General features: G+C 33.3%; 10 protein-coding genes, 2 non-coding genes and 2 pseudogenes across 15 annotated transcripts; 7 read left to right on the forward strand and 7 right to left on the reverse strand.

Annotated features, from left to right (window-relative positions):
* The first annotated feature begins 3,555 nt into the window (after positions 1-3,555).
* On the forward strand, positions 3,556-7,310 carry LOC114719356 (ribosome-recycling factor). 3 transcript variants are annotated; one of them, XM_028904834.1, is made up of 9 exons: positions 3,556-3,656; positions 4,144-4,412; positions 5,077-5,220; positions 5,316-5,431; positions 5,749-5,840; positions 5,959-5,980; positions 6,095-6,163; positions 6,977-7,045; positions 7,124-7,310. In XM_028904834.1, exons 2-9 carry the CDS (start codon positions 4,211-4,213, stop codon positions 7,202-7,204), a joined length of 795 nt encoding a protein of 264 aa, XP_028760667.1. In that variant the 5' UTR covers positions 3,556-3,656; positions 4,144-4,210; the 3' UTR covers positions 7,205-7,310. The 3 variants fall into 3 exon arrangements, with proteins under 3 accessions (XP_028760667.1, XP_028760669.1, XP_028760668.1); XM_028904836.1 differs by lacking the exon at positions 4,144-4,412; XM_028904835.1 differs by lacking the exons at positions 3,556-3,656; positions 4,144-4,412 and adding an exon at positions 4,814-4,968.
* A 15,271-nt stretch (positions 7,311-22,581) lies between these two features.
* Positions 22,582-22,701, reverse strand: LOC114719362 (uncharacterized; annotated as a pseudogene).
* Positions 22,702-32,801: 10,100 nt separating this feature from the next.
* Positions 32,802-32,873, forward strand: TRNAP-AGG (transfer RNA proline (anticodon AGG)). The gene has a single exon. It is a non-coding gene; the product is annotated as a tRNA-Pro (tRNA).
* A 2,811-nt stretch (positions 32,874-35,684) lies between these two features.
* TRNAL-UAG (transfer RNA leucine (anticodon UAG)) lies at positions 35,685-35,764 on the forward strand. Its single transcript has one exon. It is a non-coding gene; the product is annotated as a tRNA-Leu (tRNA).
* Positions 35,765-35,900: 136 nt separating this feature from the next.
* On the reverse strand, positions 35,901-36,880 carry LOC114719337 (uncharacterized). The gene is made up of 2 exons (XM_028904819.1): positions 36,808-36,880; positions 35,901-36,730 (listed from the first exon to the last, which is right to left on the reverse strand). Exons 1-2 carry the CDS (start codon positions 36,856-36,858, stop codon positions 36,104-36,106), a joined length of 678 nt encoding a protein of 225 aa, XP_028760652.1. The 5' UTR covers positions 36,859-36,880; the 3' UTR covers positions 35,901-36,103.
* A 647-nt stretch (positions 36,881-37,527) lies between these two features.
* LOC114719339 (uncharacterized) lies at positions 37,528-39,729 on the forward strand. Its single transcript, XM_028904820.1, has 3 exons — positions 37,528-37,797; positions 38,906-39,038; positions 39,122-39,729. Exons 1-3 carry the CDS (start codon positions 37,637-37,639, stop codon positions 39,176-39,178), a joined length of 351 nt encoding a protein of 116 aa, XP_028760653.1. The 5' UTR covers positions 37,528-37,636; the 3' UTR covers positions 39,179-39,729.
* A 117-nt stretch (positions 39,730-39,846) lies between these two features.
* LOC114719334 (chlorophyll a-b binding protein of LHCII type 1-like) lies at positions 39,847-40,950 on the reverse strand. The gene has a single exon (XM_028904817.1). The coding sequence runs from the start codon at positions 40,792-40,794 to the stop codon at positions 40,000-40,002; it is 795 nt and encodes a 264-aa protein (XP_028760650.1). The 5' UTR covers positions 40,795-40,950; the 3' UTR covers positions 39,847-39,999.
* Positions 40,951-43,128: 2,178 nt separating this feature from the next.
* LOC114719335 (chlorophyll a-b binding protein of LHCII type 1) lies at positions 43,129-44,128 on the forward strand. Its single transcript, XM_028904818.1, has one exon. The coding sequence runs from the start codon at positions 43,168-43,170 to the stop codon at positions 43,954-43,956; it is 789 nt and encodes a 262-aa protein (XP_028760651.1). The 5' UTR covers positions 43,129-43,167; the 3' UTR covers positions 43,957-44,128.
* A 2,334-nt stretch (positions 44,129-46,462) lies between these two features.
* LOC114719336 (chlorophyll a-b binding protein of LHCII type 1-like) lies at positions 46,463-47,528 on the forward strand (annotated as a pseudogene).
* A 2,639-nt stretch (positions 47,529-50,167) lies between these two features.
* On the forward strand, positions 50,168-52,569 carry LOC114719353 (sm-like protein LSM5). Its single transcript, XM_028904832.1, has 5 exons — positions 50,168-50,206; positions 50,996-51,058; positions 51,160-51,283; positions 51,735-51,807; positions 52,258-52,569. The coding sequence occupies exons 2-5, from the start codon at positions 51,025-51,027 to the stop codon at positions 52,288-52,290; spliced, it is 264 nt and encodes an 87-aa protein (XP_028760665.1). The 5' UTR covers positions 50,168-50,206; positions 50,996-51,024; the 3' UTR covers positions 52,291-52,569.
* An 845-nt stretch (positions 52,570-53,414) lies between these two features.
* On the reverse strand, positions 53,415-64,157 carry LOC114719352 (probable starch synthase 4, chloroplastic/amyloplastic). 2 transcript variants are annotated; one of them, XM_028904830.1, is made up of 16 exons: positions 63,884-64,157; positions 63,028-63,274; positions 61,937-62,000; positions 60,764-61,835; positions 60,636-60,687; positions 58,386-58,508; positions 58,222-58,297; positions 57,967-58,151; positions 57,693-57,887; positions 57,544-57,615; positions 56,748-56,957; positions 56,307-56,432; positions 55,840-55,989; positions 54,781-54,842; positions 54,624-54,699; positions 53,415-54,056 (listed from the first exon to the last, which is right to left on the reverse strand). In XM_028904830.1, exons 1-16 carry the CDS (start codon positions 64,021-64,023, stop codon positions 53,877-53,879), a joined length of 3,030 nt encoding a protein of 1,009 aa, XP_028760663.1. In that variant the 5' UTR covers positions 64,024-64,157; the 3' UTR covers positions 53,415-53,876. The 2 variants fall into 2 exon arrangements, with proteins under 2 accessions (XP_028760663.1, XP_028760664.1); XM_028904831.1 differs by having other exon boundaries at positions 63,028-63,267; positions 63,884-64,154.
* Positions 64,158-79,978: 15,821 nt separating this feature from the next.
* LOC114719349 (TMV resistance protein N-like) lies at positions 79,979-91,473 on the reverse strand. Its single transcript, XM_028904826.1, has 6 exons — positions 91,118-91,473; positions 82,076-82,501; positions 80,453-81,560; positions 80,216-80,354; positions 80,082-80,112; positions 79,979-79,994 (listed from the first exon to the last, which is right to left on the reverse strand). The coding sequence occupies exons 1-6, from the start codon at positions 91,471-91,473 to the stop codon at positions 79,979-79,981; spliced, it is 2,076 nt and encodes a 691-aa protein (XP_028760659.1).
* A 6,159-nt stretch (positions 91,474-97,632) lies between these two features.
* Positions 97,633-114,917, reverse strand: LOC114719350 (uncharacterized). Its single transcript, XM_028904827.1, has 9 exons — positions 114,704-114,917; positions 111,083-112,295; positions 110,439-110,485; positions 106,794-108,006; positions 106,146-106,192; positions 100,691-101,427; positions 100,194-100,402; positions 99,538-99,676; positions 97,633-97,647 (listed from the first exon to the last, which is right to left on the reverse strand). Exons 1-9 carry the CDS (start codon positions 114,915-114,917, stop codon positions 97,633-97,635), a joined length of 3,834 nt encoding a protein of 1,277 aa, XP_028760660.1.
* Positions 114,918-114,989: 72 nt separating this feature from the next.
* On the reverse strand, positions 114,990-117,772 carry LOC114719351 (TMV resistance protein N-like). The gene is made up of 4 exons (XM_028904828.1): positions 117,285-117,772; positions 115,663-116,770; positions 115,287-115,559; positions 114,990-115,151 (listed from the first exon to the last, which is right to left on the reverse strand). Exons 1-4 carry the CDS (start codon positions 117,770-117,772, stop codon positions 114,990-114,992), a joined length of 2,031 nt encoding a protein of 676 aa, XP_028760661.1.
* Between the last annotated feature and the right edge of the window lie 2,664 nt (positions 117,773-120,436).

The raw sequence follows: 120,436 nt of genomic DNA on the forward strand, positions 1-120,436 counted from the left end.
GTGAATATTTATATAACCTACAAACAAAGTTAGAGTGTAATAGATAAATAAATTACTTTAAATGTCACCAATAATTGTGTAGGTTCGCTATGGCATGTGTGCCTTAGTGGCCGTTTATATTTGCTGAAATTAAGTAGATATTTTGTAGAAGAAGATAGTAGTACGAAACCTTGTTCTTTTACTACCTCCACTCCTTAATATTAAAGTTAGTTTGACTTTTAATTTAACCCTAAATATAAGACTTTAATCCACTTTATCTCTCATATTTATCTATTTTTCAAAGTAGTTTTTGTAGTAATTACACATGTTAACAAAGATTCTATCAAATAGTAGTTTTAGCTAATACATATGATTAGCAAGAGTATTTTAGTAAAGAAAATACTTACTTATTACAAATAACTAGTTTAGTTAATTTTTTTGATCTCCACAAATTAGTCAACTAGATCTTATGTTAAAGAATGGAGGTAGTATTTTTCAAGAAATTTCCAGGCTATAGTTAGCCGTTGTGGCCGACATGAACTTTAAAAGGATTGCCTTTGTTTACCTTTCTCAATAAAACGTGTCTTGGTCATTTAAAAGGCGAAATGGCCGAGAAGGAGACTGAGAGACATTCGGAAAGCGGAGGGAAGCTACCATCATTCTTATATTACACTTCCTCCCGTTAACAAAAAGTTTGACTATTTTATGAGAAATTCTCGAATAGTCTGAGTACCATCTCATTTATACTTCGGCCAATGAAATTATTAGCTCCGATCTTAAATATAAGAATTACTTGATTAATTTAAGTATATTAAAAAAATAAGTTAAATTAGTTATCTGTTATTAATAGGTGCTGCATTTCTAAAATATCCTTACTAATCAAGTGTATTGATTAGAACTATTATTATTAAAAGGATTACCTTAAAAGAAATAGATACATATAAGAAATAAAGTAAATTGAGATTTTATATTTAGAACTAAAATAAAATTAAGCAAGATCTTATATTAAAAATCTGAGGTAGTATAATATCAAGTACTGTATTTGATTGAAATTTATACAAATGTGAGAGGGAGTAATTTATGAGAGAAGGGATGAATTTTAAGAAAGGTATAAAATTACAAGGATGGAGGCATGAAACACATATTTCTAAACTTTTTTTTTTTGGCCTGAACCACCAGTCAGAAACAAAGACCTAGAAAAGTGAAAATAGAACAACAAAAATAACAATCCAAAAACATCATCCGTTATCATTTGTCACCTGTAAATGAAGAGGGGGCCTCACACTTAGTTAAAACGGCCTGACCCGACCCGTTCAAAAAAGCAAATATTTCTAAACAGAAGTTATTAAAATTTAAAATAATAAAACAAAATGGGGTTGTGTAAATCGACACATGGGACAAATGAAGTCTACAAATTGATGGATAGATATATTTGATTAATAAATAAAATTGTATATTTTGAAAATCATGACTTTAAAAATTAGAATGCTCTCTAATAATGTGTTTAATTTTATCAAAAAATTAATTCTGGCAAAAGACTATCCGTTAGGATAGGAATGGGATATCATATAATACTCGTATAAATTACCCTCCAATCTTAAATATAAAACCTATTTTATAATATAAAATACTGGTATAAATTACCCTTCAGTCCTAATTATATTATAAAATGAGTTTTATATCTAGGACAGGAGGAAGTAAAAAATAATAATGCTTTCATTATGTGAATTAATAAATTAAAATTCCAGATTAAAAAAAGAATTAATAAATTAAGCTAATGAATTATAATTGAACAAGCATAACAAGCACACCACACTTGGTCGAGCTCACCGTCGGACGCCGTTCACCGTTGTCAGCCTGGCGTGGTTGTTCTCCTGCAAGTATTCAAGAAGGTTCGCGCTTTGCCTACTCCCAAAATCCTGTGACAGTGATTTGTTCAGTCCGACTTTGAATCTCTGTTTGAATTTGCTCCCAGCGTCATCTGTTCCCCGCGTGGTTGCCTAGCCTGTGTCGGACGCCGTCGTACGGTTTCTTGCTTTGTTTTAAACTTCTTCATTTTTAATTTGTCTTTCAATCTGGTCGTGTAATACTACCTTCGATCCTAATTATAAGACCCAATTGACTAATTTGAAAAGATTAAGGAAGTAAGCTAAGTTAGTTATTTGTAATAAATAAGTGTTGTCATTCCTAAAATATCATTGCTAATTAAGTGTATTGGCTAGAACTATTATTATTAAAAAGATTATCTTGAAAAAAAATACATAAATATGAAAGACAAAATGGATTGGGGTCTTATAATTAAGACCAAACTAAAAGTCAAACGGGGTCTTATATTAAGAATCGGAGGTAGTAGTTTGAATAGGGACGCTTTTGAATAAAGATTGATTTTTTTTAAAAAAAAAGATTCGATTACTAGTTTTTGGCTTCACTGGAATGCAATCGGCTATTATGTTTCTGCCCTCTTCTTTTAATTACTATCGAATTATATGCTCCGGATTGTTTAGTTGTCCAATATTTGGAAAGTCTAGTGAGATCTTTGAGTGACTTAGGTCATTAGCCAGGAGAATTTACAAATAAATTAGGTAATGAAACAACTTAGACAGATTTTCTGTAAATGCGAAGCATCATAAACAAGGCTGTGTTTGGGATCGTCGTTTTGTAGCTAAACATATGCTTCCACCGGCAAAAGCTACTTTTTGGATTTTAAAATGTTTGGATCAACTTCTTTTTGTGATGGATTTGTGGGCTCTAGTGAGCTTTTGAGTAGGAGCTACTTTTTTGTGTTTTTGGGGTGAGGGACTGTGGGATGTGTAGGAGAGAAGGAAAGAAGAAAGAGAATACATGATATTAGATATGAACAGTTTTTTTTTTTGGGGTGACATTCACACGTAAAAGTTGAACAATAAATTGAGGATAATATTTTTTTTAGTAAATACTGAACATAAGTTATCGAAAAAAGTAAATACTGAATGTAAAATTGGAGGGGGAAAAAAAGCACCATGCCATTTTTTCATTTATTTACCTAATGTTTATATTTTTTTGTTTTTTGTAAAAAAATATCTTTTTGTTTTTATTTTATTGCTTTGGACTTACCATATAATTATATAACATTATTTAGTTAACATTTTATTTTCAATATTTTCTTATGATTGTTACATTATAATATTACTTAATAAAATTTATGTCTTTTTCAATCATTTTATATCTAAATTTATTTTTTCATAATTCGTCCAAATAAGTTTCAGCTTTTCAGGGTGACTTTTTACAAAAGTTAATACAAATATAAATCACATCACCCTATCTGACTTTACAAAATTCAGATAAAAAAAAACTTCTCCCGCTGTTTATCCAAATATATTCTAAATCAGACAACAAAACAATTATGTAAACTTCCACTTCCCAATACGACAAATTAGAGGAAAAACAGAGCATGTTCATGATGACATTAGCAACAGTAATAAGGATAGCCCATTCCTAGCATTAGGCCCATTTAAAAAAAACTGTCTTTCGGCCCAACCAATATCTTTAGTCTAAACGCAGCGTTTGATTGAGTTGGCTCCATTCGCGCGAGTGCACCGCCACACACAGACCCTTAGCAGTTGCACATAGTCACATTCTCAATTTCCTCCGCGGCAGCCGCCGGCGACAGCTTCGCTGCAACATCACTGCAACCGACGGTAAGAGATTGTTTATCCTTTTCTTCTCTTGATTCTTCAAATCTAAACTGTGCGATCCTTTCCTTCATATGCGCTGCTTACTCAAAGGCGCAAAATTACTATCCTGCAAAGTCTACATAGAAGATTGATTCCAATGTGCCAGATAAAATGTGTTGGTTTTTTATTTATTTATTTTCTAGAGTTGGTGTGCATTTCGCATATTTCTGTGCAAGTAGGGTGAATTTAAGTTGCTTACTGGTTTAACATACAACGGGGTTGGGGCATGCCGCTATGGAAGCTCTAAATATGAACTGTTGATGTGTGTATTGAATTAGCCTTATTTCTGGTTTAACACACTATAGGAAAGCTTGTCACTTTTTTGGGGGAGAAAAAGAAGTTACAAGTGCGAACATTAATTTTCGGATTTTAATGATCAATTTTTTTTTTTCCTCTCATTGTTAGCAAATGTGCTGTTAGAATAGTTGAATAGCTTCATTTATTCCTGCAGAATAAGCCTTGTGAATTGAAGAACTTAATTTCTCAAGAGTAGGAAGAAAGAAGAACAAAGAAGACTGATGTCTACCTTCATTAGACGTGCATTCTCCCACAGAAACCTTCTTCTCCTTCGGAGCTCTGCCCTCTACGGTCGTGATCTCTCATGCACTATCGAAAATCCCATCAACATATGTAACTCTAATATTGAGAGGGTATTCAGTGTCCCAGCGGCTAATTTTATCATAGAAAGTCGCAGAGGCTTTGCCAAGGGACGAAAGTCAAGTATGCCTTTCTGTCTCTTCTCCAACTTGAACATCTAGGCAGACCATTCCTTCTCGAATCCTGTTAATCTCAGGATATAATTTATGTTGATTTAGGGAGGGAAATTAAATATGCTAACTCCTTTGATTTTTGGTCTTTTTCCAAGTGAATGGACTTATCTGCATATGATTGCACAAGTTTTAGCAGCAGGACTAATTTGTCTTACTGCTGTATAGTTGATGTTTCCTTTTGACTAAACAATAAGCACATGACAAAAATTCAGGGAGGGAGCATTCAAAAAAGAAAGTTCTCTCTGGCTAAAAATCATAAGTGAAAGAAAGTTTGTGATTTTTCGGAACTGAGTGAATCTGGTTTCTCCAACTCTGGTTGTTGTATGTTTTGTGCTAATTGAATTGGATTAGGGTCTGTACTTGAAGCATAAAGGTTTTAGCAGCAGGAGTTGTAGACTTAAGATCAGAGCAAGGTTGATAGGGTCAGACAGAATCATTTCTCTGGTTGCAATCAACTAACTCCAAGCACTCACAATATAAAGTTGATATGAGATTTTTCTGTAAAAGTATGCCAATGACTTGCCTAATTAAACTTCCTTCTGCGCAAAACATATTGTCTTTAGGTAAGTTAATGCTAAAAAAATTGTGTTAATTATTTTATTTATGTAATTTAGAGGATGGAGGTGGTGTTAGTACAATTGAAGTTCCTCCAGATGTTGGGCCTACTATTAAGGCAAACGCTATTTCACAGATGGAGGCAGCAATGTCTGCATTATCAACAGAACTAAACAAGCTACGCACAGGAAGGGCATCTCCAGGTATATTTTAGGGCATCGTTATGGTGAAACTTTATTTTTTGTTTCCATGATTGTTAATAACTAACTTGTACATGCATGGTGATATGTTTCTACAGGAATGCTTGACCATATCATTGTAGAAACGGGAGGGATAAAGATGCCCTTGAACCGAATTGCTGTTGTTTCAGTTATAGATCCAAAGACCTTATCTGTAAATCCATATGATCTACAGGTACTCTCCTGAAACAGAAATACGTACATACATCTATCTCTATGCTAATCATTGTCTGGACCAGTTTTTATTCTAGCTTTCTGTGGTTTAACTCTTGCAGTCAGGATCTTATTCAAAGTTTAATTTCTTAAATTTGTTTTCTTTATCATGGACTTCAAGGCAGCAAAACTGATTATATAGTTTTATAACATTTCCATTTACTTAAGGAATACATTTATGTTCACTTGTAATCCAGAGCCATTGGAGATCAGGTTTATGTTTCTGTTGATGTTAATTGCTAAACTAGTATGACAGTTGAATCCCTATCACTTCTACAGACACTTAAACAATTAGAGAACGCCATTGTTTCCTCTCCGTTGGGGTTAAATCCTAAAGTGGATGGTGAAAGATTGATCGCTGTTATTCCACCGTAAGTTCTGAAACTGATGTCTGTCAGGATGAAGTTCATTTGGAGTTTTGGCCATTAAAGAACCATAAAATACTTGCTCATTGTAACTTACTGATTTACTTCACCGTGTAATGATCAGATTGACCAAAGAGCATATGCAGGTAAACTAATAATACCTTTTCAATTTATGTGTTTTCAACTTTTTCCCCTTCAGCTAGAATTTATGGCTTACACACATAATTGCTGCTATATCTCTGTGTTGAGCATTTATTCAGGCTATGAATAAGTTGGTCACCAAGTCATGTGAAGATGCCCGTCAAAGCATTAGAAGGGCCCGACAAAAGGTATGGTGGAAAGCTATTCCATTTCCTTGATCTTTATGTATGTGTTGTTGAGAAAAAGTGGCATAAACAACTATATCATTGCAACAAAACATGTAAAGAACAATGCCCCCCTGAACTTCACAGTACCTGGAGTTGGGTAGATGACTGTACTTGTCTATGGCTTGGGCTGGCCAACAGCTTTGGTCTCCATGTGGCTTTGTGAGGGCCTAATTCAGCTCGCTGCAGGTTGCTCAGGCCGTCATCTTCTGTCATGCTTCGTAAAGTTGAAAAATAAACTGAAAATTTTGTCCGAGTTTCCAGTGCTGACAAATTTATGGAATAGATTTTTAATGCTTGACCTTCACTTTAAGTTGTCAATGTATACTATAGGAAATTGTTTGCTTTAAATAATTCAAGGAAAGGCTTCAGCTCAAGTTGTCCAGAATTCTCACTCCTGCTAGATGTTTTCATCAGTTTTTCACCTATTTCAACTTTGGTTTGGTAATCGAAACCCCTCAAATATTTCATGCTACTCTTTTGATTCTTGACATTGAAGAGTTCTCAAATAGGGTACTAGTGGTCACGTTTTCCTTTTCATGCTTTACACTTAAAAGCCCAGCATAATCTTGTCCTAATCAATACCTCTAATGTTTAGCTTTTTAAGTTATTAGAATAGAGAAAGTCTTCAAAATTTCTTGAAACAATGCAATCAGATCTCCAGGCCTGTGTCCAAAGGGTTTTGTACTTACATTGGTTGTCTCCCCTTACCATATATGCGAAGTGGAGCTGTACCATAATTTACTGCAAATTGTGTCTAAGGATGTTATTCTACAGGCAATGGACGCAATCAAAAAGCTATATTCAAGTCTCCCCAAGGATGACATAAAAAGATTGGAGAAAGAAGTAAGTTACAAGCCTATTCCGTTTGAGTGGTCAACAAGATTGCGTAGCTCCGATTCTGATACATTTTCCTGCCTACAGGTTGATGAATTGACCAAAAAATTTATCAAAAATGCGGAAGATACATGCAAGGCAAAGGAGAAGGAAATTAGTCAAGGTTGAGCTGTACTGGTTCTCTGAATTTTTGTGGAGGATTCAACATTTCCCTTCGCCACCTAGGATGTATCTGACCTTATTTAAGCGTTATTTCATTAGTCTTGTGATAGAAGATGAATCCCTTCCGTACCTTCCGCCATGTTGATCTTTGATAGGATCTGTTACCGTTAAGGAAAAAACTGCATATTAGTGCATTCGGAGAAAAATTTAAAGAGAAAAGATGAGCGTGATGACTAGAGACGTAGAGTGAGCCATACACATCGCACTATTCTGTGTTCTTTCTCTCTCTAAAAGCATAACAGGATATAACTATAGGGAATCCAAATTTGTTGATTTTATTATCAGTGAAGGAAAGATTATGAGGGTTAGAAATGCTGAATTGGCACTTCCTCCTTTTGTTGCTGTTAATTTTCATATTGTTTTGACTACGGTAGCCCCCTTTGTTTGGTCCAAACCACATGGGACAATATCTGCTTGCTTGATTTTTAGTTTGCAGTCACTTTAGTTGGGTGGCAAATTGGCATATCACAATCCTGTTGAGCTTACGTAATATATGTAGATAAACGAGGCACACTAACTGCTTTCAATTGTGTTTTCCATTTTTTAAAATATTTTTTAATCCTATAATTCTGACACAATTAACGAAAGATGATGATAGTTAATATTTTAAATATTGATAAAATATTCTAATGTATTAAGTTTAATATTAAAAAATTTATAAAAATTATAATTTGAGATTAATAATGTTAGGTTTAAAAGACTGAAAACACTTATAAAATTAAATAATTAAATTGAAGTTTTACATAAAGTCAGAAAATTAAATTTTTATTTTTGTTCTCTTAATTTGATTGCCGCTTTTGGTGTTAGAATTTCGAAGACAACAAATACAATTTTTTAGATGTTTAGATTTTAATAATTTCAATCAAAAAAATAATTTTCCAATTTTTTTAGAAATTGTGCTAATTAACTTCATTCAATTTTATAAGGCTGTAGTACGAATTTAATCAATCAAATTAATCCATCCTATATCAACTCAAGAACAGCCACAAGGCAGAACTTGATACGAATTTGGTCAAAAGGTTTATGAGTCAACACTTCTAACAGATTCCGTTCTGAATCCATATCCTCTCAAAATTCATTTATTTTCCCTCTTAGAATCCATTCTCCATCCTTAAATTAAAAAATGAATGGCTCATATGTAATACTTTGTAAAATATTATTAAAATATAAATAAATAAATTCAAATTGTAAAAATTTAATCTGGACTATTGACACTCTTAAATTAAAAAATAAATGGTTCATATGTAATACTTTATAAAATATTGTTAAAATATAAATAAATAAATTCAAATTGCAAAAATTTAATCTGGACTATTCACACTTGTAGCATAAAAAATTTAATTTACAGAATATTTTAATATTAGTTTTATAAGACATTACATCTAAACCATTCTTTTTTTGGTCCAAGGGTGGAAAAGGAATTTTGAGAAGAAAATGTATCCTTTTTCTCTCCTCGAACTCAATAATCTCCAATCCTCAATCAAAAAATACTGCTTGAAGTTCAACCTATGATAAGTGTAAGAGTGACCATAGTAGTTTTAATGCAGTTCAATTGCTTCCATATGGAAACTCAATGTTTCCTGGATCTCATATATGCATGATTCAATCGTTATATAATAATCTAGATTTTTGTATTATGTATTTGATTTTTGGATCTGTAGCATTAACTCCAATAGAAGATGCGTGATTCATAAGAATATCACTAATGCATAAAAAAAGGCATTTCGTAACTCTCAGCTAAACAAAGGTCATAATGAATAGAAGTTCTTGCATCAAGGAAAACCAGCAGAAGACAGTGAGCTTTATATCTTTGACGTTTGATTGAAACAGCATAATTTTTCTCATATGATACAAGGATGCATCATATAATATAATATATGTGTGTGTATATATATATATAGCCTCTGATATTTGTCTCTGCCCTTTTAGAAATCATCCACTCCAAAAGTGTCATCCCATTTTGGCAGCTTCCTGATTGAAATATCACCATAAGCATCATGCTGCTCCGCATCCACAAAATCTGTAGTCTTCAAAACCTGCAAAATTGTAATGCAGCAAACAACATTAATATGCGACAAATATGTCAATATATATACTACCTTCGATCCTAATTATAAGAGCTGGTTGACTAATTTGAGGAGATTAAGAAAAGAAGTTAAATTAGTTATTTGTAATAAATAGGTGTTGTTTTTCCTAAAATATCTTTGCTAATCAAATATATTGGTTAGAATTGTCATTGTTAGAAAGACTACGTTAAGAAAAAAATGCATAAATATGAAAATAAAGTGGATTGGGGTTTTATATTTAGAACCAAAATAAAAATCAAATAAGGTCTTATATTAAGGAACGGAGGTAGTATTAAATAAAATCTATATTGACATGCACTATTTACAAGTGATAAATGGTACTCCTCTAGTCCTTCATGTATTACTTAATTTAAGAGTTAATATTAATCTTATATGTAAAACCTATTTCATTTGTTTATTAATTTTTTTTTCAAATTAACTCTATTGATATTTTTCCAATAATAATCAAGTAGGAGAGAGACAAAAGGAATTAAGGAAGATTCTTAGAATATTTTTTAAAAAAACATACCATATTAACTACTTTAACTAACATTCTTAATCTACTCAAATTAGTTAATTAGGTCCCACATTAAGGATAGAAGGAATTCAATACATTTTTCAAACTCCAACAAGTAATATGTCTAGTTCTGTTATAATTATGAATATTTTTTTAAACCTAACAAAATTTTTCTGTATTGAAAGCCAATCAAACATTTATTAGGTACAATAGTGAGAATGCATATGTTACTACTTAACTAGCTTGTTTCTAATAGTTCTGAAATAGCAAAAAGTGCACATTGTTGTTTTGGTCCTTGAAAGATGTCAATTCACTCTATTTTGTCCTCCATTTCTGAGGCATTACATTGTGATTCTACAATGTGGAGTTCATTACCAATACAGTACTGATACTAACACCTAAAATGAGGATTCCATCAGTGAGAAAAGTCATTTAGAGGACTATAAACAGACGAGCTCAGAGGATTGAATTAAGAAAATTGATATCTTTCTAAGGATTAAAATATTACTTGGGAAGACTAAATAAACATACCAATATTTCATAAAATACCCTTGCACATTCTTTCCTGGTTTTTGAACCAAAAGCTTGTGAGAAGTTAACAACTTCCCCCCTCCTTTTGATTCCTGAGACTCAAAAAACTTCTGTGCAAGTTCAGGGCAACGTCCCTGCACATTATTGAGGAAGATAATATCACAAAAAGATACTGAACTAAATTTCATGAATTAACTACAGTCTCACCTGGTTTGTCCAGTCCAAGCACCTGCAGCAAATAAAGATATCAAGAAACAACGCCGTACTAGGCTCCATAAAAAAATAAACCAAAAAAAAAAAAAGATGTGGGACAAGTTAAAAATATGGGTTTGTGGGAGTTCTCACAAGATTGGGAATTCTGTGTTTCAAATGAATATGAATCCTGGTACAGAAGTGTAAAACATATATAGATGTTAGCTCATAGTGCTTTCAAGAATATAGAGAACACAAAAGTGACCAAAATGTTAGTTTCAACCAATAGGCAATCATGTCTAAGATATCGAATACTTTTGGAAGAATATTCTGTAATGTATTTACAGAGAAAAAAAAATACATCGATTTATAGGGAGTTCTTGCCATTCAATCCCAGAAAATAAGCGTATTAAATGGAAAGGTTTACAGAGTAAAAAAGGGCTACAAAACAGGGGAAAATCTAACTAATAAAAGAAAACAAATGCTGGAATATTATTTGACATATTCAGTCAACAGTAATAAAAGTACATTGGTTCAGCATAACTTATTTAAACTTTTAAACAGATCATTTACAGGTTCATGATATGTCCATTAAAGGTTATTTACTACAGGGTTCGTTAAACAGAAGCTTGCACTTCACATAAGCCAAATCTCGAAGTATCATGCACATGAAATAAATATTTCCAACAGGATCATTTGTATAACACTGCAAGGTGAATTGTAAATGATTGCTGATACAGGATTAAAGAATAGTACAAATGGCAGAAATTTTAAGGTTTTTCTATGGTAGTAACGTTTACCCCATTCATCCGATTATGTTCTTCATCCTTTCTCAAAGGTTGGCCTCCCGCTAAGCTTTCATATGAGCTTAATGTTTCCACAGTACACTGCAAGGTTGTTCATAAGGCTATGTGTGATATCAGTTGTCTACAATATAACTTAGTTAAAAGTAATTTTGAAGATTACATGATTGTTAATATTTTCCTCATTCATCGGGCTGAGTTGTTCATCATTTCTCAGAGACTGTTCTCTCCCCAAGCTTTCATGCGGACTTAAAGGTGTTACATCATTTGGTCCCTCAATTGATTGAATAGTTGAGAGCCGAGGAGGAGTTTTCGGAGAAGCTATTATATAAGATCCCAGCTGATCTAACTTTCTGGGAGTTTTTGTAGTTTGAAAGGACTCTGATATCTTGACTTTCCTTTTGGAGAACAAGGATTGGAGCTCTAATGAACGACCTGCCGAAAAACAATGTTACTAATGGTAGCCAAATTAAAACAACAAATGAAAAAAAAAAATGACATTTGCCAACTCACAAGGCAACAAAGAGTCATGGAAGCCCTTAGGAAGAGTAGAAATACGATGTTTTTGCTGTGTTTTGAGCAGAGAGTGACGATTTTTTCTACGCTTGGAAATTAAATCTCTGGCATCAGATATGTTCTGTTTAACTTCCCTGAAATGGCTCCAGATGCAAGGTGTTCAGTGACTGTTCATTTGGAGGATTTCAAGCTATTATTATATTCAGACAATGCTTAGATAATTGACAGTCCAAATCCAAACTACATAATTTTCCATAATTGGTTGACTGTAGCTGCTCGGCTACCAACAAAATTAGCACAAACCCGAAGAGTTGATAGATTGAAGAAAGTGGAAATACAAAAGACACAAAGGAAATTAGAGTCAGAAACTGCTAAAGCTTAATACTGAACTAAAAAAGGTGGAATTCAAAAGCAGATGTTTTTTTATTAAACCAGAAGGCCTCAAAACCAGTGACCTTTTATCAATTATGATGTGAACATCCAAAGCACAGTATCTTACGATTGATTTGGTAAGTCTTTCAATGCGAAAAAAAATGTTATACTAGCTCAAACTCCAAAATGCAAACTAGCCTTGTGCACAATGAATCATGCAAAATAAGCATAGCAAAACTTGTTATACATAAGATAACGGAATAAAACTACAAAACACAAAGATATTGCAACAAAGAGAGGTCAATAAAAGGTATGCTAATAATCTAAACCGTCACATACTCATTTGATAACACTATCACATCATCAATGACGCATTTTCTTTTCCTTGTAAAACGAGGACCCTCTCTTGCAGCTGGTGTCTGAATAAGCATACCCTTTGGCGTAGTAGAACCTGACATAATTCACCCTCTCAAGGGGGAGAAGAATAAGTACTTGTTTGTAGAAGGAAAAAAATTATAATCTTGATAAGAAAATTGAAGCACAAGTCAAAGGATTGATGGATCCATACAAACCTAGTAGTGTTGGCCTTGCAGTTGAAGCATCACGAAACCAAGGAGATAAATCAATAAATAATGATGTAATTGGAATAACGGAAAACATTTGACCTTCAACTGAGATATATTTATGAATTCTTAAATTTTGTTCGGTATGACTTTCTCCATTAGTCCCTTCAATGTGTTCTTTGAGTGTTTCCTTATAAACTGAAGATTTATTATGTAATGTGCATTCTTCTTGATAGGATTTGCCATCTCTGATCCATTCCACACTCGCTTCTGAATTCCTTGCCTCATGACGTTCTTCAGCTTCCTGATGCATCTGGTTTCCCCTAGCCTCAATCTGTTCTTCAGCAACTGCATGAGATTCATTCAATTGTTCAAAAGGAACCTCAGGCTCCTCCTCCCCCTGACAAGACACATTGAAGTCCTTCTGAGAGATCCCATATGATTGAAATCTCTCAATACTATTGTTTTGGGCCTCATCTTCATACGATTCACCTTCTGTTCTCTTCTGTTCATCAACCTTTTTATCTCGACTAAACGAGTTCACAAGGTCCGTGAGTACTTTGACTTCCAAATCAGTGCCTGAATTCATCTGTTTCTCCGGAAAGGATGTATCCTTTCCTGCCTGTAAATTAGTTGGACTACTTGGTCCAGCAACCTCAAAGTTGATGTTCATCTGGAGAGATTGACGAAAACTGCAAGGCATATATTAGATAATTAAAGAAGTTCATTTGGGAAGATAAAATGCAATCATTTAGAAAGAAATTCAGCAGTGCAAAATGTAATGGAATAAACAATTAGAAGTCCTTAATGAATTGAAGGATTGGATGCAGTTCACATACTCTTCTTCTACCATTGAGTTGTCAGCAGAACAGAGATTTAGAGAGCAACAAAACTCCTCAGACTGATACTGCAAGTAATGAAATGTAAGATGTTGGTATTTTTAGCTCAATCGTAAACAGATTTTTTTTTTTTTTTGGGCAACCATAAACAGAGTAGTTTGCAGTATGCTAATATGACATTTATGGGAGAAAGACATTAATTATTGGAAAGGAATAGATTAAGAAACTTTTGAGTTTAATTAAAAGAAGCGTTCAATAAATGATGGGCACAAAGCATATCGCAAATATTAAGCATCATTAAATGACATGTAGAAGGAACTATGTAGATTTTACCTTGTCCAGAGAAAACTGTTCAATTCGCTCATTTTCCCACACATCTGTTTCATACCAAATCATATAACATAAAAATGACGAAACATGATTATAGCAACCTAGAGAAAACTTTTTGAAGCAAGCAGAGTACCTTTAAGTGTGATATCTTCCGGTGGAGCAATGTTGCTCCTAAAATTTATCAAAGCAAAAATTATAAAATGTTCAACAAATATAAGTAATCTGAATAATCAATTAAGCTTCAGAACCTAATAGCAACTTACCCTCCAACATCTTCAGATACTTCCAGATCAAAAGCATCAAGCTCAAATCTCTCTGGTACAGTAATTGTTGCGCACAAGGTTTCCATAGGTCCTTTCCCCTTTGTATTGAGCCTAAATTTCTTGAGTTTCAGAAGAACCTCATTGCAATCCTGAACAAGATATTCAACCTTTTTTGAATATATTCTGACCACCCCAAGAAGAAGAGCAGCCAGCACTCGATATGTTTGATCGTTGATTTCATCTTGCAGAATTTTGTCTGCAGAAAGGCAAAAGAATAAAAATAAAACACTTCACTTAGTGCCAATCAAACTAATTACAATGATAATTTATGATTGAGCTAAATCAAACTCGTTTTTAGTTTCTCTTTCTGTAACCCTTATTAATGAATCACTAAAATAAGTAACATTAATTTCTTTGCATGCTACATTTCAGAAGACTCATCATGTAACAGTCATTTAGTGGCTAAAATGATGAGTAATGAAAATAATAGAATGCTTCTTAGATATGAAGCTTTCTATAATAGACACGGTGCGATCTTCTTTTTGTCCACACAGACGTAACTCATGAATCAGCAATATCATTTTCTTCTTTGCCCTTTACCACATTTGATGACTATGACCCAACAATCTTAGTTACTCCTAGAAGCTGAAACCAATATCATCACACTAACCACCAAGAAGCATATATCTGATAGATTTTTTGCTACTCAATATAGGTTATTAAATGAATTCACATAATTAATGCTCCCATTAAGTGTAAGTGAGATATCAAATGATCAATAAAGCTACTCATAAATATTAATAAAGCATTGAGTTTATATCAAGACATGTTACAAATTAGACCAATAATTTTCTGGCATCCCACACCCACAATCCAAGAGAAGAAATGTATATGGTGACGCCTTCCATGGTTGAAATTTACAGTGAGGAACAAAACCAGATAGCATGTCATAAAGGTGAAAATAAAGACCAAACAAGCAATCTTTGAAAACCAAACCAAGCTCTATCGGTCGGAAGATTTCAACTTAAAAGTTTAAGTTTGTGTCAAGACTCAATTTTAATTTGAAGAACAGGGACTAAGGTCTGCTGACTACTTGGTCAGATAGGCTCCCATTTATGTTAAGGATCATTTCAACTCAAGCTCGACTTGTGTTGATACTTAATTTTAATTGGAAGAACAGGGAACGAAGAATCTCAGTATCGCATCACCACCAACTTTCCATACTACTTGTAAACACTCAGAACATAAACGAGCACGAAAATATCTGAATACAGTTCCTGGAAAACAGGAATAAACACAAGCACACACGTGATAAAAGGAGGAAAAACACATTGAACTAGCTAAGTTCTCAAAGGACGATGAGAAAAACGAACAGAGATAAGAAAGCTTGAATTTTCTGAGTGAAAATTTCATTTGCTTTCATTTTCTCCAGAAACCCATTTGATGAACTACACTAAAAGGAAAAAAGGTATGAAACTTATTGAACAAGACGAACCAACAGATAAGCAAATGTCAGTTTCATTGACTTGAACTTTCTTGAGCCTTTTGAAGCAGTAAGCTGCGACACGAATGGCGCCTAAAGGAGCTTTTCGAGAAAGAAGACACTGAGAGTAAAACATTTCTTCTATTCAGAGCCTTCTTCTTCTTCTTCTTCTTCTTCTTCTTCTTCAGAGTTGGAATTCTGAGATTGGAATTAGAGAAGAAAAGTTAGACAGTTTTATGACAGACAATACATGCAGTGACAATGGCAATGGCATGTAAAGCCTTTGGCTTACGAAGGAAAACGGTCGGGTTGAGTTCCCAACAAGCCTCGTGGATAAAAACACCAGCAAAATCAATAATCAAATTAATATTTTTTCTTCAAAAAAATTTAATATGTAAGAATTATTAATTATTAAACATTATATTTATTAAATTTACAACAAACTTCATTGTTTGCTTCTGAGTGATGAATAATGTGACTGTTTATTGGAATGGGTGATTTTCTTTTATTAATATTAACAACCAATATTTTCATTTTATAGTAATTTCAAAAAATCAGGTTCGGAGAATTAGTTATGTTTTTTTCTCTTATTTTAAATGTTTACTGAGAGTATAAGGCAAACTAGAAGACATTATATAATATCTTTCATATCACAGAATGAGAGGTGCTTTAAAAATATTTTAATAAAGAGATAAAAGAGTGTACATTTGATTACATTAATTTGATAAAATCCCATTTAAGTAAAATGATTTTTCCATTTAATGTATAAACATATAATGATAGAAGTTGTAATGTATTTGACCAAATAACAGGTCAAAAAATGTATTAGACCAAAAATATTTGTGAATAGTGGCAAGTCCTTTTTTTTTTTTTTTTTGAGTGAAGTGGCAAGTCCTTTAATTTGGTACATTGATTCACATTGAGAGGGGAATGAAATCCTTTAATATCCTTCTATTTTTATTTATAAATTTATCACTACCCAAATATAATTTTATTCAAAATCTATCTTTACATAATTGAATATTTGATAAAATATTCACTATCCCTTTATATAGGGCAAAAGTTAATTTTATGATTTTATATTGATACTAATTAACAATTAGCCAATAAAAGTAAATTTTGCGATAAATAGATCGTTAAAACTTTTTTGTCGTAAATATATTAAAATTTTGTCCTTCCTAAATTTTATTCGTCTTTAAGGTCTGCCATCAACGTCATGGTTCAATATAAATATTAATTTGATATTTCAATGTAAAATTCATGATTAACATTAACATCTTTTTGGGCCAAATAAACAATAACATCAGCAAATTATAAATAATGGGATTTCGTCCTCAAAACATTTTACAATGTGTGAAACATGTAATTTTCTCTATATTAAGTAATTTTATGTCGTACAAAATAAATATGAGATAAATACGTAAGGGTAGCTTTGTCACATAAAGTGTAAAAGAGCTTTTTAACCTTTAAGTGATTATAACGTCATTAACTTGTTTTAAAATAAAATAAATATATAATTTTACTAATATTTAAATAAAATTTTTATATTTGTATCGTTAATAATATTAAACAGATATTGTATTAGAAAAACAATATTAATATCCATAAATATAAACATATGTCTTTGTTTATCTCCTGATATAAATTATATAACTTCAGGAGACTTGGAAAATCGGTATAAGATATATGAACAAAGTTCTAATTGATTAGCCGCGGCTTCATTTTTATCGGCAAAATATATGTATCTTACTTCTCAGCTGTAGGAAAAACATATTACAAGTACTTGGTATGAATTTATTAAACTGCTAAATTAGGATTATTTTGAAATAAAATATATACACCTTTAATTTTCTTACAGTAAAGACGTTTGGGAACAGTAAATTGGTGGTAGCTATCCAGAGTTAACTTATCCCAAGAAAAACAACTGAGTGGGAAAAAAGTGTCACTCTTATGTTCGTTCCAATTCTGACGTGGGCCCAACGTGTCAAGCTCTTAAACACTGCCGAAAACATATAGTACCATAATAATCAAATTATACAGTGATTTGATTATATTTTCAATTTGATAGTGAAACCTCAAATGAATTCAAAAACCAAATACCAAATAGGTTTATACACAATTAATAATTAGTGAATGCAAAATTTTTTATGGTTAACAATTAACTGTCATCACTCATAATTAAATTTGGTGAAATTATAGGGGTGTTTATAGATTAATTTTCCTTGTTTTTTATTTTAAAACTTGTTTATGGTATTGAAGCCGAGTCTACGTGACCTCACTTCGGTCAGCTTGAAAAAACCGTTGCATAATAAAAAAAACATTAATTAATCAGAAATATACATGCAGAAGCAAATCCACAAGTTCTTCACAAACTTTAGAAATTTTATTCTTAAGCTTAATTATTTTTTTCCATTAATACAATAGATAATTGCTCGAATCCTCACTGACACATCCCTGATTATATTCTTTGTAGTATTTTTCATTGCTTCCCTGGCATCTTACATGATCCAACACCTGAAATTAAATAAGATACACAAATGAAATTAGAAAACAAAAGGAATTGAGGGAAAAATAAATCAAACATGTTGAAAATTTACATGAAACGACTAAATTCTGATCAGTATAAGGTGTACTTGCAAGTTTTGTCAATAAAACTTCAAACTATTAGTTAATTAATCTTCTGACCGATTGCATGAATATGTATATAACATGTTCGTTTATGAAATATTATCTCCCATATTTAATACTACCTCCGGTCCTAATTATAAGACCTAGTTGACTAATTTGAGGAGATTAAGGAAGTAAGTTAAGTTAGTTATTTATAATAAATAAGTGTTGTCATTCCTAAAATATCCTTACTAATTAAGTGTATTGGCTAGAATTATCACTATTAGAAGAACTATCATGGAAAAAAAATGTATAAATATGAGAGACAAAATGGATTGGGGTCTTATAATTAGGACCAAACTAAAAGTCAAACAGGGTCTTATATTAAGGACCAGAGGTAGTATAAGATATCAATTGACTTTTATTTTAGTTTTAAATATAAACCCCAATCCATTTTGTCTCTCATATTTATTTATTTATTTTCAAGTTAGTCCTTCTACTACTACTACTAATAATAATAATAATAGTTTTAGCCAATACATTTTATTAGGAAAGATATTTTAGAAAATATAATACTTATTTATAACAAATAAATAATTTAACTTATTTCTTTAATCTACTCAAATTAGTCAACTAACTCTTATATTTAGGATCGAAGGTAGTATAAGTTAATGAAATTACGTACTTGGGTCAACAACAACAAGAAGGCCAGCGTTTTGGATGTCACAGTTGTGGGATTTGACGTAGAACAAATTTATGGCAACAGAAGCCTGGTTCCAAACACTGTCGGCAATGTAACAACGACCATGTGGCTTTATAATCCCACAATCTATTCTCGAACAAATCTTATTGATGATGTCTCTCAAAACACTCTCATCTGTTGCTGGCTTTGCCACACACCATGTTTTCTGCAAAATATGTGCATGATATATAGCTCCATTATAATTAAATTGTTAATTATATTTCGTAGTAGTATTAACTTAGATATGCTAAGAAATAACCCTTTTGCTTACTTTTGCAGCTGGCATTTGAGCTTGACCTGCAATAATAAACACAATAAGAGCAGGATTATCAGTTATAATGTTCTCTTTCTGAAGACTTAAATGATCTTATATATATGAGACTCGCTTGTCTCATTGATGATTCAAATAGAAGACCAATTCATTGTTTTTAACAAAGAAGATTGTACAATAATGCTAAAAGTAATTAAATAAATGCATGTTGTTATATTTAATAGAGTAACATTAGGAGAGGCTTCCATGATATATATAACACTACTTGCCACCAAGATAAGTGCAGTTTTCAGAGTAGCCTGCAAAAATAAGAAAAGAAACATGAATTAATTCAAGTCAAAGGCATGGATCATCAATTATAATTTTGAGTTGAAAAGTAAGGAAGGTATAATAATAATAATAATAATAATAATAATAATAATAATAATAATAATGAATAGTACTGGGATCAGAGGAGGCAATAAGAGCAGTGTGTTTGAAGTCACAGGCTTGAGGTTGCCAGGCATGGGTTTGAAAGTAGAGATTCATAGCGAAAGAGGCACGATGGGCTCTTGAATCTGGATAAGAGCAAGGACCAAGATTGCTGCAGTTCACATGTGGTTGGGAACAAGCGTAATCCAAATCTGCTTGCAGTTGTTCTTGAGTTGAAGATGGCTTAGCCACACACCAACTCATCATCTGTACACAACCAAACACTTCAAATCCTAAACATTATTAACTTACAACCCTAATTACAAATTTCAAGCTCATTTGTTTAATTACCTTAGCATGTACTGTTCCCTTGATGCCCCCTGCAAATAATAAGTTCATGTGTATAATCAGACGCTATTGGAAGAAAGACAGATAATGAAGTAGAAATTAATTAAGTTGAGTGTTGAGAAATAAAGAGGAATGAATAATTATTAACGGCAGTAATAAGGAACCTGAATTGATAGAAAGAAAGAGAAGCAGGGAGAGGAACATGTGAATGAAGAAGCTGGAGAAAGATGGCGTAGACATGGCTTTAAGATTTTGAGTAGCGTCTGATATAACTAAGACTTGTGTATTGATGAGATGAAGATGGAGATCTACAGAGGAGGGATGCTGCATTTATATAGGAGTTTAGAATTGATATGGCCACAACCAAATTACGAACCATTTGAGAGATTGTGATAACTTTGTTCCTTATTCATGTATGTAAAGAATATTACTCTTCCGATCCTAAATATAAGACTTCTTTTACAGTGTAAATTACATTACAAAAAAGGGTCTTATATTTAGGATCGGATGGAGTATTACTTCATTTGATGATAAATAAATTAAATAAATGATTTCATATTAACTTCAAACTAGCAAATAGTAGATAAATATTCTTAAATGATTTTAGTTTTGCATGACACTCCTCCGGTTCATTTTTATTTGAGAAATTTTGGAAGAATATATATCATTTGTTTTTATTTATAAGAGACTCCAACTGTCCAACAACCTATCTAAAATATTTATTTTATTTATGTGATTCAATTATTTGTGTCTTATAAACATTATGTCGTAAATTAACAAAATTTATCATAACTTTGATTTTATGGCAAGTGCTTAGTTACCTTATTTGGCTACATGACTCGTTCAGTACCACTCTTTCTATTAATAATTCGAACCATCTCATTAATCGGTCTGATTAAAAAAAAGCATGAAACAAGAAACAACCATGACATTTCCTAAAAATTGATGCTATTCTTGTTTGATTGGCTTACCTCAAAATATGTAATAAGATGCATATTAATTATAAAAGCTAAATTTAGAATTCGGACATTCATAAATAAATGGAATACAAATTAATTAGTTGTTATACCCACCAGTTATGATCTTATTTCTATGTATTACTTGTGTCCTGTTTCTCCTAATAATATGCCACGCATATAGTCATGGAGATCATGGTATAGAAATTTTTTAAAGTTTTCATTTAATAGCTTTAAATTTTGGTTTAAATATAATCATTATTGACGAAATACTTCAAACATCGTCGATTAATTTGCCAGCAAAAGGTTCCTCCTTTATCACCTATTTTTCGAATATAAACGATTTTTCAATATAATATAAAGACAACAGTGGACTTGTCTTTAATTTTTTGGAGTATATGTTGTCAAAACAAACGATTTTTTTCGGTGAACAAATCAAGCAATTTTGTGCACGGGAGAAAACCTGCGATAATTAATAGACTACTATAATATAAATTTTTATGGTTGCTTGTTTTATAAATTATGTCGGATAACAATAAGAAAATTAGCTTGTTAATATTGACATAAAATTTTTTTGGCAAAGAATATTAACATAAAATCAATTGCAGTCATAGTCACAAAACTGAATTTCATTTTTGCAAAAAGAAAAACACAGGAATTATGTGACTCTGATTCTAACCATGTCATAACTTTTCCTCCTTTGATCTTGATCATCTTCATGAAGTTGGTAAATATGATCACAAAAAGCCACCTTCTCAGTTCATAAAATGAACATAAAGTGAGTTTATTCGATGAGCCTGAATAAAGAATAATGAAATTCAGAAAGAAAACTGCATATGTTTTTTTATTTTGTGAGAAAATATGAGGAGTTCTCTTATCTAAATCATCATTAAAATGCTAATTTAGACGATATATGATATTTAATTCTGGAAAGCTACCCGTTAATCATCTGTCGTTTAATCTACTTTTCACTTCTTAAACCACTTTGACGAATTCTATAACCATTTTTTGTACATAATGGTTCAGATTTTTTTTTTCTTTGCTTCTGATATGAGTTTCTTTGTTAATTGTGGCATTATGAGGTGCTTTAGTTCTTTTTTCTTCTTGAAAAACACGCATTTAATTTGGTTAACAAAAATAATTGTTTATCAGATATCCATGAATAATTTCAAGACCTCATAGTTTGAAAATAATTTCAAAAGGAGCGATATTTTTTTAAGTTCAGATTAATTTACATGATGTGATAGATATGTATGGTACTACAAGATCTCATTTGTATTTTATTTGTAGGCTACAAACAAGATCTTATAATTAAAACCGGAGATAGTCTGTTTTATATCATTTTGTAATACTAATTTTAATGCATAATCAGTATAAACTAATATGAGCTTGCGAGAGATTTTATATTGCATAATATTATACTAATATATATATATATACACACACATAGATTGGGCCGAAAAAATTCGGGGCAAATTGGTAAATAATGTTGGTTCTCGAACTGTTGCGGAGAGCTTCTCAACAAAAGAGAAGCCCTTTGAAAAAATTAACGTATGCCGTTAAGTGAGGAGAGCACACGGTATTCTTTAGTAAAAGGCGAAAGAATAGTTCGCTCTGAGCTCACCTCACGGCTGCGGGATCCTCAAAATCAACACGCTACCCTTTTTACAGTTTTTCTTCTATAAGTGGAATCTTCTCGGCTCGATGTGGGACTCGTTTGGTGCGTCTGCTTTCCAGTACTGCTCTGTAGTATTCTTCAACCTCGTCTTCGATCTTTACTTGTATTTCCAAAATGCTGTTATTAAGCAGCAAACATTTGTATGGAACCAGAAGAAAACGCGTACAGATCAAATTGAGCTGCTGCTTTAATAATTTATTAACATTCTGACGCTAGTTCTTTTCCCATTACATTTTCTCATAACAAGTCAAAACAAAACCAGTCATCATTATATTGACCCCTCACAAAGCTCTTCGATCAGATCACCTGTGACTGCACATTCCATAACCTGCCATTTGATTCACCACAACAAAGATTAAACATCTTATTATTTAGCTGATATATATTTTCAAATACAAGTTATGACAAAAGAGAGAGAGGGAAAGAGAGAAAGGATGGCACGTAATGGGATCAGTGAGAACAAGGAGGCCAGAGTTTCTGAAGTCACAGTCTTGAGATTGACCCAAAGTGTGGAAGTCGAGGTTCATGGCAAAAGAGGCATGGTTCCACAGTGTATTTGGGTTGAAGCATGCGTTGCCCTGCTTAATATCTGAGCAATCCAGTCTTTTGCACACAACATTTATGTTTCCTCTCAGCATTGCTTCATCTGCCCCTGGTTTTGCCACGCAACATATTCTCTATATTCATAAAGCCTCCAAAAAAAAAGTTAGTCAAAACTTACCATTTATATAATCTATTTGATGAGATTTGTGTTCCAATTTCTAAAGCAATATTCATTCAACTTTGATCAATTACTTTCTCTTGTTGCAATAATCTTTAACTAATTAATTAATCTAACTAAATATATCATGTCATGTATGATTATGAAGAGTCCAAATTTTGTACTTGTTACAATCATGCTCCGTGCTGAGATGAGATTTATACACGGTCCGAATCTTTTTTCTTTCTTAATTTTCATAATCCATCTACAAAGTTTTTTAACTTTTTAAATCATGAATTTGCATTGTTTACTTGAATGGCGACCACCGAAACAATATTTTTTATTTTAAATTTAGATGCTATGTTTGTTAAAATAATATATATATTTATTTATATATGAGTGAGCAAATTCCCCGGTCACAAAATATAATATGGCTGACGACTCCTATGTGGGCCAAAACTAGTGTTTTGAATTTGCCAATTCCTTTAGTGGGTCACGGCTATCTCCTGCGAGAAATTTCAAAATAGCAAAATAACCAAGGGTTAATTAGTAAATTGCAGCAAGTTGGACAAACCAGAACAAACAATTAAGGGCTCATTTGTTTGGCAATTATAAGCACTCATGAGTGTGTTTCATATAAGTGAAAATAAAACTCCTCTTATATACTTATTTCATATTTTATAAATCACGATTAAAATGTTGTTTATAAACCATTCAAAATAGGTCCTAAATTGGCTTAGATGTGACTTCAGAGGTCAGTCGTTTGGAAAGTGAAATCATCAACATTTTTTTCTTCAATTTTCCGAGCATACCAAAAACAAAAGATTGAATGCAAAAGATATAATAAATTATCCAAAGTTTTTATTCTCATATCAGATTCAATAGTTTTAACATTCATATTTGACTTAATTAATTAGCACGCTAGTTTTGTATGCTCACCCGCTCTGTAATTGCAGGAACCCAACCCCTGCAACGTTGTATTAAAACGAATTAGTGTTATTCGACAACGTTGGACAACCCTAAAAATTTTTTTATATACTCCTCTAATTCTAAATGTAAGAAGTAAATAAGGAATTCGTAAATGTTAAGAAAATTAGTTAAGTCCCTTGTTTATTAAAAAAAAATGCGTACAGATTTCCTTAAAGTATCAATTCTTATCGTTTGCCTGAGTTTCTTTTGGTTTTTTTTTTTTTTAATCCTGTTGTGATGATAGGATTTTCTATTCTTTGTTACTACCTCCGGCCTTTAATATAGAACCTTATTTAATTTTTATTTTGATCCTAAATATAAGACCTCAATCCACTTTTTTTCTCGTATTTACGTATTTTTTTCCAATATAGTCATTCTAATAATAATAGTTATAGTTAATATACTTGATTAGCAAGGATATTTTAGGAAAGGCAACATATATTTATTATAAATAACTAACTTAACTAATTACTTATTTAATCTTCTAAAATTAGTCAACTAGCTCTTATAATTAGGACCGGAGATAGTAATATAATTGTTGCATTGTTTTCAAAACACATATTTTCATATAATTTAAAAATACTTATGCTTACAATCGGATCTATGGATTTCCAAAACAAAACCTATTTTAAACCGTCAAACATTAGCTATACAAGCAGCCTATTATATACTACTAAATATTTGACAATTTTTTCAGTTAAAACCATCAAGCATACTAACTAATATACGATGGTTAATAACCGTCAAAGTGTTTTTTCTAACCATATATGACATAAGTACATTTGACAGTTAATTATTATTTAAAAAAATAATTGTCAATCATTCTCATTTTTGTAGTAGTGAGTGACATTGAACTCGAATACGCGTGTGAGGCAGAAAAAGAAGGGGCAAACGAAGGGGTAAAAAACAAGAGAAGGGGCCCGCCGAGCGAATTAATTGATATTGTAAATGAAGATATATGTTGCTGGAGTGGTGTTTCCTCGCAGAATTCTAGTGTAATTTGAGCTTGTTTATTATTATGAAATATTAAAAGATAAACAACTAAATAAATTCTAATTGTAAGGCATACACATTCTTATTCAAATCCTGACATTCATTAATTTTAACATAGAATATGCCTGCAACAATTTGCAGAGTTGCAAATTCAGCGACGATGATGAGACTAGATCCGCCGGAAGTTACAATTCTAATAGTTCCTCCTGACACAGGCGTGATACTGATTCATGACGGCGGCGCGTGGCTCAGAACTGGTATGGGTTCGTAACAACTCCCACCTGCTTCTATAAATTTGCAATCCCGCGAATTGTTGCAGGCATATTCTATGTTAGAATTAAGCTCGACTTCAGTGGCCGACGGCTTGGCAATGCACCACGTGTTGGCCTGGAATTCCTGCAATATACTGCCTCGGGTCCTAAATATAACAAATAGTTGACTAATTTGAGTAGATTAAGAAAATACGTTAAGTTAATTATTTATAATAAATATGTATTGTCTTTTCTAAAATATCCTTGCTAATCAATTTATTAGTTAAAACTATTATTATTAGAAGGACTATCTTAAGAAAAAATAAATAAATATGTGTTATAAAATGAATTGAGGTCTTATATTTAGGATAAAAATAAAAGTCAAATAATGTCTTATATTAAGGACCAGAGATAGTAATATTCATGATAAGAGCACGATCTCAACTCACAAGGATGCTCTATATATAAGCGTTATACATCACTATTTTTAATTCAAAACCAAGTTTTGCTTTATTCTTACCAGTCCTTCGGCCCTCCTTGACCCTCCTCCTGCACCATATATAAGTAAATTATTCATGGTCAGTGTATATAGTAGAAGGATACAGATGCAAAAGGATCTGTGTTTATGAAATAAGGAATTGCCTTGACCATATCTTTATCTCTAGAGAATAGTCAAAACCAGAACAACAAACAAATTTTATCTGAGATGATCCGAACCCACCCACCAAAACCTTAAATTCACAATCATGAACTAATGTCAGATTAATGATCAGTGATGACTTACCGTGGCTGACGACCACCGGAACCATAACCCCAAGGACATCTAGCACTAATCTAGCCATGCCTCACTTTGCTTCTCTCCGTGCGATTCTAATCGAGCGCTTATATAGCAGCAAACTGAGAAAGAGGCAGGTGGCCGATTTGAGCGTATTTGCCAATTTGGTTTGTTCCTTTTTTTTTTTGGGACGTATAGAAAGAAAAAGAAACCATTGGAGCTGTCAGATCATATTCTTAATGAGTCAAATTTAGAAATAAAATTTTAAATATCACTAAAAATGAGAAAAGAAAAGCAAACAAACCGTCATTACACGGCTTGTCTTCTATTATATACTTTATATACTGTATTTTCTTTTTTAATAGTGGGCACTTGGCTTAGCTTCCTCCAATTTTGAGCTCACTCATTAGTCATTAACTCATTATCTTCAGGGCTGTCAACATTACTCTTTCCCTTTAATTCATTTTAATGCTCTTCCCACTCACAATGCATCATGCATGTGTTTAATATTTTCGTGACGTTCCCCCTAACCCCATTTGTTCTCCTCCCCCCCCCCCCCAACGGGGAAAAAGATATTTTTAATGAAGACGTCCCGTTTTCAACTAGAAGTCATGTCACAACCTCATTGGTGCAGGCACAACTTCTTGATTATTCAATAAACAAAATTTTCAGTTTATTATAAACAATCTTCCATTACCATTACTTGCTTTCACCAAAAGAATTGACGTTGCCTTGCATTTCCTCACAAAACAATCCAGCAACCAGCCAAAAGAATTCCTTACTGCAAAATTGATAGGCGGATTTTTCTACAAGAATATATTCTAAGTTAATTTTAAAATTTCAATCCATTTTGTCTCTTAATTTTATAATTTTTTTCTTCAGACTATTCCTATTGATTACAAGGAACTCCTAACAAGTGCTTAGAGGTAAAATTGAAAAAAAAAACTCATTAAATACTTAAATAAGACTGAAATATTATTCTATTAAAAAAAATAAATCCCTCTAATAAAGTTTATCTTATATTTTAAACCAAATGGAGTACTATATTAATTTACTATATTATTTTATTGCCTATATCCAGGTAATAACACCAAAGAATGAGACATAAAGGTCAGTCTTGTGCGAAAAAGTTCCAAAGCTTTATTCTTTTTCTCTTATATCAAAGCTTTATTCATACGTACGTACATACATACATACATATAGCAATCTTAAGGAACAAGTACGTTGGAAAGAGAAGACATAAAGGTCCGTTTCACCGTCCACCAAGTCGCAAAATTGCAAGGGACAAGTACATTCAAATATCCAGATTTGATTAACATTATGTTGCAGATAGTATTAAAAATTCTTGGGTAGCCACATTTCTTTTTCTTATTTGCAGTTGCAATTCGAACCTCCTGACTCTCTGCTCTCTTTAATTTTTTTTTTCCCCCGGTGGCTTATGCACATCTTAAAGCCCTCTTTTTTTTTTTGCCAACATTAAAGCTTCTATTTTTACACAAAATTGATATACGCAATTAAAGTCCTCAAACTTAAATACTTAATTAATTGACGAATACGCAATTAAACGCATGTACGTAAACTCTAATTCATGCTTTGTTCTGCGTCAGCTTGGATAAAAAAACGGTTAGATAATAAATAAAAGCATCAATTAAGAAATTGATGCAATGCAGAAGCAAATGTCAAGAAGTTCTTCATCACAAACTTAACTAAATTTTATTCGTAAGCTTAATTATGTTTATCCATGAACACAATAGGTAATTTGTTCGAATCCCTCAGTCACGCATTCCTAACTTCCTTAATATAATACTCTTCCATTTTCATATCATCTTTTTATTTTCATTATTCTTGTTTCCCGGGCATCTTACACGATCCAAAACCTGAAATTAAATGAGGTTTACAACTGAAATTAGAAACAATGACTTGATCAATAGGGATTTTTTCCTATTTGGATCTTATATTTAAGACTAAATTTAATACCATAATTCGCTCTTATATTAAAGGCCAAAAATAAGGAAAGATATGTTCCTTCCGGTTGAAAATATAAATCATTTCTAAAACAATGACTTAGTCCGAAATACAAGTCATTTGGAGAGTATTCAATGATTATTTATCAATTTATCCCTACAATTAATGCTTAAATCTAACTTCTTATATTTTTTTCGTCTCCTACACAACCTCATTTAATATGAGTAAAGTTAAGAAGAAAAATTTAATTTCAAACAAATTTGATGAGTCAACTAATATTTTTTGATACTGACGAATTAGTTAAAATCACTTGTGAACATTAAATTACATACTAGGGTTAGGCAACAAGCATGCTAGCGTGTTAGAAGTCACACTTGTAATCTGAGGACTTTACGTAGAACAAATTCATGGCGACGGAGGCCTGGCTCCAGACAATGTTGGGATTGTAACATGAAACCCCCCCCCCCCGGGATCTAGAACCTTACAAGCTACTGGCATTCTTGAACAAATCCTGCTCATCACTTATTTCAAAGCACTCTTATATGCTGCTGGCCTGCCTTTGCTACGCACCATATTTTCTGCAAATTAAAACAACAAAAAGAAAAAAAAAACTATTAAAAAAAAACAAAGATATATGATAGCTTCATTAATGATAAGGTTACATATACAGTATTAGCTTATATGTTCCGCAATTATATTGCTTACGTTTACTCGTATTGGAGCTTCATCACCTGAGTATTATATTAAATATATACATATGATAGCTTCATTAATTAATAAGGCTACGTATATAGTATTATATTAACTTATGTGTTAAGCAATTCTTTTGCTTACGTTTACTCGTATTGGAGCTTCACCTGCACACACAATAAGCAGAGAATATACATAAGAGGAGGATTATATCATCAGTTAATGTTCTCATAACACCCGCCGTAAAAAGTAAAGATCCGGGGTAAAAAGAAATGAGTTTCGGTGCCAAAAGTAGTGACCCTGATGAGTATCAGAAATTGATCACCACACTGCACTTTAGATGGTTCAAATTAAACTATATTTTTTTACTTTTATTCTTTAAAAAATTATTTAAAAATTTTTTTTTTAACTTAAAAATCATTAGTCGAAAACTTTTTATATGAACCATTGAAACGATATAAATCTCTTTTCTCAACAATTAGGACCATGGTACTCATTATTTAACAAAAAAATAGTGATTCATCAAACTTAATCTACTGTGACTTTCCAAATAAATGCTGATAAAATATACTTACATTTTAGTCTTTTTAAGATAATATTTTTACTCAACATGACTATTATGAGAACTGCAAGCTTTTGTGAATATCCTAATATTCTTGCAAAATTTATCACCGGCCAATTAAAAAATAGAATTTCTTTTTGTAAAGCAATGGAAAGACCTCTTGAATTAACTAAAAAGGTGGGTACAAAAAAAGTTAAAGTACAAATAGCGGGATGTATCCATGGAAAAGAAATTGCAAGTACTGATCAAAAAAAGTAGGGCTCCTCTGCAAACCATACGAAAATATCATATTAAAAATATTAAGAAACAAACATGCTTTAATTTGTTAGTGTTTAATTGCATACAAAAAGTCAACCATAATTATTTGGAAAACAACTACTTTCTGAAACACTTTAATAAAAAGGATTTACCATAATAAAATAGTTTTAAATAACAATTTGAAAAAATAATTATGATGGAAAATTACAACAACAAAAAAAAAGAGCCGGGTCTTTCTGACCTCCTTTAGCGTCAGCTTGACATTTGCATAAGAAAAAAGCATTAATTAATCAGAAATTGACATGCAGAAGCAAACATCCACAAGTTTTTCACAAACTTAATAAATTTTATTTTTTAGGTTAATTATGGTTTTCCATGAATACAATAGATAATTGTTCGAACCCCTCGGTCACACATTCCTAAATATAATATTCTTTCATTTCCACATCTTTGTATTTTCACTCTTGTTTCCCTGGCATCTTACATGATCCAAAACCTGAAATTAGAGAACGTTTACAAATGAAATTAGAAACAAAGAATTTAGGGGAAATTAAAAATGTCAAAAATTTGTACGAAACTAACTCAGTTTGATCACGTGGGTAATCAATACAGTAAGTTTTTTGTCAATAAAACTTGAATAAGTTTTAGTTAATTCTAGCTCTTGGCCCATTTCATTAAATAAGTACACACATATATACATTACATAAAATGTTCATAGTAAAAGAGTAAATATATCTCTTTGAAATCTATCAAAAGTGTGTGAACATACTACATCCGACTCTTAATATAAGGATTAGATAATTAATTTGAAAATGTTAAGAAAATTAATTATTTATAATAAATGTATATTGATTTTTCGAAACAATCTTCTTTATAATGATGTGGATTGGAACTACTCCAGGTGGCATGCAACTTCTTACAATTGATCAATAGGAATATTTTTTTTTAAAAAAAAAGATTAAATTTGAGAGACAGAGTGAATTGAAGTCTTATATTTAACATCAAATTTAACCTAATAACTAGCTTTTATATTAAAAGCCGAAAGTAATAGAAGATATAAGTTAACTAAATTACGTACTTGGGTCAGAAAGAGAAAGAATGCTAGCGTTTTGGAAGTCACACTTGTGATCTGGGGACTTAAGATAGAACAAATTCATGGCGACCGAGGCCTGTTCCCAGACATCGTTGGGACTGTAACATGGCCCCCCTGGCTCCAGAATCTTACAATCTACTGGTATTCTTGAACAAATCTTGCCCACCACTTCTTTCAAAACACTCTTATATGCTGCTGGCTTTGCTACGCACCATGTTTTCTGCAAATTAAAACAACCAAATAAAGAACAAATAAAAATATATGATATATAACTTCATTAATTATGAGGGTACATTTATAGTATTAGCTAGCTTATATGTTAAGCAATTATTTTGCTTACGTTTACTGGCACTGGAGCTTCACCTGCAAACAAAATAAGCAAGAGAACATGAGTAGGATTATATTATCAGTTAATGTTCCCACAACAACCCGTGTAAAAACCTCGTTGAAAAAACGCTTTTTTTTTTTTAATTAGGGGCACCATTTGTGAAAACATGCCACTAGCGCAAATCTTCAGTAAAAATGTTGAACAGTACTCTCTTTGCTTCAAAGCATAAGTTTCAAATAATCTTTGAAGTGGTCTGGTTTTCTTTCTTTTTTTTTCACAAGTTCTAATTTGAATTGAATTTGTCTGCTTATTTAGTTTTTTTATTTTTATATCTAATTATATGTCTCTTTCATATCATTTTGTATTCAATCTCTCGTCTCTCTCTCCCAGTTGGCATTTCCACAAGTAAGATTTTTTTAAAACAAAAAAAGTTACATTTTTTTACATATTTATTGTCTTTAACTAATTTTAACCAACTTTTTGAACGCATCAATTATTTGACGCTTGTATTTTGAATAAAAGGGAGTGGATAATATGCAAAAAATAAACAGAAAAATAGGAAATGAAGGAAGAGAGATACTTGGATCAGCAGTAGCAGCAATGGGGGCAAAGGAGCCCTGTTGGGCGTTTGAGTTTGGGCTGGAACAGCTTCCTCGAGGCCCAATAGGCCCATGGTCGACCGCAGGTGAAATTCCATTATTTGGCATCATTGCCTCTCCATTAACTGGCAGGCAAATTACTCCTGCACCATCATTTTGAAATCAGGGATTGGTTGCAGTTTTTTTTTTTTAAAAGCATTAGAGATTTCAAATTAATTAAAATAAGAATCCCTTTAAAAATATTGATGAGAATTGATCTAACTTACCTAGGAGAGAGCACAGACACAGCAGAGATAGAACAATTGTACACAATTGAGCAAGAGAACTCATCATCAGTCAGATTCTTGTTTTCTAAGCAATTCTATTCTGCGGTAGTCTGAGTTATGTGACTCAGAACTGGGCCATTTATTCATGAATGAATCGCAATTATGCAATGAACCTTTAATGCATTAAATGCTGCATTTAAATGCATTAATTATTGTATTTAAACGCATTAATTGTGTTCTTTCTCTTCGCTGCTTATAGGCTTTCCCACGTCATCTCTGCTGTTGGATTTGGATTCTGTCGTTCCGATGTATAATAATAAAATGTTAAAGTTATGGAAAAGCGAATAAATAGATTTAAATTGCTAAATTTAAATAACAATATAGACACATTCACTAGTTCCGTTTAATTCAGAATTTTATCAAACCTATTCAATTATTTTAAGTCAGTATACATAATTGTATTTAATATATAGGGGAGTATGTATGTATACTTGTAATAGTTGCTTACATTAAATTTTTATGTTAACGTATATCATCAATTTGGTGTAAGCGGATTTCTCACTTGAATTTATATCCACTAGTTGTCTCAAGCAGCCGATCAGCATCGGGCATTTGGTCTAGTGGTATGATTCTCGCTTAGGGTGCGAGAGGTCCCGAGTTCAATTCTCGGAATGCCCCATTTAGCCTATTTAACTTTTGTCCTTTTCACTTCGACGATCATTTTTTTGGCTTCGAACCTAAAGCATGACATCGCCTGACAATATATAAAATAAAAATCCATAGTTTCAAATTTTCAATTCTAATTAACAAAAAACGTAAACATCACTATTCCGACTTCAAATCCAGATCGCATCACAAACTAACGGGAAATCAACATGAAATAGCAACAATAATATAAAAGAGACTCCAACGCAATCAGTGTCCTCAACTACTCATATTTGCAGTCTCCGTAACCTGCAAAAGATCAAATCAAACCCAAAAATCACATATCGAATTGAATAACATAATCCAAAACGCCTCAATCAAACATGTATAATAATGTCTTGTTCTCTGAATCTTACTAGGATCAGTGACAACAAGAAGAGCAGAGCCACGGAATCCACAGTTCCAAGAATGCCTTCCCGCAAAGACGTAGTACTGATTCATAACAGCAGAAGCATGGTTCAGAACTGTGCTTGGTTCATAACATGGCCCTCCTTCTTCTATCCTCTTGCAGTCTCCCAACTGGTTGCATGCGTATTCTATGTTTGATTTCAGTTCTGCTTCGCTCGCTGAAGGCTTCGCCACGCACCACGTCTTCTCATATTCCTGCAATAACATTCATCCATCAACATCACAAATCTACAAGACTTGCTACAAGCATTATGTTTCATGTTTCAATGACTCTTTTTAATTAATATTCAAAACAAGCTTCAGTTTTTCTTACCAGTCCTTTCGCCACCTTCAAGTTTCCTCCTGCACAATATATAAGTAAATTCATGGTCAATAATGACAGGATCTGTATGTGTTTGTGAAATAAGAATTTCCTAGTCGTCAAAACACAAGGCCACACTACAAGATTTGATCTGATTTCTAATTATACGAGTGTTAACTTATTCGGATTTCACAAATGGTTTATACTAGATTCTACCTAAAAAGCTAGAGAACCAGTCCGGTTCCGGATTAAGTTTTGGAAGATAATATCCAGGATTAGTCTGAACGAAAAACAGAAGATTCTGAAACCAAAAGCAATTACAAATAAACTTTCTATGGGACAGTAATCTAAAGCCACCCATTAACTGTATACTTACCATAGCTGAAAGAGACGATAAGAAGTAAAAGAAAGAGAAGATGAAGTGAGCCACTTGATCTATCCATGGTGTCTGTGATGATTTGATTGCTTGAGAAGTTCAAGAGTGCAGAAACCAAGCGGTTCTTTTTTCTCTTCACTGAACAAATAGATTGAGCTGTTACTTTACTTCAGTGTGTGATGCTGATCGAAAGGTCAAGGTATGCGTGCGTGTGTGTGTATATATACACGAAAATTATTAATTCTGACGAGAGAAAAAAGGAATAAATTTGTTGGAATTTATTGAGTCATTTATGTTTGAAATCAATTGGAAAACAGCGTGGAAAGGAAGTTAAAACGCATTGTGAAGAAGTTCAAAGCTTCCATACATGCATATAGTTCAAATGTATCTTGATTTGATGAACGTTACGTTATAAATAGCATTAAAAGTTACGTTTTATTTAAGATTATCCAAATCTGTCAAATTTAATCCTCAGAAGTACTCCTCGTACACTCTAATTTGAGTAGAAGATGAACCGAAATGGATTAAGGCTTGAGATGTGGAACTTCGAAGAAATACGCACATGATCAATTTTAAAACATACCACAATCATTTTTTTCAGGGCTTCATTGTCACCCCCTCTTATTTGCTCCCCCCCCCTATAGGTATCTCTTATTTGAGGTACTGTCATATACTAAATTTAGATATCTCTCCCAATGAAGATTCGAGCCTTAATTCATCATATTGTAAAAGACTAATCCTTTTCGCTAAACCCAATCTTCTTATTATTATTATTTTTTTCCTTCTTTTTTGCCCATGTTTATATATGTAGTTCAATTTGTCCCCTCTATTATGTTTTTTGTGGTTATTGTTGCAAGATAATGGAACCGAAGAGAGCTTGTGGCTCGCTAAACATACTATTCAAGTTTTAAATTTGAAGTTTCTTTATCAACAGGCGTTGGATCCAGCAGAAGATACTAGTTCTTCATAACATGATGAACTAATGTTTGAATCCCCATTAAGAAAGGTGCCTATATTTAGTGTTTGATAGTGCATCAATACTTATACCTACAAAAAAAAAATTAAAGTTTCTTCTTTCTAATAGGAGTAGCGCTTGATTTTTTATTTCTCCTCCCCTAATTTCGTAATTATGCATAATTTTTTGCAGCCATTTTTTTTATTCCCATGGCTGATTATTTTTTAAGTAATGATCATTCCTCCGTTCACTCAAAATAGTCAGAAAACTTGGTCATTATGGTTACTGATTATTTGCTGTGATGGGTTGCTATTTCTCATTGGCTTCAGTTTTAAAGGAAGTCCTGCACATATATATGGTTTTTCTTGACTATTGTGTTAATGTCTTCTTCTTTCTTTATTCATATGATAATGGTTAACTGGATTTTCAATATAAAAAGAAATTGAAGAAAACAAATTGGGAGAGGGTGGTCTATAAGGGTCCATAATGTGCCAAAAGAAAAAACAGAGAAAAGTTAATTTCATTTATTTTTTTAAATATTAAAATATATATATCGTTATATCCATTGAAAAGTTAAACCAACACTTAGAAAATTGAAACAATAGCAAACACACTGAAATTTTCATAAATGGTAGGTAATTAATTGCAGATTCACAATTATAAAATTTAAATGAAATTATAAGAAATAAGCGGAGCTCTTTTTCATATGAATATGAATTTGACAATCGACTGCCTGCTTCATCTGACAGTTTGGCCGAGTGGTCTAAGGCGCCAGATTTAGGCTCTGGTCCGAAAGGGCGTGGGTTCAAATCCCACAGCTGTCAATTTAAATAATTTTCTTTTTCTCTTCTTCAGAAATGGCATTCGATTTTTATCAATCAGACCAATTCTTAATGAACTAAGCACAAAACTACAAAAAGTTCAACGCAACGATGACAAATTGACAATATACAAATCAAGTTCAGAAAAATCACAGATCAAGATCATATACATTTGTAAATTGAGTTGTGGCAGATGTAAAAATGGGGAGCCTAAGGATCACCCAGGGCACTTCCAACAATTCGATCGCTAATCAGACTCAAATAAGCAAATTGACACAAAACATAGAACAAGTTTAACAGGGCTCATTAATTCAATCGAGTAAATGAGAGAGGGTGATTGCCTCAATCAGGTGGGTCTGTGTGAAGAAATTCCTGTACAGTTGAAGGAAACTCCAAGCCTCCAAAACCATGATCATCATCATCACCACCTTCAGAAAGAAAAACACGTTTGCCCAGAAGCAAATGTGCCAACCTCAAAGGCTCTTTCTTCTCCTCTCGAAAGTACTTAATCCACCCATCTAGCCTCTTCATCTCCTTCTTACACTTTGGCCCCTTCATTCCCGCAATCTTTGAGTAAAACCCACCCTCACAGTGACAGGAATTACAATCATTACCACCTTCTTCCTCATCCCCCTCTTCCGGTAACCCCAATAACCGCATTAACTGTTCGATCTCGTCAATTTCATCATCCTCAGCTTCAATTTCAGGTCTGCGGCGATCTGAAGGGCTTGAGTGAGGTGGGTGTTGTTGGTCGGGTAATGGGAAATCCGGGGAAATAGATAGGAAAGCTCGAGGCGGTTCGCTACCACATGGGTCGCTAGAAGAACTAGCGATGGGTTGATCGAGGTGGAGGAACATAGGAGAGCTTAGTGACCCTAGCGAAGAGTAGTTGCCGTCTTGTGTTTGCGACTTTGTCGGAGCCGGAGCCGGAAGCGGCGGCGGATGTTCGAGTTTCAGTCTCTTCTCGACCTGATGATTGATGGATTAGGAATTAGAACTCAGGTAAGTAGAAGAAGGGAATACTGAAATTTCAAAGATTGACGCACCTGTCTCAGAGAAGAGAAGAAATTCGAATGCAGAGACGGTGGCGGTTGCATTTCGTTTTCCCACCCGTTTTTTTGACCAACAATAACACAATGATTATAATGAGAATTTATTTATGGGTTCTCAGTAATTTTTGCTCTCCAATCATACGTGTCTTACATAACATTGAGGAAAAAAATTCTGAAACCCATTTTTTCTTCTTCTATTGTTACAACTTACAATAATTACAAGTACTGGTTTACTTTAAAATTTATAGCATATGAGTAATAAATAACAGTACATATGATTGAAATTTTCAATTTATATTATTTCAATGAAAAATATTGAAAATTGACCGATAAATTTATAAACTTGTATTGTATAAATGACTGATCTTTTGACCTAATTTTAGAACTTTTTCTCCTATCCTCCAATCAATCTCATGTATTCATTGTACTTACGAAATATATGAAGATATTTAAATAAAATCAAAATCATAATTTTAAGAATATTTTTACAATATACGAAATAAATATATAAAAAAATTTATCTCAATTTAAAAAAAAAACTTTTGAAAAGTAATTTTTAGACTGCCCAAACACTTTTTTAGCGTGGATTTAAAAGAGTGGTGCTTAATAGAAATAACCCTGAATTTGGCTCGAGGAAAATTCCCAATTTTCGGTTCCAAATATTAGTGAATGAATGATTTCAGACCAACAGAAAACAACAAATGTTTGTGAGAGATTAGTTCGCCTGAACGCCTTAGGAGTGTGTGAGGGGTTCGCCGGTGATTAGCCGCTGTTGACTGTCATCCTCCGGCAGGTGAAATCGAAGGCGTCGGCAGACTCCTTTATGGCGGCGTCGTTTAGGTGGATTTTACAACTTCACAAGGACGTTCCCAAAGCTGCTAGATTCTACGCGGAAGGCTTGGACTTCACTGTCGACGTCTGCACTCTTCGTTGGGCTGAACTTCGCTCCGGTTCCCTCAAGCTTGCCCTCTTGCATTCTCCCAAGTATGTATCTTTAATCGCCTCACTCGCCTGTTTCCTTATCTGATGCGTTCTACCTGTTTGATTTAATGTTGATTTATAGACTGCCAAGAGAAAATCGTAGTTCATCCTATAGATAAACTTTATTATATTCGGTGTAAGATTATAATGCCAAAAGAATGAAGAGAAATTTGTGAGGTGAGCAGCTGATAAATGCCACTAGTTTGGTGAAAGTTTGTTGCTTGTTTTATTCTCTAATAAATTGAAGGGTGCCCAGATTTCGTTTACTAGATAATGCTTCCCTAATTAGAAAGAATTTAATGTTGCGAACCTCATTTTACAAGAATTGACACGAAATATTTCACTGATCAATGGGGATTCATATGCCCACATGTTAATGCTTAATCTGGTGTTTGATCTTTGTTCATTTCTCATTTGGAAATGCAAAAATGGTATTGCGGGAAAACTCAGAAAAATTGAATTGATAAGACAGCAGAGCTTCCCCCCTTTAGAGGAATTTTGGCTGTCACCACTAATTTAGGATTCATGCTTCATCTTAGCTGCGTTTTCTGGCCAAGGAAAAGAGCCTTGTTTATACTTTTAATAGGAAGTATATTGAATAAAGTTCGTGCTGAATATTTTCTCTAAGATAGTAGTAGATGATCATGATCCGGTTGATCATTTCTGTCTTCATTTTTGCCCCTTAACGATGCTTGTCAATAGGGTTGATAATGCAATTGATTTATTCAACCACGCCAGAAGGATGAGCTTCATACCCATTCAAATGCCATCGATTCTGGCCTTGGTTGTCTGGATGAATTTTCTGTTTGCTCGCTAGCTTTGTTTGAATGATGCCTGGGGAGATGAAATTGTTTTTCCCGTTGTGACATGGCTTGAGATATGCAAAAAAGTCTGTATTCTAGGATTATTTATTTGACATGGAAGCTATTGTATTAATTCTAATTCTACATGCAAGCAGAATTAGGCATCAGTTTTATTATTTTTGGTAATTGGTATCAAACGATGACATTTACTTCTTTTGGGCTAAAATTTTGGGTAAATAGTCCTACCTTTTATTTCTGTGGGGTTAGCCACGTTATCTGGTTTTTAAGATGCTAATTTACTTTCACAGTGACCATGGCTTGCAGAAGGGATACTCCTCGCTGCTATCATTTACGGTTACTGACATCAACACCACAGTGACTAAATTAATGTCATTAGGAGCTGAGCTAGATGGTCCTGTAAAACATGAGATCCATGGAAAGGTGATGATCGTTTAATATATAATGCCTTATATTTCAATAGGCTTAGAACCAATGATTGTCTGATATGATTTGCTTGTGCGCAGGTTGCTGCAATGAGGTGTATTGATGGGCACGTTTTGGGCCTGTATGAACCAGCATAAGATGGACCTCTATTAACACTAAAACTAATAATGGCTTGGCGCTCCTTTGGGGAGATAGAGAAAACTTGCAGCAGATTATTAGCCATTTTTTGGGATTCTCTGCAGTAAGTGGTAGTGTTTGTTTTTTGACATTTCAGAGGATAAGAGGTGACGGACTTGAGACTTGGGCATGAAAGAATAATCAAGAAGATTGAAAATTACTTTGTCATGTGGATAGTGGAGTTCTTTAAATCATCCATATTCCCAATAACTGATTGGAAATACACAGCTGATATTCTGCCTGTGCATTCAGTTCTCATCTTGTGCTTATTTCAACAAGGTCCAAAGCTGTTTGTTTCCTCATGTTTGACTTGCCTAGTTGGCACCAGTCTCTAAGATGTCTTTAGGACTGATCTGCATTTGTCATTGTACAACTCAAAGTACGCTACTGGAGATTATGATGCATTTAGGATGTATTCTCATTGATCATTTGAAGAATTAGAACTGTACAAGCTGAGATTCAAAAGAATCAAAATAGATGGGTAAATCTTGTATGTGATTTGAAAGGCGAACTGATAACTGTTCCGTGTTTCAAATTTAATTGTCTGATCACTTAGCAAGGGCTAGACAGTAAACAGTAAGAGGGTAAAAATTGCAAATGTTGGAAGGTCTCATTCAACCCGAGGTAATAGAAGGTAAATTCATTCATATAATTCATATTTTCGGCAGAAACAGATTTCGATACATGTCCTACTAGACCCTTCTGCAAATCATAAATCATTCTCATTAACTCTGGTGCGTTTTCTTTGCTCTCAGTAATGATAATGTAGTACATGTTTTGTTCACTTCCCGGGAACAAAGTTTGTGGCGTAGGCCCAAGCATTGTTGTTCACTGGGTCAGCAAGGTGATCTGTGAGGTTTTCCAATGGGCCCTTTCCGGTCACAATGGCTTGAACAAAGAATCCAAACATCGAGAACATGGCCAATCTTCCATTCTTAATCTCCTTCACCTTCAACTCAGCAAAAGCCTCTGGGTCATCAGCTAAGCCCAGTGGGTCAAAGCTTCCCCCGGGATAAAGTGGGTCGGTCACCTCTCCAAGAGGTCCACCAGCAATACGGTAACCCTCCACAGCACCCATCAAGATCACTTGGCAAGCCCAGATGGCAAGAATGCTTTGTGCATGAATCAGGCTTGGGTTGCCCAAGTAGTCAAGCCCACCCTCACTAAAGATTTGGGATCCAGCCTTGAACCACACAGCCTCACCAAATTTGACACCATTACGGGCTAACAGCTCAGGGAAGACACATCCCAAAGCTCCAAGCATGGCCCACCTAGCATGGATGACTTCAAGCTCACGATTCCTAGCAAAGGTCTCTGGGTCAGCAGAGAGCCCTGCAGTGTCCCAACCGTAGTCACCTGGGAACTCACCAGTCAAGTAGGAGGGGGGCTCACCAGAGAATGGGCCCAAGTACTTGACACGATCTGGGCCGTACCATGGGCTTCCAGAGGAAACAGGCTTGGTGGCTGTTTTCCTCATGGTGATTCTTCCGACTCCAAGCTCAGGGGTGTAGGGAGCTAGTTTCACTGCCTGCCCAACTAATGATGAAGATGAGAGAGCCATTGTTGAAGCAGCCATTTTCAAATTTCAGTTGTGGTTCTAAAATGACAGAATAGTTCAAGAAAAGAACTTTAAATCGAGTTTGAACTGGTAATTGATGCAAACATTGGGCTTAGATGGTCTTTATATAGCTTGAAATGGGGAGATGTCATTTTCTTATGAGATCCAATGTCCAAATTTCTATCGTCCTGTTGTGAGATGATGGATTTTCTTGGTCCACTTATCATATATGAGATCCAATGTCCAAATTTCCATCGTTCTGTTGTGCAAGGATGGATTTTCTTGGTCCACTTATCATATATGAGATCCAATGTCCAAATTTCCATCGTTCTGTTGTGCAAGGATGGATTTTCTTGGTCCACTTATCATATCTGGATTGTTTTCTCCGATCAAATATCTTGAGCAATATCAAAAGTGCTTGCTTCATCCAATAAAACACTGCCATTTGTTCATCTGGATAGAGGACTATATCTGCAAAAACGAAGTTAATAAGTTGCTGTAAAAATATCAAGTGTTTTGGGTAACAAAAACTATCAAGTTTTTTTTTCTGGCTAAAGTATAAGTATCCTCCTCTTGGAAATAATTCTATTTGAGGTACTATCGGACACTAAAACTAAATGTAGATACCTCTCTCAATGGGAATTCAAATTTTAGTTCGCCATATTATGAGGAAGTAGCTCTTCTGTTAACTCCGTTGGTAAAGAATAGCAAGTTTAATTGCCTAGAAATACTCAAGAAAGCTTTTGTCTAGTTGGCTAACATACAAACTGTACCTGTGGATGAGAATGCTCCATGCAAATTGGACCACCTGTGGTAACAACGGGAAAGGTAAATAAATCCGTGGAAAATCTACATGCAAGGGCCCAGTGCAATAAATTGTGAATAAGCCAGATAGCCGGCAATATTATCAAAAAAAATCTATACGTTTTTTCGTTTCACCTCTCCGTTGCTTTTTCTTCTTCTAAGTTCTAACCATTCTCTCCTTTACTAGTCTTTTTTCCCCCCAGCATTCTCTTCTTTACTAGTCACACAGACATTAATGATGTTTTTACTCTTGTATATTTTTCCTCGAAATTTGTCGATTCTGTACTCTTTTTTTAAAATGTGAATCACGTTCTCCCAAATTGTTATCATTCACGAGAATGAAGTCCAATTTATAATATGATTAGATAGATATCAAGGAAGCAGGCTACACTGGCTGTGAATGGTTATAAATTCTATTTAGAATATAATTATATTAAAACGTTTCCCAATCCGCAATTTAATACAATCAATTATTTATCATTTTCATATTACTCCTATGATCTTTAATATAAAATCTAGTGAATTGAATTAATTAAATTATCATGACTCTAATAAACCAAACAAAAAATCGTGTCAACCAAACAAAGTCTCACATGGTTGGTAGATAGTTAGATATATTGTCTCAAATTTGATCCTAACCATATGTATGGATAAGACTTTGTTAAAAAAAAGAAGAAAAAAAAGAAAGTAAAACTCACTTTTGTAATCTCTACAGCTGAAAGGAATTAGTTTTTAACTGTGAGTTGGGAAATATCGTAAATGTTAAAAACATAATCTCAAATCTAAAATTACCCATATTTTAACCTATAATTTTAATTGATAAAAAATCCGCTATAATTTTAATAAGTTGAAAACGAACTAATTTACTAGCTAAACTAATTTGAAAGGGTGCCCTCCCTAAAATAAATTAAGTATATCTAAGTTCTTTTCTTCGCATGGTTTTTGATAAAATAAGTTCCATCATTCATTTTCACAAGTTATTAGTAGTATGATTTTCTGGAAATTTCAAAAAGCCAGCATAGGTCGTATCGTTTCCCTTTGCAAAAATAAGCTCGACCATAGATTGCCCCGTTGCAATGCAGTGTGGCTCTATCAGAAAACAAAATATCTGGCAACTTTGAAGGAGTGTTTGTAATCTTTTATTAGGTCCCATCATCTGATTTCCAAGTTATTACGACCACCACATTCAGATTTCAATTCGTAAAATATCTTCACTTCTGTAAACACCAGTTGATAATTTTAAGATGAAGAAGATACTTCCAAAACAAATTATAATTTCTTTGACTCGGATATCTGATTTTTAAAACTGCAGTGAGACACGTGATCGGAATCCAAACTTACACGTGGCTTGCTTCTATTGGTTCTCAGCCTTACACTTTGGTGGATGAGAGGGTGCCAGATAGGTTGAGAAATAAAATCTCAAAATCTTGTGACTGCCAATGAGGGTGATGATTTTGATGCCCCTAAGATAAGATCGTCAACCACTTCATCCACTATAAAAGCCCATCCAGCTTCTTCAATTCTTCCACCCTTCTCAGCTACCATCACAAGGAAGCCCACCTTGACGGTTCTTATCAGTTCTTAACCATGGCTGCCTCTACTATGGCTCTTTCCTCCCCATCTTTCGCCGGCAAGGCTGTTCCGCTTGCTCCAACTGCCACTGAGACCGGTCGTATCTCCATGAGGAAGACTGTTACCAAGCCTGTTTCTTCTGGAAGCCCATGGTACGGGCCTGACCGTGTCAAGTACTTGGGTCCATTCTCCGGTGAGCCCCCATCCTACTTGACTGGTGAGTTTCCTGGTGATTATGGCTGGGACACCGCCGGGCTCTCTGCTGACCCAGAGACCTTTGCTAGGAACCGTGAGCTTGAGGTCATCCACGCCAGGTGGGCCATGCTCGGAGCTCTGGGATGTGTCTTCCCTGAGCTCTTGGCTCGTAACGGTGTCAAATTCGGTGAGGCTGTATGGTTCAAGGCCGGATCCCAGATCTTTAGTGAGGGTGGGCTTGACTACTTGGGCAACCCAAGCTTGATCCACGCACAAAGCATCCTTGCCATCTGGGCTTGCCAAGTAATCTTGATGGGAGCTGTTGAGGGTTTCCGTATTGCTGGTGGGCCTCTTGGTGAGGTTACCGACCCACTCTACCCCGGGGGAAGCTTTGACCCATTGGGCTTGGCTGATGACCCCGAGGCCTTTGCTGAGTTGAAGGTGAAGGAGATCAAAAATGGTAGGTTGGCTATGTTCTCCATGTTTGGATTCTTTGTTCAGGCTATTGTTACCGGAAAGGGCCCATTGGAGAACCTTGCAGACCACCTTGCTGACCCAGTCAACAACAATGCTTGGGCCTATGCCACAAACTTCGTCCCTGGAAAGTGAGCTTTGACTAGGGAGAAAAATGATGGGCGTTATTCCCTTCTTACATTTGGATCTGAGAGTGGTGATGTAAATTTGTTGAGAGCTAGTGAAAGAATGACTTGGAATTTTGTGTAATGATGTTCAATCCATAAAATTGTTTGATTTTATTATGTTCAGTTTTCAAGTTTAATTATCTTTGCGTGCTGTCCTGAAGCTGCACATTAACTCTGAGAAATCTCATTTGAGTTCCGACTTTGAGAAGATAAGCATATTTTTAGTGCAAAGAATAGAATTACTCTATAGATTCAAAAATTTAATTACAAACCAGTTATAAATATATTTTTTAAAATAATATTATTTGTGAAAATATTCTGATTCTGTTTTTATTTTAAAAGTTAATTGTAGTGAAACGTTACGTAAAAATATCAAGTTTCACGGGGCAGAAGGAACAAAAAAGCTTTTGTGTTGGAGCTGATGCAAAGGGTACACATGGATGAGAATGCTCTGTTCAGAATGGACCACACAAAGTGAGGTTGATAAAGACTATTCTATTTATAACAAATTAATATTTAAATTTTTATTAAGAAAGATATTCAGGTTTAATATCGAACAGTGTTTTGAATAAAATTATTTTTAACAGAAGAATATTTGTACCTAACCAAAAAAAATTTATATATAGAGCATCATATAAATTCTATAGTTTAGGTCTAAAAAATTAAAATATTTGTTTGGAAACGATGAAAATTCAAATGTTTAGAAGACTAAAAAAATATTCTATAAAAAAGGACTATGAACCTTCAAGACAATTTAAGATACAGGGAGTCATAATTTGACCATGTTTAAATGTGACATGATAATATACTAAGTAGGAAGTAATTGTATAAAGTTATATTGTTATTTAATTATAACTAATTCAACCACAATAGGAGTTTTGATTGGTTGGTTTTAAAAATATTTTTGCAGAAACTTGACCTTCAAATATCTTATATATTATGATAATGTTTGTGCCATGTATTACAAAATTTTAAAAAATAAAATAAAATGAACACCTCCTTAATATTGCTTCTTGCATTGTGATCCACTCATAAGCTAAATATGTGGCAGTTTTAACTATGCAAGAAGTTTGAAGGCGTATTCCAAAGCCTCCTTCAAGAATTAGTCCAATTTTATAAATTTTTTGTCGCAATCATACTCTTAAGTTATTACAACCACAATATTTGGATTTCATTTTTTAAAAAAAATACCTTTCATTTCATTTCTGTAACCATCAATTAATACTTAGTTTGCTTCTTTCACAGGTTGTTTTCAGATTTTAATATTTGACTTGCTAAAAGTTTGTCCACCCTCACAGACAAACTATTCGAATTAGAACTCTCTATTCCACTTCGGTTCTCAGAATAATCAACCCATCAAATTTGCTTCTTCTCCAATTCGAGAGAGCGTATATGTATATGTATTTGTTTTTTAATTTTTACCGTCTTCTTTATGTTTTTGACCAATTTTTAAAATGATAAATATAGAGTTCTATCACATGAGATGTTTGGTAACCTCCAAATCATGATTTCATAAGCACTTTTCCGCAAAACGAGGTAAATTCCTCCATATATTTACTTCATAAACCGTAAAAGCACTTCTGAAACCATGATTTGGTTTCTATCCAAACACCCCCTGAAATTATCATTTCGATCACCATGAATAATTTAGATTTCAAATACGAGAGGAGAAAAATGGTACCACAATCAAACTAACACGTGGCTTGCTCTCATTGGCTAACACTATTTGCCATTGGTGGACGAGAGAGTGCCAGACAGGCCGAGAGATGGAGCATGGAAATCTTGAACATCCAATGAGAATGAAGATTTAGATAGAAAGGAGATAAGAAGTAGAGGCGGGGTGGCAAAATGCCAAGCCTCCAGGATGCAGTCCAGCCCGTGGATTAGCAGGCTAGCCTACTTTTCTTTTCTTTTCTTTTCTTTTTTTAATTTTTATTTTTATACAATTCTCAATATATTATACAACATAGTTGGAGGATTTTGACCCTCAAATTTCATATTGACATCTCCTCATTCATGCAAGTGCATATGTAATATATACATAAAAGATCTTCTTAATTAATTTGAATGAGAAAAATAGTCAAATTAATTATTTAGAAAAAATATGTGTTAGTTTTTTCTAAAATGTCTTCTCAAATTATAAATTAATCCTCACATTATTTTATTATAACCCACTATTCAAATTTAAAACTCCAAATCCAATTTTAGTATTTCAAACTAAACTAAACCTATACAAATAATAATAATTTTTTCAGAAAAAATTTAGGCAGGCCGACGGGTTTGAGTTGGCATTTTTCCAACCCACCAAGGTGCGGGCTACTTCAGCCCGTATTAGCACTGCCAGCCTGTATTACCAGCTCTAACAAGGGGCTCATCTCTTCATTCAATATAAAAGCCTACCCATCTCCTTCATTTCTTCCCCGTCTCAATCATCACCACATAAAAGCCCACCTCAACAATTCTCTATCTCAACCATGGCTGCCTCCACCATGGCTCTTTCATCTCCATCTTTTGCCGGCACTAAAGTGAAGGTCTCCCCTTCTGTCATCGAGACTGGACGACACTCTGTAAGGAAAACTGTTAGCAAGCCCACCACCTCTGGAAGCCCCTGGTATGGCCTAGACCATGTCAAGTACTTGGGCCCATTTTCCGGTGAGCCCCCATCCGACTTGACCGGTGAGTTTCCTGACGACTACGGTTGGGACACTATTAGGCTCTCTACTAACCTAGAGACCTTCGCTAGGAATAGTGAGCTTGAAGTAATCCACACTAGGTGGGCCATGCTCGGAGCTTTGGGTTGTGTCTTCCCTAAGCTCTTGGGCCGCAATGGTGTCAAGTTCGGTGAGACTGTATAGTTCAAGGCTGGATCCCAAATCTTTAGCAAGGGTGGACTTGACTACTTGGGCAACCCAAGCTTGATCCATGTACAGAGTATCCTTGCCATCTGAGCCTGCCAAGTGATCTTGATGGGAGCCGTTGAGGGTTACCGTATTGCTGGTGGGCCTCTTGGTGAGGTTACTGACCCACTCTACCTTGGAAGAAGCTTTGACCCATTGGGCTTGGCTGATGACCCGGAGGCTTTTGCTGAGTTGAAGGTGAAGGAGATCAAAAACAGTAGATTGGCCAGGTTCTCAATGTTTGGATTTTTTGTTCAAGACTGGAAAGCAAAGCTCTAATGCTACTCGGAGTAATACCTTATTGGACATTAAACGATATTTATCGAGAACGTGGCAGGTGCAAGTCAATTTTGTCCACAGAGAATGCAATAAGATTGCGGATAGCATGGCAAAGAGGGGGTTTACAACTACTTCTATGCTTGACATGGCTCCTCAACACATGAGGGCCCTAGTGCAGAAAGAAGCTATGGGATTACAATCCCCTATGTTTTAATTCTTGCTTTTGGCTTCGGCCTCTCTCATGTACCAAAAAAAAAAAGTTGTAACCGGAAAGGGCCTATTGGAGAACCTTGCAGACCACCTTGCCGACCCGGTCAACAACAATGTTTGGGCTTATGCCACAAACTTTGTCCCCGGAAAGTGAGCTTAGAGAAAAGGCTTGTGGGCTTTTTTATACCGTTAGGAGTTTGGAATGAGCATGGGGGTCTTGATGTAAATTTGTTGAGAACGAGTGAGAGAAGAATTGAATTTTGTGTAATGACGCTGAATCCTGTGTGTTGGCCTTTGAAATTATTTTATTCAATTTGTTAGTTTAGGCACCGTTTGGATGCACTTGCAAACCATGGTTTGCACAAAATGCTATCCAAACACCTCCCTCAAAAACCAAAACCATGGTTTTGGGCCAAACCATGGTTTTGGCTCCAAAACCATGGTTTTGGAAAAAGCAAAAATTTTTTGCTTTTGAAGAAAAAAGAGAGAGTGTGAGAGCCTATAGAATATGTATCTTGTTATTTTTTTTATAAACATATTTAATCTTATATTTTATAAATATATATATACATATTAATTAATTATTAATTATATTATCTTATGTATTATTAATTATGTTAATAAAAAATATATTATTAACAATTTTATTCCTCTAAATTAAAATATATCATAAAATCTATTTTTTCTGTAATTATCATATTAACTTATTTCTTTTTTTAGTAATTTGTATATATAAAAAGTGCTTCTGATAACAACTATCCAAACACTCTCACTTCTCAAAATCACTTTTTCATAAAATCTATTCTTTCCAGAATCTATTCTTCCCAGAATCTATTCTCCAGAATCACTTTTCCAAACCACAGTTTGATTTCATCCAAACACACCTAGTCATATTTGTTTGCTAATAGTGAAATTGCTCTTCTTAACCATTATGGCAAAAACTAGGATGTTTTAAATTTTTTGGGGGAATGAATATATACACGGTTAATATAACTTTTAGTTTCTTAAGTTTTTTCTTATCTTGGTCTTAGTCTATCAAATTTCAAATCATAAATTTTGATCCCTCAAGAGGTAAAATAGTTTAAGTGTTTATTAGATTATAGGGACCAATATTATAAATAAAAGGAAAATTGAGAAATCAAAACTTATAATTTAAAATTTAAGGGACCAAAACTAAAATAATGTCAAACTTGAAAGACAAAAGGTTGTATTAACTCTCAAATATTTAACAAACAAGTCTGCATTAGCTAAATTTTTTTCCCGGTGAATAAAATTTGGTAAATTTTGTTAGTGTTTATTAGGCGTAGTTTGCTGTTTATTAGTTGCGCATTAAATAACCATTGGGCCAGTGCTTTCTTTTTTTTAAATGAAAAAGACCAACCAATTTTTTTAATAATATATATAGTTTTAAATTGTTTTACTTAAAAATTTTACAAACTCTTATGTTTATTTCATTTCTATCTTCTTAGTAATTTTAAAATTATATTCTACTTTATCTCAAAAAAATTATAATCTACTCCACCATATCTTGAAAAACTATAGGCCTTGTAAAAAGATTTATTTTGTTGATATTCTTCATATTAAGAAATTGAGTTACAAAATTAAAATTGAAAACATTTTTATTTTTGACAAAAACAATTTTACATTTATGATTTATATAATATGTGTTAAAAATATATTTAATGATGTACAAATAAATTTTATAAACTTTTTTTTTTGAGCAAAAAAATAAATTTTATAAACTTACAATTTATTAAATCTATACCGTTGGCAAAAAGAATATATTACATTTATAGCTTTGAGGCCAAAATAAATAACATTGATTATTTAAAATATTACATTTATAGCTTTGAGGCCAAAATAAATAACATTGATTATTTAAAATATTTATTTTCTAATAAAAATTATCATAGAAATTTAATCAATGAATACAAAATATTAAAAATATAAATATATAATGAGCCCTTTTTTTAAACTAAAAAAAGAAAGGGAAAATTGCAAAAAAAGACCTTGGAATTGCAAAAACGCAGATAGGGACCCTTGACAACTTCACTTTGGGTTTTGACAACTTCAGGGCATATTATTCTTGTCAAAACCCAAAGTGAAGTTGTCAAGGGTCCCTATCTGCGTTTTTACAATTTCAAGGTCTTTTTTTGCAATTTCTCCAAAAAGAAACCTACATGGTTGAAGGTAAAGCCGGTAAAATGAATTGGGCATGAATTTTAAGCTTGTTTAAAATGAGGGCCAAACTAAGTCCAATTCTTATGAGCATGAGTCTGCTAAGGGCCATCCATGCATGAAAAGGAGCTGTCTCGGTTACACTCATAATATTATTCTTTTTTTTTCTGAGTTTCACATTTTAGTTTGTTAATATTTATTATTTCAATTAAAAATTTCATGAAATTTTTTCCTCCCCATATTTGAAAATGGATGAAAATATTAAAAATTTTAAAAAGGTCTATAGCTCTTGCCAAACCCATAAGTTTAAAGCCCAAAGTTCAGTGTTAGAAGTATTTTAGGGCAAGTGAGATTTTTAGAAAAAAAAAAACTTTTAGGAAGTGTTTGAATGGAATCAAAATTATAATTTTAAAAATATTTTTACTGTACATTAATTAAATATGTGGAGAAATTTATTTCATTTTATAGAAAAATGTTTCTAAAAAGTATATTTGGATGTTTCCAAACATTTCTTTAAATAAAATAGACACCGTAATTTTCCAGGCAAAAATTATTGAAATTAAAAAAAACAGAAACAATAAGAAAACAGAAAGGAGTATTTAGGGCACGGGATTGACTTTGAAAGCTCACTCCCCGCTCAGCGAAGCTCAGGAGGTAACTTCAACTTGTTCATGGCGTTTTCATTCTTCCTGTTAACATAATTCCATCGTTTCTGTTTTTGTCTCTTGTATTTTCTCCATGCCGCAAAATTTTCGATATAATTTTAATCTCAATGTCTTCGCAATCGCGTGAAGTTTTCGTTTCGTTTTTATCGGAGGGAGGTGAGAGTAGGAGAATGACGATTTCCTTTTCTGAAGCATCAGTGGGACTTATTTCTTGAACCATTATTCGGAAATTATCATTCATAGGGTCGATGGATAAATTTTTTAATTTTCACCTCCCCGGTTTTTTGTTCATTTATTTCTTCCAGGTCTGTATCTTTTCATCCTGAATTTCTGAACTTTTCTAGGTTTAGTTACTCGGTCTTTTCATTGTTCATCGTCGTGGATAATTTTGACTTTGGCTGATTTTCTCCTTGGTTTCTAGTTGTGAAACAATTATAACTTGGCTTGCTTCTTGGTTGCATCAACCCAAAACATCTCAGTATCTGGCTTTTTAACTTCAAGCAGACGGTATATTATAACTATCTGGTTTTTTTCTTTTATCTTGCATTTGTTGGTGGAGCTATAATAATTCAGGGGACTATTTTGAAGCTCGAGGTCTGAATTTGAGCAATATCATCATTTTTACTCCTTTTAGGTTCTTTGCCCTTTGTAATAATGTCTACTGATTAGTGACCAGCTTGTTACTCATTGGTGGAATTTCTGTTAGAAAACTTGTTTTCATTGCATTCGTAATTTTTATGGTATTGAAAATTAACGGGTAACATGTATGTCTCCACAGATTGTGAGAACATTACCCACTGAGTTTCCATGGCCAACAACCCATCACAGCTTCTCCCATCAGGTTTGCACTCTTCAGATTACATGCTATCTCTAACTCTGCTTTGTTCTTTTGCCCCATTAAAGCATTAAACTCTGTTTATGCGATGTTTATGCTGGAAACAGAGTTGATTGATCGCTGTATAGGGTCAAAACTATGGGTGATAATGAAAGGAGATAAGGAGCTTGTTGGCACTCTCAAAGGCTTTGATGTCTATGTCAACATGGTGCTTGAAGATGTTACTGAATAGTAAGAGCTTCACTGAAACACCAAGTCTTTGTACATGCTTTTATGTCATTCCTATTTGATGTTCTGTACTTCTGTTACTGGATGTTGTGCATCTGGTTGTCTCCTTATGGAACCTGTGAATATACGGTTACCTGTAAGGAAACTAATAAAAAGTAACTGCTGTTAGAATTTTCAATTTCAAGCTTTTCCTTGCCCTTACCCAGTAAGCCTTTTACTGTTTAAGTTATTTGAATGTCTGGTCACAGTTTGTTTGTGACTTATGTGGTGAGTTTGCTGCATTTCTGGTTAACTGGATGCTACAGCAATGTACTTTTAGAGAAACTTCTGATTTACCCATGATTTACCAAGGGCTTATTTTAGCCCTACTTTTTTATTGATTTATTTGTTCGTTCCTGCATACAATTGTGGATGCATGAGGCACATAATAAGCTTTTTTGGTTTCATATGACAGTGAGATCACTGCTGAAGGGAGGCGGATAACAAAGCTGGACCAGATTTTACTCAATGGAAACAACATTGCCATTGTGAGTATTAGGGAGTGAAAATGACATTCAAGGATCCATAATGCATAAATCATAATATTGACAGTCAAAGATTATGAAAAGCAAAATCTCTTCTAACTACCATAAAAATAAGTTTCCGCTAATGCTTTTTGCGCTTGCAATTCATGCTCCTCTAAAATTAATAACATGTTTTTTTTTTCCCCAATGTTATAAGAGCGTTTTTGATTTGTTACTTCGTGTGATATTTCGAAAGACCCAGTTGTAATGTTAGGGAGCATGTATCGAAATTTTAGGCAGCAACGGTAAATTATACTTAACAGTCTCTGAAAGAGATTTAAGGTCCTTAATTGGTATTGAGGCATAGGCCGTTTAGTCTTATTTTTTGCTAACAAGTAATTGTTTTTCAATTTTCATACATTTCATTGAGTATTAGTTGACAAGGCCGATGCGTTTTGACCATGCTTATTACAGTTGGTTCCTGGTGGTTCGCCTGACCCTGAATGAAGATCACTACTTGGTTACTGCTTTTAGTTTTTACACTCATCTTCAAGGCTCATTGTTCCTCTATTTTAACGAGGATTCTGCGGCCACCTGTATGTTCTGTTTCATCAGTTTAGGTCTGAGATGTGATTGTAGTCCTCTTCGAATTCTGTTAATGCCCTTGATATAAGTTGTGAGCCGTAATGTTCCCCCGAATCTGCCCATTTTATGTGAACTGATTGATCTAATTACTTGGACTCTTCTACTTTTAGTCTGGTACGAATGAGAGCTAATTGATTTAAGCAATATACTCTCTCCTGTTCTAGATGTAGGGTTTAGATAACTAATTTGTAGAGATTAAAAAATTATTTATGTGTAAAAATTGTGGTATTTTTCTTAAAGTATCACTTTTAATCGGTAGAAACTATTTATTTTCTTCATTGAAAACTTCCTATGTGAAATCAATAGAAGTTTTAAAAAAATAAAAAATTGGGAGACAAAATGAATTGTTATTTTTTTAGGATCAATGGTAATATTTTCTCTTTTGAAATTAGGATCGCATAGAAGTTTTTTCTGATAAATGGTGACAATTGTATTGACAATATTTCTACAATTGCTTATATTCAAATTTTCCGTGCATATTCTTGTATCACCACATCACCGCAATTTATACGATACTAGGGCCGTTAATAAAAATACCTGATTAAATATTAAACTGGCATGGTGGCTGAGTTGCATGTCCAATTGGGGGGGTTGGGGTTGGGGTTGGGGTTGGGGTTGGGGAGAAGATTCCTTAACAAATATATTGTCTTCAACGCCAGTTTAGATAGCATAGCGGGCAAGCTTTTGAACCCTTTATCGTGTGAAAATTGATAAGAGGCCCTTTTTTTTTTTAATAAAAAAAAGATTAGAAATGTTTTCTCTTTAATAATCTTTGAAATTTGTAAAAGTGATATCTAAACTCAACTAAAAACTAAGTAAAATTTTTAGAATTAAACTATTCATATTAAATTTAAACCATTTAAATTTTATTTCATACAGAAACATGGTAGGCATAAAGAGAATATAGTGCAAGCCAATCAATAGTGGGAGTGGGGAAGAAATCGGCAGTAACGAAAACAAGTGGCGAAATCATACGCTGGCGGTGCTAACATGCTATAGCAGAAAATATTTTCTATTAATTTCGTTGTAAGGCTTTACATGTAGAAATTTTTATACACTCTCGAATGTTGAAGAACAAAAAAGAAAGAATGGGGGCAAAAAAAAAAGTCAGAATCTTGCAAGGCGTACATGACTTCAAAGCACAATCTAGTAGTATTCATCATGACAGGATGCTCATTGATCAACCCAAAGGATCCCAGCCCAATGCAAAACGAGGAACCAGACGAGCACAGTTTCAGCAGCTATACATGTCCCAACCATGACCCATTCAATATATACATTCTCGAGCTAACGTGTTCATCCAAGCCAATTGTCCTCAATCGGCTAGATCCTTTTCATTATTTAGCAACCATCAAGCAATTAAATCTGAGATTTCATCACTATATATAAAAGATTTGAAACTTACAGCCAGTTTTTGCTTCAGAAGTGAGAATGAATAAGAGATTAGTTTAAGCACGTTTTGCTGCTGCCCTTGCTCTAGCTACAGCCTTTAAGTAGAGTTCCTCATATTGAGCAGCTGAAGAATCCCAGCTGAAGTCTATGTTCATGTCCTTCTGAACAAGCTTCTGCCAACTCTCAGGATTGTTCCTGTAGAGGTCAAATGCGCGTTCCAATGCACCGTTTAATCCCTGTCACATTTGTCCCATTAGATCATATCAAAACTGATGGCAAATTAAGGTTTCTCAAGTGGACAATAATGCTGGAAGCTTGGAAGGTGAGGCATGCAAGCTAGGAAGTGAAACAGGCCATGTTCGAATTGAGGAGAATCCAAGAGGATATATTTAATTTAACCTTTACCCCTAGTTTTTAATCCAAACATATCCTTTAATGAAAGAACCAGTGTGACATAGCTTGTCATGACTGATTTTAGAGGAAATCATTTTGGAGGTATCTATACTTTATCTTCATTTTTAACTTGGCACCTATATTATCTTCTTTCTTTATTAAATCTTTTAATTTTACTCTGTTAGCACCGTCGACCTTATAAGTTGGCTCTGTTGGCCCTGTTAGCCCTTGTACAGAGACTAACTAGTGATAACATTGTCATAATCAAGGAATTTAATAGAGAGAAAAAACTATAGGTACCATATTAAACATTGAAGTATAGATACATCAGTTTTATTATGCATGATAGTAGAGCACATAGGGCAGCTCTAATTATGAGACAAGTCATTTCAGTCATTTCACTAACATACCTGCTCATCAGCATTCAAAAATGTAAATCCATTTCGGAACTGGGAAGGTATTGTGTCATCATCAACATCAAAAACACTGCAAGATACAAAATTTAATTACTTTTCATAAAAGAAGAATCACATTTTCATGTGGTGAAATCATGTAGAATGTACTAACCTGTCATTTAGACCACCAGTTTTTCTGGCAATGGGGATGGCACCATATCTCATTGATATCATCTGCAAATAAGAGGAAACTGGGCACAGGTTGAAAAAGAGGAGACTAGGGAAAGAGTCAACAAGCTAAAATAAAACATGTTTTGTACTGAGATATGCATTCAGGAAAATATCTTGTTAATAGCGGCTACGTTGTCCGTACATCCCTAAGGTTTCAGTTAACAAGCAAGGACATGATATTTTAACATCTTTATGGCCTTGGTCTTATTTTGGATATCGTCTTAAAGAACACAGTTTCCTCCTTTTTCATTGTGAGGAACTGACGCAGAATCACTGAAGGAAAGTAAAATGTTATAGAAGAGATTATGCCAAAGTTGCAAACAAGTCAATTTTGACCCCTCATTGCTATGCAGCCCCACGTCACTGACCTCATGCCCTGCTGCCCTTGTTTTGCACTGCTAATACTATCATGTTAGTGTTAGTCATCACTGTTGTTACCGCCATACCACACCAATTCGTGTTCCATAACTTATACCGTGAAAAATGAAACTCTTAGATAAGCCCTTGAACCAATTAGCCTCACTTTCATAGACTTGGGGGTCGAAATCAACTCCCACTACCCCCCTCCATCCATAACCTTTCTTTCTGCATCTCTATCTTGCTCTCTTTAACACTTTAAGAACGTGCTTAACAAATATGAATGCCTTCCTTTTTGTTCACATTATCTGCCTCCATGACCATCTCAAATGACCTTTTTTTTCTTACTTTGTCAGGAAAGCAGAAGAAACGAATTTTGCCACACATGCGAGTTGGATTGCGTCTGATTACAGAATCAGTTAAATCAAGTGGACATACAACCCTCTATTATCAAGATAATTTTCTTTTCATAGGCACGTAAAAACAATACTTATCATGAAAAAAGAAATATCATGAACATAATGAAGCAAAAATCTGCCTGTCATATATATATATATATATATATATATATTCTAGAATGTGAAAATAATGAAGCAAAAACACAATTTTCCCCAAATTGCAAAAACAATCGTTTAGACTTTACCTGTGTTAGCCCACAAGGTTCAAAGATTGATGGAATGATGAACATGTCAGATGCAGCATAAATGGCATGCGAGAGAGACTCATCATACTTCAATATCAACCGTATCTGGTCATGATTCTGAAACTGGTTGGCAATGCCCTCAAACTCTCTCTAGAGAAGAGAAAAGTGTTAATCACTTGATAGAAACGATATAATTGCAAGTCTACAATTAGACAAGATAGAGACAACGCCTCGCCTAATCTTTTTCGGCAGTTTTCTATGTTAGTGCTTTCATTTAAGAACTAAATCAAACATATGACTATATTAAAAATTATTTTTCCATGACCTTCACCTCATTTTTAAGTTGATGTGACCTTTTTTTTTTTGGTTTTAAAAAAGTTTCTTTCCGTGATATGTTCTGTGACTTTCATCCGTGTACAAAGAAACAGCATCCCACTAACTTCAGGTACAAGGGAAGCAACTAAAACCTGAATATGCGGGACTGGACTTGAACCAAGAAGAAGAAACTGTCCTCTCAGCTCCAACGTTCGATATATTGCATGTCTAATCAGATGGACACCTTTCTGTGGCACCAATCTTGTTATGCAGCCCACCTATAAAATACGATTTTCTTTTTTTTTAAATTAAGCATCAAAGCATGTCCAGAAGGAACGATTCATACCAGATAACGTAAAGTTGTTTCACACTGAACATCATTATTGTATAGGGGGCACATAAGTAAGAATCAGGACTGGCACTTCAAATCAATATCAAAAAGAGATTGCATCATAAGCCGAACATTGACAGAAATCAGGATAGCATAAATTTGAATGACTGAGATATTCTAATTGATAGAAAATAGCAATTATTTCAAAACAGAAACTGACTGCATCGAACAACATCTCCATGAAATTAAAATTAAAAGTTACCAATGGCCTCCGAGCATCCGCAGAAGAAAGACCCAGTTTCCTTCTTATGGCTTCCTTATTCTCTGCTTTCCCTTGAAGATCATTTGCATTATACTGGACTTCAAGAAATGTGTCAGTTGCAGGGTTCCACGCATCAGTGTCGATACCATTTAAGAGACCAATGAACTTCTTGGAGTGAAAATTAAGGGTTGAATGGAGACCTCGTCCTCCCTGCATTGCATAGAAGAATATCATCCAAAAGAACAAGAAGAAGCCTGATCATCCAAAAGAACATCTTAGGAAAACTGCATGACTCTTTACAAACCATTCGAGCTTAAAGAACAGTTGACAATTTATATGCTATAAAGCAGGGACATAACTAATTTCAGTATTGTTGGCATGTCAGAAACTGACACTCCAAACATGTGTGTGATTAATTTCAGTAGTGTTGGCATGTCAGAAACTGACACTCCAAACATGTGTCAAAATCACACACACACACACACACAGATAGGCATCTCAAACACAGGTGGCCCCAACAGAATGATAGAATGAGACTAGAACACCATTGTAATGAGATAATAGTAGTTATTTCCTGATGTCTTTTGTTATTTAGGAATCAATTTTTGGGGTCCTTTACAGTATCTATTTGCTCTTTTTTAAAGCATTTGTTCACAAGATAAGACCAAGGCTTTCTCGTTTATTTCAATCCACACTTGTCGGAGCTTGTCCTCGCCTCACTATTTGGGTAAAAAAAATTGATATTTTGATAAAGCAAAACTCCATTATATCCACAAAATTGAGTTAAAAGCCATACCTCTGCAGTTCGCACCTCTTGGGCATAGGTAGGCGACACTGTTGTCACAATGTTAGAGAAAACAACTCCCCCCTGACAATTGGAATGTAAAGTTGTAATTTATTCTAGCACATGAATCATGATTCTAGAAAAGTTCTTTATTGTTGTACCTTGACTGCATTGACTCTATCAGGCGCTGAGTTGTCCTGCATTCTGTCTGGTCGGTTTAGATTGTCAACATCTAGACCACATGATCCCAATTCTGAAGCAGGTGCAGTGCCTTGATACTCAAAGTTGTGGCATGTAAAACATATTCTGGCTGAATTTAAACCCCTAGGAGCGTAAAGATCCCAATATAAAGGAGCCTAGCCAAAAAAATATCCAGTGTCATATAAGAAACCCAAAGAAAGAACAAGCTCACTCTAAAAAGATGACAGAACATACTACAAAAGCTGTTTGCCAATCATGGCAATGAATAATGTCAGGTTTCTTGCCGGCACGAAGGAGAAATTCAAGAGCTGCACGGCTAAAAAATGAAAAGCGTTTGAAATCATCATGCTCTCCGTAAAATGTGCCTCTCCAAAAGAACTTTTTAGGATGATGGGGTTCAATGAAATAAACAGGAAGCCCTGCATAGACAGAATTAGGTTACACCCAAGATTTAAAAAATCAATTAAAATGGAAAATTTAATGACCGACCTTCAATAGTGCCAACCCAGATTTTATTTTTAAATAGTTGACCATCAAAGTATGATTCTATCTCTACATCTAAAGCCTGCAAAAGTAATCAAATTATTATGAATAGTTCAAGACACTTAGGTTCTATCAACTAGACAAATTCATTTCTCAATAGAATATCATACCCTTAGCCCTTGGATGTGTTCATACTGCATGCAATCATATTTGGGAAGAACAATTTCAACAAGGTGTCCTTTCTTCTGCAAGGCTTTACTGAGACCACAGACAACATCCCCCAAACCACCAACCTATAACCAAAAAAACTAAACTTAATTATGAGTAAATATGGGTGAAAAATATTGCAACTGAAAGCAGAGAATGACATCCTGGGGTAAGTTTAAAAGGTCTAGAGTAAGAATCAGACAACAGAGACCTCACGTATAAATTACATGAGTTTAAGGGAAAAGCGTCAGAGAAAAATGAAACATCCCTTCCCAGAGTCCAAGCAGTAACAGAATCTGTCAGCTTCTTCAACAGATTCTTCCAATTGATCAGCCATCCTTTCTGGATAGGATTGATGAAATACCCTTGCAATTAGATTACCAATACCTTTGGTCCTAAATATAGGAGCTAGTTGTTGTTGGGGGGATTGTTTTGGTTCTCAATGTAAGACCCAAATCTCTTTTGTCTCCTATATTCCCAAGCCATCCCTATAATTAGGTTCTTGTATGATTTATAAGTTACATTGATGATACTCCAATGTAAATGATTAAAAGAAGGGGTATTTTCAGAAAATCAACACAATTTTTTTAATAGAAAACTAACTTATCTAATTTTTTTAATCGATTTGAATTAGATAACTAGCTTCTATACTTAGAACCAGAAGGAGTATCCGGCAATCTCTACTAATGAGAAGTTTGGGTATCTGACAAATGAAAAATTCAAGATTCTCATGTTTGCTAGGTCATAATGGAGATCTTCATTTTTCATTTACATGTAAGTAGGTATCTAAGTCTAACAAACATCATGCAAGCAAAGTGAAACCATGATAATTCTCGCGGAATATATAATTTGGAAACTACAATCCTACGTTGCCATCATCATGAATGATGTTTCAAATCACAATCGCATTTTCCATCAATGCAAAGCTAGTATCTAGAAGAACACTTTCTCCAAGCTGACAAGCAGATACAGGTATGATAAAACCACAGCTAACAAAAAATGCAGAGGGCACCCACATGAGCAAGCATTAAAAAGAAAAAAAGGAAAAAAAAATAGAAGAATTGAATTGCAGCCTCTGCATTCTACCTGTTTAGATTAGATTATCAGTAGTCCCAAATACCAGAGAATTAGGCCAATCCTAGTGGATCCTCCTGACTTTAAGCACTATGAATGGAACTAAATCAATGGCTGATGACATGGACTATAGCTGAAAACTATTATGGTTGAGATATATTCAAAAATTAGATTACTTCTGTGGATTAAATGCATAATAATAAGACAAAAACATGCAATCCAATGCATATAGTAAATATATTGCAAACTTGATTTAGATTTTATATACTTATTGATAGTTTTTCAACACCTTATGTCCACAACCGCTACCATATAAGCTGTAGGAATACTAATTGTACTATTAATAGTACTTTTTGTGCATTAAACTTAGCTAAACAAGAAACCTAGAAAGATAATCACTTTATATTTTCCCCACTACAAAGCACCAGATGACCTTGACTAATTGATTTCGGCGAACAGGCTATGGACCAAAAATGATGATATCTAAGCTGGTTGTGATCAAAGTAATTTCAGAAAACTAGGGTAGGAAAACAAAAACAACTGCTAAGGAGAAGTGATTATGAACATTGTCTAATCTGAATAGGTATGAAAATGATAAGCAAACTGCAAACTGACGGACCTGAAACTGCTACACAAGCACAATAAAACAAAAGATAGCTTTACATAATTGTCTGCCAAGTGATTTTTGAACATGAGAAAAACAACAAGGAAGACACAGCAGCATAAAAGCTAAGCATAAAATTTATACCAGTAGGACCAACATTAATAAACTGGTCTTTTTTTAACATAATCTGACAAGTTTGTTTCAAACATGAAAGAGATGAAACAAAGAAGAGTCTTAAATCCAAAATAAGAGGAAGACAGAATACATCGAATTTGTTTGCCTGAACATCATTAAACAGCATCCATCTTAGTAAGCAGGATGCCACATGATAACAATTTAAATATTAACAAGATCCATATACATTGCTAGAGATTGTTATAAAGCTTTTTAGAGATATTTAGCATTGAGGAAAGCCCTGCAAATATGCTAGAGACTATATGTAAACTATCCAGAGTCTTTCATTTTATAGCTCAACATGTTTTGTGCTAACAGAAAATTCTATTGAGAAAAACAAAAAGAAAGATGATGAGTTCACCTTAGCTACTGGTGCCATCTCTACTGCAATCTGAATCACATATAATCCTGAACTAAAGAAGAAAAATAAGGCATGCATAAGACAAGTGAAGATGCATTTGCTACAATTTACTATTTAAGAATTAATACCTTGTTGCAGAAGATGTAAGCCTAAGAAATGCAGAAATAACCTCCTGCTCACTCTGCTCTTTACAAGCCATGTAGGTATCCCGAATACCCCTATCTCTCTTCCACACCTTTTCTCTTAATAACATAGCATCATCTGTTGAAATTTTCTTTTCAAGGGACCAACCATCAATTTTAAGCAACAAGTGACTCCAAAATTCCAATGGCATATCTTCCACTGGTTCATTTAGTGCTCTTCTCTTGCTTTCTTCTTTTAGAGTATTAACTGTGTCTTGAAATTCCATCACTGACTCATGATACAACTGAACATAAGACTGCAGCTCTTCATCTGACTTTTGAATATGATCTTCCAACAGCTTTATCTTTTGTTGCATTAGTTCATTATATTTTTGTAATTTATCTGATGACAGCTTATAAACACTAGCTTCTTCAAGGGATTGTTCCAGTTTATCTACCTTTCTTTGCAAGTCCTGATTTTCTTGCAAAACTATTGTAGCTTGATCAGCTTGCCTTGTTGCCTTATCAAGTAACGATTGCAAATTTTCAACTTTTTCTGATAAATTCTTGCATTCAACTCTTAGGGTGGATAGTTTTGATACATCTTCTTGAGAAACTGACAATCTTGCTTCCAAGTTTTTTACAGCAGATTCCAAAGTTGTGCGTTCCTTTTCCAACATTACTAAACGTTCACCTGTATTCTTGACATCATTAAGCTCTTCTTTCAGTGATTCAATGACATTCTTTAGTGAGGCATTTTCTGCTCTCAATGAGCTAAGCTCCTCAGTAAGAGAATGAATTGTATCAGCCAGGGTCAGAGAGTACTGTGAATCATGCAATTCCGTGCCTCTTCCTTCAGTAATTCCCTTGCGAGTCATCTCGTTACCTAGCTTCTCTAACTGGTTCTCCAGGTATTCCACACGTATCTTCTCCTGGGTGGCAACTTTAATCCGTGCATCAGTCTCCGCCAACCTCATCTCCAACAAGTTCATTTCTCCTTGCAATGCTTCCTTCTCAGATAGAACCTTTTCAAGGTCTCCAATTGCATGAACTCTGGCTTGGTTTAAAAGATTGATGTCTGCCACAAGAACTTATACTTCTCAACAAAAGGTAACAAGCCATTATACTGTAAATATGGAGATGAGGGAAAATCGTAAGGGCTTCAAAAAGGCATCTTACTTCTCTCTGCACTTCTTATCAAGCCTAACAAATCCTTGACTTGACTACCTGGCAACTGCTCAGCCTGTTTCAAAGTGAAGTAATCAAAATCATCCATATATTATATAAAAGTAAAAGGTGTGAACACTGTTACTTTACTATTTATTGACATGACTGTTGATCTCTTTCTTCTTCTTCTTCTTCTTCTTCTTCTTTGGTGGGAAGAACTGATTTCCTCTTTCAAACTTTTGCGTGGATTTAAAGAATTTAGAATTTCCCTTTGCAATGCAAGGTTGACCTTAGTTTAGGGTAATAACAGCATAATTTTTAATATCTATCATTGTCATAGCCAAGTAAGGTTATACATGGGACGGTAACTATTTGTCCAGACTCTTGCACTGAAAAGATCACGCACCAAAATTCCACCCAGTGTTGAAGAACAATAAAGGACTCATGTTTGAAATTTTGACATCGGTAGTGAGACAGAAAGATTGCAAATAAAACTTGATTCAATACCAATATGTCCAAAAACAAATGATAACTAGGCCTATTGTATAAGATTCTTAAAACAATAAATTGTAAAGAAACTAAATCTTAAAACAATAAATTGTAAAGAAACTAAACTAAGACTACTGGAATCTGAAAACAACCCCAAATAATAACATGTATCAAGATTTAATACCACTATTGAAAATTCCTAAGTAAATCACATCCGACAATTTGTGAACCTTAAATTTCAACATAGATGAATACAAACAAAGTAAATAATATTCAGTACATGTCACCAAATATCAATTACAGATAAACCAATATGTAGGAATGTACTTCATGGCATACTTCTCAATAGAAAATAAATTACTTCTGCATATATGGCAACAGAAACCATTGTTATATTCTTTTAGCTTCCTCTTTCTCACGACATTTCAAAGAGAGATCCATGATGTAGAATGATTAACTATGAAATATCTAAGTAGGTGGTCCATAGATGTGTGAATGTGAACAGACCAACATCCAAACAGAAAATAATTGAATAAAACAGACAGAATTGCAAAGCAGATGTCAGAAGGAATAAATCCACAATTTCAAGCTACATGTCTAGTTGAAGTAGATACCAAAGGTGCTGGTTCAGCTAGTACAACAGGATTATTCAAATTCTCCACGTCAATATACTCGATATGATCTCCACTGTCACTAGCCGTATCAGTGTCAGCGTCTAGGATATCCTCGTTCAAATTTGGTATGCCATCCAAAGAAACCTTTCTAAGCTCAGAGTCCTCATCTTCACTTGGATGGAGATCTCCCTCAGTGGGAGGGGGTTGATGAGAAGCTTTCTTGATCTGTTGCTTTTTGTGCTGGGAACTATGAACAGTTGTATGAGTTCGTGCATGCTAACTACCAAATATACAAAATTACCAGCTAGCAAAGTATAGCAGGCATTATAGAAGTAGAAACAAAAAAAAATTTAACCAAATACAGATAACTAGTTCTTTTAATTCGGTTGACATTCAATTCCATTGACCACTAGATTACAGTTACACTAAGTGCAAGGAAAACGAGATGTTACATTTCATGAACAATACGTAGCATTGCCTAAAATAAATTCATTAACGCAATGAAATTAAGTTGTTTTACTTTTAGCTCCGTTAGAGTCTCAAAATTAACACATTAGATTCACAAAACCCTAATAGTTCTTTTACCAACTCATTCCGAATATGATTAAGAAATAACAAAAAGAGGCAAAGCATAGACAACAGCAATGAATCTCGTTTTCTCATGAATAGTGAAAATGAATCACGCTTCAATCAATGAACGAAAGAATGACAACAAAAACATTATGCGAAATCCAACAAAACCATTTCCCAATCCAAACGAAATCAAGTTGAACGAATTAATGGCCAAGAAAACTAATCAAACAAATCAACGCTTCCGAATCAACTAACATGTGGTAAAGCAAACTATTAGTAGCACCTGAGATTACGCTGTCGCATTCTACAGGAAGCAGTGAGAAACCGATGCGACGGCAAGGAAAAGCGAACTGCATTAGAGTGATTACAGCTGAGGTGACTTAAATTGCAGCAAAGAAAGCAAGTGGTGAGCTTCGTCGCCATATTTGTTCCTCAAGCTTTGCTGTGTGGCTGCGTAAAAACAGCATCAGAAGAAGAAGAAGCAGCCTTGAACCAAAAGCTTCCAGGATTCCGTGGGCACAACGTCTTCGTCTCCGGGACTGGTGAGTGCCACATGGGCTGTGTCTCTCGGGTAAGGAATAATATATATAAGGAACAAGACAGAGAGTGGCTGAAATTTGACTAAAACGGAGTGTGATTATGGAGCCGCCTTATCTAAAGATTGACGATACATAAACAAATTGCTTCATCCACGGTCCACACAACGTCATACGGTCGTTCATGGGTCCAACGCAGGGCGCCCGTTTTATCCTCACAACGTCAGATGGCATTGCGGGAAATTCCACCCATTTATAACCGTTACTACACACATGACAACTAGTTTGGTTTTTCTTTTTCTTTTTTTTTTTCCCCACTAGTTTGGGGTGTTGAGTTAGTTCTGCTCTTAAATATTAATTTTCTTTTTGTCTTCTACATGTATAAATTAATATATAGAATTCAATGTTATATATTTATAATTTTTTTATAACTTAAGGTGTCTCGAAATTTAAACTTGCGTTCTTCTTTTTATGAGGTCTTACTATTTTAATTAATAATTTGTTAGTTACATATTTGTTATAATTAATTAGGTTATTTAACTTTCTTAATATAACCAAATTAGTTTAATAGCTCTTAGCCTCTTACATTAAAGATGAGAAACGTATGAAACACATATGATAACTTAATATGTTGGCAAAAAAAAAAGGACATACAGTAATTTAATAATTAATTAAGTTAATTATTTATAAAAATTATTTCTGTTCATTTTTTAAAGGACCCCTTTATTAATTTGTGAAGTTACTCTCATGGTGAAAAAATCTTTTAAATATGCATAATTAATGAGAAAAAAAATTAAAAAAAATTATAAATTTAGTAGATAAAGTAAACTCAAATCCTGTGAACAAAGTCACTGTGAAAGATATGGCTTACGATGAGAAAGTAATATGCTACCTCCCACCCCGAATATATACTCCAATTAGATGTTTAATTTGATTTTAAATGTAAGAAATCAATTCATTTTGTCTCTTATAGTTATTCATTTTTTTCCAAGTGACTGCATATGGTAAAGGATTTTCATTCTAATATACATGATTAATAACAGTATTTAAAAAAAATATATTTATTACAAATAACTAATTTAATTATTTTTTTTAAATATTTACAAATTAGTTATTTAGATCATATTTTAAGCACCAAAGGTGGTATTATGTTATAGAATTTTCTTTCCCTTTTTTTTTTTGTGTGACACATTTATTTTCCTATTAGAGACAATTTTATTTGAGGCATTATCATGCACTAAATGTAAGCATCTTTTCCAGCAAAAATTTGAACTTTAGTTGGTCACCTTGTAGGGACTAGCCTCTCCCACTACACCCAACTGTTGAATTTTTCTTCCCATTTTATACAGCATTTGGGAACGCACAAAACCCACACGTAATTTATAGAATTAGAGTATACTGGAACTAAAGACACGATAAAATTAAATAATCAAATATGATGATAATATTAAAAATTATTATTTCCGGACCTGATATTTGAAATAGTAATAGATGTCAACAAACATATGCTAATAATCGTCCTTCGGGTGTAAATGATTGTTCAAAATTTAAAATTATTTAATTATTTAATATTTTAAATAAAATTATTTTAATTTAACACTTGAAGTAAAAATTTAAAAAATTAATTTGATAGAAGCAAACCTAGTTTAGACTGACCAGCGGAACATTTATAGCTTACATTAGGATGCAACGCTAAGAATTCGAAATTCAAAAGGTAAATATTACAATTCTTGTCGTTTTATAATTTCGGGAACAAAATTTCACATTGATAGTTTAAATTTTTTGTTCGTTAATATTTTCGTTTCTTTCATGAAAATCATCTGAGTAAAAAATTTGTAATTATTTTTTAATATTTATGTGACATAAGGAAAACATTAATGAGAAGCTAAGAACTTATAATAACTTCTCATTTTTTTTTCAACCAAATGGAACAAATAGGCGATTTTGAAACATTTTATTCTTTTCCTTTTCCTTTAGTAGATTATTTTCATCTCTTTTGTCTGGATTTAGTTTGGGTGCTTATCTTCCCTACTCAACTCTTTATAAGCACTGTCCAAATATAATTTGAATGATTGAGATATTTAATATTTCTAATTAATTATTTTTAAATGAAAATTATTTTTTAAAAAGTAATAATTAATTTTGTTTTAAATTTTATATCCATTAAAATAATTATTTTTAAAAATTAAAAAAATTAAATCTAAACTATTCAAATCAGATCTAGATGGTTCAGAACATGTCCTGGGTGGCCATCTTTTTTTATGAGCATCTTAATTGGATCCCAATCAATGTGATGACTGTATTTGAATGGGAAATAAGATGGATAGAGAGTGACAAAATGGAAAAAGGTTAATGTAATGTTTGGTCATTATAATTTCTCCTCTTTTTGGTTTTAGTTTTGGTTTTCGGGTATGAAGTTTCAAATTATAAGTTTTGGTTTGTTAAGTTTTAATCTATTTATAACTTCAGTCATTGTAGTTCAATAAGGATGTGGAGGTGAAATTAATGATGTTAAGTTTGCTGATGTGTCATTAACACCATTTATTCTGCTGACATGGCATGCTGACTTGGTAGCCGGACTTGATTTTAATTAAAAAAAAAAAATCACCTTCTTCATGGAATCACAGTGCATTCTTACAGCTGCTTCGTCAAAGTTTAAATCTCACTCTTCCATGAAAAGAATGAGCAGCAGTTGACATCCTCCGCTGATCATGTTGTTTGATCAAAGCTCCTCTATTGGCCAATGTGAAATGACTATTTTATGTTCTTGTGCCCATTAAAGTAGTAAGAGTAAGAAAAAGATATTCACCAAAAAAAAAAAAAAACCTGTAGGAAAAAGATGACTCTTCAACGCCGTCTGTGATAGATTGTGTACCATTGGTCAATATAAAATGGCCTTCATAACGTTACAATATAATATTTACTTCAACATCAGGACAATTGAGTGATTCAAATCTATTTAATAAAATTTCACGCTATGATACTTTTTAAGTAATTTGAAATTTATTTCTATGAAGTAGTTGTTCTTTAAAGTATGTCAACATGATCAAGTTTATTATAGGGTTAAGGTGCGCCCAGCACCCCGAACTATTTATCTAGGTGCGTCCAGTGGCCTAAAGTAATTTTGGGTGCATCCAGTGTCCTAAACTAATTAAAATAGTGTACCCATATCCCAAGCTAACAGAAATGTTATGTTTAACCGTTACTTTCCTGACTCAGCTTAAAGTTGACTCCAGATATTCTACATGGTAGACACATGGGCATCCAATGTGTATTATTTTTACTCAAAATTAAATTAAATTTTCTGTTAGCCTGGGATATGGGCGCACTATTTTAATTAGTTTAGGACACTGGATGCACCCAAAATTATTTTAGGCCACTGGACGCACCTGAGTAAATAATTCGGGGTGCTGGGCGCACCTTAACCCTTTATTATATTTAATTGCTATATAATATAATTATTCTAAATGAGAAGGAAAAACTAGATGTTACACTTATGAAAAGTGCGTAGTATTCGCCTAAAAGAAATTCATTAATGCAATGAAATGAAGTGATTTTACTTTTAGATGCACTAGACTGTCAAAATTAACACATCAGATTTACAAAACCCTACTAGTTTACTCACCAACACATTTCGAATATGATTAAGAAATAACAAAAAGAAGCAAAGCATGTACAGCACCAATACCTTCTCCAGCGTATGACTGGACTTTGACTATAAATATATACTATCTCTATTTAATTTGTCTGACTTATATATTAATATATAATTTAATGATCATCTAAATATAAAAATTATAAATAACACATGATATAATTAAACAATCTTTTTAATCTTTTTAATCTTTTTAAATTAGTGAATTGGATAGTATATATTCAGTAGGTTTTTCTTAAAAAGAAAATGAAATGTGATCATATAAAACCGCGCTTCAATCAACGAACGAAAGAATGGCCATCATGCGAAGTCCATCAAAACCATTCCCCAATCTGAACCAACTCGTCCAACCAAATCAAGTTGAACAAATCAATGGTCAAACAAATCAATCAAATAAATCAAGGCTTCCAAATCAATTAGCATATGGCAAAGTAAACGATTAGCAGGCAGTGAGAAACCTATGCCCTGGCAAGGGAAACCGATGTTAATATCTTTTAATCTTGTTGACAGATAAAATATCTGTTATGCTAATACTATCATTTTTTTTCCAAAAAAAGATATTTGAATAAAAATATTTAAATTGATAATTCATTTCTAATATTTTTTTTTGCCATCACTTCATTTCTAATATTTATGTGACACGACAAAAACATTATTGAGAACTTAAAATAACTTCTCCTAATATTTCCAAGCCATCAAGGAATCAGGCATGGTAAAAGAATTTAAAAAACCATTAAGAGTTTTCTTTTTTTTTTCTTTGCTTTTTAAAAAAGGACGGCATCTCCAAGTTTTAGTGATGGCCCTCACATATGGCGGAGAAATAGAATGCATGGTTACATCAAATATTACCACAAACAAATGCAAATAGAAAAAAGACTTTCTAGCACCTAAGGTCCTAATGCCAAGACATCAAAACCCAAGAAAAAAATAGGATGACAGTAAAAGTCTTACAAATATAAAGAAAAAAGGAGAAAATATTACAAATAGAACAAAGGAAAAAGAAAAGAAAAGATAAGCATCCTTTGAAAAATTTGATAATCGCCCTTGACTTTGATGGTGACGATGACTGCTGTACCTAAAGCATGAAGGAACATTTTCAGCGAGGAGTGTTTGTGAGTTATGACCACCTCATTTCAATTTATACAGAGTAGTCACACACACACACATGCATATACTATCTCATGTCTTTATATAAGAGTTAGTTGACCAACTCGAGTAAATTAAGAAAGTTTGTTAAGTTAGTTATTTATAATAAATATATAGTATATTTTCTAAAATACTCTTACTAATCATGTGTCTTAGTTAGAACCACAATTTGATGGAACCGTTAACATGTGCAATTACTACAAGAATTACTTTGAAAAAAATAGATAAATATAATAGATTGAGATATTATATTTAAGACTAAATTGAATGTCAAGTTAACTTTTATTAACGACTGGAGGTAGTATATATTCATTTCTTTAAGAGGCAGAGGGTGAGGGATTTTCATTCCCAATTACCTGAATTGTTGCATCATTGTCTTGGTGGTCATCAAGGATTGTTGCATCATTGTCTTGGTGGTCTTCAAGGATTGTTGCATCATTGTCTTGGTGGTCTTCAAGAATATGCTCCGCTAACAAGTCCCTGCGGAAAATGAGAAGGCATAAGTTTGAGAATTGACAATTGTATTAATTCAATCATTAGAAATATAACCTCATGATAATTTGTGCCCTAACTTGGACAGAGAATTTTGAATGTTGTATCTGGGAATAATAAATGTACTCCTTTAATTTTTTTCAAAAAGTACTTGAAAAAAATGTAGTGAGTGTATATACAAGAACTAATAAATGAAGGAATTTGAAGAAGTCATTGAAGAATTAAATAGCTAGAAAATTTCTGCCAAAAGAGAGGCATGTTTCAAGAAGTTGAGAGTAAAGAAAAATACTAAAAATAAGAAAGAGTCTTAGAAGTAAATTTCACTCCAATGAATCTGTATACACATAAGAAGAGTAATAATATTGGCGGATTCAGCGAACCAGATAATTGAATACTGAGAAACAATTTATATGAAAACACTACCAGCTTCTCTACTTGCATATAATATGCAAAATATGATACTTATATCAAACTAGTACTTGGAATAAGGGATCAACGCACCTTAAACACCTGCCATTTAAACTGATGTATGGAATGTGAGAGATTTTCGGCCAAATTTCCTCATCCTTGTCAAAGCATCGCTCTTCGAGAAGCGAGCAATCCCTAATGTGGAGCATTAGTAGGGAAGGAGGCATCACTCCTCCTTCTATTTTCTCAAGCTTGTTAGAATACCGAATTTCTAGTAGTTGAAGAGAGGTTAAGTGTTGAAGCCCTGTGCAATGCAATGTGTCAGAATCAGTAGAGATGAGAAGCTCAGTGATAGTTGGAAGGTGACGCCATACTGCATGACATGACAGTAACTTGTCACACTCTATTATCTCAAGTCGTTTTAAACTCGATGGTAAGGACCCTGGTGGGAATGGCCCCATTTCTGGACATCCTTCTATGCACACTTCTTCTAAATTTGGCAGAAGATGTTCCATGTCATCAAACAAGGACGTCAGAAACTTGCAATTGCAAATGGAAATCTTTCGGAGATGAAGAAGAGGTGCCTTTGAAACCAAACAAGCCTTGAGATTTTCACAGTTTCTCATGTCTAACTGTTTCACTGAAGGGGGAATATGAATCACAGGAGGTGGCACCGCGTCAGACAAATCCCAGACAACTAAATATTCAATATGCAACTCCACAGACAGAGACCCCAACATGCGCGCACTTGAAATTGCCAGTCCGCGTAGGGAAGGTGGTAATTCTTGCTCTTGCAACACTACATTTGGACTTTTAATTATAGCTAAACTGTGAATGTTTGGACACTGTGGGATAGAAGAAGCAAGCAGTGGACATGATATAATATCCAGAACCTCTAAAGAAAGAAGTTGTCGAGGTAGATTTCCAATTAATTTGGGACAATCATCAAAGCGAAGGATGCGGAGTTTAGGAAAAGCTTGCATATCAATAGAATGCCATTGTTGCCAGGAGATCATATCTTCAAAATAAAGAGTTTCAAGGGAGGGAAACGGTACTATTAGTGAAGCACAACCATTTGCAGCCTTGAAAAACTCAGAACCCACTGTCACCACACCTCGTAATCTTCCAATTCTTAAGGACCTCAGAAAAGGTAGTTGGCCAAGTGCAGGAATTCTCCAACACTTGTTGCAATCAGTCAGCAGCAACTCAATCAAGTTGTCGTAGGAACGACCTCCTGATGACCAAATTGCATATGTTGTACCCCTATAACCGCCATCTTCCAAAATTTCTAAATCCTCATAAGATTCAAACTCGTGCTTGATACATATCTCTGTCCATGAAAATAGAAACAAATATTGAGAAACACTAAAGTAAGGATAACATAAACATTTCAAAAATGTTAAAAATATAGAATAAAACTTAAGCTGTGGTGCTGGTTAAAAAAAAAAAAGTTGTGATGGTCGCAGTTGTAGCAATATTAATTATAATAAAAATAAAATACTCTGATTACCCTTAAAGAATATTCTGAAAAGATCCTTTGAGTATTTCTTTAAGGGATAATTAATTTGGTAGTCCTTAAAGTTTCTAAAGATTTTGAATTAGACCCCTATAGTTATATTTCTTTTTATCAAAACCTTATACTTTGTTTCGTTAAAGTTTCAAGTCCTTCTGTTAATTAACCTCCCAAAAACCGTTACTTATGATGATAGAGATTCAGGTGGCATTAAAGTGGCTCTATAGATATCAATTAATGCTTGCGTTCTCTCTCCCCCACTTAAAAGCTCATGCTCTCTCTCTCTCTCTCTGGAAACCGATTTAGGAGCAGAAAGGCTTCTTCTTCAACTGGCGACAGTTAACAATATCTTAATCTTAAAAGCTATTTTTAACAAGGAAGACGACATAGGTACCTATATAATTAAAGATGTGTATAACTAAAGATGTGTAGAACCCAAGAGAAGAACCTTGAGCAAAGTTCTCTACATCAAACCCCTTCTCATACTCATTTAACGACCTTATATCTTTTTGGAACAAGAAGATCGATAAAACTGTTGAAAGGGTCTATATTCTAGAGAAGAAACTCTTGAAGCAAATTCAAGGTAATGATTGTTGAGTGCTAATTTCTTTCTGAAAATCCGTTCAAGTGAAATATTTTCTACCGGGAAAAAATAGCCTTATATCAGTAGTTTGAGATGTGTTGGTTGGATTGTTTCAACAATTAGATTATTGGTGCTGGGCATCGAACTTTGTAATTTAATTTGTCAGTATGTGCTTATTTTGATAGTGGCAACTTATTTCTTGTTTCACAGATTCCACACCTCCCACCAATGTGGCAAGTCTTTAGCAACATCACTGTCGGAATACACACAACATAGAAGCAGGGCGCTAATGTTAATGGAGGAGTAGAACCAGTTGAAGGAAGAGTCCTCCTTCTTCTCAGTAGGCAGAGATGAACTGGTTCGAAAGACGAGAGACGAATGCAAGCATTGATATCTATAGAACTACTTCAATGCCATGTCACTCTCTTTCATCATCATTAACGGTGTTTGAAGGATTAATTAAAAGAAGGACTTGTAGCTCTAACAGAATGAAATATAAAGATTCAATAAAAGGAAATAAAATTAGAGGGACCCAATTCTAAATCTCATAAAACTTTAAGGACTAACAAATTAGTTATCCTTTTTTAATTAAAAAATATTAAAATAAATCTTATTTATTGCTTTACCTCTCATTATATTAAATTTCTGGTTTATCTTTTAATATTAATATTTATGAATGATCTATTTAATATTTTTACTAAATTAAGACATAACTTTATAATTTAATTGAAAATACATATATATAATTACAAAATATTTTCAGATAATACATATATTTAAAAAATTACATCACAAGTAAGTTTTAATAAATAAACGACATTAAACATTTAAATTTATTATAAAATAAAAATTTATATTTATAAAATTAATTAAATTTATAATATGGCAATCGATTTAATAGTGTGACAAAAAATTTAAAATATGTATTAAAATTATTTTTTTAATTTTAAACAAAGATATATCATATGTGATTAAATGATAATTATTAAGTAATATTTGCATTAAGGAGGGGTGTTTTGGTCAAAATAACAGGTCGATCCTATAATTTAATAGTCAACTAATAGTTGGATGGATAGAAGTTGAATCTCAATACTAGAAGGAAGGTTTGTACAATATATATTTCAATTTTAAGGGAGGTCTATATAGGTTTTCAAAATAAAAAGGAGGTTCTATAACTTAGGTTAAATAGAGGGGATGTTGATGTATTTTACCCTTATAATAATAAACTACGAATTGGCCAAAGCTTGTAGCAAATGAGCAATTTCAAATAAATTTTATGCTTTGACGCTATGTTATAACATAAACTTTTAATTAAAACAGGATAATTTATTAGGTTTGCAAAAGCTAATTACATGCAAGGCTTTCTAAGAAATCATGTTTAACGAACTACGAACACAGGCCAGGCTACACATCTAGACAAGTCATTGATTTTTAGAAAATCCAATTCGATATTCACTGTGTGCGGAAATGATTCTCCAAAGAGTATAAGAAGAGATAAGGAAGAAAGTGATGCATGATATCTTTAAGGCATGGCCAGCATTTTTTTTAGGGTTAATTTGTCCCCACCTATTAATATTATAGGGTACAAGTTAGGTTGACTGGTGAATTTCCTATATGATACAATGAATATCCTTGAATATCAATTGCATTATCAAAATTCAAGCCAAGAAAACAATGACTTTTACAAAGTGAGAATTTGACTTTATCTTTGCTTGTATTCAAAGATAAAGGAAACAAGTTTAATGTTGTTGTATGTTTGTATAGTGTGTCCTTTCTTCTTGTCTAAATGGATTGATGGTGAGAGGTTTATATAGATCATAAAGTGATTCCTTGCAAAGATGCCTCTTAGAGCAATATCTCTTCAACTAAAAGTCATAACCATATGTTGATTCATAAACCAACATAATTTAAATAACTGAAAAATATTTAATATCCTTTCCATGAAGAGTCATACTTTTTAATATGTAAGATTGCCTTAAGAATTGGTGGAAGGTTATCATACCTTTCTATATGTCTTTAGAAATTAACTTTGGTATCTTTTAGTATTGTAACTACCGACACGACCTTCATATAAATATATATTAATTTATATGAAGACGTAAATCCTCATATAAATATATTAATTTATAGGACACAACCCTCTATCTAAATTTATTAATTTAATAAATTTACATAAGTACATGACTTTCCAAACAAAAAATACAGCTTTTCATTTTAAAAATATTCCCAACACACTGGACTGTCCAAATTACGTGCTCATCATTGCTGATGAGCAACAGAGAGAAGGGAAGGCTAAAATGAAATGAGAGAATTGGGAGATTGAGAGGAAAAAATTGGGAGAGGAAGAAGGCCAAGGAAAGGATAAAGAGAAATAAATACAAAGTAATTTTACTTTTTTTTCTCATATTAAAAATTCACACAACTTCATTATGTTTTCCTTTCTCTCTTCATTATAAGTATATTCTTTTAGTTCTTATCATAATAAATACTCTTTAAGCTTCCTATTCTTATTATAAGTACCTCTTTTATATAGCATAATACATGTTTTGTTTGAAGTATTAAGTTTTTTGGCCCAATATTCCTAACTTATTATAAAACTTCCCAAGTATCAAGACTCCTTTAACTATAGAGTGTAATTTTAATATTTTAAAATAATTAATTAATTTTAACTAACTTCATTAACTTATGTAAAGTTGTTATGATGATTATAATACGGACTAGAGATAGTAACATTTTAAAATAACACTAAGGATATAATATGAAGACAATATTAGTGACAACACATGACAAAAGAAAAAGGATCAATAACTACCTTCAGCCTCCGTGTAGTTCACTGAATCTGAATCTTCATGCATATCCCTGCACCCAGAAGAACACCCTTGTTTTACACACACACACACCAACTAATAATAGTTCCACCCAAGGTAAAATGTTTTAAATACAAAGAAAAAAATAATTAAAAACAAAAACATTCATCTTAAATGTAATCACATGATAATTGGTGCACCAACTTTTATAGAATTTTGAATGACGACGTATCTGTGAATAATTAGTATATACTCATTTTTCAAGAAGTACTTGAATAAATTGCAGTAACTTGTTGGCTTGGAAGGGAGTAAACGATTTGAAGTCATTGAAGAATTAAATAGAGAGAAAATTTTCAGGGGTAAAAAGGCATGCTTCAAGAGGTTCAGAGTGAGGAAAAATACTAAGAATAAGAAAAAGTGTCTTTGAAGTTAATTTGACTCCTCCACAAAAGAAGAGTAATAGTAGTATCATATAATTAAATAATGAGGAACGTTTTACATGGAAGCACTCCTTTGTCTGCTTGCGTGTAAGATGCAAAATGTAACACTGAATATTAAACCAGTAATTAGAGTAAGAGATCATATCAGTGCACCTTAAATCCTTTCCATTTAAACTGATGTATGGAACGTGGGAGATTTTGGGCCAAATTTCCCCATACTTGTTGCGACATCGTTCTTCAAGAAGCCCGCAATGCCTAATGTGGAGCCAATGTAGAGAAGGAGGCAGCATTCCTCCTTCTAGTTTCTCAAGGCTGAGAGAATCCACAATTTCTAGTAGTTGAAGAGAGTTTAGATGTTGAAGTCCTGTGCAATGCAATGTGTCAGATAGAGTAGAGATGAGAAGCTCAGTGATAGTTGGAAGGCGATGCCATTGTGCATGACATGACAATAACTCATCACACTCTCTTATCTCAAGCCGTTTTAAACTTGATGGTAAGGACCTTGCTGAAAATGGCTCCATTTCTGGACATCCTTCTATGCTTAGCTCTTTTAAATTTGGGACAAGACGTTCCATGTCATCAAACAAGGATGGCAGAAACTTGCATTTATAAATGGAAATCTTTCGGAGATGAAGAAGAGGTGCCTTGGAAACCAAACAAGCCCTGACATTTTCACAGTTTCTCATGTCTAACTGTTTCACTGAAGGGGGAATATGAACCACAGGAGGTGGCACCGCGTCAGACAAATCCCAGACAACTAAATATTCAATATGCAACTCCACAGACAGCGACCCCAACATGCGCGCACTTGAAATTGCCAGTCCGCGTAGGGAAGGTGGTAATTCTTGCTCTTGCAACACTACATTTGGACTTTTAATTATAGCTAAACTGTGAATGTTTGGACACTGTGGGATAGAAGAAGCAAGCAATGGACATGATATAATATCCAGAACCTCTAAAGAAAGAAGTTGTCGAGGTAGATTTCCAATTAATTTGGGACAATCATCAAAGCGAAGGATGCGGAGTTTAGGAAAAGCTTGCATATCAATAGAATGCCATTGTTGCCAGGAGATCATATCTTCAAAATAAAGAGTTTCAAGGGAGGGAAACGATACTATTAGTGAAGCACAACCATTTGCAGCCTTGAAAAACTCAGAACCCACTGTCACCACACCTTGTAATCTTTCAATGCTTAAGGACCTCAGAAAAGGTAGCTGGCCAAGTGCAGGAATTCTCCAACACTTGTTGCAATCGGTCAGCCGCAACTCAATCAAGTTGTCGTAGGAGGAATGACCTCCTGATGACCAAATTGGATATGTTGTACCCCTATAACCGCCATCTTGCAAAGGTTCTAAATCCCAATAAGTTCCAAACTTGTGCATAATACATATCTCTGTCCATGAAAATAGAAATAAATATTGAGAAACACTAAAGTAAGGATAACATTAACATTTCAAAAATGTTAAAAATATAGAATTTTTTTGACCTTGAAAGTGTTAAAAATATAGAATGAAACTTAAGTTGTGATTGATGATGGTCACATTTGTAGCAACGTTAATAGTAACAATAAATTTATAATAATTATAAACTGCAAAATGGTAAAACCTTGTAGCAAATGAGCAATTTTAAAAAATTTATGCTCCTACGAGATTGTGTTATAAACAAGGGCGGCTCGGATAACTAATGGAGCTTGACTAATTAATATTGGTACAATAATAAATAGGACGAAAATGAAATGTAGCACTCCCTTTAACACTTAATATAAAAGTTAATTTGAGAGTTAAATTTGATTATAAGTATAAGATCTTAATTTTTTTATTTATTATTTTTTTCTTCAAACTAATTTATCTAACTTATAAATTGATAAATAATCTAATGTTATATAAGGATATTTTAAGGAGGTTATGTCACATTTGTTATAATCAACTAATTTGACTTCCTTAATCTATTATCCAAATTAATTAACTGGCTCTTATAGTCTTATATTGAGAATCAAAGATAGTGATAAATATTTTAGATAGGTTATTGGAATCTCCTATAAATAGGAACAAATTGATGCTTCAAAAAACTCTCTTATAAAAAGCGACGGGGGCAGTATTTTCTTTGAGATGCCGAGATGATGATTAGCTTTCCAGAAAAGCAAGTATCACGTTTTTTTTAGAAAAATCTAATGTAATATGATTTCCTAACAAAAAGATATGTGTATATATGAGAAATAAATTATTCCATGAATATTTTTGAAAAAAATATTGTGTATATGAAGAATGAATGTATGTGTGTGTGTGTGTGTGTGTGTGTTAGGATGTATATTAAAAGCAGTATATATGTTATGGTAAGCAAATATACTCTATTTGGTAATTCGTTGGCAAAAAAATAGGAATTTAATTTTCAATGTCTGCAAAATGTCACACAATGATAGACACACATCATAGGTTGAAGTGTACATAAACCCTCACACAAGATAAATAATTAAAAATTAAATTTTACTCCCTCCATTCTTTTTCATAAAAATAATTAACCAAATTACATTGTTTGAAATGTTAGTTAAAATCAGTTGAAAACAATAAATATATTAAAAGATATAACATTTTTGTTTAAAAAAAAACTCATTTATGTGGAAGAGAGAGAATATGTCAGAATTAAATACAATGATATAAATTATATGGGTAATTAAATAGACAAAAATGATAAATTTATAAATAAAATTTGAGACAATTTCTACGTCTCTTGTAAAAGAAAATATATCATATTCCACAGTTGTCTCTCTAAAAACTTATAGCACATTAATGCAACTAACTTGACCACATGCAAAGAAGTAAAAGTTTGTAAATTTACAAGTTTGTGTACTCATTTTAACAAGTAAAAGTTCTAATCTCATTGGTTGGCCTAAAAAAAAAGTTCTAATGTCATTGGCGCCGCCGCGCCAGATCTTTAGCGGTGGTGGGAGCTTTTCTTTTTAATAATTGAAAATAAAAAATAATTTCCAAGCAATTCCTTGATCACGCAGAGTAATTTCAGATTGTATTAGGATTTCTCTGCAATTATTTCAATTATGTGGGACTTTATTGCAATTCTTCCTAAATGAAATCAATTACTGGTTAAGTTCTTATTATGAGATTTCTTACTAATTTTTCTTTAAATATATATCCTCCAACAAACTCGGCGCACCGCCAGACGGCCCAAACCAAGGAAAAGAGAGTGTGTGGGAAAAGTTATGAGGATATAAGGAGATTGAGGAGGAAAAATTGGGAGAGAGGAACAACGGTTATGTTTTCCTTTGTCTCTCGGTTATAGTCATATTCTTTGAGTTCTTCCAAAGTCCAAAAAATAAAAATAAAAAAAATTAAAAAAGAAGAAGTATAAGTCAATGATGAATTGAAGTTACAAGCGGTTAAAATAAGAATATCAATGGCAAAATAAAGAGACGGGGGAAAGGGAAAATACCTTTTGTTGAGTAATCCATGCGTTCCACGAATTGAATATTTTCCAAGTTGCTTTGTAGATCGTATACATGAACTCCACAGTAAATTTCTTTTTCGTCTTCCCATGGTAAGCTCCAAATGCCAACGTTCACACTACTCCACTCATTTGTAATGGGGAATTCAGCAGTGCGAATCATGCTTTGCGTATCACATATATAAATATGATTAGTCTTTATTGATGACAATGAACCCCAAAAAGAAGAAATACCCGTGTTGGGGACCCCATCTACGCCCCCATCGAATTCACACTCGTGGACATAATTCTGGTCATCTTTAACAAGAATCCAGAGAAAAGTCGTTGGGAACATGTTACGAACCCAGAATGACGCAAACTTTCCCAGACTATAGTGATAATGGAGCCCTTCTGGAAATTTTTCTCCAGGCAAAACAAAGTTTCCTTTCCCAGATTGAAAGTTCATTGCCTGCCAATTGCATATTGCCAAAAGAAAAAAATCACAAACACATAAGTGATAAGAAAAGAATATAATCATAGAGAGAGGGCTTGGGGGGTGCAAATACCTGTTCCATTACTTTGTTTTTGGATAACTTAGTCAATGATGAGCAACATATGGCACTAAATTTTTCCAAGTTTGGGGGCATCCCTCTAATATGCTTAAGTTTTTTGCACTCATCCAACAAAAGATATTTCAAATTGTGATACTCTTTGATGCATTCCGGAAGAATTGTGAAATTGTTAAAACTCAGATCTAAATGTATCATATTAGTGAAGTTAGCAAGACAGAAAGCAAGAGAATCATCTGATAAATTGCAATGTGAGAAAAAAAGTTGTTCCATTTTCAACGCCATTGCTGAGCAACCTACACTTGCTTCACCTCCACCTTCACACATCTTAAAATGACTCATTCCTTCACAAGAATTTGCTGTCAGTTTCCAAAGGTTTGGTAATGTACAAATGCTAGCTGGTAGTTGCGTAAGATTAGGACATTCTTCCATGTGTAAGATTTCAAGTCCAATAAGATTGCAAATTGAAGATGGCAATTCCGTGATTGCTGTCTTGTCTAAGTCAAGTGTTTGCATTTTTTCCATCACGACTAATACTTCTGGAAATGTTTGAAGACTTGAACAACGAAAGAGGTTGAGATGTTTAAGAGAGGTCAACTTAAGGCAAGATGGCAAAATCTTCAAATTTTTGCATCGCATAGCACTCAATTCTGTCAATTTATTTAAACATCCAACTGAATCATGAATTCTAATTAAATTTGGGCAACCATCAAGCCACAATTCTCTTAAATTAGAAGCTCCAGAAAAGTCAGGTATTTGCTGCAGAAATTTGCAATTTCTTAAATTCATACAACTTATATTGTGAAATGCCTGCAACACAAATATCAATTTACTTTTATAATTAGGCCCAAAAAAAAAAAAACAAAAGTAAAAGTATTAGGGTACTTATATACTCACCTTGTCAAATGGTTGGAGCAATTCACAATAACTGAAGGACAAGTCAAGATAGACAAGTTCAATTGGGCACAAAGATGGTAAAAATTTGAAAGAATACCCTTTCCATTCCAACCACTTCAAACTCTTTGGCAGACATTTGGGACACTCAGAGAAGCATGCTTTTCTTATCACAAGCATTTTTAGATTTTTCATTTTCGTGAATGCCTCTCCACTCCATTGTATTTCTATAATTTCAGGTAAGTCTAGAACTATGGCCTCAATTTGGTGAGTCCCCTGCCAAAATGAAAAGCATTCACAATAAATTTCAAAATTTACATGTTATGGATCATTTTTTTTTTTGAGAAAATGAAACTGCATGTCGGTGATCTTACCGTGTCTTGTTGCAAGACATGAAGAATGTCTTTGTAGAACCATAGTCTACTACGTCCACCAGGCTCATATGGTGATTCTTGTCGAACGATCTCTTTACCTGTATCTTCTATCAAGTCATGTATTGTTACACAATCTCGTTCAATCTTTATTAGGGATTTATCAATCAACACTTTAATAGCATATTCTAATCGGATTCCACGAACACTTTGCAACATATCATTGACAAGTGCTAATTTCTCACCATTGAAAAAACAAGCCAAGTCAAGGAAAACTTGTTTCTCCACTTCCTCTAAAGTATCATAGCTTAATTTGAAGGCACCCAAAATACTTTCATGCGGAATGCTTTTGAATTGATCCAATGCAGAATTCCAAAGATTAACTCCTTCACCACGCAAGTTAGAACCAATCACTTCTAAAACTAATGGAAAACCACATGAATAATTTATGGCACGATTGCAAGCCTCTATGTAGTTGGAATCCATGTTTTCTTTTTCAAAGGCGTGCCAACTAAGCAACTTAAGAGATTCCTTATCATCTAATTCCTTGACATCATAAATGCTTGTAACACCATGACTTACTAATAATTTCTTATTCCTGGTTGTGATGATGATTCTACTTCCACAACCAAACCAGTTAGAACTACCAGCAAGTGCTTTTAATTGCTCTGATTTGTCAACATCATCAAGAATCAAAAGAATCTTCCTCTTACTAAGCCTATGTTCTATTATTGGTATTCCTTCATGATAGTCACCCAATCTGAGATCTTTCTCCTTAACTAATGTACGTAATAATGTCTCTTGAAGATGTGACAAACCAGTTGGATTTTCAGAATGTTTTCTTACATTAGAAAGAAAACATGAGCCTTCAAAATTATCAGCAATGGAATTATATACAGCTCTTGCAATTGTGGATTTACCTATTCCACCAGCTCCCCAAATTCCTATCATTTTTTTTTCTTCAGTAGACCAAAGATCTAAACAAGAGATAACTTCCTTGGCTCGGGGCACAAGTCCAACTTGATAATCTGTAATATGTAAACGCTGCTGGTTAATCTTAGCAGCAATTTCTTTCGTGATCCTTGTAATACACTCTTGTTCATTTGCAATCCTGACCAATTTGTAAGAAGTTCGCTTTTAGTCAAACTAAACATTAAGATATGTCAATTTTATGTACAAAGACTTGGCTGCATTCCCTATTCCTCCCAATAAGATGTAAGATATAGTTTCAATCCTCACACAGTAGATGATGAAATATGAGAGTGTTGTAGCATTATTTTAAATTCAGTCCCAATTATCAAAGAAATATTGAGTTTATTTTATAAACGATAAGTATTTTTATACACCAGTAAGTGTGAATTTATTGTGTTCTACCTAGTTAATCGAATTCAGCCACCCTAATTATTGGGAGGAATATGGCATGCCTAGAGTTATTGTTTCCCTTTTCTAGAAAAATAAAATTAAAAGCATGTTCTTCGTTGCGCTTTCAAAGAAAAAATCAGCATATTGTTAACCCGACAAAAAAGGAACCGAATTGGCCAGCATAGAGTATGTGTATGTTGTTGTAAGATTGAAATTGTAATTAACTGTACTCATGATGATGATGAAAAGAGTGAGGGAATATACTTGGGTTTGAGATGACAGCCTTTGAGTTCAGCAGCTTGAGACAGAGCGAGCCTCCATTTTTCCACCTTGAGCCTGTTGTCTTTGAATCTTTTCTCCAATCGAGCCAATGCTTTTGCATAGCTTCCTCTGGGACGTCGTAGTTCTGATGGATCCACATAATAAAATACTGCATATATCAACCGACTCTCTTCCTTAAAGCACTCCAGAATCTTTTCAAGTTCTTGCAAACAAAATGTTGAGTTTGCATAGTTTTCTGAGAAAACTATGATGGCTATTCTTGATTCTTGTATAGCTTCGAAAAGCGCGGGTGTGATATTTTCTCCGATCCTAATGAATTCATCATCGAGAAAGGCATGAATTCCACTTTGATGCAGAGCATGGTAGAGATAGCTGGTGAAGCCTAAGCGAGTATCATCACCATAAAAACTAAGGAACACATCATAAGTCCATTGTAAGTGATAGAAAAGACGGTGCTCGATGTTCCATGATTACGATGCGATCGACGACCTCGGAGCTAATCTTAAGCGAAGAGTAAAGGAAGAAGAGAGAATGAAGGGTTGAATAGTCAAAGTAGTTAGGCAGCTGTATGTAACTAAGTGTGTTAAGTTAAAAGTGCTTAGCTGTCATGTTTATATTATAAATATTGTACCCAGAGCAACATTAATGAAATGAATAATTTAGGCACACATCTCTCTCTCTTTCTTCTCTTTCTCTCATCGTGTCTCTCTCTGCTTACCATTCTCTCACATGTAAAATTTCAATTAATTTTTTTTATCCAAAATGCCCTATGTGTGGAAACAGAGTGAACATACATTAATTTAATAACCTTTATTAAATAAAAGTATTTTTCAAAAATATTTTAAATTCAAAACATCTTGAATGATGTCAATTAATTGTAGGCAAATGTTTTGATGAAAAGCCAAGGGAGTAAATAAATGAAAGTGAGGAGAAAGAAGCTGAAAGATTTCCGTGAATGATGGAAGAGGGAAAAGGCGAAAGATGAAATTCAAAAAAGGTATGGAGACAGAAAATAGTGGGAATTCATTAAAATGGTAAGAAGCTAGGGTATGGAGTTGTTGGTGAATCCATCATCGTTCACGCGCGCCCTCCTATATAAATCAATTAATATATATACTGACTTAAATTTTAAAATTAAAGTTGAAGAAATATTTTTCAGGTGTTTAATATACTGACTTTACATGCATATTAATGCAATTGTTATATTATAAATAAAAGAATTAGTTGATGTGTCATACATATTTTTGCCACATTGGTTGTTTAACTGCTTATTTTGAAACTTAGACACACACACACACTTTTACATCATTATTTTGATTGGTATGTTTGCTAAATGGTAATAGTTGACTGACTTAACACTAACAGGCATAATATTTTTGCACTATTTTAAAACCTCCATGTATATTTTTACATATCAGAAAATTTTATAGTGTCAGATGCATATAAAAAAATATTTCATAGATAAACTTGCACATTAATCCAAATATATACTACGTGAAAAACTTGTGGTATGTTAATTCAGTTTAAAAAGAGTGCTATTTTTTTTCTTTCTATTGGGTGTATTTTCGGTATTAAGATCCCAAAATATCTTATATTAATTAGAAGACCATATGTTGCTCGAACACTGAAAAATTCTTGGAAAAAAGAGAGTAAAGATGTTCATATTTTTTCTATATTTCACACCGTTGGTCTCATCTAATCTTTTGTCTTTTACTCAACTACACTGCATTGCTTGTTGCTTACATTTTTATATGAGATATTCATTAGTATCTGGTAAAAGGGTTCATTTGACGAAATTAACAAGGACATTTTTGTCAGGAAAAATTAATACACTAGATGATATAAAAAGAGCTCTTATAAAAAGGATTTAAATTAAACAAATCTCATAATAAAAGATTCCTATAGAAACAACCGCCTATCTGTTTTCTTATTTTGAAATCAATTTTTTAATTTTAAAGAAAACAAAAAAACCTGTTTAGTTGTTAATTTTTAATTAAATATTTTATAACAAGATATAAATATGTTTTTAAAAACAAAAAAATCAAAATAACTTTTACATGTTTTATTGTTTTCTATTTTTCTGTTATGCTTTGTTATTTTTCTTAATTATCCTTTTCACTTGGGGTCATGCTCACTACTTTGCCTCTTGTATTCTACGGTGTTTCTCAGTCCTTTGACTCCCCATCTGTCGTCGTTGCACTCTTCACTTTATTTCTCATATTCTATCAATTCTTTAATTTTTCAAGTTGATCTTAAGAATAATTGTTCCAAGCAAGTTTTATGTTTTTTTTTTCAGATGCAAATTAGTGCCCGCTGTCTTTTTGTACCGTCGTTGTACCTACCTTTTTTTTCAGAAAATACTAGTAGTGGGCATATCATGAAAATGGTAGGAAGCTAGGGTGTGGAGTTGATGAATCCATCATCATTCGCACGCGCCTTCCTATAAAAATCAATTGATATATATACTGATTTAATTTTTAAAATTAAAGTTCAAATATTTTTCAGGTATTAAATACACTGACTTTACATGCATATTAATGCAATGGTTCCTAACTTCCCATATTATAAATGAAGGAATTAGTTGATTAGTTGATGTGGCATACTTAATTATTTCGCTACATTGATCGGTTAACTGCTTATTTTGAAACTTCTATATGTACCCTCACATCATTACTTTGATTGGAGTGTTTAGACTTAACATGAATGACATATTTGCACTATCTTTGAACTTTCATAGATTTTTTTGCTCGTAAAAAAAACTTCATGGTGTTAGCAACACGAGAGAGATCATTTGAAAAATCATGTCTGCCACTACAGGAAAGGAAGGTTTATAAAAGTTGTTGAAAATAGGAAAAGGTGTGGCCGGGTAGCTTTTTTTTTTGTGTTTAGTCAATTGACTAAGCAGGCGACTCCTTCAATATGAGATGTTATTTGAGCATTCATTAATAAAGAATCTTTATTAGTATAATGCTTTGAAAGAGGACTCATCATTTCACACTCACCTACCCTATATGAAATAATTATCGTAGAGACTCATTTATCTTTTACAAATCAATGTCGAAGAAGTATTTTTCTGGTATTATCTTTATGATTTGTGTATATATATCTCTATCATTGACTAGCCTACAACCAGCGATCCAATTGTTGAATAAACTGAGACCTGTAATATAAGAAGGAAAAGAAGTGTTTCGTAAAACATTGTTTCTTTCGCTCATGTATTTGATCTCAGCAAAAGAAAATGACTCATTAAAAAAAGATTATTGTTCTTACCAATCTTTCTTATTATGACTTTTCGATGACCTTTTCAATTTGTCATATGCATACACAAGTTTTCTGACTCGTAGAGTTAATTGGCTTTTCAAGATCATTTTCAGATTTTATACTCATGTTAATGCAATTATACTGTAAAGGAATTAGTTGATGCAGTATGCAGATCGATTTTTCTCTGAAAAAATGCTAGAGGACACGAATTGGTTGACAGTGCAAACCTTTTTGTTCCCCATTTGATCGCAAGAAATTGGAGAGAAATGCAAGTAAAAGTAGAACTGTTTGCGTGTTTGGTTGGTTGGGTTACTTTCTTGGGAAAGTTTCCATAAAAAAAGATGAAAGTGACTTATAAACAGCTTTACAATCATAATTTACAAACTATGAGGTAAGTATATAAGAGAAATTTTGTTTTGACTTATATGAAATGTATTTATAAATGCTTATTTAAGTGATTCAAAATAAGCACTCCATAAAACCATGATTTTTTGAACCACTCTACCCTTTTTAATCTAATATATGACGACTTTATCCTTTTTATTTGCAATTAATCCTAATTTGTCTTCCCCATCCCTTCATGACTGAGTGCTGTAATTATCTTCCTCTTTAAATTGCTCGGTTTAGTTATATGAAATTAAATATAAGAATTATAAACTCTTAACAAATTACTCACGTAGTATTTATGTAAATTTATTTGAGACACTAAACTACGTTAAAAACTTGCAGTATCTTAACTTGGTTTAAAAAGGTGCTCTTTTTTTCTCCCTTTCTATTGGGCGTATTTTCGGTATTGAGATCCCAAAATATCTTATATTAATTAGAAGACCACTATATTGCTCGAACACTGAAAAATTGCTGAAAAAAATTAAAAATGTTCATTCATGGTTTTTATATTTCACACCGTTGGTCCCATCTAATTTTTTATCTATTACTCAACTACACTTTTTATTCGAGATGTTCAGCACCTGGTAATGCGTGTTCATTCGACGAAATTAATAAGGACATTTTTGTCAGGAAAAATTAATACAGTAGATAATATAAAAAGAGTTCTTATAAAAGATTTAAATTTAAAAAAATCCTAATGAAAGATTCCTATAGAAAGAAGAAAGAACCGCCTGCTTGTTTTCTTATTTTGAAATCAATTTTTTATTTTAAAAAAACAAAAAAAACTTGTTTGTTTGTTAATTTTTAACAAAATATTTTATAAAAAGATAGCAAAATGTTTTTTAAAACAAAAAATTCCAAACAACTTTTACTTGTTTTATTGTTTTCTATTTTTCTCTTCTTCTTTGTTTTTTTTTGTTTTTTAATTATCCTTTTTACTCGCGGCCATACCTGCTACTTTGCCATGATCCCACTGGGGACCATAACAGCAGCGGAGAGTAGTCGCTCTCGAAAATGACGCCGAGGGATGACTCATAGGTCTACTTGGTGTGAGGGAAATTAAATAAAAATGAAGGAAAGAAAATTTTTTTTAATGAACCTGATTTGAAAAATTAAAAGAATAAGATTAAAAGTTTTTAATTAAGTCTTCTGTCTCTTTTATTTTGCATTTTTTAATTAAAATTTCAGAATCATACTTCTCCAATTTTTTAAATCTGAGTTTATAAAAAATTTTCTTCCTTTCTTTTCTTTCAATCTTTTCGTACCAAACATAAGATAAGTGTCCGGAGAAATTTTCATAGTTGCTCACGGACGGAAAAGACGCAAAGGATGGCATTAAGAAAAGGTGGGGAGAAAAGGACAGCGGGCACCAAGGAATATGGTTGGAAGTAGAGCTGGTAAAACGGGCTAACCCGCGGGTTGCGGGTTGGCCCGTGACGGGTTGTGGGTTATCCGGTGCGGGCTTAAAAGGCCCGTTTTCTGGCGGGTTGGCAAAGGTGGGTTGGCTCAACCCGCCAAAATTTTTATTTTTATTTTTTTTTGTTTTTTTTAAAATTTTCTTATTTTTTTAAATGTTAGCAATTATATATAATACAAAATAAAAATACTAAAAATGATATAAAATATTAGAAACATCCAAATAAAAATTACAACACAATAAAATACAAATAGTATATGATTGTCCAATTTTCCAACATGATAATACACAAGTTCACACTTTTTTTTTTCAATGAAACCAATGAGCAATATTGAATAACCTTATTTATCTAATTATTTCTAATGACAATAAAATTTGAAGTAAAAATTTGCTTTACTTTTGTCTTTGTTATCTATTTTTTTTTAAAAAAAAATAGGTGGGTTAACCCGCGGGTTGGCCCGCGAGTTGGCGGGCCAACCCGCCGCGGGTTAGGGTTATGGCGGTGCGGGTTCATATTTTTCAGGTGGTGGCGGGTTGGCTAAAGGCCAACCCTAACCCACCTCTTTTGGCGGGTTGGCGGGTTCGACCCGCGGGTCCAACCCATATTACCGGTTCTAGCTGGAAGCTGAGGAGTGGAGTGTAAAATTATGAGAACTTTTGCAATATAAAACAAGTGGCGGAAGAAAGCAGGAGCTGTTCCCTTTTGACTCTTTTTTTTTTTCTTTTTCTTTTTAAAACGGTGACTTTGTGGTATAGTGACATTAAGCGCCTCTCCTAAATCTCTTTTAAGCACGAGCCTATAGGTTTTCTGTATATGTGCTCCTTCCCCGAGATTAAATGGACCAAGAAAAAAAAATAATTATTACTCTTTTGATCTTATTTATAAATTATTTTTTCAACATATTTTATACAAACTAAGAAAAACCTTAAATTTTATTAAATTTTATTTAAAATTTAACAACTTTCTAAATAATAATAAATAAATTGTAAAATTCTACATCCATGTAAAAAATTTATCTCAATACTCTATAAATAGAGTTAAAAATTATTTTCTTTCTATGCCCTATAAATAGGACCAGAGTAGTATTTGATATGGATATGGAAGATGACATAATAACTGCCATGTCCCATAATTAGATTCCTGGTTGCTTGCTCCTTCTTCAACTATTAAGTTTTTGTCTTCATAAATGGATGGTTTAGTGAGGCAGCAGCAGGGCCCCTAGGTGGGTTTTTGGGGAAACGGCTTTTGAGAAAACCTTTACCCGAAAGGAACAAACATTAAATAGTCAATTGATTTGATTAGGCAGGCGACTCCTTCAATGTGATGTTATTTGGGTATTCAATTGTTCATTAATAAAGCATCTTCATTAGTATATTGTCTACAACCACTAATTAAGATCCACCGTATCTCAGCCAAAATTCATTTGCTTTGAATTTGAGGAATTAATAATTACTCTCGTTTTTATCTTTTCTTATATTTATTTATCCATATATTTTCTAATAACTCTCGTTTTTTACTTCACTTCCTTATTGTTATTATTATCATCATGTATAATTTTTTCCTCATTCCCCTAAAATTTAAATTTGAACCAAATTTAAGCATTTTGCTCTTAGAATTTTCACAATGTTTACATAATTATAGTATGTTATTTTGAAAAATACTTTAAATACTTCAACTTAATTCCAGAAAATATATTAATTCATCTTAAAAGGTTTAATATCATTTTAAGTCAATCTTCCTTGCTTAAATAATTACATGGAATCTCAGTTATCATGAATTAATCTCGCCCAATATTGCATAATTCCTAGTCTTAAAATTGCGATGTCAGAATTAATTAAGCGCTTCTTGCAATAAATCCAATGACGTTATTTAAGGAGTCATTTTCTACTCTTAATGAGCAAAATGCTCCATACACATTACTAGAATGGAATTGATCAGCCATCCTTTCTAGATAGTATTGATGAAATAACCCTGCAATTTGATTACCAATACCTTTGGTCCTAAATATAGGAGCTAGTTATTGTTGGGAGGATTGTTTTGGTTCTAAATGTAAGATCCAAATCTCTTTTGTCTGCTATATTCCCAAACCACCCTATAATTAGACTTTTGTATGATTTACAAGCTATGTTAATGATAATCCAACGTAAATGATTGAAAGAAGGGGTATTTTTAGAAAACCAACACAATTTTTTTGATGGATAACTAACTTATTTAATTTCTTTAATCTATGTGAATCAGATAACTTCTGTACTTAGAACCAGGAGGAGTATCTTGCAATCTCTACTAATGAGAAGTTTGGGTATGTGACAAATGAAAAATTCAAGATTCTCATGTTTGCTAGGTCATAATGGAGATATCATTCTTCATTTACATGTAAGTAGGCATCTAAGTCTTACAAACATCATGCAAGCAAAGTGAAACCATGATAATTCTCGCGGAATATATAATTTGGAAACTACAATCCTAGGTTGCCATCATCATGAATGATGTTTCAAATCACATTTGCATTTTCCATCAATGCAAAGCTAGTATCTAGAAGAACACTTTCTCCAAGCTGACAAGCAGATACAGGCATGATAAACCCACAGCTAACAAAAATGCAGGGGGCACTCACATAAGCAACATAAGAACAAAAAGAAAATAGAAGAATTGAATTGCAGCCTCTGCACTCTAAAATTTATTCAACCCTACCTGTTTAGATTGGATTATCAATAGTCCCAAATACCAGAGAATTAGACCAATCCTAGTGGATCCTCCGGACTTTAAGCACTATGAATGGAACTAAATCAATGGCCGATGACACGGACTATAGCTGAAAACTATTATGGTTCAGATATATGCAAAAATTAGATTACTTCTGTGGATTAAATGCATAATAATAAGACAAAAACACGCAATCCAATGCAAATAGTAAATATATCATATTATTGATTTAGATTTTATATACATATTGATAGTTTTTCGACACCTTATGTCTACAGCCGCTGCCGTATAAGATGTAGGAATACTAATTGTCCTATTAAAGGTACTTTTTGTGCATTAAACTTAGCTGACCAAGAAACCTAGAAATATAATCACTTTAATATTTTCCCCACTACAACGCACCAGATGACCTTGACTAATTGATTTCGGCGAACCGACTATGGACCAAAAATGATGATATCTAAGCTGGTTGCGATCCAAGTAATTTCAGAAAACTGGGGTAGGAAGACAAAAATAACTGCTAAGGAGAAGTGATTGTGAACATTGTCTAATCATAATAGGTATGAAAATAATAGGCAAACTGCAAACTGATGGACCTGAAACTGCTACACAAGCCCAATAAAACAAAAGATAGCTTTACACAATTGTCTGCCAAGTGATTTTTGGACACGAGAAAAACAACAAAGACGACACAGCAGCGTAAAAGTTAAGCATGAAATTTATACCAGTAGGACCAACATTAATATACTGGTCTTTTTTGAACATAATCTGACAAGTTTGTTTCAAACATGAAAGTGATGAAACAAAGAAAAGCCTTAAATCCAAAATAAGAGGAACACAAAATACATCGAATTTGTCTGCCTGAACATCTTGAAATAGCATCCATCTTAGTAAGCAGGTGCCACGTGATACCAATTTAAATATTAACAAGATCCATATACATTACTAGAGATCGTTATAAAGCTTTTTAGAGATATTTAGCATTGAGGAAAGCCCTGTAAGTAAGTAAGTATGCTAGAGACTAAACGTCTATACGTAAACTATCCATAGTCTTTCAATTTATAGCTCAACATATTTTTTACTAGCAGAAAATTCTATTGAGAAAAACAAAAAGGAAGATGATGAGTTCACCTTAGCTACTGCCATCTCTACTGCAATCTGAATCACATATAATCATGAACTAAAAAGAAAAATAAGGTATGCATAAGACAAGGGAAGATGCATTTGCTACAATTTACTATTTATGAATTAATACCTTGTTGAAGAAAATGTCAGCCTAAGAAATGCAGAGATAACCTCCTGCTCACTCTGCTCTTTACAAGTGATGTAGGTATCCCGAATACCCCTATCTCTCTTCCACACTTTTTCTCTTAATAACATAGCATCATCTGTGGAAATTTTCTTTTCAAGTGACCAACCATCAAGACTCCAAAATTCCAATGGCATATCTTCCACTGGTTCATGTAGTGCTCTTCTCTTGCTTTCTCCTTTTAGAGTATTAACTGTGTCTTGAAATTCCATCACTGAATCATGATAAAACTGAACATAAGACTGCAGCTCTTCATCTGACTTTTGAATATGGTCTTCCAATAGCTTTATCTTTTGTTGCATTAGTTCATTATATTTTTTTAATTTATCTGATCACAGCTTATAAACATTTGCTTCTTCAAGGGGTTGTTCCAGTTTATCAACCTTTCTTTGCAAGTCCTGATTTTCTTGCAAAACTATTGTAGCTTGATCAGCTTGCCTTGTTGCCTTATCAAGTAACGATTGCAAATTTTCAACTTTTTCTGATAAATTCTTGCATTCAACTCTTAGGGTGGATAGTTTTGATACATCTTCTTGAGAAACTGACAATCTTGCTTCCAACTCTTCTACAGCAGATTCCAAAGTTGTGCGTTCCTTTTCCAACATTACTAAATGTTCACCTGTATTCTTGACATCATTAAGCTCTTCTTTCAGTGATTCAATGACATTCTCTAGTGAGGCATTTTCTGCTCTCAATGAGCTAAGCTCCTCAGTAAGAGAATGAATTGTATCAGCCGGAGTCAGAGAGTACTTGTGAATCATGCAATTCAGTGCCTCTGCCTTCAGTAATTCCCTTGCGAGTCATCTCGTTACATGGCTTCTCTAACTGGTTCTCCAGGTATTCCACACGTATCTTCTCCTGGGTGGCAACTTTAATCCGTGCATCAGTCTCTGCCACCCTCATCTCCAACAAGGCAACAGGTTCATTTCCCCGTGCAATGCTTTCTTCTCAGATAGAACTTTTTCAAAGTCTCCAATTGCATGAACTCTGGCTTGGTTTAAAAGACTGGTGTCCGCCACAAGAACTTATACTTCTCAACAAAAGGTAACTAGCCATTATACTGTCAACATGGAGATGAGGGAAAATCGTAAGGGCTTCAAAAAGGCATCTTACTTCTCTCTGCACTTTTTATCAAGCCTAACAGATCCTTGACTTGAATACCTGGCAACCGCTCAGCCTGCTCTGCCCCATCAATTATGCCCTGTTTCAAAGTGAAGTAATCAAAATCATCCATATATTATATAAAAGTAAAAGGTGTGAACACTGTTACTTTACTATTTATTGACATGACTGTTGATCTCTTTCTTCTTCTTCTTCTTCTTCTTCTTCTTCTTCTTGGTTATTGTTGTGGGGAGAACTGATTTCCTCTTTCAAACTTTTGCGTGGTTTTAAAGAATTTTAAATTTCCCTTTGCAATGCAAGGTTGACATTAGTTTAGGGTAATAACAGCATAATTTTTAATATCTATCATTTTCATAGCCAAGTAAGGATACACATGGGACAGTAACTATTTGTCCAGACGCTTGCACTGAAAAGACCATGCACCAATATTCCACCCAGTGTTGAAGAACAATAAAGGACTCATGTTTGAAATTTTGACATTGGTAGTGATACAGAACAGAAACCAAAATTAGTGATACAGAAAGACTGCAAATAAAACTTGATTCAATATCAATATGTCCAAAAACAAATGATAACCAGGCCTATTTTATAAGATTCTTAAAACAATAAATTGTAAAGCAACTAAAATAAGACTACTGGAATATGAAAACAACACCAAATAATAACATGTCCCAAGATTCAAATACCAATATTGAAAATTCCTAAGTAAATCACACCCAATAATTTGTGAACCTTAAATTTCAACATAGATGAATACAAACAAGGTAAATAATATTCAGTAGATGCCACCAAATATCAATTACAGAGAAACCAATATGTAGGAATGTACTTCATGTCATACTTCTCAATTCAAAATAAATTACATCTGCATATGTAGCGACAAAAAAACATTGTTACATTCTTTTAGCTTCCTCTTTCTCACGACACTTCAAAGAGAGATCCATGATATAGAATGATTAACCATGAAATATCTAAATAGGTGGTCTATAGATGTGTGAATGTGAACAGACTAACATCCAAACAGAAAAGAATTGAACAAAACAGACACAATTCTACAGCAGAAATCAGAAGGAATAAATCCACAATTTCAGGCTACATATCTAGATGAAGTAGATACCAAAGGTGCTGGTTCAGCTAGTACAGCAGGATTATTCAAATTCTCCACATCAATATACTGGACATGATCTCTGCTGTCACTAGCCATATCAGTGTTAGCGTCTAGGATATCCTTGTTCAAATTTGGTATGCCATCCAAAGAAACCTTTCTAAGCTCAGAGTCCTCATCTTCACTTGGATGGAGATCGCCCTCAGTGGGAGGGGGTTCATGAGAAGCTTTCTTGATCTTTTGCTTTTTGTGCTGGGAACTGTGAACAGTTGTATGAGTTCGTGCATGCTAACTACCAAATATACAAAATTACTAGCTAGCAACGTATAGTAGGCATTATAGAAGAAGAAACAAAAACAAAATTTAACCAAATACAGATAACTAGTTCTTTTAACTAGGTTGACATTCAATTCCATTGACTACTAGATTACAGTAACACTAAGTGAGAAGGAAAACGAGATGTTACATTTCATGAACAATACGTAGCATTGCCTAAAATAAATTCATTAACGCAATGAAATGAAGTTGTTTTACTTTTAGCCCCATTAGAGTCTCAAAATTAACACATTAGATTTTCAAAACCCTAATAGTTCACTTACCAACTCATTCCGAATATGATTAAGAAATAACAAAAAGAGGCAAAGCATACACAACACCAATGAATCTCGTTTTCTCATGAATAGTGAAAATGAATCACGCTTCAATCAATGAACGAAAGAATGACAACAAAAACATTATGCAAAATCCAACAAAACCATCTCCCAATCCAAACCAAATCAAGTTGGACGAATTAATGGCCAAGAAAACTAATCAAACAAATATACGCTTCCGAATCAACTAACATGTGGTAAAGCAAACTACAAGTAGCACCTGAGATTACGCTGTCGCATTCTATAGGAAGCAGTGAGAAACCGATGCGACGGCAAGGAAAAGCGAACTGCATTAGAGTGAATACAGCTGAGGTGACTTAAATTGCAGCAAAGAAAGCAAGTGGTGAGCTTCGTCGCCATATTTGTTCCTCAAGCTTTGCTGTGTGACTGAGTAAAAACAGCATCAGAAGAAGAAGAAGCAGCCTTGAACCAAAAGCTTCCAGGATTCCGTGGGCACAACGTCTTCGTCTCCGGGACTGGTGAGTGCCACATGGGCTGTGTCTCTCGGGTAAGGAATAATATATAAATAAGGAACAAGACAGAGAGTGCCTGAAATTTGACTAAAACGGAGTGTGATTATGGAGCCGCCTTATCCAAAGATTGACGTTAAATAACCAAATGGCTTCATCCACAGTCTACACAACGTCCAACGGTCATTCATGGGTCCAACGCAGGGCGACCATTTTATCCTCACAATGTCAGATCGGGAAATACCAGCATATTTTTTTGCGCCAACTAGTTTGGGGTGTTGAGTTAGTTCTGCTTTTAAATATTAATTTTCTTTTTGTCTTCTATATGTATAAATTAATATATAGAATTTAATGTTATATACTTGTTATAAATTTTTTGTGTAATTTAAAGTGTCTCAAAATTCGAACCTGTATTCTCTTTTTTATGAGGTCTTACCATTTTAATCAATAACTTATTAGTCACATATTGGTTATAATTAATTAGTTTATCTAATTTTTTTAATATAATCAAATTAGTTTAATAACTCTTAACCTCTTACATCAAAGATGAGAAACGTATGAAATACATATGATAGCTTAATATGTTGCTAAAAAAAAAGGACATATAGTAATTTAATAATTAATTGAGTTAATTATTTATAAAAATTATATCTGTTTATTTTTTAAATGACCCCTTTATTAATTTGTGAAGTTACTCTCATGGTGAAAAAAAATCTTCTAAATATGTATAATTAATAAAAAAAAGTAAAAACAATTATAAATTTAGTAGATAAAGTAAACTCAAATCCTATGAACAAAGTCACTGTGAAAGATATGTCTTACGATGAGAAAGTAATATGCTACCTCCCATCCCGAATATATACTCTAATTAGATATTCAATTTGATTTTAAATATAAGAAACCAATTTACTTTGTCTCTTATAGTTATTCATTTTTTTCCAAGTGACTGCATATGGTAAAGGATTTTCATTCTAGTATAGATGATTAACAAAAGTATTTTAAAAAAATCTATTTATTACAGATAACTAATTTAACTATTGTTTAAATATTTGCAAATTAGTTATTTAGATCATATTTTAAGAATCAAAGGTGGTATTATGTTATAGAATTTTCTTTCCCTTTTTTTTGTGTGACACATTTATTTTCCTATTAGAGATAATTTTATTTGAGGCATTGTCATGCACTAAATGTAAGCATCTTTTCCAGTAAAAATTTGAACTTTAATTAGTTACCTTGTAAGGGACTAGCCTCTCCCACTATACTCAATTATTGAATTTTTCTTCCCATTTTATACAGCATTTGGGAACGCACAAAACCCACACATAATTTATAGAATTAGAGTATATTGGAACTAAAGACACGATAAAATTAAATAATCAAATATGATGATAATATTAAAAATTATTATTTCCGGACCTGATATTTGAAATAGTAATATATGTCAACAAACATATACTAATAAACGTCTTTCGGGTGTAAATGATTGTTCAAAATTTAAAATTATTTAATTTTTTTTGTTTTTTATATTTTAAATAAAATTATTTTAATTTAACATTTGAAGTAAAAATTTAAAAAATTAATTTGATAGAAGCTAACTTAGTTTAGACTAATCAGCGGAACATTTATAGCTTATATTAGGATGCCACACTAAGAATTCGAAATTCAAAAGGTAAATATTACAATTCTTGTCGTTTCATAATTACGGGAACAAAATTTCACATTCATAGTTTAAATTTTTTGTGCGTTAATATTATCAAAATTTATAATTATTTTTTAATATTTATGTGACATAAGGAAAACATTAATGAGAAGCTAAGAACTTATAATAACTTCTCTTTTTTTTTTGAACCAAATGGAACATATAGGCGATTTTGAAACATTTTGTTCTTTTCCTTTTCCTTTAGTAGATTATTTTCATCTCTTTTGTCTAGATTTAGTTTGGGTGCTTATCTTCCCTACTCAACTCTTGATAAGCACTAGACTGTCCAAATACAATTTGAATGATTGAGATATTTAATATTTCTAATTAATTATTTTTTAAAAAGTAACACTTAATTTTGTTTTAAATTTTATATCCATTAAAATAATTGTTTTTAAAAAATAAAAAATAAAAAAATAAATCTAAATTATTCAAATCAGATCTAGATAGTTCAGAACACTAATCCTGGGTGGCCATCTTTTTTTATGAGCATCTTGATTGGATCCCAATCAATGTGATGACTGTATTTGAATGGGAAATAAGATGGATGGAGAGTGACAAAATGGAAAAAGGTTAATGTAATGTTTGGTCATTATAATTTCCTCTCACTTTGGTTTTAGTTTTGGTTTTCGGGTATGAAATTTCAAATTATAAATTTTGGTTCTTTAAGTTTTAATTTATTTATAACTTCAGTCATTATAGTTTAAGAAGGACGTGTAGGTGAAGTTAACGATGTTAAGTTTGCTGATACATCATTAACACCATTTATTCTGCTGACATGGCATGCTGGCTTGGTAGCCGGACTTGATTTTAATTATAAAAAAAAATTATCACCTTCATCATGGAATCACAGTGCATTCTTACAGCTGCTTCGTCAAAGTTTAAATCTCACTCTTCCATGAAAAGAATGAGCAGCAGTTGACATCCTCCACTTATCATGTTGTTAGATCAAAGCTCCTCTCTTGGCCAATGTGAAATGACTACTTTATGTTCTTGTACCCATTAAAGTAGTAAAAGTAAGAAAAAGATATCACCAAAAAAAAAAAAAACAGTAAGAAAAAGATGACTCTTCAACACCGCCGGTAATAGATTGTGTACGGTGTACCATTGGTCAATATAAAATGGCCTTCAAAACGCTACAATGTAATATTTACTTCAACATCAGGACAATTGAGTGATTCAAATCTACTTAATGAAATTTCACGCTATCATACTTTTTAAGTATTTCGAAATTTATTTCTATGAAGTAGTTGTTCTTTAAAGTATGTCAACATTATCAAGTTTATTATATTTAATTGCTATATATCATAATTATTCTAAATGAGAAGGAAAAACGAGATGTTATACTTTATGAAAAGTGCACATTATTTGCCCAAAAGAAATTCATTAATGCAATGAAATGAAGTGATTTTACTTTAAGATGCACTAGACTGTCAAAGTTAACACATCAGATTTACAAAACCCTAATAGTTTACTCACTAACACATTTCGAATATGATTAAGAAATAACAAAAATAAGCAAAGAATGTACAACACCAATGAATCTCCTTTTCTTTTCTTTTTTGGGCTAAAAAATAAGTATCTTCCTATTAGAAACAATATTATTTCGAAGTACTGTCGGATATTAGATGTGGGATCATTTTCCAATAGAGATTCAAACATTGATTAGTCATGTTATGGGAGATTAGCCCATTTTGTTAGATCCAACTCTAGTGACAATGAATCTCATTTTCTGGCATCAACAACACTGTAATAAATCCAAATAATATGGGCTTGAACCTGAAAAAGATCATTATTGGGCCATTCACATTGGGCTTCAAATGAATGGCTGAGGCATGATAAATTTTGTAATGTCTTCTCTTTTCTTTGTCGTCTTCTTTCTTTTCTTTGTCGTCTTCTTTCGCTCTGAACTCTTTCTCCCCTCTCAAGCGGATGACTGGACTTTTACTATAAATATATACTATCTCCATTTAATTTGCCTAACTTATAAATTAATATATAATTTAATCATCATATAAATATAAAAATTATAAATAACACATGCTATAATTAAATTAGCTTTTTAATTTTTTTAATCTTTTTAAATTAGTCAATTGGATAGTATATATTCAGCACGTTTTTCTAAAAAAGAAAACGCAATGTGACCATATAAAACCACGCTTCAACAACGAACGAAAGAATGGCCATCATGCGAAGTCCATCAAAACCATTCCCCAATCTAAACCAACTCGTCCAACCAAATCAATGGTCAAACAAATCAATCAAATAAATCAAGGCTTCCAAATCAATTAGCATGTGGCAAAGTTAGCTATTAGCAGGCAGTGAGAAACCTATACCACTGCAAGGGAAACCGATGTTAATATCTTTTAATCTTGTCGACAGATTAAATACTCCTCCGGTCTTTAATATAAGATCCATTTAACTAATTTGATTAGATTAAGGAAGTTAGGTAAGTTAGTTAATTATAAGAAAAGTGACATATTTTTCCTAAAATACCATAATCATTTTTCTTAATACCCCATCTCCCTCTCCTACTTAATTATGGTTGAGAGAGTATCTATAGGGGTAATTTAGAGAAAATTGATAAATATGAGAAATGGGTCTTATATTTAGGACCAAAACCAACTTAAGAATTAGGTCCTATATTAAGGACCGGAGGAGTATCTGTTATGCTAATATTATCATATTTTCCAAAAGAAGGTATTTGAATAAAAATATTTAAATTGATCATTCATTTCTAATACTTATGTGACATGAGAAAAACATTATTGAGAACTTAAAATAACTTCTAATATTTCCAAGCCATCAAGGAATCGTGCATGGTAAAAGAATTTAAAAAACCATTAAGAGTTTTTTTTCTTTTTTTTCTTAAAGAAGGACGGACGTACGGCGGAGAAATAGCATGGTTACATCAAATATCACTACAAACAAATGCAAGTAATAGGGGAAAAAAAGAGACCTTCTGGCTACTACCTAAGATCCTAATTCCAAGACATCAAAACCCAAGAAAAAAATAGGATAACAGTAAAAGTCTTACAAATATAAAGAAAAACGGAGAAAACATCAAAAATAGAACAAAGGAAAAACTAAAGAAAAGATAAACATCTTTTGAAAAATTTGATAATCGCCCTTGACTTTGATGGTGATGGTGATGGTGACTGCTGTACCTAAAGCATGAAGGAACATTTTTAGCAAGGAATGTTTGTGACCGCTAAATTCAATTTATACAGAGTAGTCACACATGTATATACACAAATATATTTATATATGTATTCATTTCTTTAAGAGGGAGAGAATGAGAGATTTTCATTCCCAATTACCTGAATTGTTGCATCATTGTCTTGGTGGTCTTCAAGGATTGTTTGGTCTTCAAGGATTGTTGCATCATTGTCTTGGTGGTCTTCAAGGATTGTTGCATCATTCATGTCTTGGTCTCCAAAAATATACTCAAACCAGTCCCTGCGGAAAATGAGAAGGCACAAGTTTGGGAGGTGGCAATTGTATTAATTCAATCATTAGAAATATAACCTCATGATAATTTGTGCCCTAACTTGGAGAGAGAACTTTGAATGTTGTATCTGGGAATAATAAATGTACTCCTTTAATTTTTTTCAAAAAGTACTTGAAAAAAATGTAGTGATCGAGTGTATATACAAGAACTAATAAATGAAAGAATTTGAAGAAGGCATTGAAGAATTAAATAGCTAGAAAATTTCCACCAAAAGAGAGTCATGTTTCAAGAAGTTGAGAGTAAAGAAAAATGCTAAAAATAAGAAAAGAGTCTTAGAAGTAAATTTCACTCCAATGAATCTGTATACACATAAGAAGAGTAATAATATTGGAGGATTCAGCGAATCGGATAATTGAATACTGAGAAACAATTTATATGGAAACACTACCAGCTTCTCTACTTGCATATAATATGCAAATATGATACTTATATCAAACTATTACTTGGAATAAGGGATCAACGCACCAGAAACGCCAGCCATTTAAACTGATGTATGAAACGTGAGAGATTTTGGGCCAAATTTCCTTATCCTTGGCGACGCATCGCTCTTCGAGAAGCGAGCAATCCCTAATGTGGAGCATTAGTAGGGAAGGAGGCATCATTCCTCCTTCTATTTTCTCAAGCTTGTCAGAATATCGAAGCTCTAGTTGTTGAAGAGAGGTGGTGTTGAAGCCCTATGCAATGCAATGTGTCAGAATCAGTAGAGATGACAAGCTTAATGATAGTTGGAAGGTGATGCCATTTCGCATGACATGATAATAACTTGTCACACTTTATTATCTCAAGTTGTTTTAAACTGGATGGTAACAACCCTGGTGAGAATGGCTCCATTTCTGGACATCCTTCTATTATAAGCTTTTTAAATTTGGAAGAAGACTTTCCATGTCATCAAACAAGGACGTCAGAAACTTGCAATTGCAAATGGAAATCTTTCGGAGATGAACAAGAGGTGCCTTTGAAACCAAACAAGCCTTGAGATTTTCACAGTCTCCTATAAGTAGCCGTTTCACTGATGGGGGAATATGAATCATTGGAGGTGGCACCGCGTCAGACCAATCCAAGACAATTAAATCTTCAATATGCAACTCTACAAACAGAGACCCCAACATGCGCCCACCTGAAATTGCCGGTCCGCGTAGGGAAGGTGGTAATTCTTGCTCTTGCAACACTACATTTGGACTTTTATTTATAGCTAACTCATGAATGTTTGGACACTTTGGGATAGAAGAAGAAAGCATTGGACATGACATAATTCTCAAACCCTCTAAAGAAAGAAGTTGGGGGGGTAAATGTCCAACTAATTTGGGGCAATCAACAAAGCTAAGAAAGCGGAGTTTAGAAAAAGCATGCATATCAATAGAATGCCATTGTTGCCAGGAGATCATATCTTCAAAATGAAGGGTTTCAAGGGAGGGAAACGGTACTTTAAGTGAAGCACAATCATTTGCAGCCTTGAAAAACTCAGAACCCACGATCACCACACTTCGTAATCTTTCAATTCTTAAGGACCTCAGAGAAGGTAGTCGTCCAAGTGCAGGAATTCTCCAGCACTTGTTGCAATCAGTCAGCCGCAACATAATCAAGTTGTCGTAGGAAAGACCTCCTGATGACCAAACTGCATATGTTGTACCCCTATAACCGCCATCTTCCAAAATTTCTAAATCCTCATAAGATTCAAACTGGTGCTCGATACATATCTCTGTCCATGAAAATAGAAATAGATATTGAGAAACACTAGAGTAAGGATAACATAAACATTTCAAAAATGTTAAAAATATAGAATAAAACTTAAGATGTGGTGCTGGTTAAAAAAAACTTGTGATGGTCGCAGTTGTAGCAATATTAATTATAATAAAAATAAAATACTCTGATTACTCTTAAAAAATATTCTGAAAAGATCCTTTGAGTATTTTTTTAAGGGATAATTAATTTGACAGTCCTTAAAGTTTCTAAAGAGTTTGAATTAGATCCCTATAGTTATATTTCTTTTTTATCAAAACCTTATACTTCGTTTCGTTAAAGCTTCAAGTCCTTCTGTTAATTAACCTCCCAAAAACTGTTACTTATGATAATAGAGATTCAGGTGGCATTGAAGCGGCTCCATAGATATCAATTAATGCTCGTGTTCTCTCTCCGCCACTAAAAAGCTCATGGCTCTCTCTCTCTCTGGAAACCGATTTAGGAGCAGGAAGGCTTCTTCTTCAACTGGCGACAGTTAACAATATCTTAATCTTAAAAGCTGTTTTTAACAAGGAAGACGACATAGGCACTTATATAATTAAAGATGTGTATGACCCAAGAGAAGAACCTTGAGCAAAGTTCTCTAGATCATACCCCTTCTCATACTCATTTAATGACCTTGTATCTCTTTTAAGCAAGAAGATCAATAAAACTGCTGAAAGGGCCTATATTCTACAAAAGAAACTCTTGGAAGCAAATTCAAGGTAATGATTGTTGAGTGCTAATTTCTTTCTGAAAATCTGTTCAAGTGAAATATTTTCTACCAGGAAAAAATAGCCTTATATCAGTACGTAGCTTGAGATTTGTTGGTTGGATTGTTTCAACAATTAGATTATTGGTGCTGGGCATCGAACTTTGTAATTTAATTTGTCACTATGTGCTTATTTTGATAGTGGCAACTTATTTCTTATTTGACAGATTCCACACCTCCCACCAATGTGGCAAGTCTTCAGCAACATCACCGTCGGAATACGCACAACATAGAAGCAGGGCACCAATGTTAATGGAAGAGTAGAACCGGTTGAAGGAAGAGTCCTCCTTCTCACCGGGCAGAGACGAACTGGTTCAAAAGATGAGAGACGAATGCAAGCATTGATATCTATAGAATCGCTTCAATGCCATGTCACTCTCTTTCATCATCATTAACGGTGTTTGAAGGATTAATTAACAAAAGGACTAGTAGCTCTAACAGAATGAAATATAAGGATTCAATAAAAAGAAATAAAATTAAAAGGACCCAATTCAAAATCTCATAAAACTTTAAGAACTGCCAAATTAGTTATCCTTTTTTAATTAAAAAATATTAAAATAAATCTTATTTACTGCTTTACCTCTCATTGTATTAAATTTCTAGTTTATCTTTTAATATTAATATTTATGAATGATCTATTTAATATTTTTACTAAATTAAGACATAACTTTATAATTTAATTGAAAATACATATATATAATTACAAAATATTTTCAGATAATACACATATTTAAAAAATTATATCACAAGTAAGTTTTAATAAACAAACGACATTAAACATTTAAATTTATTATGAAATAAAATTTTGTATTTATAAAATTAATTAAATTTATAATATGGCAATCCATTCAATAGAGTGACAAAAAATTTAAAATATGTATTAAATTATTTTTTTAATTTTAAATAAAGATATATCATATGTGATTAAATGATAATTCTTAAGTAATATTTGCATTAAAGAGGGGTATTTTGGTCAAAATAATAAGTCGATCATATAATTTAATAGTCACCTAATAGTTCGGTGGATGAAAATTGAATCTCAATACTAGAAGGAAGGTTTGCACAATATATACTTTGATTTTAAGGGAGGTTTATATAGGTTTTCAAAATAAAAAGGAACTCCTGTAACTTATACCCTGTTTGGTATGATGGAAGAGTTTTTATGGAATTGGAAGTGGAAGTAGAAATGGAACTGGAAGTGGAAATGGAAGAGGAAATGAAATTTAAAGTGTGTTTGGTATGTCCTGGGAAGTGATGTATTATTTGTAATTTATATATGTAATTAAAATGAGAAATTACTAAGATACCCTTCCCCACAAAAAAAATTTCCACCGCCTGAACCCTCCACTATCCATGATCCATCATTGAAAATAAAAATCACTGCCGGCTAAAGTAGACACAGCACGCACCATGTAGTGATCTAAATAAAATTTAAAAAAAAAAACGCATTATAATGTAAAACTAGTCTTGATCCATTTTAGATTTGTACAAAGATTAGGCAAGAACCTAATCTTATTTACACACCCACCATTTCCAGCTTGTGAGAGTTTAAAGGAGTAGACGGTGAAGAAGTAGTCATCTGCCAATGGATCTATGGCAGGCCTAAGAAGCCTAGGAAGCTGTCCTTTTCTCTGTCGATCTATGTCTTTTGTTTTCTTAATTGCAGTTCTTTATTTCATTTCACGAAAGAATGGGAGGCAATGAAAGAGGGGAAAAGTTTTTGCTGATGATAGAAGAAAGAGGCTGAAGAAGGTGGAGAGACGATGAAGGCCATTGTCCTCACCAGAGTCTATGTCTTCTGTCGTCTTTGCTGGAGTCGTGACTGTCTGCTGTCATCCTTGTTAGAGTCGTTGCCGTCTTTTGTCATCCATGTCGGAGTCGTTGTCGTCCTCTGTCATCCACGTCAGAGTCGTTGCCATCTTCTGTCATCATCATCCTCACCACCGTCCTCGCCACCGTCACTGTGGAGGACCGTTGTTGTTGGTGGTGGTGAAGGGAAGGAGAAAGAGCAAAGGGCAAGGAAGGAAAAAGCCTCATGGAACTGGGATTGGAACTAAGTTCCATGGGGGTAGGCAAGGAACTCACTTCCATCGATTTTGATGGAAGTCAGGAACTGAGTTCCATGATAACAAATTGCCAAAAGTATGGTTCCACTTCCACTTCCCAGCCTTTAATTCCTTACTACCAAACTGAGCATTAGGTTAAATAAAGGGGATGTTGAGGTATTTTACCCTTATAATAATAAGTTACGAATTGGCCAAAGCTTGTAGCAAATGAGCAATTTTAAATAAATTTTATGCTTTGACGACATGTTATAACATAAAATTTTAATGAAAACAGGATAATTTATTAGGTTTGCAAAAGCTAATTGCATGCAAGGCTTTCTAAGAAATCATGTTTCACGGACTACGAACACAGGCCAGGCTACACATCTAGAAGTCAATCCAATTCGATATTCACTGTGTGCGGAAATGATTCTACAAAGAGTATAAGAAGAGATAAGGAAGAAAGTGATGCACAATATCTTTAAGGTATGGCCAACATTTTTTTAGGCTCAATTCGCCCTCACCTATTAATATTATAGGATACAAGTTAGGTTGATTGGTGAATTCTCTACAGGTAGATTGAATATCCTTGAACATCAATTGCATTATCAAAGTTCAAGCCAAGAAAACAATGACTTTTACAAATTAAGAATTTGACTTTATCTTTGCTTGTATTCAAAGATAAAGGAAACAAGTTTAATCTTGTTGTATGTTTGTGTAGCGTCTCCTTTCTTTTTGTCTAAATGGATTGATGGTGAGGGGTTTATATAGATCATGAAGTGATTCCTTGCAAAGATGCCTCTTAGACCAATATCTCTTCAACTAAAAGTCCTAACCATATTTGATTCATAAACCAACATAATTTAAATAACTAAAAGATATTTAATATCCTTTCCATGAAGAGTCATACTTTTTATTATGTAAGATTGCCTTAAAAAAATGACATAACCTTCCACCAAGTGGTGGTTATCATACCTTTCTATGTGTCTTTAGAAACTAACTTTGGTATCTTTTAGTATTGTAACTACCTATACAACTCTTCATATAAATATATATTAATTTATATGAAGACGCAAACTCTCATATTAATATATTAATTTATAGGACACAACCCTCCATATAAATTTATTAATTTAACAAATTTACTTAAGTATATGACTTTCCAAAAAATACAGCTTTTCATTTTAAAAATATTCCCAACACACTGGACAGTGGAAATTACGTGCTCATCATTGGTGATGAGCAACAGAGAGAGGGGAAGGCTAAAATGAAATGAGAGAATTGGGAGATTGAGAGGGAAAAATTGGGAGAGGAAGAAAGCTGAAGGCCAAGGAAAGGATAAAGAGAAATAAATACAAAGTAATTACAAGTCCATGACGAATAAAATGACAAAAATAAAGAAATAAGTTCATGACGAATTACAACCTGTAAAAATAAGAAAGAAAAGAGAACTACGGTATGAAGGTAACTTCTTAATGATCTCATTAACTTTTATTTAATTTATTCCATTACTTATTTCAGTAGTACTTCCTTATCATAATAATATATTCTTTAGGCTTCCTATTCTTCTTATGAGTACCTGTTTTATATAACATAATATGTGTTTTGTTTGAAGCATTAAGTTTTTCAGCCCAATATTCCTAACTAATTATAAAACTTCCTAAGTAACGAAGCTCCTTTAACTAATGACTTTTATTGAGTGTAATTTTAATATTTTACAATAAATAATTAATTTTAACTAACTTCATTAACTTATGTAAAGTTGTTATGGTGATTATAATACGGATTAGAGATAGTAACATTTTAAAATAACACTAAGGATACAATATGAAGACAGTATCAGTGACAACACATCATTAAAGAAAAAGGATCAATAACTACCTTCATCCTCCGAGGAGTTCACTGAATCTGAATCTGAATCTCCATTCCTGCACCCAGGAGAACACCCTTGTTTTACACACACACACACACACACACACCCCCAACTAATAATAGTTCCACCCAAGGTAAACTGTTTTAAGTACAAAGAAAAATAATAATTAAAAACAAAAACATTCATTTTAAATGTAATCACAAGATAATTTGTGCACTAGGTTGCACAGCATTTTGAATGACGACGTATCTGAGAATAATTAGTATATACTCATTTTTCAAGAAGTACTTGAATAAATTGCAGTTACTTGTTGGCTTGGAAGGGAGTATATATAATAACAATTAAATGAAACGATTTGAAGTCAATGAAGAATTAAGTAGCAACAAAATTTTCAGGGAAAAGAAGCCATGCTTGAAGGGGTGCAGAGTGAAGAAAAATACCAAGAATACGAAAAAGTGCCTTAGAAACTAATTTCACTCCGCCACAAAAGAAGAGTAATAGTATTATTATAATTTTTGGTGGATTCAGCGAATCATATAATTAAATAGCGAGGAACATTTTACATGGAAGCATTCCCTTGTCTGCTTGCATGTAATAGCAAAATGGAATACTGAATATTAAACCAGTAATTGGAGTAAGAGATCATATCAGTGCACCTTAAATACTTTTCATTTAAACTGATGTATGGAACGTGGGAGATTTTGGGCCAAATTTTCTCATCCTTGTTGCGACATGGTCCTTCAAGAAGCCCGCAATCCCTAATGTGGAGCCAATGTAGAGAAGGAGGCAGCATTCCTCCTTCTAGTTCCTCAAGGCTGCAGGAATACACAATTTCTAGTAGTTGAAGAGAGTTTAGATGCTGAAGTCCTGTGCAATGCAATGTGTCAGATAGAGTAGAGACGAGAAGCTCAGTGATAGTTGGAAGGCGACGCCATAGTGTATGACATGACAATAATTTGTCACACCCTCTTATCTCAAGCCGTTTCAAACTGGATGGTAAGGACCTTGCTAAAAATGGCTCCATTTCTGGACATCCTTCTATGCTTAGCTCTTTTAAATTTGGGACAAGACGTTCCATGTCATCAAACAAGGACGGCAGAAACTTGCATTTGTAAATGGAAATCTTTCGGAGATGAAGAAGAGGTGCCTTTGAAACCAAACAAGCCTTGAGATTTCCACAGTTTCTCACGTCTAACTGTTTCACTGAAGGGGGAATATGAATCACTGGAGATGGCACAGCATCAGAACAATCCACCGTTAAATCTTCAATATGCGACTTTTCAGACAGAGGACCCAACATGTGCGCGCTTGAAATTGCCAGACGGCGTAGGGAAGGTGGTAATTCTTGCTCTTGCAACACTACATTTGGACTTTTAATTATTTCTAACTCGTGAATGTTTGGACACTTTGGGATAGAAGAAGCAAGCAGTGGACATGACATAATTCTCAGACCCTCTAAAGAAAGAAGTTGGGGGGGTAAATTTCCAACTAATTTGGGGCAATCAACAAAGTTAAGAAAGCGGAGTTTAGGAAAAGCTTGCATATCAATAGAATGCCATTGTTGCCAGGAGATCATATCTTCAAAATGAAGGGTTTCGAGGGAGGGAAACGGTACTATAAGTGAAGCACAATCATTTGCAGCCTTGAAAAACTCAGAACCCACAGTCACCACACTTTGTAATCTCTCAATTCTTAAGGACCTCAGAGAAGGTAGATGGCGAAGTGCAGGAATTCTACGACATCTGTTGCAATCTGTCAGGCACAAGTAAATCAAGTTGTCGTAGGAACGACCTCCTGACCAAATATAACCGCCATCTTCCGAAATTTGTAAATCCTGATAACACTTAAACTTGTGCTTGACACATATGTCTGTCCATGAAAATAGAAATAAACATTGAGAAACACTAAAGTAAGAACAACATAAACATCTCTAAAATGTTAAAAATATAGATTTTTTTTTTACCTTGAAAATGTTAAAAATATAGAATGAAACTTAAGTTGCGATTGATCATGGTCACTGTTGTAGCAACATTAATAGTAACAATAAATTTATAATAATTATAAGCTGCAGAATGGTAAATAAAAATTTTATGCTCCTACGAGATTGTGTTATAAACAAGGGCGGCTTGAACAACTAATGGAGCTTGACTAATTAATATTGGTACAATAATAAACAGGGCAAAAATGAAACGTAATACTCCCTTTAACACTTAATATAAAAGTTAATTTGAGAGTTAGATTTGATTATAAATATAAGATCTTAATTTTTTTATTCATTATTTTTTTCAAAATAATTTACCTAACTTATAAATTGATAAATAATCTAATGTTATAAAGGGAAGGAGAAAGAGCAAAGGGCAAGGAAGGAAAAAGCCTCATGGAACTGGGATTGGAACTAAAAGTTCCATGGGGGTAGGCAAGGAACTCACTTCCATCGATTTTGATGGAAGTCAGGAATTGAGTTCCATGATAACAAATTGCCAAAAGTATGGTTCCACTTCCACTTCCCAGCCTTTAATTCCTTACTACCAAACTGCGCATTAGGTTAAATAAAGGGGATGTTGAGGTATTTTACCCTTATAATAATAAGTTACAAATTGGCCAAAGCTTGTAGCAAATGAGCAATTTTAAATAAATTTTATGCTTTGACGACATGTTATAACATAAAATTTTAATGAAAACAGGATAATTTATTAGGTTTGCAAAAGCTAATTGCATGCAAGGCTTTCTAAGAAATCATGTTTCACGGACTACGAACACAGGCCAGGCTACACATCTAGAAGTCAATCCAATTCGATATTCACTGTGTGCGGAAATGATTCTACAAAGAGTATAAGAAGAGATAAGGAAGAAAGTGATGCACAATATCTTTAAGGTATGGCCAACATTTTTTTAGGCTCAATTCGCCCTCACCTATTAATATTATAGGATACAAGTTAGGTTGATTGGTGAATTCTCTACAGGTAGATTGAATATCCTTGAACATCAATTGCATTATCAAAGTTCAAGCCAAGAAAACAATGACTTTTACAAATTAAGAATTTGACTTTATCTTTGCTTGTATTCAAAGATAAAGGAAACAAGTTTAATCTTGTTGTATGTTTGTGTAGCGTCTCCTTTCTTTTTGTCTAAATGGATTGATGGTGAGGGGTTTATATAGATCATGAAGTGATTCCTTGCAAAGATGCCTCTTAGACCAATATCTCTTCAACTAAAAGTCCTAACCATATGTTGATTCATAAACCAACATAATTTAAATAACTAAAAGATATTTAATATCCTTTCCATGAAGAGTCATACTTTTTATTATGTAAGATTGCCTTAAAAAAATGACATAACCTTCCACCAAGTGGTGGTTATCATACCTTTCTATGTGTCTTTAGAAACTAACTTTGGTATCTTTTAGTATTGTAACTACCTATACAACTCTTCATATAAATATATATTAATTTATATGAAGACGCAAACTCTCATATTAATATATTAATTTATAGGACACAACCCTCCATATAAATTTATTAATTTAACAAATTTACTTAAGTATATGACTTTCCAAAAAATACAGCTTTTCATTTTAAAAATATTCCCAACACACTGGACAGTGGAAATTACGTGCTCATCATTGGCGATGAGCAACAGAGAGAGGGGAAGGCTAAAATGAAATGAGAGAATTGGGAGATTGAGAGGAAAAAATTGGGAGAGGAAGAAAGCTGAAGGCCAAGGAAAGGATAAAGAGAAATAAATACAAAGTAATTACAAGTCCATGACGAATAAAATGACAAAAATAAAGAAATAAGTTCATGACGAATTACAACCTGTAAAAATAAGAAAGAAAAGAGAACCACGGTATGAAGGTAACTTCTTAATGATCTCATTAACTTTTATTTAATTTATTCCATTACTTTTTTTTTACCAGTAATTTATTCCATTACTTATTTCAGTAGTACTTCCTTATCATAATAATATATTCTTTAAGCTTCCTATTCTTCTTATGAGTACCTGTTTTATATAACATAATATGTGTTTTGTTTGAAGCATTAAGTTTTTCAGCCCAATATTCCTATCTAATTATAAAACTTCCTAAGTAACGAAGCTCCTTTAACTAATGACTTTTATTGAGTGTAATTTTAATATTTTACAATAAATAATTAATTTTAACTAACTTCATTAACTTATGTAAAGTTGTTATGGTGATTATAATACGGATTAGAGATAGTAACATTTTAAAATAACACTAAGGATACAATATGAAGACAGTATCAGTGACAACACATCATTAAAGAAAAAGGATCAATAACTACCTTCATCCTCCGAGGAGTTCACTGAATCTGAATCTGAATCTCCATTCCTGCACCCAGGAGAACACCCTTGTTTTACACACACACACACACACACCCCCAACTAATAATAGTTCCACCCAAGGTAAACTGTTTTAAGTACAAAGAAAAATAATAATTAAAAACAAAAACATTCATTTTAAATGTAATCACAAGATAATTTGTGCACTAGGTTGCACAGCATTTTGAATGACGACGTATCTGAGAATAATTAGTATATACTCATTTTTCAAGAAGTACTTGAATAAATTGCAGTTACTTGTTGGCTTGGAAGGGAGTATATATAATAACAATTAAATGAAACGATTTGAAGTCAATGAAGAATTAAGTAGCAACAAAATTTTCAGGGAAAAGAAGCCATGCTTGAAGGGGTTCAGAGTGAAGAAAAATACCAAGAATACGAAAAAGTGCCTTAGAAACTAATTTCACTCCGCCACAAAAGAAGAGTAATAGTATTATTATAATTTTTGGTGGATTCAGCGAATCATATAATTAAATAGCGAGGAACATTTTACATGGAAGCACTCCCTTGTCTGCTTGCATGTAATAGCAAAATGGAATACTGAATATTAAACCAGTAATTGGAGTAAGAGATCATATCAGTGCACCTTAAATACTTTTCATTTAAACTGATGTATGGAACGTGGGAGATTTTGGGCCAAATTTTCTCATCCTTGTTGCGACATGGTCCTTCAAGAAGCCCGCAATCCCTAATGTGGAGCCAATGTAGAGAAGGAGGCAGCATTCCTCCTTCTAGTTTCTCAAGGCTGAAAGAATCCACAATTTCTAGTAGTTGAAGAGAGTTTAGATGCTGAAGTCCTGTGCAATGCAATGTGTCAGATAGAGTAGAGACGAGAAGCTCAGTGATAGTTGGAAGGCGACGCCATAGTGTATGACATGACAATAATTTGTCACACCCTCTTATCTCAAGCCGTTTTAAACTGGATGGTAAGGACCTTGCTAAAAATGGCTCCATTTCTGGACATCCTTCTATGCTTAGCTCTTTTAAATTTGGGACAAGACGTTCCATGTCATCAAACAAGGACGGCAGAAACTTGCATTTGTAAATGGAAATCTTTCGGAGATGAAGAAGAGGTGCCTTTGAAACCAAACAAGCCTTGAGATTTCCACAGTTTCTCACGTCTAACTGTTTCACTGAAGGGGGAATATGAATCACTGGAGATGGCACAGCATCAGAACAATCCACCGTTAAATCTTCAATATGCGACTTTTCAGACAGAGGACCCAACATGTGCGCGCTTGAAATTGCCAGACGGCGTAGGGAAGGTGGTAATTCTTGCTCTTGCAACACTACATTTTCACTTTTAATTATTTCTAACTCGTGAATGTTTGGACACTTTGGGATAGAAGAAGCAAGCAGTGGACATGACATAATTCTCAGACCCTCTAAAGAAAGAAGTTGGGGGGGTAAATTTCCAACTAATTTGGGGCAATCAACAAAGTTAAGAAAGCGGAGTTTAGGAAAAGCTTGCATATCAATAGAATGCCATTGTTGCCAGGAGATCATATCTTCAAAATGAAGGGTTTCAAGGGAGGGAAACGGTACTATAAGTGAAGCACAATCATTTGCAGCCTTGAAAAACTCAGAACCCACAGTCACCACACTTTGTAATCTCTCAATTCTTAAGGACCTCAGAGAAGGTAGATGGCGAAGTGCAGGAATTCTCCGACATCTGTTGCAATCTGTCAGGCACAAGTCAATCAAGTTGTCGTAGGAACGACCTCCTGACCAAATATAACCGCCATCTTCCGAAATTTGTAAATCCTGATAACACTTAAACTTGTGCTTGACACATATCTCTGTCCATGAAAATAGAAATAAACATTGAGAAACACTAAAGTAAGAACTACATAAACATCTCTAAAATGTTAAAAATATAGATTTTTTTTTTAACCTTGAAAATGTTAAAAATATAGAATGAAACTTAAGTTGCGATTGATCATGGTCACTGTTGTAGCAACATTAATAGTAACAATAAAATTATAATAATTATAAGCTGCAGAATGGTAAATAAAAATTTATGCTCCTACGAGATTGTGTTATAAACAAGGGCGGCTTGAACAACTAATGGAGCTTGACTAATTAATATTGGTACAATAATAAACAGGACAAAAATAAAACGTAATACTCCCTTTAACACTTAATATAAAAGTCAATTTGAGAGTTAGATTTGATTATAAATATAAGATCTTAATTTTTTTATTCATTATTTTTTTCAAAATAATTTACCTAACTTATAAATTGATAAATAATCTAATGTTATATAGGGATATTTTAAGGAGATTATGTCACATTTGTTATAATCAACTAACCTTGCTTCCTTAATATATTATCCAAATTAATTAACTGGCTCTTACAGTCTTATAGTGAGAATAAAAAATAGTGATAAATATTTTAGATAGGTTTTTTTTTGTGGCCATTTTAGATAGGTTATTGGAATCTCCTATAAATAGGAACAAATTGATGCTTCAAAAAACTCTCTAATGTAATATGATTTCCTAGCAAAAAGATATGTGTATCTATGAGAAATAAATTATTCCATAAATATTTTTGAAAAAATATTGTGCATATGAAAAATATATGTATTTATGTATGTATGTGTTAGGATGCATATTAAAAGCAGTATATATGTTATGGTAAACAATATATTTGGTAAATATTGCAAATAATATTAAAATAGGCAATTTTGCTAATGCAGTATAGATGATGCAAATAGTATATGCAAATAAGAGACTGTGCTCAACAAGTAGAAGTTCTAATCTCATTGGTTGACCCCAAAAAAAAAAAAAAGTTCTAATGTTGGCGCTGCCGCGCCAGGTCTTCAGCGGTGGTGGGAGCTTTTCTTTTTAATAATTGCAGAGCATTTTAGTAATTTAAAATAAAAAATAATTTCCAATTAATTCCTTGGTCATGCAGAGTAATTTCAGGTTGTGTTAGGATTTCTCTGCAATTATTTCAATTATGTGGGGCTTTAGTACAATTCTTCCTAAATGAAATCAATTACTAGTTAAGTTCTTATTATGAGATTTCTTACTAATCTTTCCTTAAATATATATCCTCCAACAAGCTCGGCACACAGCTAGACCAAGGGAAAGAGAGTGTGTGGGAAAAGGTATGAGAATATAAGGAGATTGAGGAGGAAAAATTGGGAGAGAGGAACAACGGTTATGTTTTCCTTTGTCCCCCGGTTATAGTCATATTCTTTGAGTTTTTCCAAAAGTCAAAAAAATAAAAAATAAAAAAGGAGCATAAGTCGATGACGAATTGAAGTTACAAGCGTTAAAATAAGAATATCAATAGTATAATAAAGAGACGGGGGAAGGGAAAATACCTTTTGTTGAGTAATCCGCGGGTCGCACGAATTTAATATTTTCCAAGTTGCTTTGCAGATCATATACATGAACTCCAAAGTAAATTTTTTTTTTTGCCTTCTGTTTCCTGTGTTTTGCTCTCAATGGAAACCTTCACTTGACTCCACTCATTTGTAATGGGGAGTTTAGTGTTGTGAATCATGCTTTGCATATCACATATATAAAAATGATTCGTCTTTATTGGTGACAATGAACTCCACATAGAAGAAATACCCAACCCGATGGCCCCATCAATGTCCACAGAGAATTGACAACTGTAGACATAATCCTGGTCATCTTTAACAAGAATCCAGAGAAAAGTCGTTGGGAGCATGTTACGAACCCAAATGACACAAATTTCCGACTATACTTATGGAGCCCTTTTGGAAATTTTTCTCCAGGTAAAATAAAGTTTCTTTTCCCAGATTGAAAGCTTATTGCCTGCCAATTGCATATTGCCAAAAAGACAAAAAAAATCACAAACACATAAGTAATAAGAAAAGAATATAATCATAGAGAGAGGGCTTGGGGGGTTGGAGATACCTGCTCCATTACTTTGTTTTTGGATAATTTAGTCAATGATGTGCAACGTATGGCACTAAATTTTTCCAAGTTTGGTGGCATCCCTCCAATATGCTCAAGTTTGTTGCAATTATCCAACAAAAGATATTTCAAATTGTGATACTCTTTGATACATTCTGGAAGAATTGTGAAATTGTTAAAACTCAGATCTAAATGTATCATATTAGTGAAGTTAGCAAGACAGACAGCAAGAGAATCATCTGATAAATTGCAATTTGAGAAAAAAAGTCGTTCCATTTTCAATGCCATTGTTGAGCAACCTACGCTTGCTTCACCTCCACCTTCACACATCTTAAAATGACTCATTCCTTCACAAAAATTTGCTGTCAGTTTCCAAAGGTTTGGTAATGTACAAATGCTAGCTGGTAGTTGCATAAGATTAGGACACTCTTCCATGTGCAAGATTTCAAGTCCAATAAGATTGCAAATTGAAGATGGCAATTCAGTAATTGCTGTCTTGTCTAAGTCAAGTGTTTTCATTTCTTCCATGATGACTAATACTTCTGGAAATCTCTGAAGACTTGAACACCAAAGAGGTTGAGATGCTTAAGAAAGGTCAACTTAAGGCAAGTTGGCAAAATCTTCAAATTTTTGCATCGCATAGCGCTCAATTCTCTCAATTGATTTAAACACCCCCACTGAATCATGAATTCCAATTAAATTTGTGCAACCATCAAGCCACAATTCTCTTAAATTAGAAGCTCCAGACAAGTCAGGTATTTGCTGCAAAAATTTGCAATTTCTTAAATTCATACAACTTATATTGTGAAACACCTGCAACACAAATATCAATTTACTTTTTATAATTAGGCCAAAAAAAACACAAAAGTAAAAGTATTAGGGTACCTATATACTCACCTTGTCAAATGGTTGGAGCAATTCACAATAACTAAAGGACAAGTCAAGATAGACAAGCTCAGTTGGGCACAAAGATGGTAAAAATTTGAAAGAATACCCCTTCCATTCTAACCACTTCAAACTCCTTGGCAGATATTTGGGACATTCAGAGAAGCATGCTTTTCTTATCACAAGCATTTTTAGATTTTTCATTTTCATGAATGCCTCTCCACTCCATTGTACTTCTATGCTTTCAGGTAAGTCTAGAACTATGGCTTCAATTTGGTGAGTCCCCTTCCAAAATGAAAAGCACGCACAATAAATTTCAAAATTTAGATGTTATGAATCATTATAATTCTTTTTTTGAGAAAATGAAAATGCATGTTGGTTATCTTACCGTGTCTTGTTGTAAGACATGAAGAACGTCTTTGTAGAACCATAGTCTACTACGTCCACCAGGCTCATATGATGATTCTTGTCGAACAATCTCTTTACCTATACCTTCTATCAAGTCATGCATTATTACACAATCTCGCTCAATCTTTATTAGGGATTTATCAGTCAACACTTTAATAGCATATTCTAATCGGATTCCACGAACACATAGCAACATATCATTGACAAGTGCTAATTTCTCATAATTGAAAAAACAAGCCAAGTCAAGGAAAACTTGTTTCTCCACTTCTCCTAAAGTGTCATAGCTTAATTTGAAGGCACCCAAAATACTTTCATGCGGAATGCTTTTAAACTGATCCAATGCAGACCTCCAGATATTAACTCCTTCACCGCGCAAGTTAGAACCAATCACTTCTAAAACTAATGGAAAACCGCACGAATAATTTATGGCATGATTGCAAACCTCCATATAGTTGGAATCCACGTTTTCTTTTTCAAAGGCATGCCAACTAAGCAACTTAAGAGATTCCTTATCATCTAATTCCTTGACATCATAAATGCTTGTAACACCATGACTTACTAATAATTTCTTATTTCTGGTTGTGATGATGATTCTACTTCCACAACCAAACCAGTTACAACTTCCAGCAAGTGCTTTTAATTGTTCTAATTTGTCAACATCGTCAAGAATCAAAAGAATCTTCTTCTTACTAAGCCTATGTTCTATTATTGGTATTCCTTCATGATAGTCACCCAATTTGAGATCTTTCTCCTTAACTAATGTACTTAATAATGTCTCTTGAAGATGTGACAAATCAGTTGGATTTTGAGAATGTTTTCTTACATTAGAAAGAAAACATAAGCCTTCAAAATGATCAGCAATGGAATTATATATAGCTCTTGCAATAGTGGATTTACCTATTCCCCCAGCTCCCCAAATTCCTATCATTTTTTTTTCTTCAGTAGACCAAAGATCTAAACAAGAGATAACTTCCTTGGCTCGAGGCACAATCCCAACCTGATAATCTGTAATGTGCAAACGCTGCTGGTTAATCTTAGCAGCAATTTCATCAGTGATCCTTGTAATACACTCTTGTTCATTTGCAATCCTGACCAATTTGTAAGAAGTTCGCTTTTAGTCAAACTAAACATAAAGAATTGTCAATTGTATGTATAAAGACTTGGCTGCACTTCCTATTCCTCCCAATAAGATATAGTTTCAATCCTCACATTGTAGATGATGAAATATGAGTGTTGTGACATTATTTTAAATTCAGTCCCGATTATTAAAAAAGTATTAAGTTTATTGTGTAAATGGTGAGTGTTTTCATACACCAGTAAGTGTAAATTAATTGTGCTCTACCTAGTTAATGGAATTCAGCCACCCTAAATATTGGGAGGAATATGGCATGTGTAGAGTAACTGTTTCTCTTTTCTAGGAAAATAAAATTAAAAGCAAGTTCTTTGTTGAGCTTTCAAAGAAAAAATCAGCATATTTTTAAACCGACAAAAACGGAACCGAACTGGCCAGCATAGAGTATGGGTATGTTGTTGTAAGATGAAATATTGTAATTAACTGTACTCATAATAATAATGATGAATGAAAAGAGTGAGGAGATATACTTGGGTTTGAGATGACAGCCTTTGAGTTCAGCAGCTTGAGATAAAGCAAGCCGCCATTTTTCCACCTGGAGCCTATTGTCTTTGAATCTTTTCTCCAGTCGAGCCAATGCTTTTGCATAGCTTCCTCTGGGACGTCGTAGTTCTGATGGATCCACATAATAAAATACTGGATATATCAACCGACTCTCTTCCTTGAAGCACTCCAGAATCTTTTCAAGTTCTTGCAAACAAAATGTTGAGTTTGCATAGTTTTCTGAGAAAACTATGATGGCTATTCTTGATTCTTGTATAGCTTCGAAAAGCGCGGGTGTGATATTTTCTCCGATCCTAATGAATTCATCATCGAGAAAGGCATGAATTCCACTTTGATGCAGAGCATGGTAGAGATAGCTGGTGAAGCCTAAGCGAGTATCATCACCATAAAAACTAAGGAACACATCATAAGTCCATTTGTAAGTGATAGAAAAAGATGGTGCTCGATGTTCCATGATTACGATGCGATCGACGACCCTCGGAGCTAATCTTAAGCGAAGGCTAAAGGAAGAAGAGAGAATGAAGGGTCGAAGTTGTAGCGAATATGTCACCAATTGTCTTATTAAGGGATCAAAACTATGCCACCAGTCCACCACGAAGCTTCGTATATAATATTTCCTTAACTTTATCAGTTTTCGTCTTTTTTTGAAAGCCTGTCTTGGAATTATACTACCCCCGGTCCTTAATATAAGATTTTGTTTGACTTTATTTTTGTTTTAAATATACGACCCTAATCTATTTTGTCTTTCATATTTATCTTTTTTTCTAGGATAATCCTTTAATAATGGTAGTTCTAGATAACAAATTTGATTAGTAAGGATATTTTAAGAAAAATAATAGTTATTCATTATAAATAACTAACTTAACTAAGTTCCTTAATCTCCCCAAATTAGTCAATTAGATCTTATAATTAGGATCAAAGGCAGTAATATGAAACTTCGTAATGTCAGAGTATTAGTTGAATTGTCAAAGTAGTTAGGCAGCTGTATGTAACTAAATCTGTTAGTTAAAAGTGCTTAGCTGTCATGTTATATTATACATTTGTACCTAGGGCACCATTAATGAATAAATCATTTAGGAGGTGTTTGGATGAAACCAAACCATGGTTTGGAGAATAGCTCCTGGAGAATAGATTCTAGGGAGAATAAATTTTGGAAGAATAGATTTTGTGAAAAAATGATTCTGAGAAGTGAAGTGTTTGGATAGTTCTTATTAGAAGCACTTTTTATATATACAAATTACTAAAAAAGACATAAGTTAATATGATAATTACATAAAAGATAGATTTTATGATATATTTTAATTTGAAGGAATAAAATTGTTAATAATATATTTTTTACCAACATAATTAATAATACATAAGATAATATAATTAATGAATAATTAATATGTGTATATATATTTATAAGATATAAGATTAATATATTTATAAAAATTAATTGAGGGATGTTAAGGTCATATTATTGTTGAGATTTACTCTGACAGGCACAATCATACTCTCCAATTTGAGCCAGAAGCAGAATGAATTCACTTTTTCTGAAGCCATGGTTTTGACCCAATCATGGTTTCAGATTATGACATCTGCTGTTTGGGTGACATTCCACCCAAACCATGGTTTTTGGGAGTCACCCAAACAGGCCCTTAGGCACACATCTCTCTTTTTTCTTCTCTTTCTCTCATCGTGTCTCTCTCTCTCTCTGCTTAGCATTCTCTCACAAGTAAATTTTCAATTAATTTTTTTAATCCAAAATGCCCTATGTGTGGAAGCAGAGTGAACATACATTAATTTAATAACCTTTATTAAATAAAAGTATTTTGAAAAATATTTTTCAAAACATCATCTGAATGATGTCAATTAATTGTAGCTAAATGTTTTAATACAAAGCAAGGGGAGTGAATAAATGAAAGTGAGGATAAAGAAGCTGAAAGATCTCCGTGAATGATGGAAGAGGGAAAAGGCGTAAGATGAAATTCAAAAAAGGTATGAAGACAGAAAATAGTGGGAATTCATGAAAATGGTAGGAAGCTGGGGCATGGAGTTGTTGGTGAATCCATCATCGTTCACCACGCGCGCCTTCCTATATAAATCAATTAATATATATACTGATTTAAATTTTAAAATTAAAGTTGAAGAAATATTTTTCAGGCATTTAGTATACTGACTTTACATGCATATTAATGCAATTGTTATATTATAAATAAAAGAATTAGTTGATGTGCCAAACATATTTTTGCTACATTGGTTGTTGTCGCGCCTGAATCCTGGTCATCTCATAAAAGGAAAAGAAAGAGGAGTCGCCATTAAATTTTAAAAGGTTAATTTTGGGAACTTAAAAACATGGTCTATGAAAACTGGACAGGGTTTGGGAGTCAATTATGTGTGGGAGGTGTTAGGCACCCCACAACACCCGTTCAAGAGAACGGTTATCCTAAGTCGACTACTCAAAATTAATATGGCTTTTTTTAATTATATTTTAAGTACCCTAAAGAAAAAGATAGAAACAAAGAAAAAAAATTTTATTTACAAACAAAAAAATTATTTATAAAGTTGGACTTGACCTAGGATAAAAACCTAGGGCTACGTACCCTTTAGAAGGATAAAACCCACGTAGTTCGAGGTAAAAATGCGTGTTATTTGGTTGATATCTTTTAAAAAATATTTATTGGATTATTTAAAAAGGATTTTTTGTGGGTTGTTGTTTTTTTAATTTATGAAAACATTTTTGTATTTTTATTCACAAATATTTATTCTTTTTAGAAAATTTGGATTACACTTCCTGCGGAGATTCCTATAATCTCACATGAAAGAATAATCATTTAAACCTGCGGAGGTTCTGAAATCCTCACATGACTCTAAAAAATTTTATTTTAAAATATTTCATTTTTGAGAAAAAGGCTTAGGGTTGCACTTCCTGCGGAGACTCCTATAATCTTACACAAAAGAGCATTCATTCAAGCCTGCGGAGGTTCTAAAAACCTCACACGGCTCTAGAAAACATTTTTTATTTATTGACTTTGATGAACATATTTTTCTTAGTTCAATTAGTAAAACAATGTTTACATCAAAGTTTAAGAAAAATAGGTGAAAGCAGGAAATGACCACACACATTGCCCATAAA

This window comes from Neltuma alba, unplaced genomic scaffold (assembly GCF_004799145.2).
Source record: "Neltuma alba isolate B1F8T4 unplaced genomic scaffold, ASM479914v2 tig00011913_pilon, whole genome shotgun sequence".
NCBI lineage: Eukaryota > Viridiplantae > Streptophyta > Magnoliopsida > Fabales > Fabaceae > Neltuma > Neltuma alba.

Coding starts and splice junctions, on each gene's coding strand:
- LOC114719350 (XM_028904827.1), bottom strand. CDS start 114,917: ATGGAAGAAATGAAAACACTTGACTTAGACAAGACAGCAATTACTGAA. Junction 112,296..114,703: donor TAAGATGTGTGAAGGTGGAG/GTGAAGCAAGCG, acceptor TTTCATGGACAG/AGATATGTGTCAAGCACAAG. Junction 100,403..100,690: donor AAAATCTCAAGGCTTGTTTG/GTTTCAAAGGCA, acceptor TGCATTGCATAG/GGCTTCAACACCACCTCTCT.
- LOC114719335 (XM_028904818.1), top strand. CDS start 43,168: ATGGCTGCCTCTACTATGGCTCTTTCCTCCCCATCTTTCGCCGGCAAG.
- LOC114719339 (XM_028904820.1), top strand. CDS start 37,637: ATGGCGGCGTCGTTTAGGTGGATTTTACAACTTCACAAGGACGTTCCC. Junction 37,798..38,905: donor GCCCTCTTGCATTCTCCCAA/GTATGTATCTTT, acceptor TTACTTTCACAG/TGACCATGGCTTGCAGAAGG. Junction 39,039..39,121: donor AACATGAGATCCATGGAAAG/GTGATGATCGTT, acceptor GCTTGTGCGCAG/GTTGCTGCAATGAGGTGTAT.
- LOC114719356 (XM_028904834.1), top strand. CDS start 4,211: ATGTCTACCTTCATTAGACGTGCATTCTCCCACAGAAACCTTCTTCTC. Junction 5,221..5,315: donor CACAGGAAGGGCATCTCCAG/GTATATTTTAGG, acceptor ATGTTTCTACAG/GAATGCTTGACCATATCATT. Junction 5,981..6,094: donor TGACCAAAGAGCATATGCAG/GTAAACTAATAA, acceptor GCATTTATTCAG/GCTATGAATAAGTTGGTCAC.
- LOC114719337 (XM_028904819.1), bottom strand. CDS start 36,858: ATGCAACCGCCACCGTCTCTGCATTCGAATTTCTTCTCTTCTCTGAGA. Junction 36,731..36,807: donor TCTTCTCTTCTCTGAGACAG/GTGCGTCAATCT, acceptor ATCAATCATCAG/GTCGAGAAGAGACTGAAACT.
- LOC114719349 (XM_028904826.1), bottom strand. CDS start 91,473: ATGCAACAAAAGATAAAGCTATTGGAAGACCATATTCAAAAGTCAGAT. Junction 80,355..80,452: donor ATGTCTTGCAACAAGACACG/GTAAGATCACCG, acceptor TCATTTTGGCAG/GGGACTCACCAAATTGAGGC. Junction 80,113..80,215: donor CTTCTCTGAGTGTCCCAAAT/GTCTGCCAAAGA, acceptor CTTGTCCTTCAG/TTATTGTGAATTGCTCCAAC.
- LOC114719351 (XM_028904828.1), bottom strand. CDS start 117,772: ATGGAACATCGAGCACCATCTTTTTCTATCACTTACAAATGGACTTAT. Junction 115,560..115,662: donor ATGTCTTACAACAAGACACG/GTAAGATAACCA, acceptor TCATTTTGGAAG/GGGACTCACCAAATTGAAGC. Junction 115,152..115,286: donor TGCTCCAACCATTTGACAAG/GTGAGTATATAG, acceptor AAATTTTTGCAG/CAAATACCTGACTTGTCTGG.
- LOC114719334 (XM_028904817.1), bottom strand. CDS start 40,794: ATGGCTGCTTCAACAATGGCTCTCTCATCTTCATCATTAGTTGGGCAG.
- LOC114719352 (XM_028904830.1), bottom strand. CDS start 64,023: ATGGCGACGAAGCTCACCACTTGCTTTCTTTGCTGCAATTTAAGTCAC. Junction 62,001..63,027: donor TAGCTGAACCAGCACCTTTG/GTATCTACTTCA, acceptor ACTTTGAAACAG/GCTGAGCAGTTGCCAGGTAG. Junction 57,616..57,692: donor ATAGAGTCAATGCAGTCAAG/GTACAACAATAA, acceptor TCCAATTGTCAG/GGGGGAGTTGTTTTCTCTAA.
- LOC114719353 (XM_028904832.1), top strand. CDS start 51,025: ATGGCCAACAACCCATCACAGCTTCTCCCATCAG. Junction 51,059..51,159: donor ATCACAGCTTCTCCCATCAG/GTTTGCACTCTT, acceptor TGCTGGAAACAG/AGTTGATTGATCGCTGTATA. Junction 51,284..51,734: donor CTTGAAGATGTTACTGAATA/GTAAGAGCTTCA, acceptor TTCATATGACAG/TGAGATCACTGCTGAAGGGA.